This window comes from Papio anubis, chromosome 11 (assembly GCF_008728515.1).
Source record: "Papio anubis isolate 15944 chromosome 11, Panubis1.0, whole genome shotgun sequence".
Classification (NCBI taxonomy): Eukaryota; Metazoa; Chordata; class Mammalia; order Primates; family Cercopithecidae; genus Papio; species Papio anubis.
Window position 1 is genome coordinate 7,518,644 of NC_044986.1, and position 134,184 is coordinate 7,652,827.

The 134,184-nt window shown below is 44.3% G+C and overlaps 3 protein-coding genes across 14 annotated transcripts in view; 2 read left to right on the top strand and 1 right to left on the bottom strand.

The window, feature by feature from the left end:
* UROS (uroporphyrinogen III synthase) overlaps positions 1-43,423 on the top strand; it is a 45,270-nt gene extending 1,847 nt beyond the window's left edge. The window contains exons 2-12 of one of the 6 annotated variants that reach the window (XM_017944428.3): positions 8,740-8,828; positions 9,006-9,089; positions 10,469-10,565; positions 13,362-13,436; positions 18,400-18,474; positions 27,995-28,075; positions 30,265-30,350; positions 31,494-31,592; positions 32,847-32,852; positions 36,944-37,018; positions 37,300-37,722. In XM_017944428.3, coding sequence (XP_017799917.2) covers positions 8,766-8,828; positions 9,006-9,089; positions 10,469-10,565; positions 13,362-13,436; positions 18,400-18,474; positions 27,995-28,075; positions 30,265-30,350; positions 31,494-31,592; positions 32,847-32,852; positions 36,944-37,018; positions 37,300-37,437 — 879 coding nt within the window. In that variant the 5' untranslated portion in view covers positions 8,740-8,765 and the 3' untranslated portion in view covers positions 37,438-37,722. Of the gene's footprint in view, positions 1-8,739; positions 8,829-9,005; positions 9,090-10,468; positions 10,566-13,361; positions 13,437-18,399; positions 18,475-27,994; positions 28,076-30,264; positions 30,351-31,493; positions 31,593-32,110; positions 32,911-36,939; positions 37,275-37,299; positions 37,723-40,436; positions 40,755-43,041 lie in introns of those variants that run through there. The other 5 variants (XM_017944425.3, XM_021944082.2, XM_003904393.5 and 2 more) reach the window with 5 other exon arrangements.
* Positions 43,424-49,268: 5,845 nt separating this feature from the next.
* MMP21 (matrix metallopeptidase 21) lies at positions 49,269-62,037 on the top strand. The gene is made up of 7 exons (XM_031652716.1): positions 49,269-50,616; positions 52,286-52,829; positions 53,870-54,009; positions 54,267-54,408; positions 56,034-56,291; positions 59,245-59,417; positions 59,978-62,037. The coding sequence occupies exons 1-7, from the start codon at positions 50,461-50,463 to the stop codon at positions 60,275-60,277; spliced, it is 1,713 nt and encodes a 570-aa protein (XP_031508576.1). The 5' UTR covers positions 49,269-50,460; the 3' UTR covers positions 60,278-62,037.
* EDRF1 (erythroid differentiation regulatory factor 1) lies at positions 57,656-109,421 on the bottom strand. 7 transcript variants are annotated; one of them, XR_652047.2, is made up of 26 exons: positions 109,023-109,421; positions 107,517-107,725; positions 105,809-105,875; positions 104,715-104,840; positions 103,181-103,305; positions 102,787-102,943; positions 99,561-99,662; positions 99,185-99,306; positions 98,259-98,370; positions 95,122-95,269; positions 94,934-95,042; positions 94,493-94,604; positions 92,460-92,720; positions 90,364-90,435; positions 89,896-90,046; positions 87,621-87,809; positions 87,076-87,276; positions 84,933-85,151; positions 82,285-82,508; positions 80,515-80,673; positions 80,197-80,346; positions 77,970-78,123; positions 74,627-74,742; positions 73,369-73,520; positions 63,431-63,654; positions 57,656-58,557 (listed from the first exon to the last, which is right to left on the bottom strand). XR_652047.2 is itself a non-coding variant. In XM_003904390.2 (25 exons), exons 1-25 carry the CDS (start codon positions 109,128-109,130, stop codon positions 63,483-63,485), a joined length of 3,717 nt encoding a protein of 1,238 aa, XP_003904439.1. In that variant the 5' UTR covers positions 109,131-109,421; the 3' UTR covers positions 62,816-63,482. The 7 variants fall into 7 exon arrangements, 4 of the variants coding, with proteins under 4 accessions (XP_003904439.1, XP_003904440.1, XP_021799526.1 ...); XM_003904390.2 differs by lacking the exon at positions 57,656-58,557 and having other exon boundaries at positions 62,816-63,654; XM_003904391.2 differs by lacking the exons at positions 57,656-58,557; positions 99,561-99,662 and having other exon boundaries at positions 62,816-63,654.
* Positions 109,422-134,184: the final 24,763 nt, after the last annotated feature.

Consider the following 134,184-nt stretch of genomic DNA (forward strand, 5'->3'; position numbering starts at 1 on the left):
AACAACTCCCTTCTTCTCCCTCCATAACATTTCTACTTTCCATCTTTTTTTTTTTTTTTTTTTTTGAGACAGAGTCTAGCTCTGTCACCCAGGCTGGAGCGCAGTGGCCAGATCTCAGCTCACTGCAAGCTCCGCCTCCTGGGTTCACGCCATTCTCCTGCCTCAGCCTCCCGAGTAGCTGGGACTACAGGCGCCCGCCACCTCGCCCAGCTAGTTTTTTGTATTTTTTTAGTAGAGACGGGGTTTCACCGTGTTAGCCAGGATGGTCTCGATCTCCTGACCTCGTGATCCACCCGTCTCGGCCTCCCAAAGTGCTGGGATTACAGGCTTGAGCCACCGCGCCCGGCCTACTTTCCATCTTTATTAATCTGACTATTCTAGAAGCCTCATGTAAGTGGGGTAATACAGTATTCTTCCTTTTGTGACTATTTCATGTAGCATGATATCTTCAACGTTAATCCCATGCTGTAGCATGCATTAGGATTTCCTTCCTTATTAAGGCTGAATAATCTTCCATTGCATGTAGAGACCACATTTTGTTTATCTACTTATCTGCCAGTAAACACTTTGGTTACTTCTACATTTTAGCTATTGTAAACAATGTTGCTATGAACATGAGTATCAGATACCTGTTGGAGTCCCTGCTTTCAATTCTTTGGGGTGTATATGTAGGAGTGGAATTGCTAGATCATATGGTAATTCTGTGTTTAATTGTTTGAGGAACTATACTTTTCTGTAGTTTGCAAATCTTTCACAGTAAACATGGATCACTTCTGTAAGACAAGTAGGGGAAAAAGCCTTACTTTATGCCCTCAGATTAGTTCCCAATGTTGAGCTCATGGTCAGAGTGTGACTTAGAATAGTGAATGTGAAAGTAAATACAGTACTGAGACTCCGGGGAGCTGAACTCAGCAGGTACTAGATTGCTTACCACTCATTCAGTGTTCATCTTTAGCTCAGAATTTATCTTAATGAGGCAGAGGGATGGTAGCAAGTGGTTAGGAGAATGAGCATGGGCTTCAGACCAGGATCCAAGTTCCATCTCTGCCACTTACTGTACTGTGTGACCTGGGACAAGTTACTCAGGCCTCTCAGGGACTTGGTTTCACGTCCTGCAAAGAAGGCTAATATCACCTACATTGCAGGTTTAAGTGAGGATTGCAATCTTGCATATAAAATGCTTAGCTCAGTGTGATAGTTACTTTTATGTGTCATCTTGCCTGGATCATGGATGCCCAGATATCTGGTTAAACATTATTTCTTGGTGTGTCTGTGAAGATGTTGTAAGAAGAGATGAGCATTTGAATGGATAGACTGAGTAAAGTGCATTGCCCTCCCCAAAGTGGGTGGGCAGCATCCAGTCTGTTGAGGGCCTAAATAGAACAAAAAGTCAGGAAAGGAAGAATGCATCCTGTCTCCGCTTGACTTCGTGATCTGGGATATCTTCTGCCCTTGGTGCTGCTGGTGCTGAGGCCTTCAGACTCAGGCTGGAACCTACACCCTTGGCTCTCAGGCCTTCAGGCTACACCAGCCTTCCTGCTTACAAGTCTCCAGCTTGCAGACAGCAGATCGTGGGACTTCTCAGCCTCCATAACTGCATGAGCTGACACCTTATAACAAATACCTTTCTAGATATAAATATATGCCATTGGTTCTGTTTCTCTGAAGAACTCTGATTAATACACCCAGTAATTAACATGAGTAAATGCTCAATGAAAGGGTGGCTGTTGTTATTGCTGATACTCAGAATACCATAACATAGTATGGGTTTGAGATTTGGTTCTTTCTTACCAGTAAAGTGCCCTTATTCCAGTCAGTTTTTTTTTTTTTCTTTTTCATCCGTGATTGATGAACATAAATATGAGGGTAAAATGGCAGAGCAAGCATTAGACTGTAAATCTAGAGTTAGGTCGAGCCCTCTTTTTACCAGTCCCAAGGTGAATCTCATCTTGGAAGCTTCAGGAGCAGCTTCAGTCCTGCCGGGGCTTCTCCCGCCTTTTTCCCCCTCAGTGGGAAACAAGAGGTTTTGTTATTTTCATTGGAAAAAAGGCAGAGGAAACCCCAGACATTCCAGGGTTTTTAGGCCCTAGCCTCACCAGTCTCACAAGCCTCCTATGAAGGAGGGCCATATAGTGCCTCTGATCTGCTTGATACAGACCCTAAGGTCCTTCCCACTCCCATGAGCCACCCACCAGAGTGAGCTAAGAAATCAGCTGGCAGAGAGCACAGTCACGTATGGCCAAGAGGAATTGTTCTGGGGGTTGGTTAGCAAGCAGGAGAGAGGGAGGAGAAGAAAAACTGCACAGGGATCAGATGCCTCCAGCAGAAGAAAGCGAGGCGTAGAGATCTCTTACCATCTGAGTCATGTGGCACCAAATATGTTACCAGTAGCAAATCTGTAGGCATGTGCAGCAACCTCAGTTCTTGTCTCCTCAGAAGAAAATTCAACTGGGGGGCATAAGGCTAAAAAAGTGACTGAGGCAAACTTCAGAGCAGGAGTGGAAGTTTATTTTTAAAAACTTTAGGCCGGATGCAGTGGCTCACGCCTGTAATCCCAGTACTTTGGGAAGCCGAGGCAGGCGGATCACGAGGTCAAGAGATGGAGACCATCCTGGCCAACATGCTGAAACCCCATCTCTACTAAAATTACAAAAATTAACTGGGCATGGTGGCGCATGCCTGTAGTCCCAGCTACTCAGGAGGCTGAGGCAAGAGAATTGCTTGAACCCAGGAGGCAGAGGTTTCAGTGAGCCGAGATCACACCACTGCACTCCAGCCTGGGTGACAGAGCAAGACTCTATCTCAAAAAAACAGAGAAACACTAGAACAGGAAAGAAAGTAGAGTACACTTGGGAGAGACCTAAGCAGCAACTTGAGGGACAAGTGTCCCGTTTTTCTTTAATGAAAAGTAATTATTCTCCCTGTTTCAAAGATGCTGGATAAATTTGAAATTGTTGTTTTCCCACAGGGTGAACAAATACTGAGCATCTGCTACAGGAAAGAAAGTCCCTCAAAAAAGCCAACAATGGAGAGGCTCACAGCCCCTTTCAGACATACAGAAATCTGAAACTGAGACTGAGGCAAGAGTGGCCTAGACCGGAAACCAGGCCCTGGCCCCCTTCTGTAAACACTTTCTACGCCACGAAGCCTCTTCCTAAAGCCCAAAGTGGCGATGTGTTAACCTGTCTGTGCATGCTTCTCAATTGATTTCTTTCCCAATCAGCCTGATAATATGTGACTCTAGCACAGCAAAGAATAATCAACAACAGTTCCTTTTAATTTTGCATTATTATTATTTTAGAGACGGGATGTATCTCCGTCACCCAGGCTGGAGTGCAGTGGCATGATTATAGCTCACAGCAACCTTGAGCTCCTGGGCTCAAGTGATTCTCCCATCTCAGTCTCCTGAGTAGTTAGGACTACAGGGATGTGCCACTCTGCCTGGCTCCTTGTTAACAATTTTTAAAATTTTTTGTAGAGATGGGGGTCTCGCTATGTTGTCGAGGCTGGTCTTAGACTCCTGCTCTCAAGCGATCCTCCTGCCTTAGCCTGCCAAAGTGCTGAGATTACTTTCAAAGGCATGAACCACTGTGCCTGGCCTAATTTTACATTAGAAATGCTTTCATTGGGAATGATTGTATATAGGATTAAAAAAGAAGAGAAAGGATAAGGGTAGTAGTTGGATTTTTATTTGCAACACATCTTAGGAAACCTCTTTATTATCCAGAACCTAAACTTCATGCCAGCATCGGTTTTATTACCTAAGAGAACCACAGATTAGAACCCAGGAGAAATATTTTCTCTGTTTACAATGGGTAGATGGATTTTGCTTTGGGGTGTTTGCATAACTAAACTAAGCACTTTGTACTACAGTGATCCTTTATATTTTTTCCTCTATTTTTCCCAAACATTTTCATATTCAAAGTGTATGTGAGGCATAATATAGCCTAGGGGGTTAAGAGCAGACTTTGGAGCCAAACTGATTGGGTGTGAATCCCAGCTTTGCCATCTAGCAGCTCTGAGACTTCAGATGAGTGTCATCCTCTGTACGCCTCAGCTTCCTTCTAAGCCTCGTAGACTTAATGCATGTGAAGCTCTTAGAATAGTGCCTGGGAGGCAGTAAGTGCTCAATAAATCTGTTCGCTGTTCTTACCTTCTTTGAGTCACTCAACCACCTTCAGGCTTGGTAGGGCAGAGGTTATTCCCATTTAATGTGGGAGAAAACAAGATCACACCATGGGTGAGTCATAAAGCTGCGACCAGAGGCCAGGTCCTTTGGCCCTTAGTCCTATGCCTATTCTATGACACCATACTTCCTTCCTTACATTATCACTTTAGAGAAGGGAGAAGGTAAAAGGGCAAGCAGAAATGAGGAAAAGAGAGGATAAATACATCTATAAGGTTGGGCATGGTGGCTCACACCTGTAATCCCAGCATTTTGGGGTCCTGAGGCAGGTAGATCGCCTGAGCTCAGGAATTCGAGACTAGCTTGGGCAACATGGTAAAACCCTACCTCTAAAAAAAAAAAAAAAAAAAAAAAAAATCTGTGAACAAGAAGCTTCCTGTTGCTGTTAAGATACAATCCACATTCCCTAATATGACCCAACAAGACCCAGCAGACTTGGCCCTGCCTGCCTTGCTGCCATCCCTCACCATTCTGCCCTGTGCTCTCCAGCCACTGGGACTTATCGTTTCTCAGGTGAAGCGACCTTAGCATGGGCAGTGCACCAGCCCCTGCTCGGGCTTCCCACTTCCACAAGGAAGCCTCTTTCCTTTGTGTTAAGTAGATATAGATTCGGCCACTCCAGCAGAGATCCAAATGAACAATGGCTAAAACAGGATAGGACTTGGCTTTTCTCTGATGCGAAAGTCCTAGCTGCAGTGGTAGCTCTGTCATACAAAGGGGTCTGTGCTCCTTCTGTCTTGTTCCATCATCCCTAGGTTGTCCTCTGCGAGTATGAAGGAGCTGGCCACCCCATCCACATTCCAGCCAGAAACGGGGAGGGGAGGGACCAGCATTTCCTTCTAAGTGCAGGACTCACAAGTTTTGCACATCACTTCATCTTGCATCCTGTTGGCTAGAACCTAGTCACCTCTTGACATCTAACTACACATTGCTATTTTCAGCAACCATTGCCCAGTTAATGAGCGGTACCATTTCTATGAGGAGAAGGGAAGCGTAGATGTTTAGGGGCAACTGCCAATCTATACCACACCTCCCAGTCCCAATAAGATGTACCAGTTATACATCTTGAATATTCTTTCATAAGACTTACTGCATTATGACTATGTTTTTACTGATTTATAAAGTACGTATTTGACCTTCCTATAAATATAATGATGTAGGGATCATATCACATGCCTAGTGCCTAGTACAGTTACTGTTCTGGAAAGATGTGATTTACTGATAGGATTAAGCTGGACAAACCAAAAAAAGTTCAGGTAGGATTCAAAGAAGCAAGACACTTCTTTTCAGGCTGGTCCCAGCCATTTCAAACTAGGCTATAGACAGATAGTTTTGCCTAGAATTACATCGGCAAATCCTGATAACTCTGCAGTATGAAGCCTTGATCCAGTCACCTCTTGACCTTGCCTTTGCTAAAGGCAGCACCCCTGCCACAACTCTGATTCAGTCACCGATGCCTTTCGACTAATTTACTATGACCCATGGGGTCCCTGTCCTTCCTTGCCCCAGAAGTCGGTGGTGTTTCTAAAGTGTAGATCCCATCACTGTCAATCCTGTCTTAAACCTTTTCATGGGGTCCCTTTTCTCATGAAATCCAAAGCTTACCTTGTCCATTGCACTTGAGCCACACCTACCCTTCTCTCCTGGGGATACCCAGGCCCCTTTCAGACACTTGAATATTTTCTCCGCACTGCTGCTGTCATTCAGATCATACATGCCAAAATGACTCAAATGTCAGCTCCCCAGAGGTCTCCCTGGACAGGTAACTAATTATCAGCACCCCAGTCACTCTACCAGATCACCTCATAGCACTTACTAGTTCTGAAATGAGTACACACAGCCCCGGTAAATAATGCAGATCTAATTTTCCTGAGGGGGATTCCAGGCTTGGGATTTGGCGTCACTGCCTGAGAACTATATAGAAACACTTGTGAGAGGCTGGCTTCTGGTATTTGAAAGCATTACAAGAACATTCTTTGAAAATGTGGGGATAATGTGGGGATCTGTATCTCAGAGGCTAGATCCATTACAGAACAAGGTGTGGGGTTGAGGAGAGCCCTGTGGCTACAGGATTGCCTGCTTCCAAGCATTACGCATCTGCGTTTTAATCCCCACACTAATTGCTTGCTTTGTGTGCCGCAAAAGGATTTATGCCTTAGACAAAAATGCCAAGTTTTACCTGCCATTCAGTGATGTACGGATTCCTGGAGCTGCCAAATTAGAAGGCGTATTAGAGCTCAATCAAAGAACAAGAACCAGTAAGAGATGTGTATGATTCCAAGGAACTGGCCTGTGCAACTGTGGGTGCTGGGAAGTCTGAATCCACAGTGCAAGCCAACAAGGAGGGCAGGCCTGCAGGAAGGGCGGTAGGGAGTTGCACAGGCTGGAATCTCTTCCTCAGGTCTGTTCTTAATGCCTTTGGACTGACTGAATCAGGCCTACCTGGGTTATCTAGGATAATCTCCCTTACTTAAAGCCAGTTGATGTATCTTATCTCCAAAATACCTTCACAGCAACACCTAGAGTAGTGTTTGGAAAAACTGAGCACTAAAGTCTTGTCAAGGTGTCACAAAAGTGACCATTGCAGAAGGGTAGGCTCCCAATTTCTGTGTGAGACACATTTTAAGTAACTTCAGGAAGTGGTAGGAACCATACTGCCCATTCCTCCAAATCCCCAGTCTCTCTAGCTAACACCTTGATAACAGCAATATTAGAACTTGATTTCATAATTATATTTGTTCACCAGGTTTGGTGCTTAGATACAAAGCAGTTAATTTTGAGCCAATTTTCCTAAAATGTTCCATAAATAATATAATACTCCAGAAATATATTCAGTAGTAATTTATAAGTGATGGCACCCAGAACTGGCACATTTCTGCTTCAAACAATGTAGTCTGTTGACTCCTAGCAACCACTGCGTAATATTTATTAAGTAACTGGTGGGTCTGATGCCATTTATGGAATGATAATCTACATCTCAAGCAGATTTATTCTGCAGTTTCTCAGCAGCATTTATTGGTTGGTTGGTTGGTTGGTTTAGAGACAGAGTTTCACTCTGTTGCCCAGGCTGGACTGCAGTGGTAGGATCATGGCTCACTGCAACTTCCTCCTCCTAGGCTCAAGTGATCCTCCCAAGGAGCTGGAACTGTAGGTACATGCCACCAGGCCCGGCTAACTTTTTAATTTTTTGCAGAGATAGGGTCTCACCATAGTGCCCAGGCTGGGCTCAAGCGATCTACCCACCTCAGCGTCCCAAAGTGCTGGAATTACAGGCATGAGCCACCGTGCCTGGCCAGCCTTCGGGATGATTATAATGTGCTCCACCCTGACCCCAATACAAGAGGAATATAGTTTCCATAGTTAAAAAAAAATTGTATAATACTGGAAGAGGTAAAGAAGAAAATAATCATTTTAACCTACCACTCAGAAATAATATTTTGGATCCCAGCACTTTGGGAGGCCGAGACGGGTGGATCACGAGGTCAGGAGATCGAGACCATCCTGGCTAACACGGTGAAACCCTGTCTCTACTAAAAAAAATACAAAAAACTAGCCGGGCGAGGTGGCAGGCACCTGTAGTCCCAGCTACTCGGGAGGCTGAGGCAGGAGAATGGCGTAAACCCGGAAGGCGGAGCTTGCAGTGAGCTGAGATCCGGCCACTGCACTCCAGCCTGGGCGACAGAGCGAGACTCCGTCTCAAAAAAAAAAAAAAAAAAAGAAATAATATTTTGGTGCATATCCTTTCATATATGTATGAAATCTATAAAATCATAATATTTATGTAATTCTGAATCTTGCTTTTTCTTAACGTTGTTTTGTGATTAAATAATTCATGCAATTATTTGTGAATATTTTAATGATTTCATAGATCTATAACATGATTTATTTAGTCATTCTCATCATTGGATCTTTACATTCTTTCCAGTTATTTGTAATTCTAAAGAATTCTAGTGTGAGCATCTTTATGTTAATCATTGGACACATTCGTGAGTATTGCTTTAGTATTCTTAGAAGTGAAATTATAGGAAGAAAGAGGATGAGGTATATAAGGCTTTTGATGTCAACAAATCGTTTTCCAGGTTGTTAGACTCTTATGATACTTGACAACGTTTAGAAAACATATTTAATAAGTAGAAGAGTCAATATAATTATTTCCTAAAGTGCTTTTGAGGTACTTAGCATATTTATCTTGAAATGGAAAAGCTGTTTATTTTCTTAAAACGTAAGATATCCATTTCTCTGTTTGTTGTTGATACAACCCTAAATTTGCATCAGTTCTCTTCCCCGAACCATAAATGTTTGGCATAGGACACTTGGCTTTCACTAATGGCTTTCATCTGTTTTTCCAAGTGATATCAACTGCTAACATGCTCTTGGCCTTATCAGTGACAGGGGTCTTCAGAAAGAACAAGCCCATTAGTGCTAAGTCATGGTGTGGGAGGGATGGATCTCTTCAACAAGCGTTTGATTGCCTTCTTCTTGTGTACCTTCCCATCGGAAATCGCTTAGGAAGAGTCTTTGAGATATTAAGATGTTTCCTTGCTCTGTCACAGCACCCTATAAGGACTGCCAGGCAATAATGAAGGTTCTTTTACTGAAGGATGCTAAGGAAGACGACTGTGGCCAGGATCCGTATATCAGGGTAAGTGGCCTGAGACTCCTTATCCCACAGTGTCCTTTCTACTGAGTCAGGGGGCCTGGAGCGGGCAGGGGTGGGGTCTGCAAAACCTCAGAGGAACTGATGCAGAATAAATTGTTAATGTTTCTTTATTTTAAAAACAGCCCTGGCCAATCCAGAACTATATTCTTTCATTTGCAGGAATTAGGATTATATGGACTTGAAGCCACTTTGATCCCTGTTTTATCATTTGAATTTTTGTCTCTTTCCAGTTTCTCTGAGAAGGTAAGTCCTGTTGTGACTGAGCACCATGTTAGTGTTTGATTTTTCTCTTGCCAGCTGAAGCCAGAGAGGGACTGTTTTACTGTCTCCTTATTTTTTTTTTTTTTTTTTTTTTTTTTTTTTTTTTTTTTTTGAGACGAAGTCTCAGTGTCGCCCAGGCTGGAGTGCAGTGGTTGGATCTCGGCTCACTGCAAGCTCCGCCTCCCGGGTTCCCGCCATTCTCCTGCCTCAGCCTCCCGAGTAGCTGGGACTACAGGCGCCCACCATCTCGCCCGGCTCGTTTTTTGTATTTTTTAGTAGAGACGGGGTTTCACCGTGTTAGCCAGGATGGTATCCATCTCCTGACCTTGTGATCTGCCCGTCTCGGCCTCACAAAGTGCTGGGATTACAGGCTTGAGCCACCGCGCTGGGCCCTTACTATCTCCTTATTTTATTCCCAAACTTTAAAACAAGGCAGCATAGCCTCACCTGGCTCCAGGAGGCTGCTGCTGTTGGGAGGCTGTGAGTGAGCCTCTGTCAGCCCCTCCAGAAAGCCACCCAGATTCAGAGGCTGGGGCCAGGAGAGCAGGTCATGGTGAGAGCAGCAAACCTGCATTGCCCTCAGCAGTCCTAGAACCCTTTCACTCATCCTCTCATTTAATCTACCTCTCACCCCCAGCTTCTGCACAGCAGGCCAGGGAGGTGTTATTCTCCCATTTTAGAGATTGGGGTCCCAAATTAGGCAACTCAGCTAAGACCTCTAGCAAGTAAGAGACAGGGCTGGGACTCAAACCCAGGACATCTGCCCACAACTTCAGTTCTGCTTGCAGTGAGGAGTGATAAAAATTTCAGGAGACAAGTCCAGTAAAGCCTTCCAAATGCTTCAGAGTGAAAGTTCAGTGCCCACAGCTTCAGTGAAGTCAGATGTACACAGCAGCCCAGTGCCTGGCTCAGAGTAAACGTTCGTAGATGATATCACCATTATCCTCTTTGAAAATCAGGGCTTCAGCACTGATATCACCCCCTGAATATTCCCGTTTTTGTTACAGATTCGGGTCAAGTCTTCGCCCACTACCTGCACCCTACTCTAATCCCAGGCTGCGTCAGGCTTCCCTCTGTGCTGCAGTGCATTTATCATCCTGTGTTGCACTTGTCTCTGCCCTAGACTGGGAGCTTCCTGGGGGAAATACTGGGAATAAAAAATTCACCTGTGTATCCTAAAAGTCCTAGAGTAAATAGTTCCAGGCACATAGTAAGCACTCAGTAAGTGTTGGGGAGATTGGTGGAAGGGATTAGTTTACCTACTACTGTTGTGAAGCATTTGGAATTCTGAGTCATAGCTCCTTGGAAGATGTTGAACGTAGCCATTGTATAAAATGCCTTTATTGCTTTTTGGTGTGCAGCTTTCTCATCCTGAAGATTACGGGGGACTCATTTTTACCAGCCCCAGAGCAGTGGAAGCGGCACAGTTATGTTTGGAGAAAAACAATAAAACTGAAGGTGAGGGTGGGTCTGCTGTGGATTCCACTGAACATTTGTTTACTCTTATTTCTCCTAGTGGGAGACTAAATTCCAGAAGCACCTGCACTTCTAAGAGAAATGAGTGCTTAGTGGTATCAGGTCACAGACTCTGCCTTGGGAAATAGGAGATAGGACTGTCTCCTAAACTCCCAGACAGATGACCCTGAGGGGGACTTTCCCCTGCCTGTTCGTTGTTCACCTCCTAAGGACTGATATGTCCCCTTAGAAGATATCAGGCACCAGTTTCTTCCTCTGAAAATAGGATAAATACTACATTCCTGAAAGAGAGATGATGAAAAAAATGTAACTATGAGAAAATGGTCAGGGCCACCATGTCAGGCACTTAGTGACCCAGTCATCTCTTTGACTTGTCTTCCTACCTCCTTCTCTCACTATCAGAACAGTATGAAAATGGCAGTGCCCATTGGCAGAACCCTGGGTTTCAGCCTGAGCAAACACCTTGTTAATAAATGCAATTGAATGGCTTCCCAGCTAACATTTATGGAGTGCCTGTTGTATGTCAGACCCTGTATAATGAATACTTCATGTTCATTACCCCACTTAATCCTAGATAATAATCCAGAGGCACACATTGCTGTGATCTTATGTCTTACGTTGCCATTGAGAAAACTGAGGCTGGGACAGTAAGCACAGAACAAGTCAGTGCACAGCCAGGCTTCACACTCGGGCCACCCACCTCCACAGTTACACTGATGGGTGGAGGCAGTGGGCAGAGTGGTTGTGCAAGGGCTTTGGAGTGAGTTAGGCCTGCGTTTATGCAGCCATTTGGACATTAATGAGTTCCTTGGCCTCTCACCATGGGATTATTACTAATAGTAATGGGATTTTCTACTAGTAGTAGACTATTAGTTAGGTAGAACTTACTGAATGCTCACTCTGTGCGAGACGCTGTCCTGAATACTTCTTCCTGTGAGATAGATATGCTTAGTATTTTCACTTGTCAGATGAGGAGCCTGAAGAACAAAGGGTATGGGACTTTCCAGGCCCCCACAATGCGTAAAGCACAAGTGCCGGATTCAGGCTGCAGAGTCTGAGTCCCGAAGGGAAGCATCCAGGACATTACCTGGAGCAGAGTGGGCATGGAGTAAGTGATGGTATGGAGTAAGTGACGGTGGTGAGTTCTGGTTATTCTGTCTCCACATTTAACTAGGCTTCGTTGTAGCCTAAACATCCCACCTTGTTGGTGATTTCATACACACGTTCACCTGCTGTTGAAAAGAAAGTCTGAGAACCTAAGAAACTCAGAGCCAGCCGGGCGCAGTGGCTCATGCCTGTAATCCCAGCACTTTGGGAGGCCAAGGTGAGCAGATCACTTGAGGTCAGGAGTTCCAGACCAGCCTGGTCAACATGGCGAAACCCCATCTCTTCCAAAAAATACAAAAATTAGCTGGGTGTGGCGGCACATGCCTGTAGTCCCAGCTACTCAGGAGGCTGAGGCACAAGAACCACTTGAACTCAAAAGGCAGAGGCTGTGTGAGCCGAGATCGTCCCGTTATACTCTAGATTACACTCCAGATGGGGAAGCATGTGTACTCTTTCCCAGTGGCGCTCTGGTACTTTTTCTTGCAGTTGTATTTTTCTCTTTTGTATATGTTTTGAGGATGAAGATAATGAAAAAGAGGAAAACCCTAGAAAGGTCACTATAACTCTTTCTGGTGCTTTATAATGAAGTTTAAAATGCATTTTCCCATATATTTTCTTATTTTGATTCTCATAACAACCATATGGAATGAGCAGTAGGAGTATAGTTAATCCCAGTCACCTTGATGAAGAAACAGACAAGGTGCGTTAACTGACACCCGAGACACACACGTGAAGGGGCAGAGCCGGCTCCGTGGCAGGCTTTCCGACTCCACCCAGTGCTCACTCCAGTTGTTCTGCTGTGAGGCTTGGAAAGTGGTTTGTTTACATGCTATGGATAAGTTTTGAATAAGTACTATTGATATTTGTGGGGTAGGAAGCAAAGTGGAACTCGATCTTTGGTTACTATTTCAAAGGGAATTTCCCTTGATGTAAAGGGTAGAGGAATAATGCTCTTGAATTTAAGGGAAGGTTATGCTCATGACCAGAGTTTAGAAAGGAAGAACTATTATTTCTCTGTTTTCTAAAGATGTCATGAATGCCCAGTAGCTGTATGATATATTTATACAATCCATTTTCGCTTTGTATTTCTTTAATCTATATTTAAAGATTTTGTTTGATCATAAAATGATAATATTCTGTATCAAATTGTGTTTGTTAATTGATCTGAAATTTATTATTTTTACTTTGGTGTGATGGATAAATGAACCGTCTCCTCTGAGATTACAGTTTGCTGACTGCTTTCAGATTTGTGTCCCAAATAAACCAATTGGATTTCTTTGTAAGACATTTAAGTTGCTTTTTTTAAATGACCAGTGTCTTTTTCTTTAAAGGTCTAGATTTAAATGTGTTTAATTTCACTATGCAAATTTGATTATTCAAGTTATGTTGATTTCCTGGTTCCCATTAAAATTCTTCTAGTACCAACTGTGGAAATAAGCTAATATTTCAAGCAAGGAATACTAAAACATTTATGAAAGCAATTTTTTAAAAATTGCCTATAAAACATGAACAAAGTGAAAATGAAATTTTAGTTTGAGATGCTCTTCTTCACATTTGGTTACTAATAGTTTGCTTTGCTCACAGTTTCTTAGGGTCAACAAGCAGCCTTGGGCAATAGTCCAAATGGCCACTTAGGTATTTACAATTCACATATAATTTCATGTTTTACAGTCTGGGAAAGGTCTCTGAAAGAAAAATGGAATGCCAAGTCAGTGTACGTGGTTGGAAATGCTACTGCTTCTCTAGGTAAGGAGTCAAGGTAAAAATAAAACAACAAAAAATGGCTTAGCCTTTTCAGTTTTAAAAAACACTTTAACTCAGTTTAAAAATATTATTTTTTGCTTATTAAATTTGCAAAAATTAATTAAATATATGATACTATTGATAAGAATGCAATGAAACAAATATATTCAATCATTTCCAAATGGCATTAAAAATTGGTTTACATCTTTTGAGAACCACTTGGTCAGTATGTATGCAAAAGCTTTATTAAAATGTTTGTACCCACTTTGGGAGGCCGAGGTGGGCAGATCACAAGGTCAGGAGATCGAGACCATCCTGGCTAACACGGTGAAACCCTGTGTCTACTAAAAAAAAATTCAAAAAAAATTAGCCGGGCATGGTGGCGGATGCCTGTAGTCCCAGCTACTTGGTAGGCTGAGGCAGGACAATGGCGTGAACCCAGGAGGTGGAACTTGTGGTGAGCTGAGATCACGCCACTGCACTCCAGCCTGGGCAACAGAGCCAGACTCCGTCTTGGAAAAAAAAAAAATGTTTGTGCCCTTTGGCTAATTCCATTGTGAATGTACATAATGCCACTGAATTATGTACTTAAGTGGTTAAAATGGCAAATTTTATGTTGTATTTTTACCATAACTTTTTTAAAAGCCTAAATCTCCAGATAGTGATATTATCATTGGTTTTTACACTTTTCTTAATATTTTGTGCATTTTTCCAGTCTTGAGTTTATTCTTTTTAAAGCATAAAATGTAAATAGTAATCATTAAACATTTTAAATTAACATTAAACATTTTATATACTTAAAACAATGTTTAGCAATTGTCATAAATTAGCCTGTAACTTTGTTTCAGAAAGTTCAATTTGTCCAGTGAATTTGAAAATATTAGAGAAGTGTGTAAATGAGTGAAAATTGTTTAAGAGTTAAAAGCACATTTTCCAGAGAACAAAATGAAGTTGGGGAAGAAACCAGTTGGGAGTTGCTAAACTAATTAAAAGATTATTCCTAGATCTTCTGAGCAGCATGACTTTTACTACAAGCTCAGCAGATCAGCCAGGGAAAGGGAATCAGTGGCTTGGTTGCCAAGGAAACCATCTTCCCTCCCGCACATCTCCCCCCAAAAATAAGAATTTGCTTGTTACTTTCTTTTATCATTTTTTCCTGAATGAGGAGAGGAAAGAAAATAGACAGTTTCTTTCATTCTCTATATTTCTTACCAAAAACTCAACTGTCAAATATACAGTACATTTGTACACTTTCCAAACTTTCACACATTCACGGATAAGCAAACATTTTGAGCATCACATGCCCTTCAGTTTGATTTCAGTAGCATCACTATGCATTTTGCTGTCACTGTCCTGTCATATGAGAAGAAAACAAGAAAAAAGACTATGAGATACAATGATGAGCGTCTATGTCTTGAGACTTAGAGTGGCTGAGAGAGGACCATATCAAGTGCAACACAAACAGCAGGGCCTTGGTCTCAGGCACTCACTGGACTCAGTCTGGTCTCTGTTTATTCACTTGTGAAGGAAAAGGACATGTTCTAAATGCAGGGAACATATTATCAAAGGAGAGGAAATTCGATATTTTGTAACTTTTAAAAATGTCTTTGAAAGGAAACCACATTTTTCCTTAACATGAAAGTCAATCACCCAACTTTGAACATTCTATTTTAGCTCACCTTTTCAGAATAATAATGTACAAAGGAGCTCTTTTGAGTAAGGTACAGGGAGGAGGCATTGCTTGAACTCTGAGGTTTCTGTTCAACTAGAATCTCAGCAGGAACCTGGAGAGTTATCAGAAGTTGAGCACCAATAGCTGGGAGGAGACCAGGCCCAATGTATTAGTCATCTTTGCTGTGTAACAAATTACCCCCAAATTACCCCCAAAACTTACTAGCTAGAAACAAGCATTTATCATCTCAATGTTTCTGTGGGCCAGAATCTGGGCATGATTTAGTGGGGTTCTCTGTAACCAGGCCATAGTCAAGCTGGTGGTCAGGGCTACAGACAACTTGAGGCTTGACTTGGGAGGGGAGGGTCTGCTTCCAAAATCACTCACATAGCTGTAAGCGGGCCTCAGAAGATCTGCTTCCCAGCTCATTCACATGGGCGTCTCGAGAGGGCTACCTAAGACATGGCAGCTGGCTTCCCCTGTCACAAGGCAATCCAAGAGAGAGCGAAAGAGAGCACCTACCACTGAAGCCACAGTCTTTTTATAACCTAATCTTGGAAGTGGCATCCATCTCTTCTGCATTTCTTTTTGCTTGAATCAAGTAAGTCCAGCCCACACTCAAGTGGAGGGATGACACAGGGGCATGGATCACAGGGATCATTAGGAGCCACTTTACACTACAAGCCCTCTGGTCAAGAGCCACCCCTGGCTCCCTAGAGCCTGGGAATCAGGTTAGGGAAGTTGGACATTTGAAGCAAAGAGAAGATAAAGTAGACATTTTCTTGAAATAGAAATGAAAACAAGGTTCCAGTGAATAGCAAGGAGTTTTGCTGTGGAAATCCAGTGAGAGAAGATGCCAGTATTTCTTTATAAATGTTGCAACCTGACCTAATTTTACACGAACTAATGATTAATAATAGATGGCAAATAGTACATGCTGGCTGGGTGTGGTGGCTCACGCCTGTAATCCTAACACTTTGGGAGGCTGAGGCAGGCAGATCACTTGAACTTAGGAGTTCAAGATCAGCCTGGGCAACATAGTGAAACCCTGTCTCTATTTATTTAAAAGTAAATTTTTTTCAAAAGTACATGCTATGTAACGTTATACAGTAAGTCTTCACTTAACATTGTTGATAGGTTCTTGGAAACTGCCACTTCAAGTGAAATGAGGTATAATGAAACAAATTTTTTTCCTCACCAATGTTGTAATGAAAACAAGTTGAATGAAATGATGTTATTCAAGGACCTGCTGTGTGTTGTTTCACTTACAGTGGCAATTTCCAAGGATCTATAGTTGACATTAAGTGAGGACTTACTGTACTTGATCTACATAAAATCTGAGAATGTTATTTGGTTCGATAATATGTGCATCTTTTAATAACATTTTAATTTGCATTGAAGAAGCAAAGATGTCTGGCTTATGGGTTGATACCTTGCAACTCAGCCAGCCAGATCATAGGAAAGCCTTCCGTTTGGCTGCCCAAAGGTCAGGTGCCCCAACTTTCCCTTCTGATTGCAAGGTTGGACCTGGGCGCCATTTAGTAGCCACTGTTGCTTGACCTTGTAAACCCAGACCAGTGATGTCACAGAAGATAGTTTAGCAATTAACAACTTGGAAAGACTCTTTGTACCAGCCTGGGCAACATGGTGAGATCTCTTCTCTACCAAAAGTAACAAAAATTAGCCAAACTTGGTAGTACATTCTTATAGTCCCTTTAACTGTGGCAGTCAGTGTCTTAACCTCTCAAATGTCAAAAATACTCTCAGGTTTATTTAACACAATTGGAGACAATTTGAAGTTTCACTGTCAGCTTTTACTTGGGCAGAGCCCTTAAGATGGGCTTGCCCAGCCAGAGTGTTGATTGAAATGTTGTACTGACTTGAAGCAGAGTCAGTCTTGCCACATGCAGGGACTGAGACCTTAGACCAAATATGCATTCCCCAAACATTTCTTGAGAGCCTTCTGTGGACTGTGGGGTGGACCAAGTTGCCCCAGTGTCTGCCCTCACAAATAGAGCTGGCCACTGCTTAATAGCTTCCTATTACAGTAGTAATTGTTTTGCTCACAGGGTTGTGGTGTAAGGATCAAATGAGCAAGTGCTTACTTTGTGATTAGCAAAGCTATGTATGAGAGTTAATGTTCTGGTTATGGTTATTATTGTTTCATCACTTGGGAAAAATGCATATTTATGTCAATATTGATTACCAGTGTCACTGCTAAGTTCTTATGTCTCCGTTCAGTTCCTGTGGGGTTTTGACAGGTTTTTTTGTTTGCTTTTGTTTTTAATGCATTTAGCTCTTCTCAACTCAGAGAGGAGGTCCAGCCTGGGTTGCCACTGTAGCATAAGCAAGGGCTTAGTTCCTGAACTGAGTTTATGGCTTTATTTTTCTTTGATTCAGCATGTTTTTAATGATCCATAAGTTAAAAGCTGCTGGTGTTTTTATTAAAGGTACCATTTGTTACTAACCAGCCTCTTGTGTGACTCCTAAGTGGACAGCCCACAGCACTTCCTTCCTCAGAGGCATTTGGCATTCCTGTGAGCAGGTAACAGTGTTGACTGAGCCAGCCTCTGGGGCCTCCCTTCATCAGCATGCTTTGTGGAGTGGCCAAGTGTTTGCTGTCTGGAAAAGGGCAGGGGGAGCCTGCGTCTGTTAGCTTCTTGCTTGGTTCATGAATAGGGTCTCACAGAAGTGCTGGTATAGCCCCTTATCCTCAACAACTTGTATCTGTAGTGCTGTGGGTCCCTGTTAGCAGATTATTATGAAACCTTTCCTCCCCCTCCTTCCATTTTAGTTTGGCCGTGTCAAGCCATGACGCCTTTCTGGATGTGGTGTGGCCACATCCTCCCAACAAAATGAAGGCTCTGTAATGCCGATTCCTACAAAAAGTACCAAATGCCCATCATCTCCTTCCTGACTGAAGAGAAAACAGCCTTTGTTGAGCTCCTCCTAGATGGCAAGCAGTTTGCTCTTATTATCTGACACAGTCCTTAAAACAGTTCCATATGGTTGGTGTTTCCCCCTCTTGTAGATGAGTTATGTGCGGCTCAGGGAAGGTAATTAAGGCTGTCCTTTCCCTTACCTAACCTACACAACTGGGGTGCAGGTACCAGGACCTGATGCTTTCTCGTCTGAACAGACACTTGTGATCTTCCCTCAGTGGCTTTCAAGAAAAGACATCCTCTATGTGATTTGTAAACTGCATACCTGTGTATTTGCGCGTTAAAAAATAACGCTGGAACAAAAGGACTTCAATAACCATGTTAAGAAATACATTTCTTTGTTGTTTTTCAGTGAGTAAAATTGGCCTGGATACAGAAGGAGAAACCTGTGGAAATGCAGAAAAGCTTGCAGAATATATTTGTTCCAGTAAGTAGAAAAAGATCACTCCAAATGAAGCACATTTATTGTTGTCCTCACAGCCACTACCTAGGGAAAAGAATATTTTCTCAGTGCATACTTGGTGGTGAGATTGGTCGGTGAGCAGCGTGTAACCCACTCTGGGACCATAGTCTGTTTGTGTTTGTGTATATCTATACTTGTGTGAGGTTTAGCCCACTTCCTTCTACCTCCATACCAAAGAACTTGACTAGAACATAACACAAAATAAAACATCTGGGAGATAAAACCAGAGGAGAGATCACTTGAGGGATTCCAAAGAGAGCAGAGGCAGGAGGTGTGAGTGGGTGCTTTCCCCTTCCAGAGGACTGTCCTTTCCCTTCTCAGGAGCTACTTCCATCTCTGAACTCCCTCCCCCAGCTTGCTCCCAGGTAAAGAGCTGACTCATCATTGGGCTGCCTTTGGACTTGGACTTCAAATGGCACTTGTTCTAGGGGTGTTTGCATTTAAATGGGGACTTAGTCTTAAAGTAATTATGGAGTTTTAGGCTTCAGAAGATAGACAGGCAAAAATTCTCGGAGCAAGAGAGATGGGAAGGCTGAACATCTGCTTGTAGCGCAGCCCCACCTCTAAGGTGCATCTCTCTTCCCCTCTCTTCCCTGCATGTCCAGTACAACCACAAGCTCTTACCCCCTTGTCATTTGACTCCTCCCTGCTGTAGGTGTAAGATCACACACCCCCATGAGAGGACGAAGTAGAATCATCTTGTCTTAGATGGCTGAAGAGGAGGAAATCCCAGCTTTCCTAGAGATCATGAGCTGGCAGACTTCATTGGTTAAGGATATTTTAGGCTTTGCAGGCAAATGGTCTGTCAGAACTACTAATCTCCGCACTAGAAGCATGAGAGCAGCCAGATGAAATACACACACAGTGCGCTTGGCTTTGACCCCAGGCTGGAGTTTTCTGACACCTTTCTAAAACTCCTTGAGTGTCTGCTGAGCTGCGAGGCTAGGGTCAGATGAACTGCTGACAGCCGAGAGTTTGCTCTAAGGTTGGCCCTGGGGTGGTGATATCAGGATGAGTGGTGCAGGGAGAGAGTACACCTTAAATAGGTCTTTTTATGGCTTCTGAAACAGTGATAGATGGTGCTGTTTCCGGCAAAACAAAATATTTGTGTTATTAAAAAAAACTCCTAAAGGTGATGTTGGCCTTTCTTGACGTGCAAACTTGTACACTAATGTCTTATAAGGCATTACTTATAAGTTTTCTGCATAAGTCATTGCTGTCGCCTGAAGGTTCTCTAGCTTATATTTTTCTATGTGCTACTGGGAGCTTGTTCTAGAGAAAGTCCTGCATCTTTTTCAACACTGTGGTCTGAGGATCCCTGGAGCTCAATTACGCCCCTGACAGAGTCATCTGGGGTGGGGGCGGAGTGAGCAGTCAGGGAACAGCAGAGATGCTGCCGGGCTCAGAGGATGCTTCCCAAGTTCTCCAATTCTTCTTTTTTCTCTTTTCCAATTTCTTTTAAAAATAACTTCATTGCCCCTTTCTTGTGTCACCGTATGCTCCATGTTAACATTGAAGAGTAGCATTTATTGAGTGCCCAGCGTGTCTCAGGTACGTAGACACGTGGCCTGTATGATGTCATTTAACCTTCACCATCACCCCATGGAGTCAGAATCATCTCCACTGCAAACTGTGCTGTCCCGTATGGGAGCCACTAGCCACAAATGGCTATTTAAATGTAAATTTAAATTAATTGAAATTAAATACAGTTGAAAGTTTAGTTCTTCAGTCACACTGGGTACATTTCACAAGCTTAGTTGTCACTGTGGCCAATGGCACCAAATTGGACCACACAGAACATTCCCATCCTCGACCAAATTTCTTTCTGACTGTGCTGCTATAGCGACTTTTGGGGGACCAAGGCACAGATCTTGTCCAAGGTCACAAGCTATGAAGTGGCAGGCTGGAATTCACACTCAGCACAGCAAGGCCACTGCTCATCCCATGGCCCATCACATTCAGAGCCCTGACTGGCACCTGTTCCATGCCGACCTGCCCTCAAGGAGATGCTGGCCGAGCACCTCCATCCACTCTGATTTAGAGTGACTGGGGCTCCTGCAGGGGTGAAGACTTAAGTGTGCTTGACTCTGGTGGGCAGAGGCTTAAGGAGCCTCCAGTTTAGAGGAGCTACAGGCCTTTTCTGGCCACTCAGATGAATAAGCTCTAGTCCCAGTGTTTCAGCCACTTGGCAATCCTGAGCCTGTGCCCTCCTTAGTTCACTGGATGTGCATTCATCGGCTCAGACAGGGCTTTCAGGCATTGACGCATTGACTGACACCTCCCTTGCCCCACCCCCCATATTCCTTCCCACATCACAGGAGAACAAGTCAGTTCAATATGGTTCGGCAGATGTTTACCCAGGAGCACCTGTGTGCCAGGCCCTTTGCAGGGCATAGGGACTGAAGAGGAGTTTGACGCCATTCCTGTCTTCTGGGAGCTCCCAGCCTAGCTGGGGCTGGAGGTGGGGATAGGGTGGGGAACATAGACATCAGTAACCATTATAAGGCAGGATAGATTAAGTGACCAGACGAGGTATGAACAGTTTTTGTATGGTGGGCCTGCTATTAAGATACCTGTTTCTACCTATAAAACACTCAGGATACCAAATAGGTGGGGTTTTTTCTCATACCAATGACCAGTGCTACAGATACGAGCTGGGTGTCCTACAACTTAATTTTGACATTGCCCAGAATTAACCCAGACCCCACAGTTTCAGGGCTCAGTCTTAGCAAACTGTCTCCCACTTTAGATACAAGTATTGGATGCTGAGGGACCTCTGTCCAAGTTGGCTACAAGTCAGGAGTTCCCACGACTCCCTACTCAGGTTCAGTAATTTGCTAGAATGGCTCACAGAACTCAGGGAAACACTTATGTGTACTGATTTTTATAAAGGAGATAGTAAGGACACAGATAAACAGCCAGATGAAGAGGTCTGGAAGGGTCCTGAGCACACAGGAGCTTCTGCCCCCATGGAATTGGGATGCGCCACCCTCCTGGCACGTAGATGTGTTCACCAACCCAGAAGCTCTCCAAACTCGTAGTTGAGGGTGGAGATTCCATTATGTAGGTACCATTGTTTAAATCATTGACCCCTGGTGACTAACTCCATCTCTAACCCTTTGATCACATGGTTCCCTCTGGCCTTCAGCCCCCATCCTGAAGTTTTCTAGGGGCCACCACCAGTCACCTCATTAGCATAAACTCCAGTATGGTTAAAAGAGGTTTATTATGAATGACAAAAGATGCTCCTCTCACCTCTTATTAGGAAGTCCTAGGGTTTTAGAAGCTCTGTGTCGGGAACGGAGGAAAACAAAATATTTCCTCTTGTATCAAACTATCATGGCAGGGTTTCCAAAAGAAGGCAGAGGTCTTCAGGAAAGTCTGTACAAAAGGCATGGCCTCCTCTCCACTGAGAAGGGTAGGCCCTCCCTTAGGCAGTCGCCATGGCCAAGCCTTCCCACTCAGAGGGAGCCACCGAGCAGAGACGTGGAAGGAGAGGGGTTTCCTGGAGAGTACGGCATGGCAGGGGCAGTGGGTGGCAAGCTGGGGAGCCCTGAGTAGCCTCTGAGAGTCGACCAGAGCCTGGAGGCACCGGGCCTTACATTAGCCTCTGCGGGTCAGACTCAGGCTGGATTGGTCCTCCCTGGGCCAAGACAGGAACACAGCACTGCCTGCTCCCTCTTAGTGGGAGGGCATCCCAAGCTGCAGCCAGGAATGGGCCCAAAAGGCAGTCACTGGATTAGGACCCAGTTCTCTTGTTCCTGGGACATTTTAGGAATGTCTCTGAAATTTATCCCTTAAGTAAAAAGAGCATTTTTTTTTTTTTTTTGAGACGGAGTTTCGCTGTGTCACCCAGGCTGGAGTGCAGTGGCACAATCTTGGCTCACCGCAAGCTCCGCCTCCCTGGTTCATGCCATTCTCCTGCCTCAGCCTCCCGAGTAGCTGGGACTACAGGCGCCTGCCACCACGCCCGGCTAATTTTTTTATATCTTTAGTAGAGACGGGGTTTCACCGTGTCAGCCAGGATGGTCTCGATCTCCTGACCTTGTGATCTGCCCGTCTTGGCCTCCCAAAGTGCTGGGATGACAGGCGTGAGCCACTGCGCCCAGCCAAAAGGGCATTTTTTAAAACCTACAGAGGCTTCGCAATCTAAGAGCAGGGCCTGGGGCTCTGTGGCAGGTCTTGCCTTGAAGGGAGCCGTCTTCCCACAGCTCAGTGTGCCACAGGGCTTGCTGGCAGGCAGCTTCCGCGGGGGTCCTGGAGGCTCTGGGGGCATAACAGAAATACTATAAGGGAGTCCGAGGGCCCGTTCCGAGTCCGACATACATTGGCATTTTGTGCATGCCTCTAATTGTCTGACGTATTGTGGTACTGAGCTGTGACATGGGAATGATTACTAGACCTGCTTTTGCTCATGAAGAAACTGAGCTCAGAGAGGGAAAACTTGTCCAGAGGAACAGAGCTAATAGTGCTAGGCTGGGGCTCAAACCTAGGACTGGCTGACTCCAAAGCTCTTCCTGTTTCCTTCGCTCTGTGTGCTTCTAAAAGGTACTTAGTCCAAAATATGCTCAATTCTCTTCCATCAGTGAAGAAGTCAAAGGAATCTTCTGAAGTGAAGAAAGTGGGTTCTAGGAGCTCATCCCACTAGTTTGTGGGTTTGATTGCCCTTGTGCTGATGAATCATTGGAGTAATATCTGTGGTTTAGCCACATCCTTGGTGGCAAGGTGGTGAGGAAAGCCCCTGAGGGTGAGGCCAGCCTGAGCCCCAAGGGAAAGGGGATGCTAGGACCCCCTGCCTCCGCTCATCTCTAGGAGCACACAGGGACTCACACAGATGCCTCAGTCTGCAGCGCTGGGAGTTCGTGCCATCTCAGACCTACCCTCCCTACCTGGGCTGTACATAAAGAGATACTGCTAGGCTTTCTCTAGAACATTTCATGAGCCAGCACTGTGAGACATTTTCAAGCTAAAAACATACAGTTCAGGAGACTGTAATCCATGGTAGAAAGTGTTCACCATTTGCTGCTAGTAAAGATGGTTGGCCATGTGCTTCTCTGGCCACTTGTGCCACATGATGTTCCCGGGAGAGGCCTCTCCATGCACCAGCGTGGAGAAGCCCTCTGGAGGCCAATTCAAAGAGCACCTGAGGCCAAGCAGCTGAAAGGAAAAGGCCTGATGGCCAACGTGTTGCTTTCTGTGGAATGTTACAGACTGTGGATTGCTGGCGGTCATTCTCTTTAACAGCAGCCTAGACAAGCAGTGACTCTCTTATGCAGCCAGGTGTTGAAATAGCTGTAGGAAAGCCATAGACAGTTGTTCCAGCTTTCCACATCAGAGAGCACTGGTTGGGCCCCGTGCCACATGGCCCCAGTACCATGGGATCGCTTCTCAGGTCATGGAGCCACACATCGGTGTGAAGGGTTCACTCCAGGGGCTCCTGGTACAGGATGCAGATGGGTCCTGTCTGACTCCAGGCTTTTCATTTCTAATGTTGTTTCTAGAGAGTCACCGTCACAGCATTAAATGGTATCAAAGCCCTTCTTTTAAAAATGTAGAAATAAATGTAAATGGTAGATCTTGACATTGCTTGTGGGATTAAGATCTAAAAAGAATAATAATTATTTCTGTGGGTGGGCTAACAATTAGCTCTTTGATAGAATAGGTGGCTCCTGCCTGTTTTCAGTGAAGAGATTGAGCTGTACCCACAGTTTGTTCTGGAAGGAGACAGAAGTGAACCTCTGAGTCATTGTTCATTAGAAGACCCAGAACCATCAGGCTGGTGTTCCTGCTTTGCAAACACAAGGCAGAAGAGATCACTGTCACTTTTGAGTGATCACATTGGTGTTTCAATTAACTGACTCAAGGCTTGGTTGGGTAGACATTAACATATTCTGACCTTATCTGGGAGAATACTGGTCTGCATTCTTTGCAAAGCTTCTGCTATTTCCTCCAATTTATTACCAGCATATCTATGGGTCCTAATAAATCTTCCATTTGCAATTAGAATATCCAAATAAAAATCCATGTTGACTGCTAATAAGGACCTTCACCTTGGCTTTACCAAGGCATTAAAGATTTTTCTTTCTCAGTAAACTTTGAAGCCTGATTTTAAAAGCTAAAAATCTACCTCCAATGCTCGTAGTAAACAGGCCGATTCATAGCTATGCCTGTTTATTTTAGTTAACACTTACTACTTTGTGGCAGGTACTATTGTAAGTGCTTAAAGCTATTAATCCATTTAATCTGATAACTTATTATTCTGATAGATTCTCCTTCTTTTCCAGACATCTCCTCTAATGGGAAAGTAATTACACGCTACATGGTAAAAGGTAGAATACGGTATAACTTTAGAAAAGAGAGAAACCGTGTGGGCAGAAAGATTGCACTACAGTTTATTTGAAATGTCCTCCTGGACTGGGAAAGTTTCTGCAGCCTGGCAGACCTGCCGGGCATTCCTTCCACTCCTCCGATCAGCCTCCTCATCCTTACTGTCTGCACTCAGGCGCCCACTGTCTGCTTGAACTGATTCCCATGGCAGTGCCCGAGAGGGGGAAGTCCTTGTAAACCTGGAAGTTGTTACTGTTTCACAGATGTGTGCATGTCCTTCAGTAAGATGACATTTTAAAAAGTCGGTCTCATTAATGCAGGACTTTTTGCTCCTTAATTCAGCTAAATCTGGGTTCTTGTCTCATGATCAGGAAAAATTAGGCATGTGAACACATTGAAGGGTGAGAAGGGCAGAATTTATTAAGTGAAAGGAAAGCTCTCGGCCGGGTGCAGTGGCTCACGCCTGTAATCCCAGCACTTTGGGAGGCCGAGGCAGGTGGATCACCTGAGGTCAGGAGTTTGAGACCAGGTCAGGAGTTCTGGCCAACATGGCAAAACCCCATCTCTACTAAAAATACAAAAATTTCCTGGGCTTGGTGGCCACGTCTGTAATCCCAGCTACGCAGGAGGCTGAGGCAGGAGAATTGCATGAGCCCAGGAGGCAGAGGTTGCAGTGAGCCGAGATCGCGCCACTGCACTCCAGCCTGGGTGAAAGAGTGAGACTTCATCTCAAAAAAAAAAAAAAGAAAGAAAGAAAGCCTCTCAACAAAGAGCGGGATTCTCCAAGCAGGTTTCTTCCTCATTATTGAATACCAGGGGTGCCACACATGAGCCGATGAGGCCAGGCTCCTGCCCTCCGTAAGGTGCGAATTCCTGGTGGTGCTGCCCCGTTCCCCCAGTGCGCACACAAGGATGCCCAGGCAAGCCATAGGTAGTATTGGAAAAGGCAACATTTGATTGGTTAAAAAGCATTATTCAGAAATAATCAACTGGGAAAGGGCAGACAAACGGGCAGATGTTCTGCCCCTGGGTCACTGGTTTCACCCGGGACCAGCAATCTGGTCTTTCAGCCTTCAGGCTATTTTAGGCTTGAAAGTGAGGTCTTACCGGGGACCCTTCCCTATCTACCTAGGCATTTGTCTGCCTCCTGCTTGTATAATCATTTTCTTAATTACCTGCAGTGACTTTATCAAGCCCCCTCCTGAGCTGCGTGATAATGATACTCTGTTAGGATTTTCAGGGTTGTTACTCATCATCAGCCCTGACGGCCCAGAATTCCAGGCCTCCTTCCTGTTAAATGAACAGAGAGCAGAGCCTCTGAGCTCCACGATTCACTATTTTTGTGTCAGCCTTAACCATCCCATTGGCCTGTTGGGACTGAAGATAAATCCACAGGCATTAAGCACATTCCAAAAGGGCATGACTCCTGTGTCTTTGGCTCTTTGAAGTGGGTTAGTTTTCAGGAAATGTAGTTGTAGCAGATCTCCCCTCACCAGTAAAGGAGGACTCAACCAGGACATTTTCAAGTTTTTCTCCTTTCTGCTGACAGGGTGGTGCCTTTTCAGTGAAGTCAGCTGAGCCGGTTGGACATTTGTGGGCCCTGTGTGCCTGCAGAGCCAAGCTCCCTGCAAGGCACAGGTGGTGGAGAGATAGAGACAAGCAGCCGCCCTCAGGGAGCCCCGTACCCCTTCAGCCCAGCCTTGTGAGTCAGAGATAAGAATGAGCAGCCCAGGACTCCACTGGACCCTCACAAGAGGTGCTGCCAAGGGGAGATTCCTGTATCTTTCCAAGGTCCCTTGCACGCCTGTAGGGCTGGGCTTGCTGAAAAACTAGACTGTAGTTTTCTTACTGGATCCCCAGGAAGAGCTTTGGCCCCTAACATCATCCACCCAGCACTCTCCAACACACACGTAGACACACAGACACAGGGAAGAAAATTGCACCTGAACATGGCTTTGAAAATATGTCTCTAGGGATGACTGTACAGAGCATGAAAATATTTCCTCACACGGGAAGAGAGAAATCAGCAGGCATCCATTAACTATATTTAACAATCTCCCAAGTTGGTACTGATATTTACAGAGCAGTTTAAATAAAGAAAACATTCACCACTATGTAGCCTTTATAACTTGAAATTAAGTGGCCTGCAGTTATTCCTGTTACTTGGCTACTGCTTGCTGGAGATGGTACTGGATGGAAAGAGGTTGTTTTGCTCCTTCCTCTCATCGCAGTCACCAGAGAAGATGTGATCAGAGAGATCATAGGATGTGAGAAAATATGCAATGTGTATGAACAACGCCCATTAGAATTTCTTATATCTTACGGACGGATGTGGGGAGAAATGGCTCGTTCTACTAAAATGCATTGTTTTCACATTTGGGGAAGATTCTGGCATTTGACAACTCATCAGTTTTTTTTGAACAGTATTGTTGCAAATTGGCGTTCAAATCCTATGTTGTCCTCACTATTCTGCAAAGAGTTAAGGGCTGCAAATGCCCTAAGTCTTCCCAGAGTGGAGATGCTGGGAGCAGAGGTAGTGGTGAAAGGAGAGGCAGGCCGTTCTTAGCAGGCTTCTCTCTCTGAGGCCTGTGCATTCTCCTTTTGGCACTTGGCCTAGTGGCTCTTGGTGTGGCTAGAAGCCGAGTGGGCAGTCAGCTTGTCTTTGTTGGAGGTGACTGCAGAGCCACTCCTGGCTGCCGGTTACCTGCTGCCTCCTGAGCATGAGCCCTGGCTCATCCAGAGCCTCTTTAAAGGTAGAAAATGTTTGCCCCAGTGCCAGCCAGCACCGGGCCTGATCTTTACTTTCCTGACTTAGTTAAGGTGCAAAGCCTGCCTTCTAAATAGTGAGTGCAGGCTAGGGAGTCACTTCAGGATCAGAGGGAGTTAAAAAAATGTGGCTAACTTGTTTGTGTGGATGTTCATTTTCTGAGCACCTCAGCACACATTACCTCTTATGATCTCCATATAACAAACAGCCCTTCAAGTTCAGCAAGGTAGCAGGTGCTCTTCCTGTTACAGATGCTGAAACTGAGTCCTAGAAGCACAGCCAGGCCTGGAGCCCGGGGCTGCTTCCCCTCCCCAAAGCTGCCCCTCCCCATTCCCCTGTGCACAGGCACTGGCCCCTGAGTTTTCACAAAGCCTGGTTATTTATTCACAGGGGAGTCCTCAGCACTGCCTCTTCTATTTCCCTGTGGAAACCTCAAAAGAGAAATCCTGCCGAAAGCGCTCAAGGACAAAGGTGAGTAGAATGCTCTGACCGCATCCCTCACCACTTTGGGATCCACCGGTAGCCTTTGCAGTGATAGAAGTGGTGGGTGGCCCTGCAGAGAGCACACAAGGGAGCCGGGCTGGGTTGGATAAGCCAGGCCAAGAGACACAGGGACCATCCTCATGGGAAGTGTGGACATGCAGTCTGCACTTTCCTTTCTTTGGGTCCGCTCTTCTCAGCTTGTTTGGCTCAAGCTAGGAGCACACAGTGTGTCTCCAGTCCTTCACCAAGAGGACAGGAGATCGAGGTGTGGAGGTGGCCCCTGGGCAGATAACTGAGGTCACAAACCACAGAATTGGTTCCACATGTAGAAGAAAGTCTACAAATGTAGTCCACAGCACCCTCCAGCCAAGCCACACAAGCCCCACCTGCCCCTCCAGCTCCACCTGCTGTGGCTCCCAAGACTGTCAGCATCTAGAAACCAGTTCTTGCCTCTGAAGCATGCCACCATCCTTGACTCAGACGTCTTAGCTGTCACCTGCGCACCTTTTGCCGTCACGTAGTTGGTCTGGGAGCAAGGTATATCAGTGGTTTGGAGTATCAGCTTTAGGATGAGATAAAAACAGATTTGAATTCTCCCTCTTGCTGTTTATTAGCTATGTGAATGAAGGTAAGTGATGTAATTTCTCTGTGCATCATTATCCTTACTGTGAAATATGGTTATCTGTGCATAACCATAGTACCCGCCTCACAGAGGTGTTCAGAGATCATGTAGCCTGACGCCTTGTTCTCGAAAGGCAAGCTCTTCATGGAACTATGACTGTTACTGTCTCTCCCAGGGTTTTGAAGCTCTAACGGTCCACATGAGCAGTGTAACCCAGGATGACCTTAGACCTTGTAACTTTCCCCCCTTATTAAAATGGAGCTAGAGCTAGATCATATCCCTTTTTTTTTTTTTTTTTTTGAGGGCGGAGTCTTGCCCTGTTACCCAGGCTGGAGTGCAGTGGTGCAATCTCGGCTCACTGCAAGCTCCGCCTCCTGGATTCCACGCCATTCTCCTGCCTCAGCCTCCCAAGTAGCTGGGACTACGAGCCACGCCACGGCGCCTGGCTAATTTTTGTATTTTTAGTAGAGCGGGGTTTCACCCGTGTTAGCCAGGATGGTCTCGATCTCTGACCCATTGATCCAGCCGCCTCAGCCTCCCAAAGTGCTGGAATTACAGGCCTGAGCCACCGAGCCCGGCCAGATCGTATCCCTTCTACCCATATCATCTGTCTTCTAAAGCTAGCAGGTAATAAGATCAGCAAAATCATTAGCTTTTCGGGAACAGGAAAATACCAATATAAAACAAGAGAAAGCTTGGTCTCAGTTACCCTTAAAGAAATAATATATAAATCAGAGTTTTGATACTTCAGTTTATTTCTTTAGTTTTCGGGGATATGAAATGGCGATAGGTTGCTGTTTTATGCTGAAATTATCATAATTTCTTCTGAGAGAGTTTTACATTTTGTTTTCAGAAGCCCGGTTTTTCACTACCTTTCACCTACCATCTGGCTGCCTCTCATAAGTCAATATCTGATTGAAATTGCACAAGTCCCTTCAGTGCCTGGTGCCTCATAACCAGCCCTGAAAACCCCTGGGAATGTTCAGAGTCACTGAATGGCACAGGGAGGAATGCGGGAAAGTCCACCGCTTAATCAGTTCATGTCCAAGTGGACACACTGAGGCCCAGAGAGGGGGCGCGTGACCATGCAGAGGCACAGCTGGAGTACAGCCGGGGATCTGGACTCCAGGCCTCTCCTGAGAGCTGCCCTTCCCTGACTTGGTGGTGTCATGCAACCTGTCTGCCTGGGATCCATGGAGTGACTAGGGACGGCCTTGTGTGGACAAACCTACATAAGCCTGGGAACAAAAGGCATCCTGGATACAAATGAAGGCTTTGGTTTCTGGGCCTTTGTTCTTTTTCTGCCGTCTCAGCCCCCTCTTCCACAGGACCACTCCACAGGACCACTCCACAGACCACTCCACAGGACCACTCCACAGGACCACTCCACAGCATTCAGCAGGCTGCAGAGGGCTGTTCAAGGCCTCTCTGCTGAGTCTGGCCTCTCAGCTTCCAGGCAGCTGGTTCCAGGAGGGTGGTGCTATGCTGTGAGGTGGCGGAGGCCCCATTGTGTGCCCAGTGTGGTAAAGTGTTTCCTGCTTTTGATTGTGCCCAGGGATTGCCATGGAAAGCGTAACTGTGTATCAGACAATTCCACACCCAGGAATCCAAGGGAACCTGAACAGCTACTATTCCCAGCAGGTACGTGGCGTTTCGGGGGAGAGCTCTGGCAGGGTGGGTGCCCAGGTGGGGAAGCACAGGGTGAGGGGCATAAGCTCACAAATACTGGTTCTACATGTGCTTTCACTGTCTCCAGCTGTCACCTGCATGCCTTTTCCTGTCACATAGTTGGTCTGGGATTCTAGAATTAGGAATGGAAACAATTTTGTGATTGTTTCATGAAATGTCTATTGCAAGCTGGTTTGAAATCAGTGATTTCAATAAGAGGTGCTTGTGGTAGGTGGTCTGTGAAACCTCCCTGATTGGAGAGGTTAATGTGGTGACTTTGAGGAAGTGGTAAGTTTTTATAGGGGTTAAAGGAGATAATTTACAAAAAGCTTTTTGTACAGCATCGAAGATACGTGCAAGCCTGAGGTAAATAGTGGCCTTGATGTTATCATTGTTTTTCATCATATGGGAGCGCTGGTGGAGCTGGAGGGGCAGAGGCTGAAAAGGGAGGCTGGGCCCATAGTGGGAAGAGCTGACAGTGGCCACCAAGGAGTCTGGATTGAATTTGGGAGTCCACGGGGACTGTTGGAGGACTCAGGCAGGGGAATGGATAGCTCTTGCTTGAGTTCCTTGATGTCTTCAGCATTTATATGCAGTAAAACACCTCCCTTTCCTCTCCCAGGGCAGGCTTCTGAATGTCTTGCCCGGTATTGGGAGGGCCTGATAGAACAAACCAAACGCAGAAAGGCCAGGCAGGCTCATCTGCCTGCTCTACTTCCCGAGGGAGGGAGCATTGACGGAGCCAGCACTGCCTCACACTACTGCCTTGTGTGATCACTGCCATATGACCACAGGAGCTAGAGGCATTGTCTAGGCTGCTGGGCATATGAGCTCCATGATGCCCATGTCCTCTGGCCAGGCAGACACAGACCTGGGGGCCAACAGAGCGACCAAGGAGCAGCACCACCTTTCTGATGGCAGCCTGCTCTTTCCAACAGTTCCCTACCAGAATCCTGCTCACTGGAGCAGAGGATGCCAGCATCAACCAGGAACCACGCCTGTGCTAAAACCGCCTGGGCGGCCTCTGGCTTGAGGGCTCGATGCCGACGAAGCTGGAGGAATGTTGTCTCTTCTCAGTCTCATGGCAAGGACTGATCTTGTTTTCTCTTCCCACAGGGGGTTCCAGCCAGCATCACATTTTTCAGTCCCTCTGGCCTCACATACAGTCTCAAGCATATTCAGGAGTTATCTGGTGACAGTATCGATCAAATTAAGGTAAGTTATTCAATGGGCTTTTGGTCTTTTTCAGATTAGTTTTTTTGGTTTTTGTTTTTGTTTGTTTGTTTGTTTGTTTAATCTTTACGGATTATCCTAGGGCTCCAGTGTCAAATGAGACACCCCTGGCCTAGCAGGTGCCTTAGAATTGGAAGGGCAGCTCTACCTCCTGCTGGGCTGTTGCACAGACTGCTCACCTTCTCCCAGCCCATTTCCTCACCTGCAGCATGGGGATAATTGTCTCTCTGTGGCTTTCATAGACATATGTATGGTCTTCCCTGCTTAGGATGAGTCTCAGAATTACGTGAGGGAATTTGAGTAAAGTCCTTAATTAGCTGAGGGCTTGGTACAGGTGTTAGCATCCTTTCCTTCCTTTCCTCCATCTTATGTTTGCCATTATTATCTATTCTAAAAGCAGTCACCGTTTTCATGTCTTTTAAAGGGTTTACATTCACACTTACTAGGGACTGTATTTATTATGAGTCTACAAATAACCACAACTCTTGTGTCTGTAATAGAAATACCCTTGAACTGGCTCCAGAGGGACTGAGGAGAGGGTGCAGGATGTGACCCAGAACCCAAGGGCAGAAACTGCCACTCACTGCAGTCAGGAAGAGCAAAAGGCTTCACCTGCCTTCTCACAGGTGCATCTCATGTGGGGAGTACGCACTGCTTTCCCAGTTTTCAGAGACATCAGATGGCCTGTCTGTAGGTCACGCTGCTGAGAAGGAAGAGCTGCAGTTTGAACCTGGGAAGACTGATTCCACATTGTCAGCCATGGTGGTGCCTTGCCATGGTCTCAGGAGCTGCTGAGCAGTTGATGGACTTCTGGGCAGTAACTGATATAATTCCCACACCAGTCCAGTGGTGGGTATCCAGAAAAAGAGGTCAGTGGTCCTCATTACAGGTGAGGACACTGAGGCCCAGAGAGGTTAAACAACTTGCCAAAGTCGTGTGTTGAGTCACTGGAAGGCCCAGGACTCACACAGGCCACTGAGAAAGAAAAACAATATCTGAATCTTGTGGTTAGAAAGATTAGAGAGGCCAGGCGCGGTGGCTCCCACCTGGAATCCCAGCACTTTGGGAGGCCGAGGCAGGCAGTCACCTGAGGTCAGGAGTTCCAGACCAGCCTGACCAATATGATGAAAACCCCATCTCTACTAAAAATACAGAAATTAGCTAGGCGTGGTGGCATGCGCCTATAATCCCAGCTATTTGGGAGGCTGAGACAGGAGAATTGCTTGAACCCCGGAGACTGAAGTTGCAGTGAGCCGAGATCGCACCACTGCACTCCAGCCTGGGCAACGAGAGTGAAACTCTATCTCTGCCCCCTCTTGCCCCCGCCGCCCAAAAAAAAAAAAAAGAAAGAAAGAAAAAGAAAGATTAAAGAGATAGGACCCATAAAGTGCTTAGCATGGCAGCTGGTCCACAGTGAGCGCTTACTTCATATTGCAGGTCAGGAGGGGTAAAACGGTGCTGGTCCTGCTCTGGTTCTTGTCCCTGTGTGTCATGCTGACTCTATCCTAGACCTGTAGGAGTCATCCCCCCTGCCCCACCCACCCACCCCCGAGTCACACAATGCTGTGAGATGCCTGGTGGTATAAGCCTAACACAGTTTTCCCCAGGCTTCTTAGTGTTTGCCTAGAGGAAGAACACAAGATTTATACTCTATCTTCTTTCAAAGCAAGCATGTTTAAAAGCACAAATGGATACTCAGCATGTGAACCAAGAACTCAGGCCTTTCTGAATAGACTGCTGCCTGCATTGTCCACACCCATGGCAGCTGGGGGCTGAGTGTGTGTGCCTATCCTGCATCTGTCACACCCGTTTCTACAGCCCTCCAGACACTCTGAGAGCTCTCAGTAGCGCCCTCGCCTCTTCCTACAGTGATTGATTACCCTGCCTGCCAGTAGTTAACTGCCATTAAATCTGCCGTTGCTGAGGAGGAGAAAGTGACAGAGCTGGCCTTGCTCACAGTGACCCTGGACTGCTTGGGGGCCACGAAGGCACTGTGTGTGGGGTGTGAGTCGTCCCTCGTCACTGGGACTTGGCGCTGGATAGTGAGGTGCTTTCAAGGTTCACAGAGGACACAGCCCTAGTCCGTGAGTTGGTAGTTAGGCTTTTCTGTCTCAGCTCAGCCTCAGATTTGCTAGTAGCCTCCCTCCCCAGGAGTCCCTGTAGGACCCACTGTTTGTACAGCACTGCACAACATGCAGGTGCACCACAGAAGATCAAAGGGGGTGAAGGGGCGATCTCTGACCTGAACTTGCTACTTACCATTGACTTGGGAAGACGGTGCACTTGTCTATAAATGCCACAGAGATGTCACTCCAAAGCAGTAGGTAAGCAGATTCATAATCACCACCACCACACTAATGGCAGCAACTGAATTTCCTGTGTACAGGAAAATGCCCTTGCAGCCTGTGAGGTGGGTATCTTCACACGTAGTGGTCGCTAACCACAGTGGCAGAGCCAGGCTGTGAATGTGGCTGCTGCCCCCACAGCCAGGCTGGTGCATTCACGTTCAGTTTGTGCCAGGGATGGAGAAAGAACATTGATGCTGGGCCCCCTCGCCTAGCCTGGGGAAGACTGTACCGCTCTGTGGGGCACCGTCGTGTGAGCCTTCGCTGACACAGAGGAGTGAAAGGCTCCTGTGAAAAAGCTGCCGTTTCACCAAACTGTTGGTAACCCTGCCCTAGGACTACAGTCATGTTTGCCATTTGCTGTTTCCCAGTCCCAGGGAGTTTCTTTTTTTCAAATTTTTAAATAGCTTTATTGAGATGTAATTCACAAACCATAAAATTTACTTTTTATGATTTTAATATGTAAACTTAAAAATTTTTTTTTAATTTTTTTTTTAGAGATGGGGTCTCACTATGTTGCCCAGGCTGATCTCAAACTCCCGGCCTCAAGCAATCTTCCCACCTTGGCCTCCCAAAATATAGGGATTACAGGTGTGAGCCACCATGCCCAGCCCAATATGTAAACTTCAACATGATTTTTATGATAGTCACAAATTTGTGCATCCGTCACCACTGTCTAGTTCCAGGACATATCATCACCCCAAAGAGAAACCCGGTACCCATTTGCAGCCACCCCTCATTCCCTCATTCCTCCCACTTCTTGGCAACCACTCAGCTGCTTTTCATCTCCATGGATTCACCTATTCCAGACATCTCGTATTAATAGAATCATACACTATGTGTTCTTTTGTAACTGACTCTTTTCACTAGCATAGTGTTTTCAAGGTTCATCCATGTTGTAGCAGGTACCAGTACTTCATCCCTTTTTACTGCCAAATAATGGTACATGCTGAGGACCGTTTTATTTACCCATTCACTAGTTGATGGACGTTTGGATTGTTTTCCACTTTCAGGCTATTAAATAATGCTGAACATTCAAATACAATTTTCTGTGTGGACGTAAGTTTTCATTTCTCTTGGGTGTATATCCAGGAGTAGATTTACTAGATCTAAGGTAACTTTGTTTAACATTTGGTCAAATTACTGCTATTTTCCAAAGTGGTTGTGCCATTTTAAAGCATTGTCACTAGCAATGTATGAGGGTTCCAATTTCTCCATATCCTCCACGTCCTTATTTTTCTGTCTCTGATTATGGCCATCCTTGTGGGTCTAAAGTGGTTACTCAGCATGTATTTGATTTAGATTTCCCTAATGACTAATGATGTTGAGCATCTTTTTGTGTGTTTGTTGGTCATTTTTATATCTTCTTTAAAGAAATATCTATTCAAATCCTTTGCCTACTTTTAACCCAGGTTATTTGTCTTTTTATTGTTGAATTGCCAGAATTCCTTATTCTGAATACAATTTTTTTTTTTTTTTTTTTTTGTGAGACAGTGTCTCTCTCTGTTGCCCAGGCTGGAGTGCAGTGACACAGTCTCAGCTCACTGCAACCTCCGCCTCCGGGGTTCCAGCTATTCTCCTGCCTCAGCCTCCTGAGTAGCTGAGATTAGAGGTGCATGCCACCACGCCTGGCTAATTTTTGTATTTTTAGTAGAGATGGGGTTTCACCATGTTGGCCAGGCTGGTCTTGAACTCCTGACCTCAGGTGATCCGCCTGCCTTGGCCTGCCAAAGTGTTTGTATTACAGGTGTGAACCACTGCGCCTGGCCTCTGAATACAAATTTTTTATCGGACATATGATTTGTAAAAATGTTCTCCCATTCTGTAAGTTGTCTTTTTACTTTTTATTTTTTTATTTTTTTATTTTTTTATTTTTTTGAAGCACAGAAGGTTTTCAATTTTGATAAAGTTCAATTTATTGGTTTTTTTCTTTTGTTAGTTGTGCTTTGGGTGTTGTATCCAAGAAACCATTAATTTAGTGTTGCTTTAATTCAGTGTTTTGAAGGTTTATTCCTATGTTTCCTTTTAGGAGTTGTATAGTTTTAGCTCTGAACTTAGGTATTTGATCTGTTTTGAATTGATTTTTGTGTGTTGTGTGAGGTAGGGGTCCAACTTTATTTTTTCCTCAGGGAGTTTCCTAAGCAATGGGTGCTTAGCAGGGCAGTACTGTAGGCAGGGTGGGAGTGGGGCCTGTGCAGGACAGTGGCCTCCCTCCCCTCGTTCTGACTCAGCTGGAGGAAGGAGCCTCAGGCCTGCAGCATCCGAGTTATGCAGAGGTACAGGTGGCTTGTTAACTCCACTACCACCTGGCCTGCTGCTCACTTGCTGGGAGGGAGGATGAAGCGGAGTGCTGGGCAGGGGCTGCCACTGTTGGATGCTCCCCTGCTCCCAAACAGCTTCGGGGTCCACAGTCTCAATGCAGAGGAGAGTAGGGGATGAGGACCTTCTCTCATTTAACCACCACACTAGCCCTCTGAGGCCAGGGTGACTGTGCCCCTTTTATAGGTGAGGAACAGAGAGGCTAAGGGACTTGTACTAATAACAGCTAGCGGGGCAGAGCTGGGACAGAAGCAGTGCCCCATCTCAGGCGAGGCTCTGCACAGAACCATCGAGCCTGTGGTGCTTGTTCAGAGAGAGGTGTCCTGTGGATGAGGCCAGTGCCCCGGATTGGCTGATTTGGAAGGATCACGACAACATAGGCAGCAGCCCATGACGGTCATCGAGCTTATCTCTGGGCCAGGCCAAGTGGTTCACACCTGTCACCTCATTTAATCCCCACAGCAGCCCGGTGAAGAGTCCGGTTATCTTTTCTTTTTATGGATGAGGAGATGGAGGCCAGAGAGGATGGGCCATGGGCCAAGGTCATTGTCCTGTGGAGCTGGGATTTAAATCCCAACCCTGTGGCCACAGAGCCCTGACCTTGATAGTCTGCTTTCCTGGGGATTCAGTCACTGCCCCTGCCACACCCTCCTCCCCTTGATCAGATAGGGCCCCCGCCACTCAAAGCAGAACTGTCTGCAGCTAGAGCTTCTGAGGAAGGACTGCACCGATGCAGCCACGATGGTGAGCACCAGCCTGGGGCCTTCACGTCCCTGCCCCTCACCTGAGCCTGGGAACAGTGTGCTGTCGCTCAGGGTGGCAGAGAGACGGTGATGAGAGCGTGGATGCAGAGGTATTTTGCGCGCTCAGAAGCTGGGCTCGAATCGGGCAGTGTTGTCGTTTATATAAACATGAGCAGTAACGTCCAACCGAAAGGCTGGCTGACGCCCCCTCCACATCCAGCCGCCTGCTGCCCCAGCCCCTGTTAGTGTGCTGAAGCCCTGTTTTCTCTTCTGTCTTTACAGTTTGCAGCCATCGGCCCCACTACGGCTCGCGCGCTGGCCGCCCAGGGCCTGCCTGTAAGCTGCACTGCAGAGACCCCCACGCCACAAGCCCTGGCCACTGGCATCAGGAAGGCACTCCAGCCCCATGGCTGCTGCTGAGTCAGCCACCTGTCGCTTGCCCCGTGCAGCCTCCCTGGGCTGGGCTGGCTCTGGATGGAGCTGGGCATTGGCAAGGGCTCTCAGGAGCTGCTGCCATCAGACTCCTGCTTCAAGCCTGAGTGGAAGCATCTGAGGACCGGGGATCAGGACCTGACCTGGGGCTGGCCTCAGGCCCACATGCACGTGACCACCCTCTGTGGAAGCCAGCTTGAACCCTAGCCCTGTGAGAGCTTCCTGTGCCCAGCAGGAAGGAAATAAAATAAACCACACTGGCTGCCCTGCTTACTGAGTGGTTACTATGTGCCATTTTAAGTGCAAAGCTATGTTCAGGGAGGAGACAGGTATGCCTACCTGTGATAACCCATAAACCTGCTCTGAATCAGAAAATTTGCTCTGTATGAACTAGGTTTATTCATTCTGTAAAAAAGACTGTGAAGTTCCTGCTTGTGAGCTATGGACAACTGTAGTTCAAATATAGAGAGACTTGCTTTCCCTCAAAGTTGCAACTGCAGCATTAGACAATGACACCATCTGCTCTCCCAGGAATCTGAGGGCTGGAGAGGTCAGTATGTACTGAGAAGAGGTTCATGTGCAAATGCAGTGCCCTGTAGAAAGGCTTTGGAAATCTGTTCCCAAATTTCCTTCTCACTTCATTCCCAAAGTTCCCAAACTTCATTCCCAACTCAGCCTGGAATTTAGGCTGAGTTGACTGAAACCCAGACTTGTCTCTTAGTAGCATGTGGACTGGTGGTGGGAAGGCTCTGCCCACACGCCTCTGTTTCCTTGAAAGATCCAACTGAAAGGCATTTGGGCTCCACGTCTCTGATCTCCATTCCTCATAACAACCCTGAGGAGTGGACATTCCTATCATTCCATTTTTCTGGTGAGGAAACAGACTCAAGAGGGGAAATGATTTCTCAGGCTCACATAGCTAGTGAGTGGCAGAACCAGAACAAAATTAAAAGGGATGGATGAGCCTAAGCACTTAGACCTAGACTAATGAAATTCATCAGCCACCTCATATGAGATTCACGCTAGTAGAGAGGTTAGAATTCAGTGATAATTGTTCTCCAAATCTTGATGTGATTATACAGATATTCTTTGAGAGCTGTTCTAAAACTGGATTGTGGTGATGGTTCCATGAAGTGACCACTTGTCTCAGAAGATTAAGGAAAATAATTGGGCAAGCACTGTTTCATACACATTTTTCACCTCAGTACCAAAGTGAAATAGATTAGCCCATGAACTAAGAACCTGGCTGTACGTTAGAACCACGTGATGTGCTTCTAACATGAAATTGCTCAGGCCCCACCCCCCAGAGATTCCCCGAATTGGTTTCTAGAATAAAGCCCAAGCAGCAGGAGGTATGAGACACTCTCCAGCTGCCTCCAGTGTGCACCCGTGTTTGGAAACCGCTAGATTACAGGAATGGGGTCCCCCATAGCTGGAGTGCAATCAGGAATGCCCTCATGTGTGGTGAAGAGGCTGGAGAAGCAAGACAAGCCCGGAAGTGAGGAAAGAGAAGTCCAAGCTGTAGGCAGACAAGAGCGGGAGGGATGTGTGGGCTTCGGAAGCACATGTTGTTGGAGGAGGAACAACACCCTGTTGCAGGGCAGGGAAAATAGGATCCTTTTCACAGCCTTAGGGGGTGGGGGACAGAATCAGGGACAAAGGTTCACTAAATGTCTGCATGCTAGTAAACACCATACGTGTGTCCTTTCATTCCCACACAACCCGAAGCCACCTTTTGAAGAGGATGTGAGGCTATCGGCAGTTCTGGCGAAGCCTTGTTTCAGATGGAGTGGGCCAGGGTATGGTTAAAGATGGTTCTGTTTGGGATTAGGAAGGCAGGGAGCTCGTGCACCGGCGGGAGATGAGCAAAGCAGCAGGTGCAGTGTCCTCGACCATTGCGTGAGTTGGGAGCCTGGGCTTTCTTTGGCAGTTGGGCTGGAGATTCCTTAGAACATGAGGGCTGAGTAGGCAAAAACCAGTTTGAAAGGGACTGTGGAGAAACCCTGGTTCTGAAGATATTGGTGGGACAGAAGGTAAGGTCTGTAATTACCCAGCTCAAGAAAGTGAAGCCCAGGGATGTCACACGTCACTTCTGCTCACCCTCCCACAGAACTGCAGTTTCTGTTAAGGACAATAATTATGTTAATCATTCTATGGCTCAATGGCTAGATGGGAGTGAACAGAAGCTGGCATAAAGCTTTCCTTCAAAGATACAACTGCAGCATTAAACAGACCGTCTGATCTCCCAGGAATCTGAGGGGCTGGGAAGTCAGTATTTACTTAGAAGAGGTTCATGTGGCCGGGCGCGGTGGCTCACACCTGTAATCCCAGCACTTTGGGAGGCCGAGGCGGGCGGATCAGGAGTTTAAGACCAGCCTGACCAACATGGTGAAACCCCATCTTTACTAAAAATATAAAATTAGCCGGATGTGGTGGAGGGTGCCTATAATCCCAGCTACTCAGGAGGCAGAGGTTGCAGTGAGCCGAGATCATGCCACTGCACTCCAGCCTGGGAAACAAGAGCAAGACTCTGTCTAAAAAAAAAAAAGAGGTTCATGTGCAAATGCAGAGCCCTATAGAAAGGCCTTGGAAATCTGTTCCCAAACTTCATTCCCACATTTTAACAGATCCAGCTGTTCCTGATGCGCTGAGGGAAGTTCAGCTTTGAGTTTGTAGATGTTCTAGGTGCCTTCCCAGAGTCAATGTGGGAAGCCGGGTCGAAGCCAGAGTCTCACACGATACCCTGAGCGGCAAATAGGGCCACCCAGGACAGTGAGTGAGTCACACCCCCAGCCCTGCCAGCTGCAGACAGAGTAATGCCCCAGCAGGCTGGGTGGCCAGCTTCCTTGTGTCCCTCCTGGGGATCAGAAGGGACAGAAGGGTGGGGTGGGAGAACACACTCAACAGATGTGCTGCACAGGGTTTTGCCACAGTTGTGTGACCTACATTCCCTGTTCGCATCTGCTCTCCCGTGCCTTCCCCTCCAGCTCCTGGACTCAGGAGAGTTGCTGAAGAAGTTTGTGCAGGGAAGGAATAAAGGATCACACAGGAATTTGAGAGCCAAAGTAGAGTGCAGCTGGCCCCCCAGGCTCAGGTGGGCTCGTGGTAAGAACTGAAGATGTTCCCTCTGGACCTTCCAGCCACAGCTCATTGGTGGGACATGTTCTCAGACATTCTTCTAAGTTTTTTGTGCTTTAACTCTTGAGTTACATGTGGTCACTCTCTTAATGAGTTAAGCGTTAGTACAACTTCCCTGTGAATAGAACGTAACAAAATAAAAACATTGTGTTTTATACAAGTCTTCAGAAAATAAACTAGCAGGAATCATTTTACTAAAAATTCTAAGAAAGTAGATGACAGGGATAGAGTCTGAGGTGGTCTCAATATTCATTACTCCGGAACAAGAATCCTTGATGTTCAGCAAAGTATGTGGCCATTTGGAATAAGAACTACATTTCCCAGCTTCCTTTGCAGGCAGGCAGTGATTAAGCTGTAGCCAAGGGGATGTAGTGAGATGCACACCCTTTACATCATTCTTCCTTTTTCCTGGAATACAGATAGAAGAGCTGGAGCTCCAGTAGCCATCTTGAGCCCTGAGATGACGTTGGGGAAAGGAAGTTTTCTAGAACAAGATGACACTGTGGGCATACAAACTATCCCAACTCTAGACTTCTTGAGTGTAAAAGATATATCAACTTCTATCTTGTTTAAGCCACTATGACTATGAGATTTTTCTTTTACAATCAAATCTAAATGGTAAAATAATCAAGTGAGTTGGTAGAGTAAACATCAAGATATACCGTTTCCGAGTTTGAATAAAATGCTCTTTAAAGAAAAAGTCTCAGCCAGGTGCAGTGGCGCATGCCTGTAATCCCAGCACTTTGAGAGGCCAAGGCGGGTGGATCACTTGAGCCCAGGAGTTCGAGACCAGCCTGGCTGACATGGCAAAACCCCATCTCTACTAAAAATGCAGAAACTTAGCCAGGTATGGTGGTGCACGTATGTAATCCCAGCTATTCAGGAGGCTGAGACAGGAGAATTGCTTGAACCCGGGAGGCGGAGGTTGCAGTAGGCCGAGATGGCACCACTGCACTCCAGCCTGGGTGACAGAGCGAGACTCAGTCTCAAAAAAAAAAAAAAAAAAAGAAAAGAAAAAAGAAATATTTGGTTACCAGAAGTCCCTCATAAACTTACTGTTGAATCTTTTTATCAAGTTCAATTTTAAGCTGTATATTTGCATATTATTTATAGATTTATGCCTTGTGCAATTATATAAAGTGTTTGAAAAGCAACTGAAACAACAAAAAGACTTCAGCAGTAGAAGAGTTCTAATTTTGATGAAATATTGATAAAACCTACAAAAGCTGCAGGAATGCATTTGCTCAGACAGTTTTCTTTCATTCTTACTGGTAAGCACTCTACTGATTGGAAGGTGTGCACAGTCCTTACGGGAGAAATGTGTGTCTTTTATCGTATTTATCTCGTTAAAAGAAAACCTTAGACAAATTACATTTGAGAGAGTTTGATTGAGCAAAGAATGATTTGCGGATCAGGCAGCCCTTAAACTAGAAAGGCTGAGAGGCTGCGGCGCTGCCTCGTGGTTGAAGATTTGTGGACAGAAAAAGGAAAGTGACGTACAGAAAATGGAAGTCAGATGCAAAAACAGCTGGATTGGTTACAGCTTGGCACTTGCCTTATTTTGAACAGCGTTTGAGCTGTTGGCCACCTTTGATTGGCTGAAATTCAGTGATTGGTACAAGAGTAGGTTACAGCCTGTTTACACACCTAGGACAGCGCCCAAGCTGTATCCTACAAACAAGCTGTAACCTACTCTTGTACCCATAGCTGTAACTATTTAGGTTACAGTTCACTGTATACGGAGAATTCTTTAGGCTGGTCTTAAAACATGTAAGGAGGCAGCTTCAGGCTCAACTTAACGCTCTGAATTAAGAGAGACTTAAACATTTCTCTTCAACATCTCATTTAATCCTCAAAATAGCCCTATCAGGTGGGTCCTACTACCTCCATCCTAGAGATAAGAAAAACTGGACTTGGAGGAATTTAATGCCATACACAATGTTAAGTGAGGTGGAGGCAGGTTTGAACTTTGCTGACCAAGGGCTGAAGGAGAGTTAGATGAGGGGGTGTTCCCACGGGAACACTGGACTCCACCTCACCTTGGCAGGGCTCCCCCCAGGGCTGCAGGATGGGGGTCGTGTTCCTCAGCATGGCCTCTAAGCCCCCTTCTCAGCCTGGCTTGACTGCCCACAGCCCACGTGTGTGCGCAGCTCCAAACCGTGGCCACTGCACTTCTCTGACATTCCGAGACCTTGTTCTTCTCAGGGCTTTTGTGGGCCCCTGAGAGCTGGACCTGTGCTTGTCTCTGCCCCCTGAGCCCCTAGCAGAGGCCTAGGACTCATAGGTATGGAGGATAATGATCAGAATCCCGCCTTTGCCGTCAGCAATGCTTTTCCCAGATAAACTTCTCATCTCAGCCCCAGCAGCAAATCATGAGCAATATTATTTATTTCTCAGAACATGTTACACGTTGTTTGTTAATCACTGGCATTAAGCTATTGACTCTACCTCCAGCAGGCTGCGGCAGCACTTTCCTCAGTGGTGAACACATCTGGAGGCAGCAGCTCAAACTCTCTTAACAGATGGGAGACTGAGGCTCCGAGGACAGGGCAGAGACGCCTCAGCGTCAACCTGCTTTTGGCGGCAGGACAGGAATTGGGCCTGGGCCTGAGATGGTTCCTTCCGACACCCTTCTCCAGGGTACCATGTCCACCTCGAAGCCTCCGGACCCTCTGACATGTAACCTGTGCCCCCTCCCCAAGTCAGCAAAGAGACCCAGGCACAGTGCGGTTATGGAAGCAGCTGCTGCTTGTTCTCAGCCTGATGGGTGTCCCTCAGGGGCGGCGCATGTGTAGCAGCTTTTCAGGAGTATGGGGGGTGATGGGAGCCAGGGGCCACGTGGTGCAGATGAGAGAGAGGCCAGCAGATGGGTCCAGCAGCAGTGGGTTGAGCTTTGCCGTGTAACCTCGGCGACAGGGGCTGTATTCTGCGTGGAAAATTCTGCATGATTCACTCCCACGGGGCCGCTCACCAAGCTGAGTTACTGAGTTACTTTACTCAGTGTTCATCGTGTCACTCAATTTCTGGACCTGGGGAGTTGGTAACTTTTTCCTCACCTCTCACCCAAACACCCCCAAGTCCTGTAAAAATTGCATTTCCAGGGGCGGAAAGGAGTCCCACGTAACCAGCCAGATCCCGCCTCTGAGCCAGGCCAGACCGCTTCCTTCTCCCTCTGAGTCTGGTCTGCTTCTGGGGTTCTCTCTCTCGGTGTTTTACGGTTCTCCAGAGAAACAGAACCAGTACGATAAATGGAGAGAGGGAGAGAGAGACAGAGAGACTGAGGGCACTTAGGGGAATTGGCTCACATAATTCTGGAGGCCGAGGAGGCCAGCATCTGTGGGCTGCAAGCTGGAGACCCAGGAAAGCCAGTGCTTGCAGTTCAGCCTGAGCCTGGAGGCTGAGAGCCAGGGAGCTGGTGGCGTGATTCCCAGTCTGCGTCTGAAGAAGGCCTGGGGAGAAGGCACCGCTTCTGTAAGTCCCGGGGTCTGAGGGCCCGGGAACCTGGATGGACAGGATTCAAGGGGCAAAGAAGATGAACGTCCCAGCTCAGGAAGTGGGAGGATTTACCCTTCCTCGGCCTTTTCGTTCTCCTCAAGCCCTCAGTGGACTGGATGACACCTGCCCGCTGGTGAGAGTGGCTCTTCCTTACTGATTTAAATGCTCATCTCTCGCGGAACACCCTCACAGACCCACCCAGGAACAGTGTTTTACCAGGTCTGTGGCTGTCCCTTGGCCCAGTCACACTGACATACAGAATTTACCATTGTGCTTGGGAAATTTCAGCTTCTCCGCTGGTGTCGTTGCTGTTGCCCTGGCGGCTGCCCTGAGAAGAGCTGGGTTTGACCAGCAGACTGAGGGCATCTCCTCATCAGAGTGCCCCACTCTCAGAGCAGAACCAGTTGGAAGCTTTCTGAGGGATATCACCGGCAACAAAGAGCATGATTCTCATCCGCAGGCCAGGAGGCCTGGGTGTGCCTTGGCAGAGAAGTGCAGGCAGGTAGTAAAGGGGGCCTCCCTCCCGCAACTGCTGAGCAGCCTCCACGTGCATCCTTTGTGGGGAGGAACAAGCCCCAAACGCAGACCTTCGTGTGTATAAAACACAAGCAGATCTCCCGAGGGAGGCCGAGGGTCCTACACAGCCCAGAGATGGGGAAAAGAGTTTATTTGTGGATGAAAAGGGACCAAAACGCAGTCTGGACAGAAGGGAATCAGGACAGACACTGGGAAGAGTCTGTCCCTCTCACAAGTGCACTCTGCAGCTGGAAACGACAACAGGCCTGCCCTGGTGCTGATGGCATCACTCCCCAGCACCTGGCCCCCCTGAGCTCTGCTCACTTTCAGAGTCAGAACTGACCCTTTGCTGAACATAAGGCTCAAAGATCTCCTGTGGGAACGACTGTTTCCAAATATTATTGTCCAACTGTACTAAGAATATGCAAATCCAGGCTGGGTGCAGTGGCTCGTGCCTGTAATCCCAACACTTGGGAAGGCTGAGGTGGGCAGATTGCTTGAGTCCAGGAGTTCAAGACCAGCCTGGACAACATGGCAAAACCATCTATCTACAAAAACATACAAACATTAGCTGGGCATGGTGCCTCACACCTGTAGTCCCAGCTAATTGCAGGAGGCTGAGGTGGGAAGATCACTTGAGCCAGAGAGGTCACAGCTGCAGTTGAGCTGTGGCTGTGCCACTGCATTTCAGCCTGGGTAACAAAGTGAGACCCTATCTCAAAAAAGAAAAAAAAAAAAAAAAACCATTTTATAAATGATGAATGTTTTAGAGGAAAAAAATTTCAATTATTCCACTGACAATTAGGTTATGCATCTCATAGCTTAAAAGAGATTCTAAAAGCTCCAAGCCAAACCCTTGCCCAGTCTCAGAAATGGGAAGTGGCCTGCACAGAGCAGGAACCAGTTTGTGCAGGAGCCCCTGTCCCTCATGTTGTCTTTCTTGTAGGTCACGTGTCTTCCTCTGACGTTTTCCCTCCTAAATCCAATTGATTTCCTTGAAATCCAATTAACCTGGAATGAGCAATTTGTTTAATCAAACATTCTCAGCCTCGAGCAGCCAGTACATTCCAAAGCTTAGTAATAATGGGAGAGAAGAATCCTCCGAAAGAAGAGCAAACGTCCACATGGTGAACATACTTCCCCAAGTCAAGCACCCAAGCTGCATGAGGTCACCACACCATGAAGTTTCTTAAAGAATAATAACTTTAGGGAACAAGACCCTTCAGTAATGAAGCCCTCAAGCCTATGATCCCTGTCTTAGTCCATTTGTGATGCTATACCAAAATACCTGAGACTGGGTCATTTATAAATAATAAACAATTTTTTTTCACAGTTCTGGAGGCTGGGAAGTCCAAGAGCAAGACTTGGTGTCTGACAAGGGCCCGGTTTCTGTTGCCAGATGGTGCCTTGAACACTGCATCCTCATATAGCAGAAGGGCAAAGGGCTGAACGCACTCTGAAGCCTGGCTTCTAAGGGCAGGAGGGTAGAGCCTTATGATTCAATCACCTCCTCAAGGCCCCACCTCTTAATACAGTTGCACTGGGGATTAAGTTTCAACATGAATTGTGGAGGGGACATGAACATTTAAGCCACAGTAATCCCTAAGGGGAATCATCTTACCCACACTGGGGAGTGCTGTCATGTAAGTTTTCAGATTCGACTTTCAGAAGCACCGTCTTTGACCAGAGCTGGTGGAATGGACAGAACTGCCAGGCTTCAAGCAGAACAGGGATCGTGGTGGGTGCCCAAGCTCCTCCTGAGTACCCCTTTCCAGCATCCCAGGTCCCGCCTTTCCCCCCGCAGCATTGGGTGTGGGCCCAATGAGGAATGGATCTCCAGGGTCACAGCGCAGGACTGTGCCTTCCCCGGGAAGCCCGGTGTCCTAGTGCCTAGGGTGCGGCACAGTCAGAAAAACACAGAGGAGTTAACGATGGCCAGAGAGTTTCACCCCAGGAGACACAGCCTACACCAACCTCAGAACTGTACAGAGGTTCTTCAAAAAGTAGCCACTCCTGGCATTGTCCATTCAAAATGTTCCAGCTGAACTTATGGTGAACCCAGACTCCTCATTTGCCCTATGGGTCCTTCCGCATCTGACCTTCACCTGCTCCTCTCCATCCTCCCCTCCCAGCTCACTCCTCCCAGTCACGTCCAGCCAGGCTGTTCTTTCTTCCCTACTATTGTAGCTTTGCCCAGCCGGTCCCAGCCTCAGGGCCTGTGCACTTGTCCTTTCCTGGCCTAAAATGTATGCCACTCCTGAATCTCAAACCCCCAGTTACATGTGACTGAGTCCCTCTGATCTTTCTGCTATTGCCCAGATTTCATCTGCACAAGAGGTCTTTCCTGCTCACCTGAATATTCACTCTTCCCCATAGACACTCACTTTCCCTAACTCTATTCCTAGCACCTGTCATTATTGGAATTTTTCATTTCTTTTTTGCTTATTGTCTGTCTTCCCTACTTAGAATCTACATTCCATGAGGGTAGGTGTGATGGTTAATACTGAGTGTCCACTTGATTGGATTGGAGGATCCAAAGTATTGATCCTGGGTGTGTCTGTGAGGGTGTTGCCAAAGGAGATTAACATTTGGGTCAGTGGGCTGGGACAGGCAGACCCACCCTTCATCTGGGTGGCACCACCTAATCAGCTCCCAAAATATAAAGCAGGCAGAAAATCGTGAAAAGACTAGACTGGCTTAGCCTCCCAGCCTCCATCTTTCTCCCGTGCTGGATGCTTCCTGCCCTTGAACATCAGACTCCAAGTTCTTCAGCTATGGGACTAAGACTGGCTTCCTTGCTCCTCAGCTTGCAGACGGCCTACTGTGGGACTTTGTGACTGTGTGAGTTAACACTACTTAATGTATCTACCCTATTCGTTCTGTCCCTCTAGAGAACCCTGACTAATACAGTAGGGAATGAATCTATCATGTTCATTTCTGTATTCCCTGTCCCTAGGACAGTAATAAGTATTTGCTGCATGATGACTGAATGAATAACTAACGGATAGCCCCACACAGGCCTGTGCACACCTGCTCTTCTTGGAGACCTTTGACATAAAATTTTAAGTTTTCATCTGCAAAATCACAGTGCCTAAAGAATTTTAATTCATTTCCTGCAAGCTCTCTGGATACTGGAGTAGAAATTCCTGCAGCAAACCTGAACGTCTACTTACTTTTGCCTCCCCATACTCTGCCTTTCCCCTGCCCTTCCCGTGCCCTTCCCCTGCCCCTGAGGGTCAGCCCCTGCAGGCATCTGTGTGACCCACCAAGAAGAGAGGAGGAACAGGAAATACTCAAGGAAGTGGGAGATGAGGAGGCTGCTGTGCAGCGCAGGAGCCCACGGAGAAGGGGTGTAGTCATGAGTTTAAAGGAAATAGATGAGCAAATGTGTGCTCAGCATGATGGAGGAGACAGAAAGCCAGATCTGCGCAGGGCACGGCCCCAGTGCAGGGGTGGTGGGAGGCTCTCAGGCAAGGGCTTGGTCGGCATCTTTGGGATCTGAGCTGGACAGAGTAAAAACCAAGGATCCAAGACAACTTAGGTGGGTGAGGCAGAAGGACCCTCAGGACCCTCAGTGCAGTTGGGGCTCAGAGGACCATGTGGTAGGGACAAGAGGGCGAGAAGCTACGAGGAGAGCCAGCGGTGGGCTTCAAGGGCTGCCTATGCCTGTAGGATCAGAGGTGCAGCAGTCCAGGGGGTGCCAGGGCTGGGCCAGGCCAGGCCATGGGTGACTCGAGTGGAGTGGAGGTGAGAATCTTCAGATCACAGTCATGGAGGGGTAGGTCAGAGCAACACACCAGTCATTCACAGGGATGCCAGGGTCAGTCAGGACAATGGAAGGACCTGGAATACAGGAGAACTCTGCAAGGAAAGGGACGAAGGCATCTTGGGGAGAGAACAGTCACTAGGAAGGCTGGAGGTGACCCAGAAAACTGTCATGAGGCTCACAGGAGCAGGGCGCTTCCCTGAGTGGAGGCAGCCATCAGGGATGGGAACACCCATCCTGCTCCTTGACCTGTGTAGCCTTCACCAGAGAGAGAAGGGCAAGCCGTAGTCTCTACTGGAGACAGGTCTTAGGGAACGAGGAGCATGTTACGGGTCCTTCTGGGGACAGACTAAGCGTTTAGTGGCCTGTATTAGGGTTGTCTAACTGCTGCACCCACCAATCCCAAATCTTAGGCTCCAAGCAATAAAGTTGTTTCTTGCTCCTGTCACAGAGCAGTCAAGGGTTTGAGGGTGGCCTTCCACAAGGGGATTCAGGGATCCAAGCCACTTCTGCGGGATGCTCTGCATCTGGTCAGGAGTAGAGGGAAGAAATCACAGAGAATACGAGGGTGGTCTTGGAGTTCAGGCCTGCAAGTGGCACACATGACTCTATCCATTTTTTTTTTCCCTTTTGAAACGGTCTCATTCTGTCATCCAAGTTGTTGTGCAGTGGTGTGATCTCGACTCATTTCAGCTTCAGCCTCCTGGGCTCAAGTGATCCTCCAGCCTCAGCTCCCCCATGTAGCTGGAACTGTCGGCACGCATGCCACCACACCTGGCTAATTTTTGTACTTTTAGTAGAGATGGGGTTTCACTATGTTGCCCAGGCTGGTCTTGAACTCTTGCTGGTCTTGAACTCCTGGATTCAAGCAGTCCACCCCCTTGGCTTCCTAAAGTGTTGGGATTATAGGTGTGAGCCACCACGTCTGGCCCATGCCGAGCTAATTTTTAAACATTTTTTGGTAGAAATGAGGTCTCACTGTGTTGCCCTGGCTGGTCTCAAACTCCTGGTCTCAGTCCTCCTGCCTCAGCCTCCCATAACGCTGGGATTATGGGTCTGAGCCACTGCACCTGGTCTCTCCATATTTCTATGATTCTCCATATTCCCACGGACAGCTGTGGCCCAGTCAGTCTGCACTCTCTGGAGGACGTCTGCTCAAATAAAAGCCCAGTTCAGGGAAGGTTCTGTCTTCAGGATCCCAGAGAAACTTGAGGCTTCTCCATGAGGGGAAAGTGAGCCGGCCGAGGTGATTCTAGTTTATCCTCGTATACAAATCTCTACCCACAGAATGGGACACTGTGCAGTCATTAACTGGAACGATAAATACTTACATTCAGAAACAGAAAAGTGCCTGTAACATTGTGCTGACTTGAAAGGAATAGAATAGAGTTCATGTAAAATGAGAGACACACACAAATACTTTTCTAGGCACCTGCGCATATGTATCTGCAAGAATGTTCACTGAAATGTCACCACCAGAATCACAGAATTTCTTCTTCGTTCTCAGTACTTTTACAATTTATACTATCTACTGAGAAGATCTCCTTTATATAAACAGAAACAAAAAGAAGAAAAGCCACACAAAAGAAGTCTGAGAAACAAACTAAAACTCTCCAAACCCCAGTTCACCAAGAAAAAAAAAGCGACCCAAACTGTAAGCAAACTAACGGTCAGCGTTTTTAAACTCAGGCTCAGATCTGAGAGGCACGTTGTTAGGGGTGCAGTCTCGTGCCTCTGTTAATTCCACAGCTCATTTAGCGGCAAACTTGCCCGCAGTACATCTCCATAGAAATGGAACCCACAGGCACTGGCAACTGTAGGACATCATTACCCGAGGAGGTGGCAAACTCCGGAGGCTGAGAGGAGTTCTCACACCAACAAGAAAGGTGAGCCTGGGGTCTTCAAAGGCAGCACGCCCATGGCCTGCCACGTGGCCTCCTAGTGGGCACACTTCAGGGCTAGGTGAGAAATGCTTGGAAACCTGGGTGCTCCCTCCTGGGCGGCTTATAAAAGCCACCCTAGGTTCTGCTCCTTAAGGAGAGGTGACGGGGACGGGGACGAAGCAGGCAGGGAGGGCAAGGGTTCAGACCAGGCCAATGCTCGCCGCCTCCATCTTCCGTCCGACACTGCTGCTCTGCTGGCTGGCTGCTCCCTGGTCCACCCAGCCTGAGAGCCTCTTCCACAGCCGGGACCGCTCGATTCAGACCATCCCCTCATCAGACCAAAACCATTACCGACTATCCGGCTGTCAGGTGAGATGAATAACCACCAGGCATGGCAGCTGGGCAATGCAGGCGCTTTATGCCACCTGAACCTGCGCCACCTGGGCACATGCCACCTGAGCCACATGCACAGGCACATGCATGCTCTCTGAGCACCGTTTTGCATCACACCTGAACTTTGGGGCACGTGCGGTACGTATATGCGTTTTGTTGCACGGTTTTATCCACCTGGGCCTGCAGCTTACCGCAGGCACAATGCACAGGCTGCCTGGGCATGCAGTATCTCACGGGCACGGGCACATGCCACAGACGCATGCCTGAGGCCACACACCGCAGGCACCACGCGCACAGGCACGCTGCACAGGCGCATGCACACAGGCATGCACATGCTCTCAGGCACAGGCACGTACACAGGCGTACACACAGGCACATGCATGGTCACCACATGCGTACAGGCACATGCACCGCCACGCGCAGGCGGCACAGGCCAGGATGCCGACTGTGCGGGGCAGAAGAGACCGCGCGGGCTGGGCTGGGAGGGAGGGTGGCTCCTGGCTCCTGTTGGGCTGGCCCGGCACGTTAATGTTAACCTGATTCGACAACCCCACAGGTCAGCCCTAGTGAGAGAGAAACGTCCATGCACAGACAACAGACTGAAATGCCAAGTGCCTTTCCAAAGGCAAGCATGTGATACTGTAGTGGCCAAGGCACTGTCGGAAGGTTTTCTGTGGCTGCTCACCATGCCAGTCTCTGGATGTAGAGAAGGGGACAGCCCTGCAAGGTTCCCCAACACCGCGATAGTGAGGATCCTAAGAGAGCTGTCTGGGGTGGCATCCGTGGACCTCACCTGAGTCTGTGGTGAAGCACCCAGAGGTCCAATGCAGCCGATCCCCTCCTCCAGAGGGTCATGGTTGGGGGCAGGGAGTGGACCCATGAGATCCCTTGACCTGTCCTGGCACTTGGTCCTGTGGTCACCATAGGCCAGGAGCTGATGCTCAGGGTCAAGTTCAATCCCCAGCTCCCATGGTGCCCCAGAGGCCAGGGCAGAGAACAGGAGAGCCGCCCTGTAGCCAGGCCCTCAGCACCATGGAGGCCGCCGATCTCCCTCCCTCTGTGCGGCCATGAGGAAGCCCCCGGGTCTTCAAACCCAACCACTGCCAAGCCCCTCAGTTCGAATTCCCAGCTCTCAGGACATGCCTCACCATGGCCTTCTCTGCGGTGTGGCCACGCCTGGCCTTCCTTGGCACCCCTGCCTGGCCTTCCTTGGCACCCCCACCTGCCCCCCACGACTTGCCCCACACGGCCTCGGGGAGCGTCTTCCTTCCCCCCTGCGCCGACCTCTTACCTCCTCCCGGCACTCGCCCACCTCGCTGCCCAGGTCTCCTGCTCCTCGGGCCTGGGGCGCCTCTGACTCAGCCTGGTGCCCATCCAGGGCCGCACTCAGGAAGGCGCCCAGGACTCGCTCCCTCTCTCCTGTCCACCTCTCTCCTGTCTCTGTCCCTCACTGCTGCTCTCTCTGTATCTCTCTCTCTATTTCTATTGCTATCTCCATCTGTTTCTCCCTGGCTGTCTCTCTGCTTCTGTCTGTCTTTGTCTCTCTGTCTCTGTGTCTCTCCCCATGTCTCTGTCTCTCTAGACTCTGGGGCAGGGCAGCCTGGGAGGGCCCGGACCGAGGCGGCCCAGATGAGGGTGCCTTTCTCTCCTCCAGCGGTTCCTGTCCAGATACGGCTGGTCGGGGCTGCGGGCGGCCTGGGGGCCCAGTCCCGAGGGGCCGCCGGAGACCCCCGAGGGCGCCGCCCTGGCCGCGGCGGTGCGCAGGTTCCAGCGGGCGAACGCGCTGCCGGCCAGTGGGGAGCTGGACGCGGCCACCCTGGCGGCCATGAACCGGCCGCGCTGCGGGGTCCCCGACACGCGCCCACCGCCTCCCGTCGCCGCGTCTTCGCCCCCCGGCCCGCCCCCCAGAGCCCGCTCCAGGCGCTCCCCGCGGGCGCCGCTGTCCGTGTCCCGGCGGGGTTGGCAGCCCCCGGGCTCCGCCGACGGCGGGGCCGCCCGGGCCTTCTCCAAGAGGACGCTGAGCTGGAGGCTGCTGGGCGAGGCGCTGAGCAGCCAACTGTCCGCGGCCGAGCAGCGGCGCATCGTGGCGCTGGCCTTCAGGATGTGGAGCGAGGTGACGCCGCTGGATTTCCGCGAGGACCTGGCCGCCCCCGGGGCCGCGGTCGACATCAAGCTGGGCTTTGGGAGAGGTAAGAGCGCCCCGGGCTCCTGGCCTTCCTGCCCCAGCCCCTTGGGGATCCTGGCGCACCTACCCCCGCCTCGGCCACCTGCAGAATAGGGGGCTAAGCCCTCCCGGCCTGTCCCAGGAGCACCTGTCAGCAGGCAGAAGCCTCCGGTCAGCGTCCTCTTGTCAGAATCATGGTCACCCCGCAGAGAACCCGGTGTGGCCTATGGGGACACTACGGCCGGCCCTGGGCGCAGGCTGCTGCCCGGGCTGCTCCTCAACGTCCCACTCGGCTCCCTGCCTGTGCCTCCAGCTTCCCTAGGAAGCAGCAGCCGGAGCCTCAGGACAGGGCGGGGTCAGGCACAGGTGCCACCACCTCCCTCGTACAAATGGACAAATGCGGGACAAAATACCTTGGACATCTAGCAACAGAAGTGTTTTTAAGGGGCAGACCGAGCAGAAGAGGTGACCACTGCCACCTGGAATTGGGTGCTGGCGCCCCCAGGAATCAGGTCTTGGCCTAGACTCAAGGATGGGTGGGATCTGGGATGCCCAGAAAAAGGCACCCAGAATGGAGAGTGGATGAGGGCGTGGAAGTGGTCAGAGACAAGCAGCAAGCAGACAAGCCGCTTTTCAGCCCCATCAGTGACCCAGGGGTGCTCAGGGCTGCCTTCTGGTCTCACTGGGTTAATGTCCCAGGGTGAGAAGTACCGGGACACGGTGGGCTGAAAAAGACAAATTTTAAGGGACCCGGCTTCCAGTGTTTCATGACCTCCGCAGAGGCGAGGATCCGGCCCTGATCTTGTCCGGGTGAGGACTTTTTGCCATCTTCCCAGGCCCCCTCCGCTCTGCTCCCAGGCATTTGGTGCCTGCTGGTCTCTGTCTCTGACAGTAAACACAGTTTATAACCAAACCATCTCCCACCCTCCTCACATTGAGGACTTAATCCAGGAGCTGTCACTCTGTCTGCCTCTGCTGCCGGTTCCTGGAGGCTGGGGACCCCCTAGGTGAGGAGTCTGTATGTGGGGCACTCATCCTGCACCGGGACCTTCTCCCCCTCGCCAGGCCGGCATCTGGGCTGTCCACGGGCCTTCGATGGGAGCGGGCAGGAGTTTGCACATGCCTGGCGCCTAGGTGACATTCACTTCGACGACGATGAGCACTTCACGCCTCCCACCAGTGACATGGGCATCAGCCTTCTCAAGGTCAGTGGTCCTGAGCCGCTTGTGTTGATAAGACACCAGCAGTGCTCATGGGCCGACGTCCAAAAAGTCCAAGCTTTTCCCATGTAGCGTCTGCATCCTCTGAGGAGGTAAATCTGTGTCTGACGACGGCTCCCCAGTTCCACTGGTGCTCCCCTCTTCACAAGCACCGCTCCTCTGGAAACACAGGCCTGCGTCTGTTACGCAGGGATCCATCGCCCAGGCTTCACCTAGTGCCCATGGTGTGTGTCCCCTTCTAGGTGGCCGTCCATGAAATTGGCCATGTCCTGGGCTTGCCTCACACCTACAGGACGGGATCCATAATGCAACCAAATTACATTCCCCAGGAACCTGCCTTCGAGTTGGACTGGTCGGACAGGAAAGCAATTCAAAAGCTGTATGGTAAGACTGCTGGGGAGGGCATCTCTGAGCTCGCGGAGGACACTGTATTCCAGTGCACAGCAGGACCCCGCTCACTCCTCACCGGGAGCCTGGGCCCAAGAGCACAACGTTGTACAACTCATGTCACCCAAGGGTAGCCGTCCTCTAGCTCCGATGCCATTCTCTCAGTTAAAAGTGGTTCTGCCCAGTTGACAGCCAGTCCCTCCTGTGTCCTGTCTTCCACATGCCACATGCATTTCCCGGGAGGACAGTGAACGCAGTGTTTTTCTCAACACCAGTGGGCCCCCCCACCCGTGCTATGGCATCCCACCAGAGACGCACACACTGGAAGCCCTGGGAGTTTACTGCAATCCCAAAAAAACTGAGTTTAGCCTGGCCAGGATAAGCTCTAATCTCTATTTAAAATCGTTTAGGCCAAACGTTCTAGTGGTTGATTAAAGTGGTTAGTGATTTAACACCGAGGCCCAAGGCAATAAAGCTGTCCTCCTCTTTTCCATTCAGAGGTCCCTAGGCTGGGCACAGTGGTTCACGCCTGTAATCCCAGCACTTTGGGAGGCCAAGGTGGGCAGATCCTTGATGTCAAAAGTTCGAGACCAGCCTGGCCAACATGTTGAAACCCTGTCTCTACCATAAATACAAAACTTAGCCGGACGCGGTGGCACACGCCTGTTATCCCAGCTACTTGGGAGGCTGAAGCAGGAGAATTGCTTTAACTCATGAGGTAGAGGTTGCAGTGAGCCAAGATTGCACCACTGCACTCTAGCCTAGGTGACAGAGGGAGACTCTGTCTTGAAAAAAAAAGTCCCTAACAGAGACCAGCCCATTTCCGTTCTCACATCCCCCCGTTCTCAGCACTGTGTGTCTTTGGAGAGAATAACAGGCAGGACACACGGACTTGCCCCAGTGGAAACCTTACTCTTACATGAGCCCAGAATCAAACTTCTTCCCACTAATGAAATCAAACTGCCGTCAAGGCGTCAAGGGAGGCATTCACTAGCTATATTTAGGGTGGTCAACCGTACATAACTTTGCATCCAAATTGAGATGCTTCTGAGAGGGGCCTGGGACACTGTGAAGAATGAAGCCACAATGTGCCTGTGAACCAGGACTGTAGCAGGCAGCTTGGCACCTCCAGCTCCCTCTGCTCACCACCTCAACCTTTTTTTTTTTTTTTTCCAAGATAGGGTCTCACTGTATTGCCCAGGCTGGAGTATAGTGGACTGATCTCAGCTCATTGCAGCCTCAACTTCTCAGGCTCAAGCAATCCTCCCACCTCAGCCTCCCAAGTAGCCTGTGCCAAGGGACCACAGGCACGTGCCACCATACCCAGCTAATTTTTTTGTGTGTGTATATATATGTGTGTGTGTGTGTGTGTATATATATTTTTTGTAGACACTGGGTTTCACCATGTTGCCCAGGCTGATCTTGAACTAACCAATCTTGCCTCGGTCTCCCAAGGTGCTGGGATTACAGGCATGCGCCACTGCACCTGGCCTCACTTCAGTCTTACACGGTGTCTTACTTTAAGGTGTTTTTATAGAAAGCCCCAGCTTTGCAACTGTCTTCATTCAAGTCACACATGAAAATATGTTTCTGTACCATGTGACAAGTGACTTTTTTTTAAGGCTCCTGTGAGGGATCATTCGATACTGCATTTGACTGGATTCGCAAAGAGAGAAACCAATATGGAGAGGTGATGGTGAGATTTAGCACATATTTCTTCCGCAACAGCTGGTACTGGCTTTATGAAAATCGAAACAATAGGACACGCTATGGGGACCCTATCGAAATCCTCACTGGCTGGCATGGAATCCCAACATACAACATAGATGCCTTTGTTCACATCTGGACATGGAAAAGAGATGAACGTTATTTTTTTCGAGGTACAGATTCTTCATGGATGGTTCAATTTCCCTTGTTAAATGAATGCACTCAGAAGGAATGTCTTGAGCTGCTACCAAGGAATCTGTTGTAATGCTCTCGTCATTACTTGCTTAATTTTTATCTGCTCCATCAGACTGGAAGCTCTGAGGGCACAAGGATTAGGTTCTATTCTGGTTTTCTGTTTGTTTGTTTCTGAGACAGAGTTTCACTGTTACCCAGGCTGGAGTGCACAATCATGGCTCACTACAGCCTCGACCTCCTGGGCTCAAGTGCTGTTCCCACCTCAGCCTCCTGAGTAGCTGGGACCACAGGCACACACTACTACACTTGGCTTAATTAAAATAATTTTTTTTTTTGTAGAGATGGAGTCTCACTGTGTTGCCCAGGCTAGTCTTGAACTCCTGGCTTCAAGCCATCTTTCCACCTTGGCCTCTCAAAGTGTTGGGATTACAGGGGTGAACCAGTGCACCCAGCCCCTGATCTTCTTAAGACGGCACTAAGTCCCCGAATGAGTGAATGAACTCTACTAGGTACTAAGGTGGCTGCCAAAAAACTGTAAGAAAGGGCCCTGCCCTGCAGTTTTAATCTGGTTCTGGTGGGGAAAAAAAATACCTTGGACATCTAGCAACAGAAGTGTTTTCAAGGGGCAGACCGAGCAGAAGAGGTGACCACTGCCACCTGGAATTGGGTGCTGGTGCCCCAGGAATCAGGTCTTGGCCTAGACTCAAGGATGGGTGGGATCTGGGATGCCCAGAAAAAGGCACCCAGAATGGAGAGTGGATGAGGGCGTGGAAATGGTCAGAGACAAGCAGCAGACGCAAAGCCGTGGGGCTGGGAGTGAAAAAGCCGCAGAGCTGTGAGACTGGGGTCCATCAAAGCTGGCGACAGACTTACCCGGGATGAGGTCAGGCTGGAAAGGCAGGTTGGTCCAACCACAGAGGGCCTCAAATGCCAGGGCCAGGGCTGGACTTTGCTGAGCAGGCCATGAGCCATCAATGGCGATTGCTCAACAGGGAAGGTCAGTGTTTTGCTGGAAGACAGAAACTGATGTGGTGAAGCCTGGGGGGGGGGGGTCATGGGGAACCCACAAAGAAAGGCAGGTCTGGGACTCTTACTACCGCTGCTCCTTACTCACACCCGGTCTCATCCAGTACCCTGGGCCCGGTGCACGAGGCACGCTGCCTTTGCAAAACCAGACAGCACAGAGTCCGATCATAAACATGATTTTGTGGTCACTGCTTTTTCCTTCCCCTTTCCTACCCAGAGACAAGTTGTATAGCCCCTCTGCCTGAATCCTGGTAATATAACCATAGGGCTTTCAATTGCTCAAAAAGACTTAACAAGGCAAGAGCCAAACGGAATGAACTTTATATGCAAATTTTACCATAAGGATCCTGTATATAAATTTGGTCTCAGTTTTCCTTCATATCACACAAAGGAAGAATTAGTTCAGTACATAAAGAAATTGCCTTACAGCTGACTTTTTTTAGTTCAGGTCTTTCAGAGTTGGAAGCACATCTTTCAGGGTTTTAAGAAGTTCCAAACTAGAATTTATGTTGGCAACACTCAAAGAATCTTAATTACAGATTTAGGTCATCATAGGATAACTACTACAATACAGCTGTATTTTATTCTTGGAGCTTTAAAGACATCTTAATTTGCTATGAATAATTTGGATTAAAAGAAATTCCTGTTAGAGTGAACTGCATCTCTAACTGGATATACATCACATTGTTCTCAATAGTGAACTTTTCCAAGTGTATTAAATATTTGGTTGCTAAGGAATGTACCGTACTGCTTGGGGTGTTCTGTGAGCTGTGAACACCCAATTATCTGAGTGGATTTAGTCTATTCCGTTGGCAAGATACCAAATAGTCAGGATTAGGAACCAACAAGAAGAGGCTAAAATAAACTCCTACTGATTTAGAGCACGAAATGAGCGTTCGAGCTCTGTAACAAAATGGAGCGAGGTTCCATTTCGTAGGACAGTGGGCAGCCTCTCCGGAGTGGAATTTGAGAGTCCTGGCTTGCATTCCTGGCTCAGCCTAGGCGGTCTGAATGTGGACAAGTCACTTCAGCTCTCTACTCCAGTGTCCTTATTTGTAAGGTGGGCGTGGTGGGGGGACTAGAGGACTCTCAAACACTCAAGGTATAATCCAATCATAAGGATCATGATTTCTTCAGTAACAAGAGGGCTTCTATTGATTCGGATAGGAAAGTGAGTCCAAGCCTTGGGCCACTAACATTAAAAGGAACATCTTCAGACTGTAAAGGAAGAAGAAAAAAACATTAAGATACGAAGGTAAGAAAGACAGGATTTTTGCTGTTTTGTTTTTGCTTTTGATGAGGGCTGGGAGGATGACGTTCATGGGGTGGGGTTTCCTTTTACTGTGAAAGGCAACCAACATTCCAACTGCAGCAGTGACGGTCAAGAAAAATGCACTTCCTGGCCGGGCGCGGTGGCTCAAGCCTGTAATCCCAGCACTTTGGGAGGCCGAAACGGGCGGATCACGAGGTCAGGAGATCGAGACCATCCTGGCTAACACGGTGAAACCCCGTCTCTACTAAAAATACAAAAAACTAGCCGGGCGAGGTGGCGGCGCCTGTAGTCCCAGCTACTCGGGAGGCTGAGGCAGGAGAATGGCGGGAACCCGGGGGGCGGAGCTTGCCGTGAGCTGAGATCCGGCCACTGCACTCCAGCCTGGGCAACAGAGCGAGACTCCGTCTCAAAAAAAAAAAGAAAAATGCACTTCCTGGGTTAAATGTAGGACTCATTCAAGACCTGGGAAATCGCGGAGTGGAGGCTTCACTCAGACGCCGAAAGCCCTGCTTTCTCCTAGAATCATGGCAACACATTGTACAGGATTGGCTGAGACCTAGATTAAAACTATCCGCTTTGTCACATGATTTAATAGTAATAAACCATATGCACGTATTTTGTTTGCCTCTCAGGAAATCAATACTGGAGATATGACAGTGACAAGGATCAGGCCCTTACAGAAGATGAACAAGGAAAAAGCTATCCCAAATTGATTTCAGAAGGATTTCCTGGCATCCCAAGTCCCCTAGACACAGCCTTTTATGACCGAAGACAGAAGTTAATTTACTTCTTCAAGGAGTCCCTTGTAAGTAGAAGGCTCTTCAGCCTAGCAATGCTTCTGTCATCCCTCATAGAGATTGGTCAGATGGTCAAGTTTGTATTTAAAAGCTGTACTTGGCCTGCCACAGTGGCACATGCCTGTAATCCCAGCACTTTGGGAGGCCAAGGTGGGCAGATCGCTCAAGTCCAGGAGTTTGAGACCAGTCTGGACAACATGGTGAAACCCATGTTTCGGTCTCAACAAAAAATACAGAAATTATCCAGGTGTGGTGGCACATGCCTGTGCTCCCAGCTGCCTAGGAGGCTGAGACGAGAGGATCACTTGAGCCTGGGAGGTCGAGGCTGCAGTGAGCTGTGATTGCACCACTGCACTCCAGTCCATCTGGGCAAGAGTGAGACTGGGCACAGAAAGAACCCAAAAAACTTGTACTCACTTCAGATCTAAATAGCGATGGCAGCGCATGATGGAAAATTAAGAAGTTCAAGTCTAAAGAATTTGGTACAAAGTCTTGTCTCATTGTTATAAATTAACCTAAAAATATTAATGATTTTCAGAAGAGCCAGTCTATCTTATTTGCTTTGCAGGTATTTGCATTTGATGTCAACAGAAATCGAGTACTTAATTCTTATCCAAAGAAGATTACTGAAGTTTTTCCAGCAATAATACCACAAAACCATCCTTTCAGAAATATAGATTCCGCTTATTACTCCTATGCATACAACTCCATTTTCTTTTTCAAAGGCAATGCATACTGGAAGGTAGTTAATGACAAGGACAAACAACAGAATTCCTGGCTTCCTGCTAATGGCTTATTTCCTAAGAAGCTGATTTCAGAGAAGTGGTTTGATGTTTGTGATGTCCATATCTCCACACTGAACATGTAATAAGAAAAAGTGGGAAATGGAGTCATAGGACTTCGCTAAGAGAAAAATTCTGATATTGTTCACAAAGAAAACCAGATTTTCAGTAGCTAAAGCAAATATGGCACTGTAAGTTAAAACCCAATGGGAAAAGCCTTAGTTGAACTTTTAAAATACTTGATTTAAAAATCAATTGCTCAGGGAAAACATAATTCATAACCTAGAAAGGTTAAAAAAAACAAAGAAACCCAAAAACTAAGCATCCAATGATCTTTGCCTGCTTCCTACTCTGTGGGGCTCCGCCCATCCCAACTGTTTGCCCACCTGATTAATGGGAGTTGGAAGGGTGGCCAGAGCCCTGGGTCAAGCTATGAAGGAAGGAGATGGCACGGAGATGATTTTACTGAGGGATGTAACGGTAAAGTCATGGGATTCAAATGGATTGCCCCCCATAGTCCCTGTCAGAATGACATTTCTCTAAAGACAGTGTACAAAAGGTTTTCACGTTTATTTCTCTCTTGATCTTCACAGCTCTGTCAGCGTGGCAGGATGGATGCTACTGTACACATTTCCAGTCACATTAGCCAAAGTTCATCTGTTGTATCCTGCCAAAAGTCAAACCCAACGGTAGCTCTGGGCCCTCATCTCCAAATCCCAGCCCAGGGCCCTCTGCACTTCCTCTGTGTCACTGTGGTGGTCTTGGGCTCTGAAATGAGTTGCACCCTCTTGTTTGAACACACAGGCCTGCAACCCAAATGGTCCTGAACAGAACAGCTTTGCTGGTTCACTATAATTCATTTAGTGTTCTCTCCTACCACTTTATATGACAGTTTACTTAGGTTCTAAAGACCAGACTACCAAAAGGCGACTCTTGAAGCTAGCTGGATAATTTTTTTTTTTCCAGTATCAGTTATATCTAGGATAGGCAGTATATCCCTTCAACTTTTACATAATATGGCTATTAACTCTTAACCCAAACGAAAACCCAATGTCATTTGTAATGATGTGAACAAAATCTGAAATTAACTGAAATGGGTTCAGTAGCCTCCATGATCAAGCCACAGATACCAAATTCTTCTTCCAAAGGAAGAGCGGAAACACAGGTACTTTAGGAAATTTTAAGTTAAAAACAGCAAATTACAAATATATTTTATAAGGATCTTTATTCCCCCCGTAGGAACTTTCATGTTATTGCTCTGACAAAGGAAGATAACTAGAATTTATTCTTGCTTAAGAACAAATTCTCCTGTTGACTGAAAGCTTGTTTCAGCCAAGGAGGGGGCGGGAGAAAAGATCAGCACCTCAGGCCCCTGACCCCAGCTCAGTCCTGCCTGAGCGGGAACATGCTTTTGAATTCACTAACGCAAAAGATGGTATATCATCTTGATCATAATCCACAGAAGTGTCTACATTTATCTAGCAGGGCGAAGACAGCTTTATTATGTGTGTACACTTGCTACAAGGGGAAACAGAATGACACTGGTCTTGAAATGAAACATTGCTGAATTTGTACAACTGCTTTACAATTTAGAATTCAGGCAAAGCTTTAAATGTTTCAGTGATTAATTTGTGCAAACTGATACATAGCTGTTCCAAGAAAAATGCAAACTAGGTAAACAACAGCTAAGTGGACAAATGGTAGGAGAGAATTCTGCTAAGCTATGATGGATGTTAATTCACTGTCAATGGGCTGGGTGTGATGGCTCACATCTGTAACCCCAGCATGGTGGGGAGATGGATGGATCCGAGGCAGGTGGATCCCTTGAGCTCAGGAGTTCGAGACCAGCTTGGGCAATCATGGCAAAACGCTGTCTCTACTAAAACTACAAAAAATTAGCCAGGCATGGTGGTGCACACCTGTAGTCACAGCTACTTGGGAGGCTGAGGTGGGAGGATCCCTTAAGCCTGGGAGGCAGAGGTTGCAGTGAGCCGAGATTGTGCCACTGCACTCCAGCCTGGGTGACAGTGAGACCCTGTCTCAAAACAAACAAAAAAATCTCAGCCAATGAAAACACCTGAAAATCTCTGTAAAAGAGAAAGAAGTCTCTTTTACATCATAGCTCTGTAAAAATTTGGCTTAAAACCAGTTATTCCAAACAATTTTCTAGTATAGTTGGAATTCCTTCAGAGGTCTGGCTGGTGTGGGAGGGGCTTCTGGCCACCGTGGAGGGCCTGCAGGGAGCTGGCCGAATCTCCAGCGCACCTGCCCCCAGGCCTAGGCAGCAGACCTACCCACAATGGTGTCAGGCACAGGAGTCCAGACATTCACCTCACCTTGAAAGAGCCTGTTTTATCTGTTACACTGCCTTGAAATTGAAAGTATGAATTATGAACAAAAATAGCCTTGTGTACTATAGCCATTACAAATAACAGGGGATGTTTGTGTGTAACTGGACAAGAGCCATGTAGCAGCAGCAATAAGTAAAATATTCTAGGGAGAATTTAGTGGACAGCAGAATTTTTACTTTTAATGTTTTGAGCTTTGCTTTTTAAAGTTTATTAATTTTAGACTGAGTTCAACTCAAAACTCAATGTGAAGAATGAAAATTGGAAAAATACAAAGACATTTTAAATAAATAGTTTATTTATTCAAAATAGTTTTCTTACCTTATTCACAGTTTCAAGTTTAAAATGAAAACAAGGGGTAGTACCTGCTCTTGATCGACTGTCATATAAAGTCAAAAGTGAATCCTTTCAGAACATGCATTAAATACAGCAATTGCACAACAGCTAGTCTTTGAAAAATCCTGCACTGAAGCTTATGAAGAACACACCTTTTTCCTGGGCAATTTAAAAGGAAACACTGTAGATGCACAGGAAGTCTCCTTAACCCACTTGAACCTGTAATGTCATTTGGATAAAAGTTCTCTGGACCAAAGTAACATTTTATCCAAAATAACCATATCTTAGACCATGTAGCTTGACATACTTCAAAAATAGGAAAGTGTAGCTGCATCACAGCAAGTCTGTGAATATTGAGGTACTATGTACTTCTTAAAGAAACAAATAGTGGAAGCTTTAAGTTTGATTCTGATGTTAGCACTTCAAGTGAAGAAGCCACAGAACTCAACCGTAATTTGTCTGTCACTTAAAACAACTCTGTGTTTCCACTGATATACCTGTTTTAAATGGATATTTCCCTATTATTTAATGAAACAAAGCACCGAATGAACACACCGGCTCCGTGTTGAAGGCACTGACAGCGTGTCTGGGACACGGCTCTGTGCAGTCACTGAACGGCGCTGCTGCTCGCTGCACTGCCGGCGGCAAGCTGGCCCAGCAGGTGGACGATAACGTTGATTCTTTCCAGAAGAGTTGCAGTTTTATTTGCAGTTGCTCTCAAAAGCTGGGAGTAAATGTGCTTGTTGGTTTTGAGAACTGCATCATCTTCGATGTTATTGCTAGGGTTAAAAAAGACAAAGAGACAGGTAAGGGACCAGCAATGCCTACTGACAATTCAGAGGTCCAGAAAACCAGACAGTGACAGCCCACCAGTCACTCTTCGCAGAGCAGCAGGTGCTCCTCTCCTGCCAGGTGCAGACCTGCCTTCTTCTACCTATTGCTCACAGGCCTGTTTCTACACATTTATTTCAATACATCAATGAAATCCAGTACTCATTCCTTTTATAAACATTTGAATGCCTATTATGTACTAGGAATTACTCTTGACAGGGAACAAAACAGGCAAAAAAGAAGCCCCTGACTTATGGAATTTGCATTCTATTGAGGTAGGAGTTTGGGGGAGGGGAGCGGAGGCACTGGGGGAAACCACAGTAAACAAGAGAGTGACAGACGGGACAGCCATGAAGAAAACGCAGTGGAGCCGGGCGAGGACACAGAAGGAGCTATGCGGTATTTCCTCTGTTCCTCAAGCTCCGCCTAAAGCGCCTTCCTGTGTCCCAAACACACATCTAAAGCCACTGTTGGACTGCCATCTCTAGAGCTAGAACTACCTGGGGTTTAAACATGGATTCCTGAACTACAAGAACTGCTGCATCTCAGTTTACTCTAAAAATGTCAGTGCAATTCTGTGTGAAGACTGCCCCTCAGCTGAGGAGTACCAGACAGTACTCTACCTTAAAACTATTTCAGTTTACAGTTTGTCCTGAAAACATTTACCCCTTATGATGGATCAGTGAATTCTATTTTTGTTACTACTGGAAAAGACTAGTAATTACATGAGAGTTCATGTCTAGCATTTTTGTTTGTTTTTTAAATGAGTCCAGGTGCAGACCCCTGGCTCACATAACCAGGTAACAGATAACAATTCCACAACTCTTTACAGTGTCCGTGACCACATCTGAGCCTTACAATAATCCCATCCCCTCAGATAGGCAAGGACTAGCATTTTTAATTTACAGATGTAAAACCTAAGGCCCAGAAGGGTTAATAGTTTGGATTACGGTCAAAATGTCATGTTTTCCAATTTCAAATGCTATACTCTTTCACCTCTTCGGGGCACAAATTTTCTCCCTTCACCCAAGGGCTTGCCTCAGGCCTGCCAGCCAGCAGCCAGCAGTGCAGAGCTCCCTTCCCCAGGAATTCCCCTTTCTTTTATTCCTGGCTCCATTCCTCCTCCACAGGATCCCCATTGCTGCCTTTAGACATTTCTCCCCTCCAATTCCCACTTATTTTATCAGACAGATCTCCTCCTGCCTTCTCCCAACAACCACAGTACAGCAGAAGTGACTGTTGTAAATGCATCCCTGTCTGTAATCTGGGCCTAAGGTTGGCTGTATTTTAGTTATGCGGGGAGTTAACAGTCACGAAACCTTTGATAACCTTATAGAAAATTTAACTGACTCTGACAGTAATCAAGGCATTAGCACTTAACAATTAGAAATGGCATTTGAAAGATGAATTATTCTTTGTGGACAATGACATCACACTGTCATTTTATTAATAGTTGGGTGCCTAAAGATAACTGATGGCTGCAGGGATCATAACCTTAAAATCTTTGGATCTGTCCTAACCATAACTCTGAAGTTTAAGTCTTCATCTTCCAATTTCTACAAATCATGCCTGCCTTAATGCATTCTTATCAGCAGTTTCACTGACCTATGACCCCTATTCACAGGGCTCCATCATCTCACAGGTTTTTTTTTTTTTTTTGAGACGGAGTCTTGCTCTGTCGCCCAGGCTGGAGTGCAGTGGCCAGATCTCAGCTCACTGCAAGCTCCGCCTCCCGGGTTCACGCCATTCTCCGGCCTCAGCCTCCCGAGTAGCTGGGACTACAGGCACCCGCCGCTGCGCCTGGCTAATTTTTTGTATTTCTTAATAGAGACGGGGTTTCACCGTGTTAGCCAGGATGGTCTCGATCTCCTGACCTCGTGATCCGCCCATCTCGGCCTCCCAAAGTGCTGGGATTACAGGCTTGAGCCACCGCGCCCGGCCAGGTTTTTTCTAAAGGGAACTAACTTACATTCTTTCATCTCCCTTTTTACTAATCTTAACCAAATATTAAATGTACACATCTAATGGGAACAACCCACGAATCTAAAGGATCTGTTCTTAGCACTGCAGCAGAGAGCTCCCTGAATCTTCAGAGATTACTTCTACTTTTTATGGTATTTCACTATATTAAACCCCAAAGCCACCAAAATGTCAAGAGGCCTGGATCTGTGAAAGCAATGAATATTAAAATACAGTAGAAGAGTAAATTCTAAATTCAAAAAGAAAAAAGAAAAAACCTTTGGCTTAACAAACTGCTACTGCTAGAATTTCTAGCAGATCAATGCCAATGCAGTTGTCATATGATGATGAAATGCCTGCATAACCTGAAAATGAAAACAAAAATTTTTTAAACAAGTAAAATGCATCTTTCACTCTAATTCTATAGGAATCTAATAAGCTTAAGATTTTAGTTATTAAGCCTTGTTTATGTTTTTGCCAGCGGGCATGAAGTGGAAAAAGCAGTAGTCAAAAAATGAAACAAAAATTTATTTAACATGGCTTCTCATTATCTGTGGAGGATTGGTTCCAGGATCCTCCAGGAAACTCACATCTGAGGAGGCTGGAGTACCTGATATAAGATGGTGTAGTATTTGCATTTTGGCTGTGTACATCTTCCTATATACTTTAAATCATCTCTAGATTAGTTATAATACCTAATACAATGTAAATGCCGTATAAATAGTTGTTATATTGCTTTAAAATTTGTATTTTTTAAATTTATTTAATATTTTCAATCTGTGGCTGGCTGAATCTGTGGATGCAGCATCCTTGGATACAGAGGGCTGACTGCATTTTCTCTTTTAGGTCTCATTCTGATTTCCCTCTATATTGCAAAAGAGAATGTTCATGTATTCACTGTGAAACAACTAAGCCTGTAGCAGAGGCTATTTTCCTCTTAACAATAAAATTATAGATGTTTTCATTTGCATATCAGTGAAAAATGAAATAAGTCATTGACTTAGTAATTAATATTTTTGTTTTGAAACTTGTCAAGGTGCTTATTTTATTAACACAGTATCACATTTAACCGTTTAATAAACCTTAAAATCCATATAAATTAGCTAAATAAGACTGAACACATCATGCATGAAAACTTTACACTAAAATAGTTTTCAGCAGCATAATAACCTAAATAAACAGAAACTTAGAAAACCTTCCATTAAAACAAAAATTACTTAGGTCACACATATGACTGTTAAAGTTATAAAAGATAAAACTGAAACTATTACCTATTAAATTACTCAAATGATTGACTTGTGAAAAATCAATGAATCACTTCTTCTCACGTATCATATATTTATATTGCCCTTGTGGAAACCAATACAAATTTTAAAAATTTACACACTGCTGTTAGAAAAAGGCAGGAATTCTTTTCAAGCCTTGTTACTATATGCACTCTCGGCTCTGCCTTACAGCTCTTCAGAAAGATGGATGTCTCCGCTAAATTACAGTGAGTGTATCAACACCCGCTGGCTGCTGTGTACCACAACTAGGATGTGGTACAGACACTGAGGATTAACCACCAAGTAAAAGCTCTCCTTAGACTATAGAGAATTATTCAAAAGCTTTTTTTTTTTTTTTTTTTTTTAAAGAGATGGGTTTTGCTCTGTCTCCCAGGCTGGAGTGCAGTGGTGCTGTCATAACTTGCTGTGGCCTTGAACTCCTGGGTTCATGTAATTCTCCTGCCTCAGTCTCCCAAATAGCTGGGATCACAGGTGTCAGCCATGGCACTTAGTCCAAAGGCAATTACTGAAAGAAGTTTCTATTCATGGTGCAGAGCTGAAAAAAGTCTCTGGCTCAAGCAGGGCAAACTACAAGGTCATGGCTCTTCTTAAATCCATGAGAGAGGTGGGACAGCCAACCAGCCTGCAATCTAAGGAGAGACAGGCTGATGCAGGGAGAGAAAGGACAGTCCTTCCTTACCCGGGACAGATGCAGCCAGATGCCAGTAAGCATTTAGCTAAAATAGTGAATGAGTTGGTGGGGGCCCAGTGAGGCTGGTGAGAAAGTGTAGGGCCTCTGTGGAGTCAAGGGGTTCACATCTTCTTACTGGCTTTTCTCCAAGGACCTCCTCAAGTTCTCACATAAAAGACCAGTGAGAATCCTGAGAGAGTGACCCTCCTGGTGTAGACCGATGGCAGGGTAACAGCAGCTGCTGTAGGAGGGATCGGCAACCCCACCTGGACCCCTTCTCCTCTACGAAACAAAAGCCTCAGTGCAGGTGGGGGAAGACAATGACCACTGTCAACCTTAGGGCATGGGTTAAAGTCAATGAATAGAGGGGAAGGGAACAGAAAAAACACTCTGGGGCGTTAGGCGGGGGTGCAGGAGCAGTGGGAAGGCCACACTCCTGAGACTCAGGGACACGAATGTCTGCTTAGGCTGAGGCTTAAACAACTATGGAGTCCTTGCTAACTCCCTGCTCCCTCCCAAACAGGCGAAAAAGCACCAAAGGACCAGTGACAGTGGAATATGGCTGGAAGAGCTGTGAGAGTGTAAAGACAGATCCTCTCTAAGGTGCAAAACAAAAGAAAGATCTAGAGCTGAAGGTAAAGAAGACATTAAGAATCACCTTCTGCAGACCTGCTCCACCCTACACACGAGGACTGCTAGGAAAACTTGAAGCCCATGGCACATGGAAGGTAACCATCACAATAAAAAAATCTCAACCACAGCTCAACTCCAGGCTAGAAAAATGAATTCCACTTCCCACACTAAAGCCCTAGCAGGGGTAAGTACAAAAAATTCCAGGCAAAAAAAATTATTTCCCTTGGTCTCTACTATCATACATAAGGTATCCAGTTTTCAACAAACAAGAGATACATGGAAGGCAAGGAAAAAACAACATAGTTCCAAGAGACAAAGAATCAATAGAACCAGCTAATTATGACACAGATGTTCGAACTATTTCATAGGTAATTTAAAAGGACTATAATTAGTATGTTCAAGACACTAATGGACAAGGTGGATGCCATGCAAGGTCAGATTGGTGATTTGAGCAGAGAGCTGGAACTGTAAGAATGAACCCCAGGGAATTGCTAGAAACGAGGAACACTGTAACAGAGACAAAGAATGCCTTCAAAAAGTTCAACTGTAGATGACACAAAACCAAGTAAGGAATCAGTGAACTTGAAGACAGTTCAATAGAAAGTATCCAAACAAAATCACAAGAAGGAAAAAAGGGTGTCAAAAAAACCAGAACAGAATATCCAAGAGCTGTGGAACAACATCAAACAGTCTAATATAGGTATAATGGGCTACCAAGGAGGCGAGAGAATGGAACAGAAGAAAGAAAAATGCTGAAGCCAGGGGTACAAGCCATCATGACACACCCAAGCCTAATCACAGTCAAACTGCTGGCGGGTGGGACGCCTACAGGCAAGGAAGATGCATTTCTAACAGATGAACAAAAGCAGGAAACACAGCTGGCTTCCAGTCAGAGAACAGGCAGGCCAGAGACAATGGAGTGACATCTTTAAAGTACGGAATGAAAAGGACTGTTAACCCAGAATTCTATACTCTGCTCAAAGATCTTCCAAGACTGAAAAAGGAATAAAAATTCTCTCAATTGAAAAGATAGAATTCATTGCTAGCAGAACTAGCAATGCCAAATGCTAAAAGAAGTTTTTCAGGCAGAAGGAATATGATGCTAGACAGAAACCTATACAAAAAGGTCAAGAGTACTGAAATGGAACAAATGAAGGTAAATAAAATCTCCTGTTCTCTTTAATTGCTCTTAAAGATAACTGTATAAGGTAAAAACTAGTAGCAGTGTATTATGTGTTTATAACATACGTAAAAGTAAAACGTATGATAACAGAACAAAAGACGGGAGGAAGGAATTGGGAGTCTACTGTTACAAGGTCTTTACAGTACATGTAGAGCAGCATCATATTACTTGAAGGTGGCCTCTCATGCAAGATTAACGATGTATACTGCAAAATCCTAGGTCAACAGCCAAAATAATGAAAAAGTGGCAGATAATAAATCAATAGTGAAATAAAATGGAATCACAGAAACTATTCAATTAACAGAAGGCAGAGAAAGAATCATATTAAATGTGAATGGTCTAGAGACCCCATTGTAAGACTGGACTTACAAAGCAAGACCCTTGGGCCAGGTTCAGTGGCTCATGCTTGTAATCCCAGCACTTTGGGCGTCTGAGGAAGGTGGACTGCTTGACCCAGGAGTTTGAGACCAGCCTGGGCAACATGGCAAGACCCCATCTCTACAAAAAATGAAAAAATTAGCTGGGTGTGGTGGTGCACACCCGTGGTCCCAGCTTCTCTGAGAGGCTGAGGTGGGGGATTGCTTGAGCCCAGGAGGTTGAGGCTGCAGTGAGCTATGATCATGCCACTGTACTCCAGCCTGAGTGACAGAGTGAGACCCTGTCTCAAAAAAACTAAACATAAAAATAAGTAAATAAAAAATAAAAAGCAAGACTCAACTATTGCTACTTACAGGAAACCCAATTTTAATATGAAAGACATACATGGAAAAAAACATTAACCAAAAGACAGCTGAGTGGCTATATTATCAAAGAGGGATATCTGTAGTAATAAGGAGGTCAGTTCTCCCAGATATCACAATCCTACGTGTGTGTACCTAACACAGCTTCAAAAACACATGAAACAAAACTGACGGTGCTGAGAGGAGAAACAGATAAATCCACAAGTGTAGTTGGAGACTTCAACACTCCTCGCTTGGTATATTGATTGCAGAAGACAGAAAGTCAGTGAGAATATAGAAGACCTGAACAATACTATGAACACGCTTAGCCTAACTGACATTTACACAACGCTCTCTACCCCAAACAGCAGGACACGCAGATTTTTCAAGTACACATGGAGCATGTGCCAAGACAAATCATATTCTAGGCCATAAAACAAATCTAAGCAAATGTGAAAGAAGAGAACATACACAGTTATGGTCTCAGCACATAACAGAATTCAACTAGCAAGCAATATCGAAAGATAGCTAACAAGCCCCAATATTTAGAAACCAAACAGCACACTTCAAATAACAAATGGGTCAAAGGAGAAGTCTCAGGATATCAAATATTATTTTGAAACAAATGAAAGAGAAAACATACAAAAACATATAAGATGTAGCAAAAGCAGTGGTTTAGAAGAAAATTTTTGGCAGCAAATCTTATATTAAAAAGGACAAATGTCTCAAATTAGTCATCTAGGCTTCCACCTTAAGAAACTAGAAAAAGAGCAAATTAAGTCCAAAACAAGTAGAAGGGCAGAAATTGATGACATTTAAGAGAGAGAAACAATGAGGGGAAGAAACAGTCAATTAAGCCAAAAGTTGGTTCTTTGAAAAGATTGAAAAAAAAAAAAATTGATAAACTTCTAGCTAGAATGACCAAGAAAAACAGAAAGAAGAAGGATTACCAATATCAGGACTAAAAGAAGGGCTCTCATCACAAACCCCCTTAGACATTAAAAGGATAATAAGGGAAACTGTGAACCTATACATTTGACAATTTAGATGATGGACCTTCGTTTATTCAAGAAAAAGACAGCCTGAGTAATACTGTATCCAAGAAAAGAAATTGAACTCACTGTTTAAAAACTTCCAACAAACTCCAGGTTAAGATGGTTTTACTGGTAAATTCTACTACATGAAGACCTAGTACTAATTCTGTACAATCTCTTTCAGAAAATAGAAGAGGGAACATGACCCACAGACTTTATGAGGCCAGCACTGTTCTAATACTCAAACCAGACAAACCCATTATAAGAAAAGTGAGCTGTAGACCACTATCCCCTATGCACAAACACAAAAATTATCAACAAAATGTCAGCAAACTGAATCCAGTAATACATAAAAGAATACTATGTCGGGCGCGGTGGCTCAAGCCTGTAATCCCAGCACTTTGGGAGGCCGAGACGGGCGGATCAAGGTCAGGAGATCGAGACCATCCTGGCTGACATGGTGAAACCGCCTCTACTAAAAATACAAAACTAGCCGGCTAGGTGGCGGGCTTCAGGTCCCAGCTACCGGGAGGCTGAGGCAGGAGAATGGCGTGAACCCGGAGTAGAGCGCCGCAGTGAGCTGAGAGATCCGCCACTGCACTCCAGCCTGGGCGACAGAGCGAGACTCCGCCTGAAAAAAAAAAAAAAAAAAAAAAAAAAAAAAAAAGAATACTCCATCACAACAAACTGGGATTTATCCTAGGAATGCAAAGTTGGTTTAACATTTGAAGAATCAGTGTAATCCATTATATTGACAGGCTAAACAAGGGAAACCATGTGGTCATCTCAACAGATGCAATAAAAGCACTGGACACAAATTCAATATCCATTCATGATAAAAACACTCTTAGCAAATTCAGAATAGAAGAAAACGTCCTCAACTTGATAAAGGCCTCTACAAAGCCCCACAGCTGATACGAGGCTTAATGGTAAAAGACTGAAAACTTTCTCCCTGAGATCCTGAGGAACTGGGGGCAGGGGCAGGGTTGACTGCAAAGGACAGCAGGAGGAATTCTTGGAGCGATGGAACTGTTTTCTGTCATAACTGTGGTGGCAGGCACACATCGGTATGCATTTGTCAAGATTTTAAGAAGGATACACCACAAAGGGTCCATTTTACTGTATATAACAAAAAAAAAAAAAAAAAAAAAGAAAAGACAAAAATGACCTGTACCCTAAGATTATAAATTGGTAAAATATACATAAGATAACTGGTAACAATGGATGTATTAGGATAAATGGTTTTCATTTCCTTTTCTCTATTTTCCAAATTTTGTTGTATGGTCAGATTGCACTTATATTTAAAAACAAGGAAGGCATATCATTTATATTACTTTCCTGATCTAGTACTACTACTGAAATTTCAAATTAAATCAATAATGCCAAAATAACAACTTTGGCAAAAGAATGTAAGTGTAACAAGATAACCCGAGGCCACGAGAACATTTCTGCGGAGGTGTGTGCTCCTGCTTCCGTGTTCTGTCCTCTACTCTGCACTTGGCCCTGAGCATCAAAACCCCAGTGCAGGCTCTCCGTTAATCACAACATTCAGAAGTGTCACTAGAAACACAGATCTTCATTCCAGGGTTACTCATCTCCCTCAGGGAAAATGTTAACAACAGAGTATTTGCCCTTAGGCAGCAAGATTTCTTTCTTTTTGTAATTTCAATACATAGAAGGCTTCATGGAGAGGGTTCTTACCTAGTTTAACAAGTCAAGAAGGAACACCACTTAAAATTCTGAACTATCCACATAGAAGACAAGACAGAATACTATCTGTTCTTTCCTTCTTTCTTTTTTTTTTTTTGAGACACAGTCTCACTCTGTTGCCTAGGCTGGAGTGCAGTGGTGTGATTTCAGCTCACTGCAACCTCTGCCTCCTGGGTTCAAGCAATTCTCGTGCCTCAGCCTTCCCAGTGGCTACGATTAACAGGCACACGCCACCACACCAGTTAGTTTTTGTATTTTTGGTAGAGATGGGAGTTTCACCATGTTGGCCAGGCTGGTCTCCAACTCCTCAACTCAAGTGATCTGCCTGCCTCGGCCTCCCAAAGTGCTGGGATTACAGCTGTGAGCCAATGTGTCTGGCCACTATTTTTCCTTTATAATGTTAGCAGAGAATATTTTTATAGGTAGGGTGCTGGGAAAGAAATTCCTACAAATATCCACTTAATTTACCTTGTTTTCTTTTTAGTTGAAGATAGCAGTTTAATGGACTGAAGGAGAAGAAACGACAACCGAGACTCAAATATACTGAGGAGTTTCATCACTTCTTCTCTGTTGAGACTAGGAGAAGCATCGGCAGCTGGAGCAGCGTCGCCACTCTTAGGCTAAAAACAACAACAAGTTATTTTCCTGGAGCTACCCAACAGCGGTAGTTTCATACCGTATCAAGTGATGGAACTGCAGTTTCATTAATCCAACAAATGTTTAACCCTAAACAAACAAACAGAAAGCACACCTATGATCATTCTGATAGACTAAAACACATAATTAAAATGTCTCAGCCCACATAGGCACTTTTGTAGAAGAAATTAATCCTGACTTTCCAACATTAGACACAACACGGAAATGTACGGTACCACACAGGATTTGACCAAGCAGGGCTAGAAGAGCAATAGGTGGGTGCACCATGGGGCCTTCAGGAAGCTCTTACAACAGTAGAAGGTAACACGAATGCTGGAATGCCCAGAAAACGAGAAATTCCTTCCTGAGGAGCCTGCTTAGGCCCAGTCACCATTCAACTGCTCCCAGGCATTTTAATGCAAATTACAAAGGAGGGCACAGGCCTTTTCTTTTTTTTCTTTTTTTTTTTGAGACGGAGTCTCGCTCTGTCGCCTGGGCTGGAGTGCAGTGGCCAGATCTCAGCTCACTGCAAGCTCTACCTCCCGGGTTCACGCCATTCTCCTGCCTCAGCCTCCCGAGTAGCTGGGACTACAGGCGCCCGCCACCTCGCCCGGTTAGTTTTTGTATTTTTTAGTAGAGACGGGGTTTCACCATGTTAGCCAGGATGGTCTCGATCTCTTGACCTCGTGATCCGCCCGTCTCGGCCTCCCAAAGTGCTGGGATTACAGGCTTGAGCCACCGCGCCCGGCAGGCCTTTTCTTTTAAAACATAAAACAAAACAAATTCCCACCAACAGCAACAAAAAACTTGAGACTTTATAATTTGCTAACTATGGTCTTGTTGAGATATACTCTTAAAAATATTTTAAAATACTTGCAAATTAAAGAAAGGAGATGAATAATTCTACTAGGCAAATATAACAAATCACTGTTAAAATGTTTCAGCACACAGCATACATATGTACATGTGTGTATATATATACACACACATAAAACATACACCTACTTACACACATAATATGCCCACTATGTACATTCACCATGTAGTTTAAGACACACAAAATCCAAAGACAGTCATTTCCTCCATTTACCTGGCCAAATTCTTCTACAAGCTCCTTCTGGATCAGCTGGAATGCGTGCTCGGTTCTCACCATTATATCAAGAGCCCCAGATAGTGTTTTCAACTTTCCAACATTGCTATTCTGACCTAAAGTGTTAAATACAAAATGTTCATTTCTTTAATATAAATCTAGAAACCCATCTAATGTTAATGTAAAGACTTTCAAAATGCTATAAAGGAAGCTAAAGAGAATCTTAATTCTTCTAAATCCAACTTCTGTTTAATAATATTCCCTTGAGAAAAATACTAAGTCTGAACAAAGCAATAAATAATCATTGCTTCCCTGCCTCACCATTTGGTTTTGTCAAGATAGGCCACTTTTTCAGAACAGGAGCCTTAGGAGAAGGGACCAGTGGAAAAGAGTCTGGGGCTCGAGGCCCACCTCACAATTTACCAGCTGTATGGTCAAGTCACATAAGCACTTACTATCAGCAGTCATACCTGTAAAATAGTTTCTTACATTTCTGTTCAAAGGCAGGAAGTCAGACCAGATGAACAAGGTTTTGTTTTATTCTAGAGCCTTCTGAATACAATTTTTCTACAGTTATTAGACACCACAACACACCTTTGCTCCTGTTCTCCTAGAACTCAATCATGTGTGCGGTGGTGTGCAGTAGAGGATTCATCTTGTACAAAGAGAGGTTTGGTCTTTGTCCTTGGCTCCTAGAAGGTAATCACTAAGTCCTTGAAATGTCCTGCCCAGTAAGAATGCCTCTGTTTACCTGGCAGGGGGCTTGGGTCACAATGGATAGCCTAACAATGGGATTTACTGTGGGGGCTTTGGGCCCCAGGGTAACAGCTCAACCTCTGGAGGCACTGGAGACAAAGATCAGCCACATGGCAGTCAACCATGTCTATGTGACCAAGTTCCAATGAAAACTCTGGACACCAAGGCTTGGAGGAGCTTCCCCAGTTGTACATGCATTGATTTATACACTTGGTGAGTACTGTCACGCGTCACTGCCGGGGTGAGTTAGCACTATCTGTAACTCCAGCGGCAGAGGAACTGGGAGCTCGGCACTTAGAACTCTCTACAACTCTGCCTTCCGAGCCTCTTCCCTTGGCTCATTTTAATGTACATCCTTTCAATGTGAGAAATTGTAGCTGTAAGCAGAACAGCTTTCAGTGAGTTCTGTGAGTCCTTCAGCAAATTCTCAAACCCGAGGGTGTCCCGGAGACCGCTGATAAACCTCCAGTTAGTGTGAGAAGTGAAAGTGGTCTTGGGGACTCCCCAACTCTGCAGATGGTGAGAGACAGTAACTGTTGCCTTCTTCCTTTAAAGCATAATCCCACACTTTCTAAACAACTTATTATCTTTAAAATCAATGGGTCAATGTGATTTCAGCATAGATTTGGCATCTGGAAGACAAGCTATTGATTATGTATGAAAGTGTCGTTGGGGCAAGGACCAGACAATATAGACATTAGGAAGGGAGATCTGAATCCTATGTACTAAGGAAAAAAAAAAAAAAAACACTGGGTAAAATAAGATAGAATAAAAGGTGTCACAACCTAGAGCATTTATTAACTTGGCTTACAAAACCCACAAACCTGGCTAACAAAACCCTCTAAAATATTTACATTACTTTCTAAAGTACTCATAGTAGTAAAACATTTAAAGGAGGGAATTAAACACACTTATCATCTTAGCAAATTGTTCCAGTATCTTCCAGCACTTTGGGAGGCTGAGGCAGGAGTATCGCTTGAGCTCAGGAGTTTGAGACCAGCCTGGGCTTATAACATAGTGAGACCCTGTCTCTACAAAAGATTTTTCAAAAATTAGCGCCTGTGGTCTCAGCTACTTGGGAGGCTGAGGATCACTAGAGCCCAGATGGTCAAGGTTGCAGTGAGCCATGACCATGCCACTGCATTCCAGCCTGGGTGACAGAGTTAAGACTCTGTCTTAAAAACAAAAAACCAACAACAAAACACCCCAACAACAAAAAAGATCTTGATCATTCTAAGGAATTCAAACAAGGCAGAATATTCAAAGGTGCAAGTGAAAACTGAAGATCACTCTCCCCAGACCTTCCCCACATCAAGAGCTACTGTTAATTCTGGTGACTGTCCCACACATCTAGCCACGCATTATATGCCCACAAAAAATTAATTTTAGTAAAAACCATTTTTAGAAACTGTTTTAGATAGGTAATACATTCCCCAAATTTACAAGGTCCAAATGGGTATGCCGTGAAATCCCTCCTCCTGGCCTTGCAGGTTCCTCCCCAAAGGGAACACGTTACCAGTTTCTTCTGCATCCTTCCAGGGCTACTGTATACCTGTGTAAACTAAGTCATACAGATTTAAAGTATTAATCTGATTTTACAGAAGGCTGAAAAACTACATGAACTGCTGCACTTTGAATAATTGTTTCTTGCTTCTTGACCACACAGGAGATATTTCTCAAAAGACTCCTCTGTGAGAGAGGAGAACAGGTGAGCAAGAGAGAGAGGGGGAGAACTTAGGAAAAATCATTAAGTGGTTGAAGTATCTGCTTACTCCATGCCATGGAAAATAACGTAAGAAAGCATTCTCACTTTCACCCTTCTCTATCTCCCGACTTACCTTTACCTTGGTCAGGCTCTACAGTAGTATCTGTTCTGGAACCACAATCCAAGGGTCAGTTCTATGTTTAAAGGGTTCAATATGGCCCACTACTCCTTTACTGTTGCCTCTCCATTCCCAAATTTTTCATGCCGATTTAAATCTTTGTGTTTTTTTTTTCTTGTTTTTTTTTTTGACACACAGTCTCGCTCTGTCGCCCAGGCTGGAGTGTAGTGGCATGATCTTGGCTCACTGCAAGCTCCACCTCCTGAGTTCAAGTCATTCTCCCACCTCAACCTCCTCAGTAGCTGGGACTACAGGCCTGCACCACCACACACGGCCAATTTTTGTAATTTTAGTAGAGACGGGGTTTCACAATGTTGGCCAGGTTGGTCTTGAACTCCTGACCTCAGGTGATCTGCCCACCTCAGCCTCCCAAATTGCTTGGATTACAGGCGTGAGCCACCGTGCCTGGCTGATTGAAATCTTTAACTGTCTAAATTAATTTGTCAATTTTTTTTCCAAATAAGGGGTCATGGGACACATCTCAATATTTCTAGTCACTGAACATAATCTAATACATTTCTCTAAGTTTTAAAAAGCACTTCAAAAAGTGTAGAGATTTCTCCCCCTCCCTTCCCAAAGTCATTAACTATGGGGCAAATTAAAAAGAAAACAGTATGATTTAGATTCACAGGCCTGCCTTACTCTAAGATAATCCAGCACTAAGCCAGTGCATACATATCTGAGAAATGAGAAGTAAGACTTACTGGTCATCTGAAATTCAGCAAACGCTACTCTCTCCAGCTGTACTCTCAGCAGCTCGCAGGGAGCATCTCTGAGCAGCTGAAAGAGCTTTGCGGCCTTGCTGTAATGAAGATCGGCCAGCACCCGGTGTTGTTTCCTGAGGTGTTCGTCACCAACCTAGAACCAAACCAAAACAAACAAATCCTTCACGGTAACTACCTCAGGCTTCACTAAGTGCTGCTTAGTTATTTTTCCCCCACTGTGTGTCTTACTAGGTCTTATTAGTTTTAGCTTTTATATTGAGGTCTTAATCCATTTCCTTTCTTTTTGTTTTTGAGACAGGGTCTCGCTCTGTCGCCCACGCTGGAGGTCCAGTGGTGCAATCTTGGCTCGCTGCAACCTCTCCGCCTCCTGAACTCAAGCAACTCTCCTGCCTCAGCCTACCGAGTTGCTGGGATTGCAGGCACACGCCACTACTGCTTGGCTAATTTTTGTATTTTTTCGTAGAGATGGGGTTTTGCCATGTTGGCCAGGCTGGTCTCGAATTCCTGACCTGAAATGATCCGCCCGCCTTGGCCTCCCAAAGTGCTGGGATTACAGGTATGAACTGGAGAAGCTTTCTTTCCACTTTGCCTTAGGAAGTCCTTAACCAAAATTCAGGTTTACCCAGATGACCTAATATCCTGAGGGCAAAAGCAAACTTAAGGGTGCCCAGACGATTCAGCAGAGGAATACTCTTTCAGCAAATGGTGCTGGGACAACTAGGTATCTATATGCAAAAGAGTGGGGAGGCCTGGGAGGCGGAGGTTGCAGTGAGCTCGGATCGTGCCACCGCACTCCAGTCTGGGCAACAGAGTGAGACCCTGTCTCCAAAAAAAAAAAAAAAAGTCTTCTCCAGTTTAAGCTGTATCTCAAAAGATGATACTTTTCAGGATAAGGGCAACCCAGAAGTAAACTCATGTAAGGTAAGTAGTCTCACCTTGCAGGGGAGAAAGATCAACAAAACAAACAAAAAACACCACTGAGAAACTACAGGCCCAAGACGCGTAGCAGAAGCCAAGCAATCTCTCTGAAGGCAGGCGCCTTTATCCTAGGCCTCAGATAATTCTCAGAAACACAGGGATCTGGGCAGCAGGTTTAATGTACAATACTGTTGGTATTCATTATTTCTAATAGCATCAAACTGGAATAATCCCAAAATTCAGTAATCATAGACTAGATAAACAAGCTACGATATAGTCATTTAATGACTACTGAGCTGAGAAAATGAACAGCTACCTGTGCCAACACAGATGTATCTCAAAAACATGATGTTAAGTGAAAGGCAGTAAGCCACAGAACACCAACAGCAGATTCGTTTTCCCATGCTCACCACAGAACACAACGTAGACATACCGTTTAAGTGGCACAGCACAAAAAAGGCACAGACACAGCAGAAATTTTCGGACAGCAGTTCACCTGAGTGGACGTCAAGGAAGACACACCAGGGAGGGGCACACGGGGCACTCTGGAGGATTTCTCCATTCCTCAACTTCCAGACAAGGGGCACAGGGGTTTCCTTTTATTCTGTAAACTGTACGTATGTTCCACATGTATTTTTTTTTTTTTTTTTTTGAGATGGAGTTTCGCTCTTGTTGCCCGGACTGGAGTGCAATGGTGCAATCTCGGCTCACCGCAACCTCTGCCTCCCGGGTTCAAGCGATTCTCCTGCCTCAGCCTCCTGAGTAGCGGGCATTACAGGCATGCGCCACCACACCTGGCTAATTTTGTATTTTTAGTAGAGATGGGGTTTCTCCACGTTGGTCAGGCTGGTCTCGAACTCTCGACCTCAGGTGATCCACCTGCCTCAGCCTCCCAAAGTGCTGGGATGACAGGTGTGAGCCACTGTGCCCTGCCTGTATTTTTATATATATGCTCTATTTTACAATAAAAGATGGGAGACTAGTACTGTAAAATTGGCACTGAACCATTACTATAAAGCCTACCTACATTTTAAAAAGCCGAAGTAACACACCCAGGCAAATAGGTAAGTTCACAAACTAAGACCCAATCAAGTAGAGTAGAAAAAAAACACATGGTATAGATTTTTGGTAAGAGGGAAAACCAGCTGCACTACAAGTTTTTCTAAAGTAGCTAATTAATACAGATTGCATTTAAAATATATATGACCATGTTAAAAAAACAAAAACAAAAGCACCCAGAACACTTTTCAACTGATGTGGCACTGTACTTAACTTGGACTGACAATACCTGATTCCTCAGACAGCTGTGGTACATGGAGGCCAGCCTGTGATGGATGGTTGCAGCTCGATACTGACAAAGGGGCTGCCGAGCAGACATGGAATCCACATCGCAGTATTTCAGGGACTTCATCATGGCCTCACTGACTTCTTTTTCAATCTGTTTAGTTTTTTGAGGGGGGAGAAAAAAACAAGCTCGTAATCTGACTGTAGAGTTTTTAAAACGTTTAAATACTGCTTATTCAGGAAAAGACAACAGACGCTAAATATTTGTTAAACAAGGGAATGAGACTGAGAACTTATTTTATAATCCAGCAAATATTATCACCTGCTCCTGAGCTTTTCTAGACAATGGAGCATAATCTTGCTGTAGAGTTGCCATAGTAAAGTAAGTAGTGGACAATTCCCAGTTCACTGAATCCCAAACAGCTGGGTGTATGTCTCGTGTTCCCAATGACCTCAGCGCTTTCAAATAGTAATCAATAGCCTGCAAAGGAGAAAACAGTGTACATTTCTGACTCAGCTTAAACATATACCAATACTGCATTAAAATAAAACATACTTCATAACTATCCAGATGTTAATTTGGGGATAATTTATCAAGGGGCAATATTATGAGGAAATGAAAAAATAAGTCAGTGAAAATATTTCAATGAAGAAAGATATTCTGAGTAGACTGAAGACCACTCTGTTCCCATCTCAAGGCTATAAGAAGCCGATCTGTGGTGCTGCTTTCTGACTCAGGCTGAGCATGAGGATGTAATTGTTTCCTTTTTTTTTGTTTCCTTTCTAAATGAAAATTACAGTTTCTATAACTAGTAAATTAGATTAAAAACTTGCCAAATTTTACTGTAAAAAGAAGTTATCTCCTCCTACCTTGTTACCCCAATCCTCAAATACATGGCCATTATATTGAAACCAAAAACAAAACCACACTTAATATCCCAGCAATAATTTCTACATTTCTGGTGTTTATTTATTCACTCTTTTCTGTGTATATATAAATTTAAAAAAGAAAATCAAAAAAGGTCACTCATTTAAAAATTTATTATGCCACCAACATTCTTCACTAATGTCATTTAAATGGCTTCAATCACTCCATTATATGAGTGCTCATATCCTTGTACCCTCTGCAACAGTGGGTGTGACCATTTGTCATAAAATTTGGCAAACTAATAAATAAAACTCAATGTTGAGGCCAGGAGTTTGAGACCAGCCTGGTCAACATGGCGAAACCTCATCTCCACTAAAAATATTATAATGCCAAAATGAGACAGACATGTTGGCACACGCCTGTAGTCTCAGTTACTCAGGAGGCTGAGGCATGAGGATCACTTGAATCTAGGAGGCAGAGATTGCAGTGAGCTGAGATTGCGCCACTAAACCCCAGCCTGGGCAACAGAGTGAGACTCTGCCTCAAAAATAAATAAATAAAAATAAATTTTGAAAATTTTCTTTTATATATATTAGCCATTTACTTTGTAAAAAAATGTGTACATTTTCTGTTCAAGGTTATTTGCTCTTTTTTCTCTTTGGGTGTTTTCAATGATTCTTGTTTTTATAGCAAGAGTGTATTAACCTCTCATCTGTTATAAGTATTTTCCCTAGATTATGATTTGCTTTCAATTTCACTTTCTGTTGTGCATTTTTAGATGTTTTTTACACATTTGTGCATTTTTAGAACTTTATTTTCACACATTTGAGTTTATTCAACTTTTACCCAGGATTTCTGCTTACTGTGCCATGCTGGGAAAGTCCTTCCATAACCTATCATATAAGCCTCTACCTATATTTTCTTCTAGTACTTTTACAGTTTCACTTTCTCCATGTCAATCTTTAATCCATTTGATATTCATGCTCGTTGTACAAACAATTTGCAGAATCATCTTTTCCCTCCCAATTCCACATGTCATCTTCAATACTCAATTCTTACTAGTCTTAGGCCAGGTTCCAAGTGTTTTCATGATCTGTCTAGTCTTGTGCCATTAGCAGAGTTTAATTATTTTTAGTTTTGTAATACTTTAGTGAAACAATGGAAAAATGTAAATAAATGACAGGTATGAATGGATGAGGCCCAATATGTAAGCGAATGTGTTACCTTATTATAATATAAGCCTTCTTCTGGTGAAAATTCACGTTTAAATTCATCACCTGCACCACAGTGCGCCTGTGCACAAATTCGCATGAGTCTTCCCGTGTTACATAATAAAAGGGCGGCATTTGTGGCATCCTCAATTGACTCAAAGTTGTGAATTCCCTTTTCAAAACAAGAAAAGCTTTTTTTCCACAACTGTTGCTCGGCAGCAGACACAGATTTGCTCACTTTACAGAGAAAGAAAGAAAACAACTGTGTAAGCAGACATCAGTGTAAACCCTAGCACTGTCTTAAGAGGAGGATGGCAGTGACAGGAGTGTGGTGGCGAGCCAGTCATCTGCAGTCAACCACGGCTCACTGCTCTCACCATGCCTGTTACATGAAGGTAAACGTGTCCCTCAGAGTTCATATGCTGAAGCCCTAACCCCTAGTTCCTTAGAATGTGACTACATTTAGGACAGGTCCTTTAAAGATGTAATTAAGGTTAAATGAGACTGTAAGAGTGGGATCCTAATCCAGTATGACTGGTGTCCTTTTAAAAAGAGGGAGGGACTCCAGGGGTATGCACAGAGAGAAAGCCCTGTGTGGACACAGTGACAAGGTGGTTATCTGCAAGCCAAGGGAGAAGCATGAGAGGAATCCAACCCTGCTGCCACTTTGATCTTGAACTTCCAGTCTCCAGATCTATGAGACAATAAATTTCTCATTTACGTCATCTAGTCTATGATATTTCATTACAGCAGCCCCAGTTGACTAATATGGCTTGATGAAGTCTCTCACCATCCTGCTCCGCCTCACCCAGGATGGGAACCATCCCTTTGTCCAGCACATTCATGCTGTATGCCTGGCCTGCCCATTAGTCACTTAGTAGCTGTCTGGGGTATCAGATCGACTGTTATGATATCGCTGTGCTTTTGTACAAGTAACCCTTATTTTGACTTAATAATGTCCCAAAGCACCAGAGTAATGATGCTGCCATACTGTTGTAAATGCTGTTAATCTTTTACTTGCCTAATTTGTAAATTAAACTTCATCACAGCATGTATGTACAGGAAAAAGCACAGAAGAACTTTCCAGTTTCAGGCATCCACTGGGGATCTTGGAATGCATCCTCCAAGGATAAGTGGGGTCTACTGTACAAGACTTAAGTATAACCCTCTTCACTATTAACCAAATGATATTCAAATAAGCAAAGAAAAACATCTGAGCAAAGTGTCCCTTTGTGAAGATCCAAAAGCGTGGTTCCCATGGAGTCTGAAGAGATTACAACCTGTGTTGTATCCAATTTCCCTAGCTTCCTAACGACCACTTCCCAGGTTCCCTCACTGACTGTCCCTCCAGATGCACCTTAAATGCACAGGTTCTCCCACTAGCAAGGAACTCTTTGAGGGCAACATCTGTATCCCTAAGTGCCAAGCATTATTCACAGATCAACAGGCACACAGGCTGGGTGCAGTGGCTCATGCCTGTAATCCCAGAACTTTGGGAAGTCAAAGCATGAGGACTGCCTGAGGCCACGAGTCCGAGATCAGCTTGGGCAACATAGCAAGACTTCATCTCTAAAAAAATTTTTAAAAATTGCTTGGGAGGCTGAGGTGAGAGGATTGCTTGAGCCGAGGAGTTCGAGGCTGCGGCAAGCTATGATCATGCCATTGCAGTCTAGCCTGGGCGACAGAGTAAGACCCTGTCTCTTAAAAAACAAAAACAAACAAACAAAAAAACCCAAAAACCAAAACCAAAGGCCCACAGATGTTCAGCTTACCTGCTAACCTCAGTTCTACCTCAGCCCCTTTCTGTTCTCTCCCTGTGTCCAGCCTTTATATTCTCATTTATTCTCACAGCTTCAACTATTACCTTTATGTGAATGGCTCTCAGTGTGTCTCGATAGCCCTACAGCTCTTAGCACACTTCAAACTGACTACTAAATTATACCTTTCACATACACGTTCCATAGTGAACTCAAATTCAACATGGGCCCAAATGATTCACCATCTCACATCTTACTCCCACATCTTACTTACACCATCCCACATCTTACTACACCATCCCGCATCTTACTTACCCACTATCCCACATCTTCCTCACACAGGCCTCTTGCTCCCTCTAAATGTACACTTGTACCCTCTGAGATCCCTGGCTTCTTCCTAACACTGCCTCCTCGGTCTGGAGCACCCATTTGCCAGCTGACACTACACACCCCGCACCACCCTGCTCAATGACACTTTCCCAAAATCTCTCCAACTTATGACCTTATGTCTTCTTTCCCCAGTCTCCCATTATACTTCATCTGTACTCATCCACAGTGTTCTTTGTGTTCCTATCCAGCCTCCCAACATGAAGAGAGGACCATATTTTAGCCAGTTCCATATCCAACATACAGCCTGGCACATGATTGGATGTCCCATTTGCTTCTAAATTGATCAGATGGACTGAGTACAAAAGTGAGAATGAAGAACATTGAAATAATTAATTCCAAGGGAAAAATCATGTTTTCCTAATTCTATTTCTTAAGAATAATAAGAGGTTCTCTAACAAAGCACCTCTTTATGACATAAAATCAAGTGCCACAGTTCTTTGCTTAACTCATACAAAATTAGCATAATTTTCTAAGAGAACAGGCAATAAAGAGAGGAATCTAAAGAAATACTCACCTACTCTCTCACTCTGTAATGCAGCAGCCTGATTCATGTAAAACACTCCAATTTCATTTCTAATGTTACCCATTCTCTTCAATACTTGTACATAGTGTTCTGGATTTTGGCTTTTCAAGTCACTAAATTGCAAGATTTCATTAGCAGCCTCATAACATTTACAACTAACAGAAAGTTGACTTTCTAAGTCTGTAGACAAATCAGTTGCCCATGCAAATCCTGAAAAGAAAAAAGGGCTACATCAATGCGAGTCATGTGATTCCTTCTTCCTCAGTATCTACATGAACCTGAGATTCTAAATTCTAAGTAATAAAAAATGCAATATGGTATAAGTATACTAAGATTCAATCAATACAACAATATTTAAGTTTCATAATAAAGATCTATTTGTTTATAAAATTGTATTTCTTGGGATATTAATGTTGGATAAAAATATTTTCCTGACTCTGAATATCACACAATTCCTGTGATCCAGGTTTTCCCAGGTACGCCTGTTTATTAGGGCAGACCTAAAGTTGTCCACTAATACAAAGTTGTTATTTTTTAATTAATGGAAATAGTTCTTGAAATAATGTGTCAATATTAACTTTAAGTCACTGAAGAAGCTGCTACAGAAGCCCTCAGAAGACTAAAAATGCCATCAAAGTGGGAACTGGAGTAAAAAGAAGTATTTAACTGAAATTGCTATGATGGGAGTAGTAAAAATACACTGAGGACTTTCCTACTATATCTATAAAAAAATGATTATTTGAGAAAGACGGAGAGAGGGGAAGAAAGGGCAAAAACACTAGAAAATAAGACATTTTTCCCTCTCCCCCAGTAAACTCCTCCAGCTGTGAGTTGTCTGAAACTCTGGAAGACAAACATCAAGTAATATTTAGTATAACAATTTAAGAGCATAATAAAACAACCCCATGAGACATTACAGAAGCACCTTCAGAAGACTCATCTTTTACTTCGTTCACTGTCTTAATGGCAGCGTGCTCACACAACTGTGCTGAGGTAAGAGGGAGGGATAGCGCTGCTGCGGATCGGATTACTCTATTTCCCAGTTTTAAAGCCTGATAATTCCAAACACAGTGACATATTCAGTAAGACGCTGGCTATGAACTAATGTTAAAAACAATGATCACTTTATTTCAGCCCCGAGGAATCATCCAGAAGGTAATGAACCACCTTCATCAACTGTTATACCTTTCAAAAGGAAACCCATGGCTTTGTTAGCTGCCTACAAGTGTTACCTAGAAGAACCTCATGAAAAGAAGAGTGTAAAAAGCTGACACAAGGCCAGGTGCATTGGCTCATGCCTATAATCCCAGTACTTTGGGAGGCCAAGGCGGGAGGATCGCTTGAGTTGAGGAGTTTGAGACCAGTCTGGGGCAACATGGTGAAACCCTGTCTCTAATAAAAATACAAAAATTAGCCAGGTGTGGTGGCGCATGTACTAGTCCCAGCTACTTGGGAGACTGAGATGGGAGGATCACTTGAACCCAGTGGGTAGAGGTTGCAGTGAGCCAAGATCGCCCCACTGCACTCCAGCCTCCTGGGCAGCAGAGCAAGACTGTGTCTAAAAAAAAAAAAAAAAAAAAAAAAGTTGACACACAACTGTCTTCATCTTACTTTATAGTTAGTTCTAGTTATATAAACAGTAATTATAAAATACTTAAAAACCATTTTATACAAATACACAAGATTATGTTTAATTTTAAAATTAAGAAACGAATAAAACAGTAGGCCAGGCACAGTGGCTCAAACCTATAATCCCAGCACCTTGGGAGGCCAAGGTGGGCGATCACCTGAGGCCAGGAGTATGAGACCAGCCTGACCAAGACGAAGAAACCTTGTCTCTACTAAAAATACAAAATTAGCCAGGCATGGTGGCGCATGCCTGTAATTCCAGCTAGCTGGTAGGCTGAGGCAGGAGAATCGCTTGAACCCGGGAGGCAGAGGTTGCAGTGAGCCAAGACTGCACCATTGCACTCCAGCTTAGGCAACAAGAGTGAAACTCTGTCTCAATAAATAAATAAATAAATACAAAGCAAATATCAAAACTCTAATATTTCTGTCCCTTTTCTGAATACTCAAGCATGAGCTAGACTGCATAGTCCCACCATGAACCACGTGGTCCAAGTCTGTGGCACACCTTGGCAACTGGACTCTCTGTGAAGGCTATGCAGGATCTCCTGGTCTTCTTTTGTTTGGTAATGAAACTCTTCAAGGTGTGCTGCTCTGTTATTTGCATTCTGGGCCAGCATTAGTTGGATATCACCACAAAGTGTCAAATATTGAGAGAGAAACAGCAGCACTTCGGAAAGCATATTGGTGCAGAGGCAGCAATAAGTATCTGTTTAGAAAGGGCGGGAAGAAGAAAAAACACAAATGCAGAAACAATTAATGACCACAGGAAATATGAAGAAACTGTGTTATCAGCAGAACACTTTGTACCACTGTAGCTATTGTTTATTTTATGTCCAATAATACATATTACGGCTTCATGTATTTCAAAGCAGAGACGTTAAACCATTGAGCAGAAACTAAAATAGAAGGTAACACACACAGGATTGGAAAGAGTCATTTTAAAATAAAGATACACAACAGAAACAGGAGTAAACTTCCACTGTGATTCAGATGCCTTCTCTGTTCTCCCTTCCCAGGGCCGATTAAACATATTCATGTACAGTGGCTTACCATGGCTTTGCAAAGCTAATTTAATGTATCGTAATGCTCTTCCATATTTCTGAAGACTCATGGCAGCATCAGACAAAACATAATAGGCCTTCGACGACTTGAGAATCAGCTGAAGTTTCATTTTATGTTGCCAAGAGCCAGGGATCATTCCAGATTGACTGGAATAATTGCCCTTCTGAAGGGAGCCCACTGTGACATGGAGAGAAAAAAAAAGACAGCACATTTGACTGTAAGTCTCACGCACAAAAAATATTTTCTGTTTCTTGATAGAAACACTCTAGACTTAGGTGCTATTGTGACAAGACTGGTAAATATTATGCTTTACTGCTTAAATACACTGGAGTAAAACGGCTGTGTTAAAAGACTCTCACTTGGGAGTTCCGAGGCCTTCTGCTTCCCTGACATCGGCAACTCTGTCATTCTCTTCCAGTGTCACTGACATAGCTAACCTCATGAGTGACACCTGTCTCCTTTCTCCAGTCTATGTGTCAACCTGTCAAAGTTTACCTTCCTAAAGCACAGCTTAGATCATTGTGAAAGCCTGTCCTCAAACATGAAAATGGTTTCTTCCCACTTAGCTTAGCCTAAACTAGTTACATGTTTCTCAGTCTCACTTCCTACTTGTCCATCCTACTACCCGTCAGCCAATGTTAAGTTACTACTTGTCACCTATAAAAATGCCTGTTTTTCCTATCTCCCATCTTAGTTTACTGTTTCCTCTATCAGGAACACTCTATTTAAAGTCCAACCCATCACTACCTTCTTTATACTCAACAAATGATCATTTTTGTGGCAAGTACTGTGCCAGGCACTGGAAACTGTGACATGAAGTTATATGGCCTCTATGCTTGATAACATAAACCACAACAAACTATGTAAAGTGTAATTAACAGAGAAAGAACAAAATACTGTGGAACATTTTGCTCCACAAATAACAAAAACACACCCCGACTTCTCCCAGCTTGAAGGTTTCTCATTTTTTTAATCAGCTAGAACCCAAGTCTTTCAAGGCGATGAAAGATACTTAGTCTTCATTATGGTTTGATGTGTGTATGGATTTCTTTCCTCTGCTGATATAAGCATCACCTGTGAGTAAGAGGCATTGTGAGAAACTAAAGTCAGATGAAGTTCTTGTTCACAACTGTTTGTGTGTGCATGTGTGTGTAAAACCATTTTACGCAGGAACTCTGACATAAGGCAGGCTCACAGGACAAAGTGGTCAGAGAATCAAGTAATTCTGATGGAGAACAGAGGGAAGCATGGAGATTCTGAGCTTGAGCAGGATTTTCAACAGGGGAGACAGAGAAGGAGGAAGAGACAGAAAAGGCATTCCAGAAAAAAAGAATGGCAAAAGTCCTGGTGTGATCTCCTTACTGCCTGTAGGCTGAAGCGTGGCATACAAGCAGGACTACATAAATGCTGGGGAAATAAATCTATTCCTCTCCTACCTCCACCATGTTTGTTCAGGAAAAGAAGGGTCCAGAAAGCACTTCTTCCACTGTGATTCAAATGTATTTCAAACATACAGGCTTTCTACATTTCTTTCTTTCTTTTTTTTTTTTTTTTAACAATTGAAACTGATTTAAAAGGGGGAAATAAATAAGGTTGGAAAAAGAAATACAACTTAGGTTAAAATAAAGAAGAAATTCACAGCTTCTGCTTCAAAGTCCGTATGTTCTTCATGATGTTATATTCCTGAAGAACAAACTAGATAATTTAAAAGTGACATTTGTAGCTTATTCAAGTGCTGTGCAGTAACAACAGCCTACGCTTCTATAGTGCTTATTATGTACACTGTTCTGAGCACTTTACATATATTAACCATTTAATCATTCTAACGACCCTTTAAAGAAGCCATTATTATCGTTTCTATTTTGAAAGAGATAAAAAGTGACTCAAAGAAGTGGAACAACTTGCCCTAGCAAAGCCAAGATATGAAGTTAGGCAGTTGGGCTCCTAAGTCTGTGGCACCTACACACTCCAGTGCTTTTACTGAAACAGCAATTTCTGAGAACTCCACCGGGCTGAGGCATTAGTTCCTCACTGTGGGTAACGGGAAGATGCAGGCTCCTTATGTTCTTATTAGAAATGTCCATGAAACATCAAAAATATCCTTTTTATATTTCAAATGAAACAATACTACCCCTACTTCCAGTTCACATATCCTTTTCTCAATGCCTTGCAATGAATGTCTTAATTGACATAAGTCTGCTGTTGATAAAGAACCAGTATATTATTCTATTGAAGGCCTTATTTGCACATCAATTCAACTTACTTTTGTCCAAAAACAAGGCCATCTGCTTCTCTAGCCCCTCGGGACCCCCTCTTGTGGATTCGTCTTCATATTTTAACGGGATTGGAGTGCTGGGGTCAGCTGCTGGGAGGTCGCTTTCTTTTTTCATGCTGCTATCGACAGATTTTAAACCCTTCAAAAAAAGGAAAAGCATTCACCCAACGTCAGGTCAACGGAAAACTAAATGTAAGACAGTATCTGGACTACTGAATACGTTTAGTCATTTAATTCAGTAATTTAGAAATTTCCATCTCAGAAACAGACTTTTAAAAACTTTGTTTGATCTGAAATATTTCGGAAAAATGAATCTGATTATCAGTTTATGCTTAAGGAAAAAAAAAACTGCAGCAGAACACAATTTGGAGTAACATTTAGACACCAACAAACAAGTGTAATTTGCATATCAAGTACCAACTTTACTGAAAGAGTGAAGACTAAACTTAAACTTACCTCTAGAACATAGCTCAGCACAAGTCTACAGCGCTCTTCTGTGTCATGGCAAACTGGAAATGCACAACTGGGCTTGAGGAACAAACATGTAAAATTATGAATACACTACCAATGTATTAAGGTCAACATATTGTTTTTGTTGAAGATTAAATTACTGCAAGCATTATCAACAAAAATCTTGCTTAAAAAGATCTTACAACATATATGTTGCTTTAAGTACTTACAATTTTAAATATAATTCTATTATGACAAAAAAGCAAGAACTAGAGTAGTAATGTTTTAGACAAATATAGACCTCAGTAAGTCAGCTCCACTCATAATTAGCACCGATACTAGGCAAAACACAATTAACAATTAGCATCAATTTAGAAATAACAAGTTTCACCAATATTCTTGTTAATTTATTTGTTTAATTAAGGAGCAAAACCAGCTAGCAACCTCCAACTAAGAAGGATATTACGTGTAGGGGCTTCTGTGAAGCATTTCATTTCGCTGAATCCCGTGGGGTTGGAATGACTGTTCTCATTGCACAGAAGAGAAGCGAGCACAGACAGTTTAGCAATTTGTCTGAGGACACGGTGAGTGAGTGGGGAGCTGGGACTGTGGAGCTCATGCTGACTGTCCATACTGCAAAGTCATTCAATAAGGATAAAGAAAGGCCAACTAAAGACACGTTTATATGAATACTAAGACTGCATTTTTTGAGTGCTTGAGATACTGACATAAAGTGCTATCTGTGAAAAATAGTGACACTCATTACATCTTTAATTATTACCTAATTGTTCCATTAAGTCCACGGCCTAGTGTTACAATGCAGTATTCCATATACATGTAACTTTTGCAATCAGTGATTATAACCAGAACATTTTTTCACTCCACTGTGGAAGTTCAAGTTGAAAGTGAACTAAAATTTAGATGGACAGTTAATGACTTTTTCCTGCAGTCACTGAGTCAAATATTTACTGAGCACCCATAATGTGTTCTAGACATTGGAGATAGAGTGCCTGTACCTGCAGGGAACTTACATTCTAGTGAAGCAAGATAAACATAAAAATAAGAACTTCAGGAACAGATAGGCTCCTTGAAGGACAAAAAAGTAGAGCACGCTTTGGCCAGAGTGGTCAGGGAACATCTCCCTGAAGAGGCAACATTTCAGTCAACACTTAAGCCTTAAAAAAGGCAGCCATGAACAGACCTAGGGTAGGTACATTCCAAACAGAAGCAACAGCAAATACAAAGGCCCTCCAATGAGCATGATCTTGATGCTTTTGAGAGAAAAAAAAGCCAACATGACCATGGTAAACCACTAGGGCAAGTGAAGGTCAGAAAGATGGGCAACGTTTTAGGGTGACAGAGATAGCCCCTCAAAAACTTGCTTGAAGTTTCCATCTGAAAGTTACACTCAGTGCTTAAATTAAGAGGTTATCTGTAAATACAACTGTATTTCAGTTCAGGGAACAGCCAGAACTCTTAAGGTTGGCCTGGATCTAATCATAGGGAGATGGTATGTTGAAAGGTATACACTGCCTGGAGATACACTGATGGTAGAAGGACAGTCAGGGAGGGCAACCCACACAGGGAGAAATCCGTCTGGTCCTCTCCAGGGCAGAGACATGTCCAATACGGCAGACATGACTACCAGAGTCACGAAAAAAGTACTGTCTTACATAGCACAGGGATAATGTACCAGATCTCACCATACACAGCTCCAAGAGCCACCTCCTTCTCTACCCTAATTCTATGTTCACCAAGCAATCTATATATGTCGTTTCCCAGCAACCCCAAAACTGGACAGAAGTGCCCTAGTAAGGAGACAAGACTATGACTACACACTGGTCACTGGAGAGGAAAATCCTTCACGTAAGAATAGACAGACACCTGGTTTACACATCTGTCCCCTATAGGCTTGTACAATGTGGGTCAGTTATCGTGGAACAATACTATAAAGCCAAGTTTTAGAATTCAGAAAACTAACGATTATTAGATGCTGGACCATGAAAGATTTATTGAAGCAACGGTATCTTTTGAAGGGCTAACTATATTCGATTAACAATTGTTTCCTTGATAACAATTTAATATAAATTCCAAAGGCTTACTCTGATTTGATGAATAGATTTGTATTTTTCTGGTACTGACAGTTCTCCAACAGACTTGATTATAGCTACTGCTTTGCTATCATCCGATGGATCAGAGCTGGTGCTATAGGATCCATTTTCATCACTGTCGGGCATCTCTTCCTCCTCCTCACTATAACTTTCATCAGAATTCTCGTTTAAAGGAGATTCTGAATTTTCTTCCTTTTTAGGTTCATCCAATTGAAAAAGTTCTGAAAGCATGTAATTGGCGGAAGCAATAATCTTATGAAAAAGAGAGAAATATGTGTAAATTACTGTCATAAAAAAATACGTGAATTTTAATACCATACTAACAAATTTTAGAAGGAGGTCGGCACACAGGCTGTTTCCACCATATAGACTGTAACACACACAGAAATGTTCCCAGTTCAAAGCTACCAATACTCTGAGTATGCTCCACAAAATCTTTATAGGTTGACGCATTTCCTATTTCCTGAAATTACTCCACCCTGAGCCTTCTCTCTTAAAAGGTGTCAACTGAATTTCACTGGAGACAAACAAAAGCTTTTGAGTATTGAGTGTCATATCTAAAATATTAACAAATATTAATACCACCCTATACCAAGTGAGAAACCAGAATTTTTCCTTACAGACTATAAATTAATTCAAGTTTCTCTATAATAGGCAACTAATATTTATTATACAATCTATGGTTCTAAAAAAAAAAAATTACATTAACAAGGGAAAAGTCCATTCTGATATCTCTTAAAATTAGCAATTATATACGATCATTTATCCCATTCTATTATTTATCAGTTCTTAATCACAGACAATGGTCTTAACACCATTTTCTAACATCCACATAAACCACTCAAATTCCACTATACACTGCCACCTCAGTCAGCAATTAGATATTTCAGTCAGAAACAAAATGTTTTACTATTTTTCTTCAAAAAAATTTCTGAGTTTGGTCTCTAGCATAATCTTTATCTCTAAATCAAATGTGGCTACAATTAAAATTACTTTGGCTCTTCAAAGAAAAATTGCGTATCCTACATACCTTTACTGATTTGAACAGGATACAACCATTAGCCTTACAGTGAAAAATAAAGTTATGAAGCAAACAACCGAGGGTAAGGATGGTATAAAATTGTGGGGAGCATGACTGAGGGAATATTTTAAGAGATGTTTTTCCCCCCTCTCTTTAAAACAAATGTTACTAGCTTTTATTTAAGAGATGCTTTAATATCCTTAAGTGTGGAATGTGAACCCTATTTATATTAACAAAGTGATATCAAGGTCTAATAGCAACAAAACAAAGAACTAAGAGCGCTACTGTTAGAATTCCATGAGTTCTAAATTTATTGAGCAGTGCTGTCTAAGAGAAATGTAACATGAGTCACATACGAAATTTTAAATTTTCTAGTAGCTACATTTAAAAAGTAGAATCTGTGGAGGCCTGGCGCAGTGGCTCATGCCTGTAATCCCAGCACTTTGGGAGGCTAAGGTGGGCGGATCACGAGGTCAGGAGATCGAGACCATCCTGGCTAACACAGTGAAACACCGTCTGTACTAAAAATACAAAAAATTAGCCAGGCGTGGTGGCGGGCGCCTGTAGTCCCAGCTACTCGGGAGGCTAAGGCAGGAGAACGGCATGAACCCAGGAAGTGGAGCTCGCAGTAAGCAGAGATTGCGCCCCTGCACTCCAGCCCGGGTGATAGAGCGAGACTCTGTCTCAAAAAAAAAAAAGAAGTAGTAGAATCTGAGAAATTAACTTAAATATATTTAATCCAATATATATAACATTGCATTTCAACATGTAATATGTACAGATACCCAACCTTCAAAATTCAGGGTGTATTTTACACTGACAGCACATGTCAATTCAGACAAAGCACATTTTAAGTGATCAACAGCTACATGTCATGTGCTAATGGCTACCACGCTGAATAGGGCAGTTACAGAATATGAATCGGGAAGCTTTACTGTCTAGGTAACAATTCCCTGTTAGAATGCTAGAATTGTTTTAGAGAATACATAAATGTTAATCTTACTTGAGGATGCCTGCTTTTGTCCAATAATTTAAGACAATTAAGAAGCAACGTTCTAATAGTTCCATAGTGTTTCTTATTTTGATTCTTCTTCATCATCATGTTGCAAGCAACCCTAAAAAAAGAGTTTATATCAACTTTACTGCCCACCATTCATCACTGTCTGCAAGACTCAAGGCTAGGAGTGCTCTTGTTTCTTTCCAACAAAGAGCTGTAAGAAACAACAAAATATTAAACTTTACACTTTACCCACCACCCCCAAAATGTTTACACTATTGTGTCATAAGAAAGCTGAGTAGTATTTGGTACAATGTGTATTTTATATCTTTCCCGCTACTATGAAAACCTAAAAGCATTTAAAAACCTTGGTTTGGATACTGTGGCTGTATGCTTTAAAACTTTATATAAGGCTACTTCTTCATCTAAAATTCTTAAAGCACTCACTTGTACAAGAGAATGGCCACTGGCATTGTGAATGGATTTTGGTATTTGTCTTCAGTTTCTTCACAAAGAGTAGTGAGGTCATAGAGCTTCACTATATCACTGCCACTTGCTGGAAAGAAAAACAAGCCTCATTTTACAACAGTTACTCAAATCAATTATTGTTCACTCAAGAAGTATTAATAGCTTACCTTTAAAGAGCCAATAGGTATGTCCTTCTTTGGTACAATTAGATTTCAAAAATGATAAAATATTCTGTGCAATGTCTTTTATGACTTTAGTAGAAAAATTAGAATTTTCCAAATTGGGAATTTCTTCTGTCTTTATCATTTCATATTTCTGTAAAACACAGACAGATGGAAAGCAGTTTAAGAGAAAACCCGAGGAAACAACACCTTTCTTTTAAAAAAGCAACCAAATGCAGAAGTCCTGCAAATAGAGACCTGTGTAGCATGAAAGTGTTTAAACCTGTGGTTTTTAATCTGTTTCCTGCTGCAGCCTCCCAAAGGAATCTCATCCACCCCATCAGCAAGGGCAGCTCACTAGTGGGTAATTTCAATGGAGAATCACTACCAGATTTAGAACCTCAGATTTAGGCATGATCTGATTTCTGTTCTAACGTGGAACAAATCATACTGAATACTTTTCCTCCACTTTAATGGTTTTCAACTGGGAAGATGGTAAATGAAGGTAGGCATTACCCAGCAAGATTTTAAAACACATGTATTTCTGGCCTTTTCTTTTGCTAGATACTAGAGTCGGTGGCTCAAGGAGAGAGAATCATTCAGGAAACTTTTCTGGCAGACACTTCTCTATGGACTTCATTACTTCACAGGGATGGAGCAGGCGGGTATGGAGGTGGCAATACGAGTAAAGGCTTCATGGACATTACTACCACTATTTTAACAGTGCCTTTGCATTTTTCTTGTTTGTCTTCTGTGCACACTTTCCTAAACACCTCCTACCACATTTTCCGAAGTACTCTAAAACTAGAAACTTTAAATCAACTGGAATGTACGACCAAACACAATCGTCTGAGGTTGATTTTCACCCCACTTTGTTCACTGAAGTCCCCAATGTTGATTATTTCCTTCCTCAAAACACTCCTTTCCCATATTTTAATCTGCGCTATTCTTGTTCTCCTTCTCTCTCTCTAAATGCCCTTCTATTTTTACCCCTATGGGGAGAGGCTCCAATGCCTGATTTTAATAGATTCCCAGGTGACGAAATCTGACAGTATCTAGGTAGATGATGCTTCAATTTATTTCTCTAATGGCTGCAGCTTCAAAATGCTCACTAGACATTTTTATACTTTCCTCAAACTGAACATGTGACAAAAACATACTACCTTCCCTGTCTAAACCAATTCAACATCCTTCTCTCACTAAATGACACCACCATTATTCTAGCCCCTAAACCCTGGAATCCCCTTTGACTCCTCTTCCCCTCCGCCTTGTTAACGCTTTATCTGCCTGTCTCTTTTCTCCTGCTCCCCACTCCCACCCCAGCCTCCCACTAAATGTTGCCATTTAGGGAGATGGTCTAACAGTGGTTTTCAATGAAGACTGCAAACCAGAATCATATACCAGACTTTCTGAAAAGACAAGAGGTGCACATCCTACTGATACTAGAACACTGGGGGCCCAAGCAAGAACATTTTTAAAGAGGCTACAAGTGATTCTGATGCACAACCAGGTTAAGAATCACTGGGTTGGAATATAATGGTTCAAAGCATGTCCTCAGCCAGAGAGAGGCACAAAGACTGGCACCGCCACTCACTACTAAGGTGACCCTGGGCAACTCACTTGAGCTCCTTGATCCTCAGTCTCTCTTTCCATCAAATAGGAATAACAGCATGTGAGGTAGCTAAGAAGATCAAATAAGGTAAAGCATTTAAAGCATTCAGCAAAGTGCTGGGATCAAATAAGCACTCAATAAATGCTATCTATTCTTACCATTGTTGATTCTTAACAGTTCCTCTCTAGTGGAAGTACATTATACTATTTGCAAAATGGTACAATGCCTCTGGTTTTCTTGTCTCTAAGTCCTCCTTGTCTATCCTATATGCTATCTCTAAATTAATATTCTAACACAACAAATTTCCCCTCCTAGATGCCTTCACTGATTCCAGATTACCAACTGAACCAAGTCCATACTCCTTAGCTCAACATTTAAGATCTCCATCATTTGATCATGACTTTTCCAACCTTATTTGCAGCTATTGTGCTACCTAAATCCTGTGTTCCCTAGCTGGATTTATTATCAATCCTTTCATGTATTTACACTAGACTTTTAAAATCCAGCTCTTATTTTTTGAGATACTACCTATTATCAGGACTCAGTGAAGATGCCCCTTCTTCCACCAAGTCTTTCTTCCAGTGTTAGTGCTCAGCCCCTCCTCTGATGATCTAGACTTCTGTGTGTGTGTGTGTATTACACTTCTCATTCTTATCTGTCTCCTACTGTTTTCTCTGCATATTATTTCCCATTGGATTATCTCTTTCTGAGTAACAACCAAACTTATTCTTTGTTTTCCTTCAACCATTATTTATTGTTTAAATTCTAAATTTTTTATTTTTTTGAGACGGGGTCTTGCTCTGTCACTCATACTGGAGTGCAGTGGCACGATCATAACTCATTGCAGCCTCAAATTCCTGGGCTCCAGTGATCCTCCTGCTTCAAGCCCCCAAGTAGCTGGGATTACAGACATGCACCACCATGCCCAGCTAAGTGTGTGGGGTTTTTTCCTACAGTTAGGGTCTCGCTACATTGCCCAGGTTGGTCTTGAACTCTCAGCTTCAAGTGATCCTCCTGCCTCAGTCTCCTGAGTAGCCTGGGATTACATGCATGAGCCAACATGCCTGGCTTCCCCCAACACTTATAATGGGGATACATGTCTTCTAAATAGAATATGCTGAATAAGAATTTGCTATATAAGCTATCTACCATACACAATTTTTACAAGATCCTTCCCTAAAACTTTGCGTGTACTGAGTAGATATTTACATAATGAAGAAACGCCTCCATTGTATAGACACTTTCAGTTAATTATTAATGAGTGCTTGGCATTAAAACTAGACTTCTATGGCTACAAATGCAGGTTTTCATACATTTATGAACTTCCTCCAAATTACCTGTAAAATTATACTTCTAGAACATCTAGAATTCTGTTATCACCAACTTAAATGTACACTCAAATTCAGTTTATTCACAGTTATCTTCCCTGCCAAAAATGTATCTTAGTACTTTAAGGCCATAAAGACTTTGGTGAGGAACTCTCTGTACCAATTTGCATTTGAGAGATTACAAAAATCACACTGTATCTTACCTGTACAATTCCGTTTACATGAAAACACATCACAAGCTCTGGTACATTGCATATCAAGTTGTCCAACCAATAGTCAATTCCAGTTAGCACATTAATTGGTTTGTTGTTATCCCTAAAAATATACAGTTCTAGCGTTATTTGGTTTAATTAAGATGTTTCTTAATGAATCATCTGAAAGTTATTTTACCATTTAAGTATTTTAAGCTGTCCTCTCTTGATAGAAAATGCCATCTATGCTTTCTTTTCTGATAAGATATGCACATGCAGCTCAGTGGTTGTGCTATATTTAACAACTTTCCAAAAGCTTGCTTGTATTTCTAACTGACACTGATAAGTTTTCAGTAAGAATAGAAGACAATATGATAGGAAAGGACTGTCAGCCTACTGCCTGCTCCTCACAAAACTTGAGAAAGACTGAATACCATACAAGACCATGCTTAAGTTAGAATTCACACTGGCTAATGTCAACAAATACATGTGGAGCATTAAGCAAAATGCTCACAAGTAGTTAGTAGGAAGCTCTCTAACTAATTAAATAAACTGTCTTGAATATTCTCACAAGTCGTAGATTCAGACCTAAGACTAGTTCAGTCCAACAAACCTCTGGCTCTATTCAATGAGGTCTAGAATGAAGACTCAGCTATAGGTCTGCCTTTCAGCATTTGTTGATAGTAGCTCCTTCCTTAATGTGGCCATTTCAACTGGCAAGGGAAGGAGGGAGGTGAAAAAACCTAGAGAAAGAGGAAGATGCCCAAACAGATGGAACACTGATTCTTTCTTTTTTTGAGACAAGAGTCTTGCTCTTTCGCCTAGGCTGGAGTGCAGTAGCATGATCTTGGCTCACTGCAACCTCAGCCTGATGGAACAGATTTTAAAGGAAGAATTTAAATACCATAAGCTTGAGAAGGGGTACGATGTTAGTTTACCTGAGACGTAAGCTGACTGCTGGGTATCTGCCTCCTCCAAATATGGGCATGTTGGAGCCAACCAACATATGGATATCTTCAAACGTCCAAAGAATATTCCGAACAAAATCATTTTTAAGACCCTGTGATTTAAAACAGGAAAGATTATAATAAACAGTCAATCTGTAATTTCCCCCTATGATCCATAAAAAGACTAGAAAAAGGAAGAGACAAAGAAGACAAAGTCAGGCCCCAGAGCTAAGATCACAAAGATGCTTAGAAAGCAATTTCAGGATCAAGTGGAGTTTTTCCCTATCAATTTCGACTTAAGACTAGTTTTGAAATGACGAAGTAGACTGGGGATTGGCTGTCACCGTGGACACCATGGAAAGCATACCTGACTGTGCTCCCCGTCATTGAATAAAGTAGTCAGGTTTTGTTCTTTGGGTGCTGAGGCCACATGCCCCACTATGTATGAGGGTTCAAGAGGCTCACTTCCCTGTGAAAAGTGCAAGGATAAGGAGTGATTCTGCTGTCAACATTTCTTAAAATTGACCCACTGTTGAAGAGTATCACCTAAATATTCAAAGTACACACTTCAAATCTACTATTGTGAATTAGGCCAATACAGATAATAACACTCCTCACTGGGTGGCCTGCTCTGGCTGGTGATCACAGCTACCATAAGAAGCGAATCACATTTAGATCTTACTCAAGTGAGACAGATTAAAGATTATTCTAAACGTCCAAAGTTTTTCATTTTTCTCCTTTTTTGAGCATCTGATTACCACTGTTCTTTCAGCCTACTCTATCTGTATTGAATTTAAAAATTCTAAGGAACTGGCCAGGCACGATGGCATGTGCTTATAGTCCAAGCTACTTGGGAGGTCAACATGGGAGGATTGCTTGAGCCCAGGAGTTCGAATCCAGCCTGGGCAACATAGTGAGACTCTGTCTCTTAAAAAAAAGAAATTCCTAAGAAATCTTACTCAGCCACAGTTTGAGATACTCATTATCTTAACAGTCTCCAGCTTAGCATTTCCTGATGTGTGTTTCACAGAACACTAGCTCCTGAAACTGAATAAAAATTTTCCAGAGTCAGGTTTGAAAGATGACATTTACCAAGTATTCACTTTCGTGGAGTAACAATATTTATTGCTATTAAAACAATAAATATATAATAAGCAATCCTGCAATAGAAAAATCTACTTTGCCTTTGTAAAAACCAACGTTTCCCAAATTTATTTAATCTCAGAACACTTTTTGTTCTTAAGATATTCTCTGGAATAGTTTTTTTTTTTGAGAGAGAGAGTTGCCCAGGCCGGAGTGCAGTGACGTGATCTCAGCTCACTGCAACCTCTGCCTCCCGGGTTCAAGCAATTCTCCTACCTCAGCCTCCAGAGTAGCTGGGATTACAGCCACATGCCACCATGCCCAGCTAATTTTTTTTTTTTAGTAGAGATGGGGTTTTGCCGTGTTGGCCAGGCTGGTCTCAAACTCCTGGCCTCAAGTGATCCGCCCACCTTGGCCTCCCAAAGTGTTGGGATTACAGGCGTGGGCCACTGCGCCCGGTCTGGAATACATTTTAGAATACACTTAGGAAGTGGGCCCTTTGACACTGGGTAAACTCAGCCTACCACTCAACTTTCCAACCAGTAGGAAAGTAGTACAGCCATTAAGAAATACTACTTTAAGCTTTTAATGTCAGTGCCTCGACAGAGCCCAAGACAGGCATGTGTGTGCTGCTTATTCCACAAACGTCTGTCTTACTTGTTATCCGTGTGTGCCAATAGGCTTGGCACCTGCCTGGGAAGCGTGTGTGACTACAAGCACAGGTGGCTCTCTAGCACTTCTACTGTGCCTTGTCTTCTCCCTCAGGAGTCCTAAGATAACTTTAAACTCTTTTTTATTTTATTATTTGTTTACACAGACAAGTTAACAATTCATGAACTGATTCGTAAAACATAGTTTGCCAGGCAGTTGCTTTATTCAGAGTATGGGCCCTAGGTTACAACGTTCTCAATAAATGTCTCGCTCTAAGGCCATTCCACAGTCACCTATTTAACCTCTGTAACTGCTCAACAAAGATCTCAAACCAGCAGTTTTAGTTTTTGGAACAAGAATTTGTGCAGCGATACCTTGCAAATATAAACAAACCTCTAAAGCTGAAATTTAGGCAGTATAATATAAGAAAAGCACTCTGTAAGGGACTCTTATGGCAGGCTAGCTCTGCCTAGGGATACACCACTGCTACGATGATCTGACTGCTAGTAGGGCCTTGCTAACTGTGTGTGGAGTACACAGACAGAGTGGGGTACTGCTGGAAGAACAGGCCTCTGCAGGCAGAAAGATCGTTTATGCCCTAGCCTGAGAGTTTTGCCAGCTGTATGACCATGTGAAACATCTTTTGATGAGCTTTAGTTTACTTATTTGTACAATATGCAGCTCTGAGAATGAAAAAAAAAAACTTGTACAAACATAAGTATCAAAGTACATGGCATAAGAGCTATTCAATAAATGCCAGTTTGCTTCCTCCACACATAAGTCTACAGATTCCCAAGTCTCCAAAAGTTTTCACAGTAATTCCTAAACAAGGTAAAGACAGAATAACACTGGGAGATGGGTGAGACGGGTAATAAGGAGGGTAGTATTTGTATTATGCAGTCTTTTCTCCCTTCTGAATCATAGAACATCCCTACTTCTTGGTTGTTACCACTATGTGACTTGCATATTAATTACTTCCTTCCTTTTCCTTACATTTTTCTCACTTTTGAAAAAAATTCGAATTCATTATGGAGTTTTATGGGATGCTTTCTCTATTTTAAACCTACTGAAACTAAAATCGAGTTAAATGTATTTGCTCCCTGTAATTTGTGAAGATTGAAACGATCTGGTTGAATAGTGCTCAATATGTGGGAACACACAGCAAGAGGGAAGACGTAATTTATCAAGTTACAGATCTTATTATCCATTTATCTATCTATTTTCCTGAAAATAGACATGCCACAATTTACATCTATAGCCTTATTTTATTCTTTGATAGATACAATAAGCACAAAAATAAACAAGCAATAAGAAGAAACAAGGATGTAAGAGATAAAAAGGACAACCCAGTCCATTCTCTTTTCTAAAAGTTTTATAACATGAATATGGACTAAGTTTCAGGAATTTTATTGGGAAAATCTTAAAGGGATATTTTAGGCCTAACAATCTGACTAAAAGTTATGAAAAAGGTTAGAACTTAAATTACAAACAGGCCTCTGAATCGCTGTATTTTATAGGTATTTCCTACAAATCTAAAGTTAAAAATATACTATATCTCTATATAACACTCACCACTTTAGGGAGATAATCAGTATTAATAAACATATCAGTAAACTATTATAAAATATTTTGATTTAATAAAAAAGTCTGATCTACCCACTTGTAACAGCTCTTGTAAATTCTATTGTGAAAAACTAAAAAGTATTTCTCCCACTCCATAAACTGATAGAAGTCTTTTTTCCCTCATTACATAAGCTGACAGAATATTTTTTATTCCTGTTCTTTTTTTTTTTAACAAGATGTTAAAAAAGGCTTTGTCTTTCTAAGGGAGTTTCTAGAATTAGCATTTAAGTACTAACCTGACTGGAAGCACTGGGATCTTCAGAAACTGAAGAAGGCATTTCGAAGGGAGCGGGCCATGAAGCCCCTTCCGAATCATTTGTCTGATCTGAACTGGACGATTCCTGCTGTTCTGCAGTAGATGAGACAGGCTGAGCGGCTCCATCACCATTGATACTGGCCAAACCAGAAATAAAAAAGGATCACTGTTACTAAAGTTAACTTTATGCAACAGTCTATCCGTTTATAAAAACTACAATCTGTAATTAAGCATACATCTCGTAAAAAAGAAATATGAAATAAATGTTAACAGTATCATAGGGGCCAAACTTAAATTATTATTTGTATAAGCTTCAAACTAAATTTTAGATCAGAATTCCCTTTTTCTCTTTAGAGAAATAAGTAGCCGAGTACCTGTAATATAAGAACTTGGAAAGAATTGCCTTTTGATACCAGTGCTCCTTGCTCTTTTTCTTCCTCTGCCACTTCTGGTCAATTAGTCTTTGATAAAACTCTTTCAACCATGTCCAGTCACCAGTCTGGATAACATGAGATACATATTATTAATACAACACACATAGTCGAAACAATGTTCCTTAGTACTATCTTACAGAAAAGTCTTCTTTTATTTTTTGAATATGGTTTCATAAACACAAATTCATTAAAATCTTATCTTTCTGGGTCAACGCATACCACGTTTCTTTTGTTTTTTGTTTCCTAAAGGAAACCCATCTTCCCCCTCTCCTAACAGTCTGGGAGAGGTGAGTCTTCTCTATAACATGTTCTTTAGCAGCTGGAGAAGGTCTCACTTTGCACACTATATTGAAATGATCTGTGTGTTTATAACCCCAAACAATGAACTGCTAAGGAGCAAGGCCTGTGATATGTTCACTGTCACATCCCAGTGCCTAGGCTCATACTCACATGATGAACTAAACTGTGGTCTTTCCAAAGGAAAAAAACACTTATTTTAAATGTCCTTTAAATCACCATAGCTTAATTTTCTTTATCAAAGCACTGCAGGAATATTCTTTAAAGATTGACTATGAACTATTTCTTGCCAGCCCAAGAAAAGTACAGATATGGAGGGTAATCCTTGAGAAACTGCAACAATGTTATGTTTTCCAAAAGTATCCATTCTCAACATGTGGGAAAAACAGTCCTTACCAATATACAATTTGAGAATCTAAGCTAAAGAGCATCAATTAATTCTAATAACTACAGCCATGTGTCATTTAACAATGTGGATATATTCTGAGCAACACGTCATTAGGTGATTTTGTCCTGGTGTGAACATCACAGAGTGTTACTTACAGAAACCTGGATGGTACAGCCTACTCCGTACCTAGGTCATATGGTATAGCCTATTGTTCCCAGGCTACAAATCTGTACATGTGACTGTACTGAATATCACAGGCAATGGTAACACAGTGGTAAGTATCTGTGTATCTAAACATTGCAAATACAGTAAAAATACAGTATATTATAATCTTATGGGACCACCGGTATATACAGTCCATCGCTGACTGAAACATTATTATGGGCACATGATTGTATTTATTCAGAGGAACAGCTTCTAATATTTTTCACATTTTCCAGTAGCCATGTTTCATGAGAATCTGTTTAAGGGAGACATTAAAGGATTTTTAAAAATATTAAACTAGTCCCTTAAATTTCACAGATTTTTCACAACTTTCTTCATTGGCTTCATCTGTTTTCTTGTAAGAAAGAATCTGGCTATTGGAATCAATAAAATAATTTTCTTCACCATTCTCATTCTCTTCTTTTTTCTTCATTCAAGCTTTTCTATCTTCAGCGAAACTTTCAGTTTCTCGATTGTTGAAGTACTCAACTACATTTCCACTTTGGCCATTCTCTGAAACAAAATCATATTTCTAGTGCTCTTAAGCTGTTAATGTTTTGCTGGATTTTTTCACAAAAGCATTACCTGAGATGATCTCATAAAGAGTTCTTGAATATCTAGCTCATCTAGTAAGAGAGTCCTTCCTATGCGGTGTACTGCCATGCTCACATGCGACTTGCTGTAGGGAATTTTCAGGAGTTTTTTTATGTTCTTAAAAAATTAAGAGAAAAAAATAGTTGAGAAAGACTGTTTTAGTGTGATTTGCAATCTTTTAAATTTTAGCTTCATTCATTTTAAAGCATAATAAATCTTATTTCCTTAAGGTTATACAAACAGAACTTTAAACCACGAGCTACACGCAAACACACAGAGGATGGAGTGTTCGAACCAGAATCACGTAGACTTTATGAGTCACACTATGTCAGTGACAGTCGAACATTTATTTTTAAATTTTTTTTTTTTTGAGATGGAGTCTTGCTCTGTCGCACAGGCTGGAGTGCAGTGGTGCGATCTGGGCTCACGGCAAGCTCCGCCTCCCGGGTTTACGCCATTCTCCTGCCTCAGCCTCCCGAGTAGCTGGGACTACAGGCGCCCTGCCACCTCGCCCGGCTAGTTTTTTTGTATTTTTTAGTAGAGACAGGGTTTCACCATGTTAGCCAGGATGGTCTCGATCTCCTGACCTCGTGATCCGCCCGTCTCGGCCTCCCAAAGTGCTGGGATTACAGGCTTGAGCCACTGTGTCCGGCCCAAACATTTATTTTTACATGATAGGATTTCTTAAAGTTAATGGTGGATACGTCACACTGTTATGCTGACGCGGGCTTCTAGCATATCAGATCAAAGCCAATAACAATCAATAGATTTTACTAGAAATATCATTTATAACTAAATTGGTAACATATACAGAATAATCCCAAACACTATAATCACTTTCAATTACTATCATTACAATATAACCATCAGTATTATTACCACTGCCAGTGTTTGGGGATTATTCCTTCCTCTTTAAATAAAAATGTGGTAAACAATGATACTTTAATAACAAAAAAGATATTCAATAATCAGATAAGTTTTGTCTTATTTCATCACTAATTTCTCAAGACTTGCAAATTTATATCATGCAAAACACAGCATGGTATAAAACACCTATCACAAAACACCCCCAAAATTACACTTACTTCAGAGTCAGAGACAACATCCACATCATTTCCCACTGAATCAATAAAGTCGTATGCCATGCCAAAGCTACCAAAGAGAAAAAAGACACCGGTTATAAGGTCATGCTCACAATCAGGCAAGTAGAGTTTAATAACAATACTTCATTGCTTCTAGGATACACATTTTCCACATTTCAACAACTCTGAAACCAGGATGCGTCTCACCATCACAGCTGGCAAGCTTTTTCTTCTTAGTGGCACTAAAATCATGCTGTGTCTGAGAGTCAATGGCATCTTAGATTTGATAAGACATGGTAATAATCATTAGAAGCATCCAGTAGGAAATATTTCAAATAAAAACAATTATTTTATTTTTGTAATCACAAAACCCAAAGTCTGCAAGGGAAAATAGTTCAAAACTTTATTCTTTTTAGGTGGAGAGATAAGAAGAACAGAAACATGTACTAGGATTTTACTTTCTGAGATTGTGTTTCTAGTGATATACAATATACCTCTTTTAAAAAAATACATGGAAAAAATGCACCTGACACCAATTCAGCCACAAAAGGAAATGGAAAAAAACTGTTAATTGAGCAGCCAACTGATGCCACCTGAGGCACATCTATAGTCTACAAGCCTGAAAGGTACCCAACATGGCCATGTTCCAATTACTAAACGGCAGAGTCAGGACACTTACCAAGGACTGCCTAACGGCAAAGCATGCTTTATGATTTACTGTATGCTTGAGTCAAATTATTTCGCCCTTCTCAGCTTCCGTTTTCTCAGGTGCAAAATAATTAACAGTGCCTATCTCAAAGAGTTGTTGTGAGAATTAAATGAGATAAGCATATAAAATACTTGGCACAGCATTTGTATAGAGTTAATATAATTATTCAAATTTCCTCGCAACATTTAATTACGTTGACAAATCATAATTAAGCCATTCTTTTAAAAAATGATATCTGGGATATTCCCAACTTTTTGCTCCTATAAATGATGCTACACACAAACAGTATTTTTGCAAATATAACTTTTATTTTCTGAGGCTTTAGGATAATTTCCAAACTACCAGCTCATAAAGTATTAGTGTATTTGTGTCCCTTGCTACAAGTTACGTGGAAATATTTTAGATTGAGTGGCTGAGAAGGGGGAAGAAGAAAAGAGAACCCCACACATTAAATGGCCTACAATATGGACATTAGTACATTTTTCTCTATAGGACCTCAGGCTACTCTCTCAACTTTAAATACCATCAGCAGAATTTCTGGTGCCAAAGTTAAGGTGTAGGTCACCCAACATGCTGGGTTTTTAAATCTGGCTTTTCCAGACCAACCTGCCACCATTTAATGAAAAACTCCACAGGAAAGATGAAGTAATGTTCAAGGTTTTCCTCCTCATGCACCAAGCTGATCCTTTATATTCATATATTCAAAAGGTATGCAAATTGGCTAAAATAAAAGGGCTGATTGAACTTTGGCGGTCAAAACTCATCTTTGCTAATAACGTGATGCAGACTTGAAAGAAGCATATGCAATTGATATTGTATGTACATCTTCATATTGTAACATCATCTATTATCAGAATAAAAAGCGTTTGAAAATCAAATGTGATCTTTCTCTAAAGAGAAATCTTGACAAGTTAATGGGCATTACAAACTGAATTTAAAAGCAAATAAGAGTTTTAAGTGAGGGTGGAGGGGCAGGTAAAAATGCCACTGATTAATATTTACCTTGAAAATGGCTTGCTTTTCTTGCTGTTGCCAAGAATGGTAGTTCCTGCCGGCCCTAGTTTGGCACTCTCTCGTAACCAGTTGGCAGGTGGGAGTTTCAAGTCTGTTTTCTCTTCAAGGCGTGCAAATGCTGTTCGAGGAGGGGCAGAAGAGTATTTCACCACAGCTCGGCTCTTCACTTCATTGCCTCCAAGAAATAAAGCTGATCCCTAATTAACACATTGGGTGAAACTTTAATGAAAATTACTAGGAACGAAAAATCTCACCTTCATAAAAAAGAAAACAAGAACCTGTCACACCAGGCTTCACAAGGAACGGATGCCACATGTTACTAACAGCACTTAATAAATTTGAGCATAAACGCTAACATTTATTTAGTTCTTTTACATCAACTTCAAAGAAAAAAGATGAGTCAAGGAGTATGATGGTCATGGTTATCAGCTAGAAAATGGACCACCTACTCTACCTTTTAAAATTTATTCATATAATGTGGAGAAGCAGAAACCAAGGAGACTCAATGGTAACATGTTAACTAAATGCAAACTTCAATAAAGTCTATTTTCAGTATCAAAGATGTATTTTAATTCTTTTTTTTTTTTTTAATTTTTGAGAAGTAGTCTCGCTTTGTTGCCCAGGCTGGAGTGCAGCGGAGCAATCATGGCTCACTGCAACCTGGGCAACCTGGGCTTAAGCCATTCTCCTGCCTCAGCGTCCCTAGTAGCTGGAATTACAAGCTTGCACTACCACGCCCGGCTAATTTTTGTATTTTTACTAGAGACGGGGTTTTGCCATGTTGGCCAGGCTGGTCTCCAACTCCCCGACCTCAGGTGATCCACCCACCTCGGCCTTCCAAAGTGCTGAGATTACAGGCGTGAGCCACCGCGCCGGGCCAAAGATGTATTTTAATTTTAATAACACATCATTCATAAAGTAGTGTGGTAGAATATTTGGGCCTTTTTTTGTTTTAATGCAAATATTTAGTAATTGATGCATCGGTTCATGCATGTATGCATGGTTCAAATAGTCTTGAGTCTCTAACTTCATAGCAAGGCATGGGGGGTTCGTTCCTCACAACCTGCACTTGCACACTCCCAAAGCAAGTTCAGTGTCTGGGTTCAATATTCTAACCTTTCACGCAGTCCCTTTTCTGCCTGGCAAACATTTTACACCTTTTGTGAATTAGTTCGGTCTCATTCTCGGCGAGTCACTGCCTGGCACCGTTTCTTCCCTCCTGCTTTGCACGACTGTGCCACGTTTTGGAACGACATATTTACAAGAACCCTCCTTGAGAGCAGAGATCGTATCTAACTCACCTGTCGGCTACCAGGACTGCTTTTAATACGAATACCTGCCGAAAGGAACACGGACTTCCACTCCCTGTTTTGGGGGTGTCAGGGAAACATGGAGAAGCCTCCAGAATCTGCCGGGAACCGTGGCATCCCTCCCAGGTGGAGCGGATCCTCGGCTCCCGCATCCCTGGCAGGTGCCACTCCGCGGAGGACTCACCTGTGCAGAAGGTTCCTCGGATTCTCCCTGGGACAGGAGGCTGAGCCCTCCTCGAGCGGCGGCCCCCGCCGGCGGACCCTCTGCTCTGGCCTCCTTGGGATCCCCCATCACTTCGATCCAGGTCAGGCGAGACGAAGGGGGAGCGGAGCAGCGGCAACAGCCACCCGGGCCCAAAACAGGGAAAGCGCCAGACACGCTCCGCGGACCGCACTTCCGGTCTCTGCCAGGAAGAAGTAGCTGTGACTCCACATTAAATCTCGCGATCTTTGTCCCATAGGCCCGGCCCCGCCTCCCGCTGCGGGTCCCACCTTCGCGGCCAGGGCGGGAATTGTAGTGCGCCTGCGCTTGTCCGACCCTCTTCGGGAGACTGCTTCTCGCGGTATCTGACTCCTAGGTTCCCCCCCTGCACGCCGCTCGCGGTATCTGACGCTCAGGCTCCGCCCCCTGCACGTCTTTGTTGGCAAACAGTTCTGTGGGTGGTGCGAGCTTGCAGGTAGTCTGCGCGTGGGTGGGGACGTGCAGCCGTCTGCGCTATCGTTGGCTCCGGTTACGTGAATTAGTGAGGGCTTCGCACTTCTTCCCCAGGCTTCAGTGTCACCTCTTTTCACACGGGCACCCCGAGAGCCCGGACTGGAAAAGCGAGACTGCCATCTCAAGACTGGGCGCCCCTGCCCGCCTCTTAGTGCCGGTGTGGCTCCATCCTGGGTGTGGGAGCGGCGGGGCTTCCGGGGAGGACGCTGGGACGCGCGGACGAGGCCCTCCTGGTTTAGGGAATGGGTGGCTTTCGGAGGCTCCTGGGGGCCCGGCATGCCCGCTGCTTGCGGGGCGTCCCAGGCGGTGCAGGAACCCTGAGACGCTGCACCTGGGGCCTCATAACGCGTATGTTTTCATTCGGGCGCTCTGGGTGGGCCTGAGTCTTGGCGTTTCTCACAGGTTCCCAGGAGGTTCCTTGGAGTAGCCAGGAGGTGGAGAAATAGCCCGGGCCGTTTGCAAGCTTTGTGAAGGTCCAGGCTTTCTTACTTTCCCACTCTTCAGTGTCATCTCAAACTGTCAAACGCAGCCACATCCATCATACAATACATGTTTTGTAGTAAAAGTGTTTTGTTGTGCCGTAAGATACAGAAAGTGTTTTTAAAAATTAACTTGGTTCCTGCAGTTTGGCTATCTCAATTTGTAATTCACATTTGGCTCTGATAACTCACTGTCCTGTCCGTTTTCAGGAATGCTCCTGATGAGCAAGCATTCAACTCACAAATTGCTTTCAAATGTAACAAAACAATTTTATGAATTAAATTTAACAGGCCGGGCGCGGTGACTCACGGCTGTAATCCCTGCACTTTGGGAGGCCGAGGTGGGCAGATCGCCCGAGGTCAGATCGAGACCGCCTGACCAACAGGGTGAAAACCCATCTCTACTAAAAATACAAAAATTAGCCAGGTGTGGTGGTGGGCGCCTGTAATCCCAGCTACTAGGGAGGCTGAGGCAGGGAGGCTTGAACCCGGGAGGCGGAACTTGCAGTGAGCTGAGATTGCACCACTGCACTCCAGCCTGGGCGACACAGCAAGACTCCGTCTCAAAAAAAAAAAAAAAAAAGTCCAATGTGCAATATGATCTTAATTTTAAAAAGTCTCCATTTCTGTGTCTGTGTCCACAAAAACAGATCTGAGTCGTGAAATGAAGTGATTTAAATTTATTCTTTAATATTTTCTTTTCCTAGTTTTATTTCTGATTATTATAATATGTAACTTTGTTAAGCTTTTACACACATACATAATTCAGCTTGTGGTAATCTTTAAATTCTGTTGTTTTATTGTGTAATTCCATCTTTGTAAGAAAGAAATAGCAGTGATTCTTTTCTCAGGATTCAAATATTTTGCATGCTTCTTGAGAAGTGAGTGCCTAGACACGTGTTGATGATGCTTAGTGGGAAAACGTGCTGAAATAGGCCGTGAAAAGACAAAGTATGAAACAGAACCAGGAACTCAGCACAGAAAAAGAGGTTGGCAGCACACAGAGGATAATGGGAGCTCTAAGGGTGACCAGGGACCCTTGGGACTGACTGGAGGAAAACCTGAGTCAGGGCTGGGTCTCCAGCAGCCACACACAGGACCAGGATTACAGTACTGTAATTTAGTTCCTAAAGGAGCAAGATTTCTGGGGGCTGGAGCAATTGGGCACATCTGGGTTACATAAAATTTATATATGCCTCTTGCTCTAAGAGCTTATTAATTTTTTCCTTTTCCCTAGTCAAACACTTTTACATGCTGCTGGGGCTCATAGTGGTCAGGAAAATTTTTTAAAATAGGTGAGAAACCCACTTTTACATGGTGTAGTGTTTTTTAAAAAGTTATTGTCACTTTTTAGTATAGGAGATTGGAATATTTTGTGGGAAAACATGGAGGATAAGTCATTACTCTTAGAATTTCAAGTTTTCAGACACTAATTGATTTTCATTTTTATATTGTACCAGTGTCTGCCTGTTTCCTCCATCCCTGTCCTCCTGCCCCAGGGCCCCACTTGGGATGTACCCCATCAACCGTGGCCTGCTCTGCCTTGTCTGTGTAGTTATCCTGGCTCTTGTAACTACCCATGGCTCTCACGTGTTTACCTGCCTCTTCAGTGCCTGATGCTCTAGCTACTAAGAGTGTCTGTTGAATGAATGAGCAGTGTGCTTGTTTGCTGCTCCAGCTACTTGTTCCATAGCTCCACGTTTGCTGGTGCTTTCCTCTGCCTAAAATACCTTTTCCTTCCTCACCTGGCTTCTCTCCTGACACCTCCACCTCCTTACCCCTCAGGGTTCCTTCCTTTGTTCCAGTCGCTTGTATTGCTTTATCCTGCACTTGTCACATTATAGAAAAATTATCTGTTTGTATCTGCCTCCCTTCCCGACTGTGAGCTCCTCAAAGGCTGGAGTCCCGTCTGATCACTGACACCAGGCACAGCACAAGCCGACAGAACTGTTTCAGCCCTTAGGCAACGGAGGGAAAATGACTGGGGCTGACAGGCTTTTAAAATGCTCATCAAAATGTTTGAGACATAAAAACAATATTGTTGGCTCCAAAATATTTTTTTAATCTGCAAAATCAAAGCTAAAAATGTTTAATGAAGTAGCTCTGAAATACTGCAATGTCAATGTCATTAATTATTAAAGGTCGTATTGACATACAGTTTGTTCCATTCTAAAACAGTTTGTAGATAGACTTTCTCAGTTAGCAAAAATCCTCCCAGCAGGCAATGATTTCTGAGAAAAATCCCAGTCATTTGTAAATTCAGGTAGTTATTTGTATAGTTTCCAAAATGTTATAGCAAGACAATTTTAAGTTAGGCAAATGTGGTTGGGGCTACTGCCAGAAGAACAAGTGGCCAGGGTGCTCACGGTTCTTATCTAGCCTCACGGGCAGAGCATGCCAAACTTGAAAACCTCTCAACTCAGGGACCATTTGGGGAATATGCTTTTCAGTTTGCCATGGGCGCTTCCACAACCTAATGTCTTACCCCTCACCAGCCTCATTTGTTTACTTTCTGGATCTTAGAAAGTTTTGAATTTCTGGCTCCTGATCCTAGACTTTTAGAGCTGAAAGAGATTTGAGGTCATCTGAGCCAATCTCTTGCCTCTTTAGATGAGAGCAATGCGGTCCAGAAAGGAGAATAGGATCGACTTGTTGAACATCATACAAAGGTAGTTACAAAGTTAGGACTAGTACCCAGGTCTCCTACCTTAGCTTTCTAAAAAGTCAAATAGTAGACATAGGCCAGTGGATTTGAAGTTGTCTCATAATCACCTGAGGAACTTGTTAAGCAAACAGATCCTCCAGTCACCTCCAGAATCTAGTATCTCTGGGGTAGTGCTGATTAGTGTACATTTTTACTGCAATTGTTAAGTTTCTGACAACCTTGCCCTGTAGATTATACCTTTGGATAGTGGTCTCCAAAGACAATCCCCTGAGGTGCAGGAAGACTGTTTTTTTTTTTTTTTTTTAATCTGACAAGTAAAGGCAAAATTAAGCTTTACTAATATGTAATTTATGGATTGACACAGGTGCCCTTCCTTGGGCCATGGTGAGCTGGTCAAATAAGATTGGGTTATACTGACAAACCAAATGATCCCCAAGTGTCAGTGGCTTACAGCTGGGTTAGCCAGGTCAGTGGCTTACAGCTGGGTTAGCCAGAGAAGGAACAGGATGCAAAGTTAAATTTGAATTTCAGATAAACAGTGAAAAAATTTTTAGGATGAGAATGTCCCAAATATTTAGCATAAGTATGTCCCATCTGATGAAGCAGCCTCAATCTGGAGCATTGCCAGTTGCAGTAGCAGAGAGACAAAAAGAGATTGGTGCATTGCAGACTAGCTCCAAAAGCTTTTGGTCAGAAGTGGCAAACATCACTGCCATTCATTTTTTTTTTTTTTTTTTGGCCAAATAAATCACATGACCAAGCCACGCATACATGTGGCAGGGGAGACTGGACCCTAAGGAGGGATGTTGGTTATCCATGACCATTATGCAGTCTACCACAGGCATATATGGTGGCTTGGATAGGCTATTGGATACCATTCACAAGGCCAAATTTGGTGAAAAAGCAAAGCCTTTTGCAGACTCTTTTCAGAGTTTTGTGATGAGGGGTGTCTTAGTCTGTTTTGTGTCATGATAACAGAATACCTAAGATTGGGTAATCTATTTTTAGAAAAGGTTGATTTAGTTCATGGTTCTGCAGGCTGGGAAGTTGAAGCACATGGCTCTGGCTTCTGGTGAGAGGTTTCAGGCTGTGTCATAATATGGCAGAGAAGATCAGTGGGTAAATGGACATGTGTGAAGAGAGGCAAAATCAGGTGGGTGTTCTGACTTTGTAACAACCCACTCTTGCAGAACTAACCAATTCCTGAGAGAACTACCACACTGAGATCAAATTTCAACATGAGTTTGGTGGGGACATACATATATCCAGATCACAGCAAGGAGTGACCTTGAAAATCTTGTATCCCACAGAGATCACAGATCATCAGTAGTAAAGCATTCAGAAGAATTGTCAAACTTGAAAATGAGTTACTATATTTTCTTTTATAAAGAGTGTTCTACATTTTCTCATCTTATCTGTGATGACATGTAGCTGTCATTAGGATGATACCCAAGCGAAAGTTTCACAAAAACAAACAGACTGAATCTGTTTCTTCAAAACAAAGGTGATGTTTTAACAATGAGTAGGCCAGGCGGGTGGCTCACGCCTGTAATCCCAGCACTTTGGGAAGCCGAGGCGGGCGGATCACAAGGTCAGGAGATTGAGACCATCCTGGCTAACACGGTGAAACCCCATCTCTACTAAAAAATACAAAACATTAGCTGGGCATGGTGGCAGGCACCTGTAGTCCCAGCTACTTGGGAGGCTGAGGCAGGAGAATGGCGTGAACCTGGGAGGCGGAGTTTGCAGTGAGCAGAGATCGCGCCACTGCACTCCAGCCTGGGCAAGAGAGCGAGACTCCGTCTCAAAACAAACAAACAAAAAAACAATGAGTGGGAAAGTATTTGTTTTTGTTTTGTTTTTTTTGACAGAGTTTTGCTCTTGTTGCCCAGGCCAGAGTGCAGTGGCGCCATCTCCGCTCACTGCAACCTCTGCCTCCCGGGTTCAAGCAATTCTCCTGCCATCAGCCTCCCAAGTAGCTGGGATTACAGGTGCCCACCACCATGCCCAGCTAAGTTTTTATATTTTTAGTAGAGATGGGGTTTCACCATGTTGGCCAGGCTGCTCTCAAACTCCTGACCTCAGGTGGTCCACCCACCTCGGCCTCCCAAAGTGCTGGGATTACAGGCATGAGCCACCACGCCCGGCCAGTATTTGGTTTTCAAAAGAATCTTATGGAGAGCATTTTTGAAAGTAGATGTTTAGAAATCTTTCCAACATTATGTGATTTTTGTCTCTAAAAATGATGTATATTGCTTATAAAAACTCATATCTGCACACTTAACTTAGAAACTGAAATTCCTAACCTCTTTTAGAAATCTTCCAAATGGAGAGGTTGAGTTTTAAATATATTGAGGAATTCGAAGGAGGACAGTGGCGTAGTTCTGGCTTACTTAAGGCGTGCGAAGGGAAGAGAGCCAGCAGAGCCCGTCCAGAGGCAGCAAGCCTCATGTGCTCCTCAGCCACACCGTCAGGGGTTCGAAAAATCTGTCCACACTTAATTGTTTTCTTTGATACTAGTTGTCCTACCCAGAACATCCAGACTGATCTCTTTATCAGCTGCCAACTGATTTGTTTACCCCAAAAATATGCCTGCAAGATTCACGATTCCCAGGCTGCCAGCAGGCTTTTCTGCCTCCTATCTGTTATACATCCTGTTCTTAATTTTGTTCCATGACAACAGTCTATTGACCTTTCTTCTTGTGCAAGTAAACAAATTGCATATAAAACAACTAACTAAAAATCTCTGAGTTATTCCTTGATACTGTTTAATTGGTTTGTTAAAAAAAGACTGATGGACTTCAAAGAAGACGGAAATTTAACTAATTACATTTCAGTTAAAACCTGTGCATGATTTGTGCATACAGTTGAAATGAGCAGTTGGATTTAGTAAACCCTGAGACCATGTAATTTTTTCAAGTAGGCTTGCTTATCTTTTGAGATATTTTAAGTGATGACAGCCATTAAAACCACATCTTAAAATAAACTTGACTTGGAAGGAGACCTCAAACTGTTATACCACAAAGTTTTCAACCAAGATTCTCAAAAATAAAGCCTATTCAGCAATTTTGCTCTTTTAAAAAATATTAATGAAAATGTAACTAATTTTCAGTCAGTAAATTAAAATGTTACATTGTTTTCCACTTGTTTTATGTCCATGTATTAGTGACAGTATAGCATTTACAAATAAATATACATGATATTGGGGTCGCATGTTCAGAATTTTTTTTAATTTTAATATTTTTAGAGAGCACCCAGGCTGGACTTGAGCTCCTTCCTGGACTTAAGTGATCCTCCTGCCTCAGCCTCCTGAATAGGTAGGACTACAAGTGTGAGTCACTTTACTCAACCAAAAATGTGTTTAATAATGGCGAATGATAACAAATGTTTATAGATCATTGCTTCTGAAAAGACTTTACTGGACACACTGTGGTACCCAAAACCAAATGCTAGCTACTTTTTTTTTTTTTTTTTTTTTTGAGACGGAGTCTTGCTCTGTCGCCCAGGCTGGAGTGCAGTGGCCGGATCTCAGCTCACTGCAAGCTCCGCCTCTCGGGTTCACGCCATTCTCCTGCCTCAGCCTCCCGAGTAGCTGGGACTACAGGCACCCGCCACTGCGCCCGGCTAGTTTTTTGTATTTTTTAGTAGAGACGGGGTTTCACCGTATTAGCCAGGATGGTCTCGATCTCCTGACCCCATGATCCGCCCGTCTCGGCCTCCCAAAGTGCTGGGATTACAGGCTTGAGCCACCGCGCCCGGCCACTAGCTACTTTTTAAGTCAAAAATAATGAGCCAGCTAATGCTCTATATTTTGCTTTACAGTTTAACTTGACAAGAGTAGAAAAATGCCAAGGCACAAGGCAATGCAAAACGTGAGGACACAGGAGAAAAGCTTCCCCTTCCACCCTCTGAAGGTTTTGCTGAAAATGAGCTGAAAAGGGCAGAGCAACAGGAGAAAAGGCATGCGTTTATTTTAACGTGCATACCACGGGGAATTGCAGAAGAGTAATGACCTAATAACCCAGCAGGGTCCAGATGCCTGTATACCCTCTCTTCATAGGTAAGTGGGGGATGAGGTGCGTAGGAGTAAATGACAAAAGTTCCTCTGAGCTCTGGAGGAGGTGTTGGGAAGATGGGTGAAATGTCACCTTGCACAAAGGTTGTCAGTACTGCCTTCAAGAGAATAGATGAGTAGTCTGGGTGTAGTGACAGCTCTGTCTCGTCTCTTCTTTCCTGGTCATTTGATGAGATTCCTAAAGAAGGGAGTTCTTACGACTATTGCCTTTTTTTCTTGTTTTTGGAAAGAAGCTTTGTTAGATAAGAAAATTCCAGAGAGTCGGTCCAGTCCCTCCAGGTGCTTCTAGAAAGAGGATCAGAGAAACAAGGAGGTAAGAAAAGTCAGAAAGAGAGCTTGGGTCTAAGGCTTATTTCTAAAACCTTTCGATTTTCAAAGTACTCGGCATGCCAAAGCACTATATTTTGGGGAATCATTTTCTGCACCCCAACAAAACCTTAATACACAATTTTTCAGTGTAATAGCAAGACACCCTTGGTTATAGCTATCTGACATTTAATCATTAACTGATAATTATTTCATTGCTGCTCTGTAGATTCATAACAAGCAGAGTATTTGAAGTTATTGAAACTATTTTGACTGCATTTGAAGGAGTTTATTTTCTGGACACCTGATGAACTCGAATTCTTTTCCAAGCTCTTAGCATTGACTTTCAGGATACAATGCAAGTGACTGCAAGGGTAGACTGTCTCTGCTAGGTATCACTTTTGCAACAGAATTGTTCTTAGAGTCTTTGTGAGTTTTCTTCTGAAGCTGATTAATATCCTAAATGAATCCTAGGAAGAGTTTCAAAGTCACTAATGTCTGGTCTTCAGGCATGTGGGTGGCTGGAGCCCAGGCAGTTATTCATGCTGCACGTGCACCTTAAGCTAAGGATGAGAAGGAAAAAATTCTCAAATGAACCTTCCAATCAATCTGATAGAGACTGCTTGTGAGTTCCCCTCTGCCTTTCCAGTTAAGGGCCTGACCTTTGCAGACCCTACTGAGTCATTTAGCTATTAAACATTTACAAGGAGGCTTCCAATGGAGAGAACAAAAGGACAGCGTTGCTTAGTGCAAAACCATCAAGTGTCAAAGCTACTGACTGGACCTTTTTACTAAATATTTCTATAGCGTTTATCTTCCCCCGTGCATTGAAGATAAATATATTTTACTTTCTCAGTGTCATGCAGTCACAAGGCACCCAGTAATAGAATCCATTGCTCGTGAATGTTGGACAGAATGGTAACTACTGGATGAACCAACGGTGTCATCCACATATGACAATTTTTTACATATTTATTTACATGTTTTTTTTCTCTCTAGGAAGTGGAGCCAGAATCCACAGATGTCATTATCCATCTGCACACTTTGTTTACTACCCAGAAGGCAAGAATATTGCATTTTAAAAGTATCCGGACTTTTGTTCTTTATCACAAATGACTTGGGAAGCTCTGACCACTCATGTTTACCCTGAGTGAAAGTCCCAGTCAAAGCCTTGCTTCCTGGAGAGCTTTGAGATTCTGGTACAAAGGCATTTTATAAGCACAATGTGGAAAAGCATCATTCATATTCATTTGCTGCTGTGGCATTTCTCCCTGGAATCTTCCTCTTGTCTGTCAACATTAGGCAAAAGGACTGGCCTCATGTACTTTACAAATATTCTTGTCATGGTCTGGAGGTAGGAAAAGGACACCCAGCACAAGAGTAAAAAGGGAAACTCAAGCTCTTCTGTTGGAGAGTCTCAGGCTTCTTTATCCATAAAACTGATTGGACATAATTGGTGTGGGTTGATGATTTGTTTTGGAAAAACCCGAGTATGAAATCAATACCGTGCTTTGTGCATCTTGGCTGCAATGAGTGTTTTTTATGTGATTGCAGGGACCAGTGGGAGAGGCGGCCATCCGGAGGGCTCTCTGAGGGGTCATTTAGAATGCAGCTGTTCTGGGCAGAGGATGGTCTGCTCTGGCCTCCGCTGCACTGAGAGGCTTGCAGAGTGGAGAAATGTCCACTAGCATGGCTTCTGTGAGGTGTGGGCAGCTCTTTTCTTGGTGTGGGGCTCTGTTTGGTGTGATGTAAGAGATATCGCAGGGCTTTCCTGTCCCGGAAGATCTTGGTGGGTGACACCTGTGGGGGTTGCCAGCTGGATTAGGTGAGGCAGAGCACACAGCTCTACCTAACGAGTCCCATTCTCATCTGGGAATATTCCAGGACATAGGGCACTACCCAAGAGGCAGAGCCTGGAGTGCCATTATACAGGTGAAAGATCTGAGTGCCAGGTCCATGTAAATGAGGTGGGTTGGGGTGGTCGAGGTGCTTAGAGAACAGGAGAGCTGCCACAGGAAGGGATGGTACCCACAGGGAGGAAGACCCATGTCTCAGACCCCTTCCTTTATACCTCTTCCTGGGACCTCCTCGGAGTCTGCAGATCAGCTGCTGCTTCTCCGTCTTCCGTCGTCGTCTTCAAATCTTTTCATCACAAAAAATGCTGAGTGTAAACCTAAGTAGAGAGAACAGTAAAAGGAACTCCCATGAGCCGTCACCATCACCTACCATCAACAGCGATCAACACATGGGCCGTCTACGTCCGTCTTCCCTGCTTTCATCCCCGCTCCAGATTATTATCACAAGTAGCTCATCCCTGGTTATATTGCATTTAATCCTCTCTGTTGCATTTTTTTCTGGCCACGTTCTTCTGTCTGTCAATCATTGTTTTAAGTCAGACAGTCTGCTGGGTTGGCTAGGAAAAGACATTTCTCAAGAAAGACTTCTAAGTAATTTTGAGGGAAATGTTCAGATTGACCAAACAAGGTATGCTTGATTTAGTTCAATTCAACAGCTACTTATTGAGTCCGAGGCTCAGTGCTGGATTCAACCTATCAGTAAAACATGGTTTCTGGCCTACAGGGTTCAGTGCTCGAGTTCTGGGTGTGGGACAAGGGCCATAGCAAGTATTCACTCCAGAAAGGCAGAATGTGGCCACTGAGAAAGGAAAGGTACAAGGTGTAGTGGAGGTTACAAGGCATGACAAACACACTGGGCTGGGAACGGTGACAGTGGAAAGGATCAGGAAGGGTCGTGAAGCCTTAGGCATTGGAGAGACACTTGGAAACCTGGGCAGACAGTGGGACGGTGACTGCAGAACACTTAAATGTGCAGGTGGGAATGGCAGTGGGGGACAGGCGAGCCTGGCAGCGAGAACACATGGTGCAAGGGGCCCGGTCGGGGACGGACCTGGGGTGGGGGAGGTAGGCAACTGGGGGACGGACCTGGGGTAGGGGAGGTAGGCAACTGGGCTCTCAAAGAAACCCTTGGGCTTTTTCTAGCTTAATAACTAAACAATTACTATTTCTAAGGAAAAAGAAAACTGGATTTCTAGAAGCATGGCTATTTAAAAAAAAAGCAACTCCAGACCCCAATTAGGAAACTGAAAGGAAATCAAAGTGGGCTTAATGGAAATTAGGTAGTAGGGGTAATAAAAGAAAATGCAGGTAGCTGCCTAAAATCCAGTGGACTCCAGGTCCACCAGCCAGGCACCACATTATTTTAACCTATAAATGAAGTATGTCCATGACTCTCACTACATAAAATGGAAGTTAAGCCATAGTCCCTTTCCTCTGTGCTCTGAAAATATGCTGTTTTTGCCTCTGCCAGCAAAGCAAATATATAGACAGAAAATTCCTAGCACTGCTTTCACACGAGGGATAACAAAGGTGACAGACTCGGGCAAAATGTTCACATTCTACACATGAAATGGAATGGTAACTTGATTTTTCAAAAGGATAAGATTCTCATTACAAATGTAAGCATATTTATGAAATAAAACTCAAACTGTAGTAAAATGTAAAAAGGCAAGGAAATTCATGGTCCCACTACCCAAATAACATATTTTTTTTTTCAGAATTTTGGTGTTTATAATCATTTTGGAACACGCTTTTCATACTGAACGGCTTCAATATTTTATCCCTACTCTCTTCCAGCCCCCTCATTCATTGTGATTATCAGTGAGTTTGGGGAATCGTACTGACTTTTTAAAGAGTCAATTCTCTTTTGAACTCCGATTTCAGAAGGGGTATAGGGAATCATCTCGATATAAGTGTTGATATAAAGTTTATTCTCAGATACTTGTGAAACCAAAAACTCTGTGCTAACATTTGCAGGGCTTTGGGAAAACTGCACATGGAGGTCTGAATAGCATATGTCCAAATAGTTGAAGTTTTTATAGATTAAGCTAACTCATTATTAAAGAAAAGCTGTTCTAGCCTCCTTCCTTGATAAATACACCTTGATAACAGCTGCCCCTTGGAAGCTATTAAATATGTTATGTCCTCTTGACTTCATAACAACTGTCCCTTGGCCAGCTGGGGTGTGTACACCAAGTACACACTGGTTTGGGGTGTGTACACCAAGTCCTCTTGGGGACAGGCCCTAAAAGTAGGCTTGGAGCCATTAGGGTCAGTTCCCTGGAGTTCCAGGTGCACCTGTCTCCTCACCCTATGTGGGGAGTGGTGGTCAGAGGAGAGCCAGAGTGGAACCGCAGCCTCATGGGGCCCGGGGCAGGCACCTCTCTGGCTCTGGTCTGAGTGAATCATTCCATATTTCCTATGTGCAGGTCATGTGCTGGGTGCTGGGAACACAAAGGTGAGTAAAAACCGTCTAGTGGGGGCACACAGACTTCCAAATAAGTGCCCCCTAAAATGTAAATTTGCAACTCTGAGTTGACTCAGGAAAGTTAGGAGGAGGTAACTTTGCAAAGAAGGAAAGAGAAGAGAATTTCAGGCAGAGAGAAAAGTGTCAGCAAAGTCCTAGTGGTGGTGGAGAGCACAGCCAGAGTGAGCCATGAAAAGCTAAGAGGACATGGGGCTCAGGTGTGAGTTGGGCTGGACAGGCAGTGGGCACCAGATCAGGAAGGGCCTCCGTGGCCTTACTAAGAAACTAGGTCCAGCCACAGTAAAAGGCTTTTAGACAGGCGTCACATGATCGGGGCAATGAGGCTAGACCAGGCTACTAAATCAGTCCAGGCTAAACCTGTTCTTTTTCCTTTTTTTGTTTTTTTTAAGAAAAGCAAAATATTAGACACTCAAAGAAATGTGAAATATGTAAATATTAAGTAGACATTTGATAATATTAAGGAATTAATGTTTTCTGATAATAGTTTTGTGTGTTTGTTTTTACTTTAATTTTAGGTTTGAGGGTATATGTAAAGATTTGTTACACAGGTAAATGCATGTCACTGGGTTTGTTGTACAGATTATTTCATCACCCAGGTATTAAGCCCAGTACCCAATAGTTACCTTTTCTGCTCCTCTCCCTTCTCCCACCCTTCCTCCTCAAGTAGACCCCTGTGTTTGTTGTTTCCTTCATTGTGTTCATAAGTTCTTATCATGCAATATTTGGTTTTCCGTTCCTCCATTAATTTGCTAAGAAGAATAATTTGCCTCCAGTTCCATCTATGTTCCCACAAAAGCCATGAGCTCATTCTTTTTTTATGGCTGCATAGTATTCCATGGTGAATATGTACCAGATTTTTAAATCCAATCTGTCATTGGTGGGCATTTGGGTTGAGTCCATTAGACCTGATAATTCTTTGGAATAGTGGGGGAGAGGAGGAGATGGAGTGAGTCAGACAGGCTTCAGGGGGCTATAGAAAATCAGATGGCCAGGGCTTTGTGTATGGATTGGGTTAGGAATGAAGAGGAAAGTAGGCACCAGGCATATCTGGTTGGATGAATCATGTATTAGTCCGTTTCATACTGCTATAAAGAACTATCTGAGGCTGGGTCTTTTATAAAGAAAAGAGTTTTAATTGACTCACAGTTCTGTATGGTGAGGAAGGCCTCAGGAAACTTACAGTCATGGCAGAAGGCAAAGGGGAAGCAAGGCATGTCTTACATGGCAGCAGGAGAGAGAGCGAGGTGGGTGCCACACTTTAAAAACCATCAGATCTCATGAGAACTCACTATCACGAGAACAGCATGAGGGAAACTGCCCTCATGATCCAATCACCTTCTGCCAGGTCCCTCCCTTGATAGGTGGGGATTACAGTTCTAGATGAGATTTGGGTGGGGACAGAGAGCCAAATCATATCAAATAGGATGGATGAGCTGGGGACACTGAGAGAGGATGAGGGTTAAAGACCGGTGAGGTCATGAGCTGGCTTTGGGACATGTGCACTTTGAGATGCCTTTGGGACATCTGAGAGGGTAGCAAGTAGACACGAGCATGTACTGCCAAGCTATGAAAAGATGCTGGGGCTGGGCGTGGTGGCTCACGCCTGTAATCCCAGCACCTTGGGAGGTCAAGGTGGGCAGATCTCTTGAGATCAGGAGTTCGAGAACAACCTGGCCAACATGGTGAAACCCCATCTCTACTAAAATACAAAAACTAGCTGGGTGGTGGTGGTGGGCACCTGTAATCCCAGCTACTTGGGAGGCTGAGGCAGAAGAATTGCTTGAACTTGGGAGGTAGAGGTTGCAGTGAGCTGAGATTGCACCACTGCACTCCAGCCTGGGCGACAGAGTGAGACTCACTCTCAAAAAAAAAAAAAAAAAAAAAAAAAAAAAAAGGAGAGATCGGGGCTGCAGATTTAAAATATGTAGGAGCCATCCCCATGGAATTGGTGAGGTAAGCCATGGAGGTGATGCCTGAGGAAAGGTACCTGCCTGCTTACCTGGTAGAAATGAAACAATCCAAGCTTTCCAATGCAGATGAGAACTTTAGAAATGAAATCACATAAGCAATGAACTAAAATGAGAAAGGCAAACCTTCTAGCAACCTTGCATCTAACATTTGTCACTGTAAACAGGCTTGTCATACACAAATCACTTGCAACCACAAGGAGGACTGTGGATCAGTTGGTCACTCTGCCCAGGTCTTTTTGTGCCTGTGACTTTAAATCAGGTTCTTGTTACTTGCACACCATTTTGTGGTGTGTATTTGTAAATATATCTTGCCAGCATATTTTATGCTTCAGTTAATTTAGTTGACATCTAATTTAGTTGACATATAAAAATAAAATCAATTTTCAGACAAAATACCCATAAAATAAGTGAAATGCTATAATAGGTTTCAAGAAATTAAAATGTAATATATTTAGGCTTCTATTCTAAAGCAATTTCATCTAGAACAGCAGATACTGTGGATGTACTTTTTTCTATGCATTCTTGCCAATTATATAATAATAAGTGTTGCTACTATATATTGAGAAATTTATTGCTTGGAGTAGTTTGTCATAAAAAAATGAAAATTTTTGTTGGGGTTTCCTTTAAAATGCCAACGAGCCTAAATATGAATACTTTGTGTATTGATGTTCAGGCTGTAATTAAGCCATGACAATGATTATTACTTTGGATGTAAACACTATCACATTTTCATTGGGTGAGTTCTTTTTAAATTAATGTTGAGTTATGTTCTGTTTATTATCCTGTTTGCTTACGTTTCCTGTCATTTTCCAGTTGTCTGCTTGAATTCTGTTTTTCAATAGTGATTTAGCAACTGATAATATATACTGGTTTCAGTTTTGCTTCTCATTTACATTTGTATCTGTTTGGTTGATGTATTTGGCTTAATCATTTTATTTTTATAAGCAGTTGTACAATTTGTTAATTTAGCTAGATGATTAAATTTGGCTTCTAAAGAGAGTTTGTTTTAGAAAATAGTCCCTGAAGTAAATTAGTGTTTGGCATTTCCAACATGTCAAAGGAGCTGGTTTCTTAACGATAACTAGAAATGTAACTCTGAATTCTCAAAAGTGGTTTTGTAATTTTAAACCTCTGACTATATGAAGCTGTATATTCCAGTAGGTGGTGCAAATCGACTCCATTTCAGATGGAAATGTAATTTAAACTTGTGATGTAACTGTTTTCACTGTAAAAATAATATTTCAACATGTTTCGCAACTGCAAAATTATTTTCCTCTCTTTCTAAAGGAAGCTTGATTTACCCTCTCAATGCTCATTTTTCTTATGGTTTATTCCTCAGGTATCATTCTGATCATTGTTGTTATAGGAGAGATGAGAGGAAATTAGAGGGGCTAGAGGAACCAGCAGACCTGTTAAAAATCATGAATACAAACAAAGGTCGTTCGCTTCTGTGCTTCAATTCCATAATAAAATGAGTATAATGTCAGTATCAGTGTTCTAATAGTTTTTATATCCACATGATGAATTGAATGCCATGTTTTTTCTGTTGTAAAAATTGAGGTTATGTCACTTCTAGGAGTCTGATATCCTCACACAAGCACATAAAATATGTATACAAGGATATTCACTGCAGCATATTTTTAACTTTTTTCATTCATCCCAGTCATATATGTGCACAAGAGGCAGCAAAGTAGGATGATTAGGAGCAGGGCCTCTGGGCAGCCTGCCTGAGATGGAGGCCTTACCACGTATCTCTGTTTCCTTTTCTGCAAAATGCAGATCCTCACAGGTACTGCTACCGCATCATGGCATTGATAGGAGGATTATGTGAGCATATATGTAAGTGTGCAAAGCATGCCTGGCACGTCGTAAGCACTGCATCAATGTTAACTGTACCTCTAAAGTAAAATAGCACTGAAAGGATTGCAGTGAAAGGCAGCATTCTCTTGCAGTCTTCCTCCGACCTCTGAGTATCACTTCCTGGTGGTAAGTCTTCCTCCAGCCCCCAGTGTCACTTCCTGGTGGTAAGTCTTCCTCCAGCCCCCAGTGTCACTTCCTGGTGGTAGCCCTCCTCCTCCAGCCCCCAGCATCAGCCTCCTGCGGTAAGTCTCCAGCCCCAGTGTCACTTCCTGGATGCCCTCCTCCAGCTCCCCGCATCACTTCCCCAGCCCTCCTCCAGCCTCTGCATCACCTCCTGTGTCTCCTCCAGCCCCAGCATCACTCCCTCCTGCAGTCCTCCAGCCCCCGAGGCTCACCTCCCTGGTGTCTCCTCCATCCCCGGCCACCTCCCAGTCTTCCTCCAGCCCCCAGTGTCACTCCTCTGTGGCTCCCTCCAGCCCCCAGTGTCACCTCCTCAGTCTCCTCCCAGCCCCCAGGTCACCTCCAGTCTCCAGGGCCCCTCAGTGTCACTCTCCAGGAAGTTCTCCAGCCCCCCAGGTCACTTCCTGGTGGTAAAAGTCTTCCTCCAGCCTAGGCATCACCTCCTGCGGTAAGCCCTCCTCCAGCCCCCGAGTGTCACTTCCTGGTGGTAAGTCTTCCTCCAGCCTCTGAGTATCACTTCCTGGTGGTAAGTCTTCCTCCAGCCCCCAAGTGTCACTTCCTGGTGGTAAGTCTCCTCCAGCCCTGAGTATCACTCCTGGTGGCAAGTCTCCTCCAGCCCCCCAGCACACCTCTCCTGGTGGTGTCCTCCAGCCCCCAGGCATCACCTCCTGTGTGTCTTCCCCAGCTCCCCCTGAGGTCGCCTCCTGGTGGTGGTAAGTCTTCCTCCAGCCCCCAGGTGCACCTCCTGGTGGTGTCTTCCCCAGCCCCCTGAGTGTCACTCTCCTGGCGGGTAAGCCCTCCTCCAGCCCCCAGCATCACCTCCTGCAGCCCTCCAGCCCCCCCAGTATCACCTCCCTGGTGGTGGTGCCCTCCCAGCCCCCAGTATCACTTCCTGGTGGTAAGTCTTCCTCCAGCCCCCAGTATCACTTCCTGGTGGTAAGTCTTCCTCCAGCCCCCGAGTGTCGCTTCCTGGTGGTAAGCACTCATGACTCCTCTCCACGGCTGCTCCTGACAGTCACCACCATAACTTTAAATACTATTCTTACACAGCTATTTTTTAAACCACTTTAACTATTTCAAGTATTCAATTCACTAACATTAAGTACATCTACAGTGTCATGCAATCATCACCACTATCCATTTCCAGAATGCTTTCATCTTCGTAAACAGAAACTCTGTCCCCATTAACTCCCCATTCCCTTTTCTCCCCAGTGCCTGGTAACCACTACTGTACTTTTTGTCGCTATAAATTTGCCTATTTTAGGTATCTCATGTAAGTGAAATCATACGATATTTGTCCTTTTGAGACTGGCTTATTTTGCTTAGCATAGTGTCCTCAAGGTTCATCCACATTGTACAGAATTTCATTCCTTTCTAAGGTTGAATAATATCCTATTGTTTTTATATGTAACATTTTATTTCTATTCATCTGTCGATGGACATTTAGTTTTCTTCTGCCTGTGGCTACTGTGAACAATACTGCTATGAACACAGGTGTACAAATATCTATTCAAGTCCTTGTTTTCAGTTCTGGGTCGCTATTTTTTGATGTATCTGTTCTTACATTATCTTTTTACTTCTAGGCATGGCAAATTAGATAGACAAGGACTTAACCATAATCAACTCCCTACCTTTCTACATACACTCCCAGTCCCCACTCCCACATAGCTTTGGTTAAAAAACAATGTTTTCTCTATTGAATAAAAGTTCTCTTACCTTCCCTGGGATGGAAGAGACGAGGAAGGAGATGGTGTTCCTGGAACCCAGGGAGAACTGGAACCTGGGAAGAAGCAGAGGGAAGCGGAGATGATGAGTGAGACTGCACCAGATGCCAGAGCCGGAAGGAAGCAGGGAAGAAAGATGCTGGCCTTCCTCTCCTTTCTCTGCTCCATCTCCTATAGCTCAAACCGGCTTGAAAGCCAGGGGCCAAAGGAGCCCAGGCCATGCATCCGCAGGGCCCAGGAAGATGAGAATGGACCAAGGAAGGAGGCCAAATGGAGCCCATCTGCACCCTTTTCTTCCTGAACTGCCCTTTCCATTGCCGACTCCCTGCCAGTACCCACGGCCCCTGCTGCCAGCAGGACACCTTCCCTGAGAGCAGCCTCACTGTGCACATGGACCTGGCAGGGAGGCTCACACACACCCATACTCAGAACGAACAGAGAAGCTTCTCCCAAGGCCAAATAGAAATGGCTTTTGGATTACCCACCATTTGGGCAGATTATCTGCACCACTGCTTCTGTCCATTACTGAGGAGAGCCAGGAGGTATCTGGACTGTCCTTGGTGTTCCGGGATGACCTTGTGGAGAGCTGATTACAGTCTGTGTGTGGAAAAAGAAGACGTCTGCCTGCCATTCTTTTCCTCACACTGGTTCAGCGACGTTTGATCTCTGACCTGTGGCTGGAACCCATATTAAAGAGCCTGTCATTGCTTGTGATTTTTCTTGGAAGACCAGAATTCAGATTGGAGCAAGGCTTTCCATCAGAGCTGTAGAGAATCCATATTTGCCTTTGAGCCTTCTCGGCTTCAATTTAGTGCTTGAGACCCCTTCTCCATAGCACCCCTCCTCACCCTCATCCCAACTACGTGCCCCCTGGCTGTGCTCCCCTACCCCCAAGCCGTTAGAAGGACAGCTACCAACGCAGCTGTAGGTGTCTGAGCAGAAAAGAAAATGAGAGCAAGAGGCAGCCTCCAAGGTCAGGACCTGCAAGAGTTGGTGGATACGCCAGTGATGGGAATTCGGGGTCTTCCTGGTGGGCTCCTTGGATTTGCACAGAGAACATGTGCCTCTGCCAGAGCCGCCTCTCATGTCTCACAGCCCTGACTCCAGGACTCGCTTCCAGAGCCTCCAAGCTGTACCGCAGCCCTAGCTCTAGTCCTACCTATTTCTGATGTCCTAGGCCCTTTTCTCCTTCTTTCTTCAACCACCACTGCATTCCCGCATAGGCACTATTGTTTATAGATGAGAAGCTGATGCATGAAAAGGTTAAGTAACTTGCCCAGTATGGCATGTCTAATAAGCGGCAGTGCTAGGGTGCAAAACCAGGCTGGCTACTGCCAACGCTTGTGCTCTTACCTGAGGGTAAGTCTGCCTCCAGAGCCATTCCTCCATGGTTCCCAGGCCTTTGGCTGCTTACTTGCCTGTCTTCCTTCCTTCCTTCCTTCCTTCCTTCCTTCCTTCCTTCCTTCCTTCCTTCCTTCCTTCCTTCCTTCCTTCCTTCCTTCCTCTCTTTCTTTCTCTCTCTTTCTCTCTTTCTTCTCTTTCTCTTTCTCTCTTTCTTTTTCCCTTCCTTCCCTTCCTCCCTCCCTCCTTTCCTTCCTTCCTTCCCTCCTTCTTTTTCTTTCCTTCTTTCCTTCCCTTCCTTCCCTCCTATTCCTTCCTTCCCCTTCCTCCCTTCCTCCCTCTCTTCCTCCCTTCCTCCCTTCCTCCCTTCCTCCTTTCTTTTCCGAGTCTCCTTCTGTTGCCCAGGCTGGAGTGCAGTGGCGTGATCTCGGCTCGCTGCACCTTCCACTTCCCAGGTTCAAATGATTCTTGTGCCTCAGCCTCCCAAGTAGCTGGGATTACAGACGTGCACCACTATGCCTGGCTAATTTTTGTATTTTTAGTAGAGACGGGGTTTCGCCATGTTGGCCAGGCTGGTCTTGAGCTCCTGGCCTCATGTGATGCGCCCACCTCGGCGTCCCAAAGTGCTGAGATTACAGGCGTAAGTCACTGCACCTGGCCTGCTGTTTACTTTCTAAGTGTTGGGAGATTTTCCTGCTGTCTAAAGAAACAGTGAGGCATTAGCATTCAGGTGAGTTTTGTTTTCAAGTATGACTTATTATTCAATAATAACAAATTATTCTGAATGTGCTTTTTAAAAATGGCTTTACTGCACTGGAGATTGGGTTAAAACAGAAGTTAGCAATTTTTTCAGACCAAAGAGTCCAAATACGCTGAAATCCAGAAAACATGGTCGACAAATTTGCAAGATGAGAATGCTGATTTTTAACAGAAAAATAAACAATTGTATATGAATGATACTGATTTGGGGATGATTAAGGGAATATACTGAATATGGAACTTATCAATTTTATTCTACGAAATTGAATTGGTGGGGCCTTTGCTTTTTGCTTTTTCAAAGTTTTCATAACTTCCTTACCATGCCTGTCAGACACTAAAGGAAGAAACTGGGCCCTGTGGGTAACAGAGGAGCTGGTCTTGTCGACAAAAAGGAAACTACACTCAGGACAAGAAGGGGTCGCTTGGTCCTTGAGGTGTGCATCTGGTCTGTCTGTGCCAGGTGGAGGGAAAGCCGAAATTATAGGATGAGCGGTGGGGCTGTCGTGAAGGCCCCAGGATTTTCCAAAAGAAATCCTTTCCCAGGAGGAGCAGATGGTGCCTTGTGGGTGAGATCAAACCCAAAGTGGGTGGGCTGGGGTTGGAGGGTCCACAGGGACCAGGGAGTTGGAATTCCCCCTCTCCTCTCCCCACCCACAGTGGGGCTCAGCTTCCTACCTGCTCTCCTGGGGACAGTCAATAGCAGGAGACCCTGTCTTGCAGAGGCTAAGCGTGGTGGAGGAATGAGACGCGCGTGGTGGAGGACTGAGAGGCGCGTGGTGGAGGACTGAGATGTGCTCAGCACTGGTGGACAGCAGGGGGTGGGTCAGAAATGTGGGTTGGGGAGAGGCATGTGATCCTGGCTTTGGAGGCTTTAGCCTGGACACTGGTAGGAGCCTCTGATCCTGGGAGAGCAGAGCCTGGTTTTTCCTTTCCCTCCACCCTCCAGTGGCCCCATCTCTCTCTTTCCCACTGGAAAGAAACTTGTCCAGTATGGCAAATCTCCATAGCATCCTCTCACACTCAGCCTGGGAGGCCAAGTCTTCTTTCTTTCCTAGCTTCTCCCTCAATCTTCATTCCCTCTTAACAGCAAGAAGGAAACTCTATTGGTTCATGTGCAGAAAGGTTCAGGGGTACTGCCGGGTTCACGTGCAGGTTCAGCTTGAGTTGCCAGGACCCAAGACCCCTCAGCTCCTCCCACAGCCTCCTCCAAGTGTTGGCCTCATTCTCGAGATGTGGGCATGGGAAGGTGGCAGCAGAAATGCCAGCCCATGTGCTTTTAGATTCAAATCTGTCAGGAAAGATTGAGATTCTCTGCCCAAATAAGAGTCTAGAACGGAGTTTAATTTGCTCTGATTTGGGTCATGTACCCACTGCAGAAGCAAACGTTACTGCCAGGGGAATGGGCTGCTCTGATTGGCTGGCATTGGAGCAAGGGCAGAATCAACTCCACCTAAGCCATATGGAATGACAATGAGGGGAGATGGAGAGGGAGTTATTGCTTTTAAAAGAGGGATGCTGGATGCTGGCAAGGCAAGCCCCAAATGGCCTCCATGCCCCCAGTTCCTCCTGCCTCCAAGTCCCCCATGAGTGCCCTGTAAATTCAGATCTGGCCCCTGTGACCCAACCCTGGTCTGGATCACTTGGCCAGTGCCCTTGGGACCTGCCTTAACCCCTTAGGGAAGAATCTGTCAGGCTGTCTATATACTGTAAAAATTAGCACTGGATACTAAAGAAATCATGACAAAAGCTTTCAGTAATGGAGAGGATTTATATGACACACAGACAGACAGACAGACAGACAGACACACACACACACACACACAATTTATTTCTTTTGAGTCTGATTCCTGAGGGTGGAAGCTTTGAAAATTTCATGACTATGTTTAGAGGAACCCATGAAGACACTTTAGCTGGTCATGGTCTTCCTGCTTAAAGATCTTATCAGGAATTTTACTGGAACTTGGAGCTTTATTATTACTCATTGTTTGACTGTAAGGCTTCCGTCTTAAGAGTCTGGGGTGAGGCCAAGCATCATGTCTCAGCAGTCTTTAAGCTCTCTATGATTTCACATTCCATAATGCAAGGCTTATTAAAGTAGATTCCATAGGAGCTGACAGGAGAACTTCTCTGCCTGCCACAGGGTGGAATGACAGTGCTTCTGTGGAAATGTGGATGCATCCCTCGGTCAGGGTTTGAGCCCTTGAATAGGGATCACCTATTATGCACTGTGATATTTTAAGCACCTGATACAATTTGGAGGATTGCCGGTAGAACACTTTTCTGGGACACATGCACATTTATGATTTGACCATAAGCCAGACTGGTTGTCTGTATTCTTTGCAGACCATCACCAGTTCTCTGTCTTTTGTAGCTTAATTCATACATCCTTCTAATTGTCTGAGTCTTGAATTGCGGCAAGACATTGATCATACATTACTTGGTTTGCCATACCTTCTTTTTAAAAAAGTCATTAAAGTTTGTTTCTGACCACAATACAAGTATGTTCCTTATGGAAATTTGGAAACGCTCAATGAAGAAAAAAGAAACAAATAATTCTAAATATTTGTGTAACCTGCAGTTTTCCCGTAATATGTGGATATATATTTACAAAAAAGGATTATTCTATTTATGTATTTACTTTTCTTTTTAATTCTGCAGTTTTAGTTACTCAAGGTCAATTGTGGTCCAAAAATGTTACAGTATTTTGGCAGAGGGACAGAGAAAACACATTTGTGTAATTTTTACTATAGTATATTGTTATAGTTGCTCCATTTTATTATCAGTTGTTTTTAGTCTCTTACGCTAATTTGTAAGTTAAACTTTATCATATGTATGTATAGAATGTATAGTATGTATGTATAGAAGATAATATAAACAGATGGTCCTCAACTTACAATGGGGTTACATCTAGATAAACTTATTGTAAGGCCGGGTGCGGTGGCTCAAACCTGTAATCCCAGCACTTTGGGAGGCCGAGGCGGGTGGATCACGAGGTCAGGAGATCGAGACTATCCTGGCTAACATGGTGAAACCCCGTCTCTACTAAAAATACAAAAAACTAGCCGGGCGTGGTGGCGGGCGCCTGTAGTCTCAGCTACTTGGGAGGCTGAGGCCGGAGAATGGCGTAAACCCGGGAGGCGGAGCTTGCAGTGAGCTGAGATCCGGCCACTGCACTCCAGCCTGGGAGACACAGCGAGACTCCGTCTCAAAAAAAAAAATAAATAAATAAAATAAACTTATTGTAAATTTAACATATCTTAGGTTGAACACCATCGTCAGTCCAGGAGCGTACTGTCTGGGTCTCACCTTTGCACCACTGTAAAGTTGAAAACTCACAAGTGGAATCATTCTATGTTGAGATCGTCTGTACCATCCGCAGTTTTAGGCATCCACTGGGGTCTTAGAGCACCTCTCCCTGAGATACCGGGAGGACTACTATCGATTGTTTCCATTTTTTTCCTTAACAAATGCTGCAATGAGCATACTTAGGGATAAATCTTTGTGCAAATACTTGGGTATTTTCTTGGGGTAAACTCTCAGGAGTAGAATTCCTGGATCATAAGATATGGATATTTGTAAGGCTTTTTTGGAGCCATTGCTACCCAATTACTTATTGCTGCCAATAGTAATTTCTTAATTCTTGGTCCTGATGCCAGGCCTGGCGGCTCCAGGGAACAGTACCTAAAGTGAGAGCCAACCTCTGTAGGTGAGACCTCCTGCTACAGCAGCGCTTTGTTCTTTACAGATGAACTGGTCTTTCAGGGTCTATTCCTTCCCACTGCTTCTCATTCAAATGTCTCTTTAAGTTGGGGTGAATGCAGTCTCCAATTTGAGACGGTGCTTATTCAAGAAGGCAGTGCGTCTGTCACTCAATTACTCAGCTTTCGATCTCGTGGGTTTTCTACTGGACAATCCCTGAAGGAGGGCCTGTAGGTGAGGACTTCCCTACGCGAGATCAAGACCTTCTCTCCAAAGGCCAATGTTAGCAAGGGCCCTGCCATTCAGAACTACGTATTCCAACCGCACAGGTTAATTTGTCTAGACAATGGCTTGGTCTCTAGAAATGGCCATAACGATTTTCCTGGGAAGTGAGCTGAGGTGTTTCAGCAAAGCAGCTTTTTAAAACTGAGGGCCAATCATTTATTGTGGCCTTTTCAGATGCCAGCAACAATTGGCCAGAGTAGGAGATGCTTGCTGGAATGTCCCTGGGCCAGCCATGCAAAGGTCATAGCTATTCTGGCCAATGGGAGTGAGTGCTAATTCGCTCTCAGGGCCCTAATTGGCTGATGGTGCCATTACGTGCCTACTATTTTAAGGCTGCGTTTCTAGCCCCAGCCTGGCAGGCTTTCTTGAGACATCTGGCAACAATGATCAGAATGCCTCTTTTTTCAAGGAGGCTCACAATCGATTCATCTATGGACTTACAAGGACAGGCTCATTTAGTAAAGACAACATGTTTCAAAGAAAAGTATATTTTCATTAACTAGCCTCAAAGCAGTAATTATATGTTCAGAGAACACAGTAAAAAATTATTTCTAAATATTTGGCGGTGAAAGGTTGAAGGCACTGTGTGTGTGTGTGTGTGTGTCCAACATGTTGCATGTGTTTTAAATAAACCCAGCATCTTCCCCTCTAACAGGAAGCAGGAAATACAATCGTAGACTTTGAAATTTAATTTTTAGCAACAGGATGTGTTTCTAAATACCACTAACATATCAAAAGGAGACTGTGTAGTTAAAAGCTTTAAAATTGTTATCAAAGCAATTGCAAAGCAAATGAGGTACCTTTCTTCTTCTTTTTTTTTCCCCTAAGGATGGTGGTGTCTGAACAGTGAAAACCAAATCTCCACTAAGGATCAAAAGCAATGGTGGTGTCTTTTTGTGTGAGATGCAGCTGAACTTGGATGCTCCCCCGATCTGATTCACAGT

Excerpts from the sequence above, each read along its gene's own strand:
- MMP21 (XM_031652716.1), top strand. The coding sequence starts at position 50,461 with ATGCTCGCCGCCTCCATCTTCCGTCCGACACTGCTGCTCTGCTGGCTG. Across the intron at positions 52,830-53,869 it reads CAAGCTGGGCTTTGGGAGAG|GCCGGCATCTGGGCTGTCCA; the intron begins GTAAGAGCGCCC and ends CCCCCTCGCCAG. Across the intron at positions 56,292-59,244 it reads TGAACGTTATTTTTTTCGAG|GAAATCAATACTGGAGATAT; the intron begins GTACAGATTCTT and ends TTTGCCTCTCAG.
- EDRF1 (XM_003904390.2), bottom strand. The coding sequence starts at position 109,130 with ATGGGGGATCCCAAGGAGGCCAGAGCAGAGGGTCCGCCGGCGGGGGCC. Across the intron at positions 105,876-107,516 it reads AAAAGCAAGCCATTTTCAAG|CTTTGGCATGGCATACGACT; the intron begins GTAAATATTAAT and ends TCTCTTTGGTAG. Across the intron at positions 85,152-87,075 it reads CAGAGAGTCCAGTTGCCAAG|GATTTGCATGGGCAACTGAT; the intron begins GTGTGCCACAGA and ends TTTTCTTTTCAG.